The sequence below is a fragment of the Polypterus senegalus genome, chromosome 5 (genome assembly GCF_016835505.1).
Source record: "Polypterus senegalus isolate Bchr_013 chromosome 5, ASM1683550v1, whole genome shotgun sequence".
Lineage (NCBI taxonomy): Eukaryota > Metazoa > Chordata > Cladistia > Polypteriformes > Polypteridae > Polypterus > Polypterus senegalus.
In genome coordinates, this window is record NC_053158.1 from 134,616,785 (window position 1) to 134,760,963 (window position 144,179).

At 37.9% G+C, this 144,179-nt stretch overlaps 1 long non-coding RNA gene across 2 annotated transcripts; it reads left to right on the top strand.

Moving 5' to 3' along the window:
* The first annotated feature begins 12,655 nt into the window (after positions 1 to 12,655).
* LOC120529515 lies at positions 12,656 to 118,305 on the top strand. Of its 2 annotated transcripts, none has more exons than XR_005633768.1 (3): positions 12,656 to 12,720; positions 13,502 to 13,613; positions 118,260 to 118,305. It is a non-coding gene; the product is annotated as an uncharacterized LOC120529515 (long non-coding RNA). The 2 variants fall into 2 exon arrangements; XR_005633767.1 differs by lacking the exon at positions 118,260 to 118,305 and adding an exon at positions 39,057 to 39,737.
* The last annotated feature ends 25,874 nt before the right edge of the window (positions 118,306 to 144,179 follow it).

A 144,179-nucleotide genomic window follows, 5' to 3' on the forward strand; every position in this document is an offset into this window, starting at 1 on the left:
AAGCAAATAATCAAAATATGAGCAAGTCAAGAAAGAAAGAGACACAAAAAACTGAAAAGGTGCAAAAAATATCTAGCATATTAAGCCTGAGATTCAGATCACTACATGAAGTATGCTATCACTTAGCAATGTGAGACAACATCAGTGAAAATGAGTATAACGAAGTGTATGATAAGGTAACATGACAGCAGTTACTCCTATAGACCTGACCAACACATCATTTTTTTAGGATAACCTCTGTAATTGGGGTGCACAAGCTTATAATAAAAAGTAAAAACCTTAACCTTGCTTTTCTCATTGACTGAAGAACTTGGATATCTAGCTAAGCTAATAAGTACATAAATAACCAAAGCTGCTAACCAGCACCATTTATGTTAAAGTCAAGCTGAGTTCATTTACTTTGTTCACCAAAAGGACTCTAAAAAAGCAGTAACAGGATAGAAAGTGTTTAGAAAATTGTGTCTTGTCTAACATAAAGCTTTGAGAAGACAATCAAAAATGCTTTATGCAGCAAAAATGTATCGCAATCCTAAAAAGGACAACATTTTGTGTTTTATGAAAAGATTAATGAAATTATATAACTTAATATAACATGCTCTGACCTAGTTAATCCAATTAAAGGTCATGAAGCCCAGGCCTAGAAAGAATTAGAATGGGCTTTAAGGCAGTAAGCAGCCCTTGACAGGATACCAGCCTATCGCAGGACCAACACATAAGAAAAGAACCATACACAGTCTCACACTGGTTTCAATTTGAAATCACCAATTAACTTAACCTGCACATTTTTTGAGACATGAAAAGAAACTCAGTGTACCTTCAGAAGGAACATATGAGCTTGTACACACCATGTGTTTGGTTCATACCCAGCACTACATACCACACTACTGCCCTGTCTTTATTCATTGAAATATTTAATTTTCAAACTGGTGCATACTTTTTTGTCAGTGATGGCAGCAACAACATAAGAAGGAAATACCCTAAATTTGTCTTTAGATTATATTATTAGCATGACTTAACTCTCTTAGGTCCAAGCCATTTTTAGTGTTTTGCAGTGTTTTTGAACTCTGTCAGTTTATTTCATGAAACTGGAATTTTACCCCAAGTGTTAAATATCTTTTTTTTCAGAAGTGGTTTTCAAAATGGTCAGTAGCACAATGTATCCATTATCCATCCATCCATTATCCAACCCGCTATATCCTAACTACAGGATCACAGGGGTCTGCTGGAGCCAATACCAGCCAACACAAGGCGCAAGGCAGGAAACAAACCCCAGGCAGGGTGTCAGCCCACTGCAGTGTATTCATTATAGTTAAGCTAAAAATGTGGTATAAATGACCAAAAAATGCTCAGATGCCTTTCACATTGTATGTATCCATTGAACAAAAAAATACAAAACACTAACCTATCCAACATCTTTAGGAAAATAAAAGTGCAAAGACATGCTTTCAGCATATTTTTCAATAGTACACAACATTTTTCACTAAAATGCCAGGCAGTTTCCTTCCAGCAGTTCACAAATTTCCTTCTCCCAGAGGTGGCCTTTGTACTGGGACCAGCGATGGTAGAAACTCTAACAAATTCACAGAGTATGCTTGATTGTGAGGAATCTGCAGAGATACTCTACATCATTGAGCTGCTAAGTCCTCAACACAGTTTTTGTGTTTCATTCGAAATTTGTCCTTTACTTTGCAGATCTCTTTTTGAGGAATTTAACAATTTGTGCTAGCAAATTCAATAAAATATACAAATAATATGTAACACAGGGAGATTCTAATGGGCCAAGCCCATTCATGTAAAAGTGAAATGACAGAAACGAGCTAAATACAGTGCATACCTTAACAGATGTGTAAACGATCCAATCACATTCCGTGTTGGAAATGGCCACCTTCTTCTTGCAAACACAAATTAACATGGTGCTTCACATTGGCAAAGGTATCCACAAGCATTGTAGGGGTGATGGCAGCAATTTCCTGTTCAGTATTTCACTGTAATTGTTCCATTGTATGAGGCTTGTTCTTGTACAGTTTTCCATTCAGCGCTCCCCAAAGGAAGAAATCCAGAGGTGACAGGTCTGGGGAACAAGGTGGCCATAGTCCCTTTGAAATGACCCAATTGCCAAAAAATGATTCAATTTGCACCATGCTGCGAGCTGACGTGTGACAAGTTTCCCCATCTTACTGGAAATAACCTTCACTGATTTCACAGTCTTCCAGTTCATTCACAAATAAGTCAAAACGAGCACCATGCCTCACTCGTTCATACACTTATCTAGGAATACTGTGATCTTCATTCCATTTGGACTACTTCATTATTAAGACAGTAATACATCATAACTTGGTGCTCCGCACATTAGAATCACCCTGTACTATTTTATAATCACATGGTGGTTGGTGTAATACTAAATAAATTTATTAGAAACATTAACCCCTTTCATGTATATTGCATTGAATTAGCAGTTTTTGACAAATAAAGTATTTTAAAGCCCCCTATCCATCATCACCTTTCATCCTCCTTTGCACAGAGTCCCATTGATGGCACTCATGTAAAGTATTTATAAAAATGCAGACATACACGTGTGAGTAAATGCAAACAATATATTTTAGGTATTTACATATCTTCAAATAGATCCAAACCCTCCTGAAAATACAATTATTCCTTCCATGACAAACAGTCAGCATCATGTTCACTATCAAAATAACACTTTTTGTTTGGAAGTAAATGCTTTTGCACTATTTCAATAATGGTGTGCACCTTATCAGTGTCTCTGTGTAAATAAACCACAATCCGTTTACTCTGTAATAATTCACATCCTTTTCCTGATGATCTTTATAACCTGTAATAATACAAGCACTTTTCTTGATCTCTAAAACTTGTGCATAAAACAGAGAATGAGGTAGGGCTATACACACACTGATTTTACCTGACAACTCTGTAACTTGAGCACCTTTTATGCTTTTATTTCTTAACCTCTGATTGATGTAAGAAGTCAATTCAGGGCTTAAATTTTCTCTAAAATATCATTCCTAAAATATTTTTCACAGTAAGATCATATATGAAACTATTGAAAGTAGAGACTAAAATGCCCAACATACTGTGAGGGGAATGTGTCACAGTGTGTAGAGACAAATGTCTGAAGACTTTTTTTCTTTGACTTTAATTGCTCTATGGGGATGCTATTGGGTCATATTCAGAGCTGTAGATGAGCGCTTTCAAATGTATTTTACTGTTTTGCTCTAAATGAAACCGACCATTTAAAATAAGATCTTAAATATAGGTTGCCTCCCAGATTGCACATCTAGTCTGTCAGTGGGCCTGCCAAATTCTGAGGGTTAAATTGTGTTTAAAATTCAGAATTGGTCTCCTAGAAAATCGTGAAAGCCCAAATCCAGTGAAATTCATTGCTGAATTATTTTCTCAAATAATTGGAAAGAACTTCAAATCAGACACCGGGATATCAGCAGTGTAGCGCATACGTGGATCGAATGCCTCAAAACCTAGAAATTTCATTGTACATTTCAATGAATTACAATCAAATATTAATCTAATGTCACTTCTCAGACTGAAACAAGAGATTATATTTGAAAATAACTGTATTTGCATTTTCCCTTATTTTTCACCTTCAACAGCTGCTAAATGTGCTGCATTTTACAGCATTAAACAGAGTTTACGCAAAGCCAAAATCAGATACAGCCTCATCTATGCTGCTGAATTGAAAGTGGATATTCAAGTTTTACATTTTCGGTTCTCTGGATGAAGCAGGAAAAGAGCAAAAAAAACTGATCCCGACACTTTTTGAAATACGGCTGTGAATCACATTGTGTCCTGACAAGGCAAAGAAGACTTTACCTGCAATTTGGCCTATCTGCAGTGAGGCTTTTGTCATAATTATACATTTTGTTACACATTTTATTTCCTTTCCTGTTACTTTAATATTTTAATTACAATTATAATTGTATATGTATGAGTGTGTGTATACATGTATATATATGTATGTACAGTATATATATATATATATATATATATATATATATATATATATATATATATATATATATATATATATATACTAGGGGGCTCCGCCTCCTGCTTGCTTCACTCGCCAACCCCTACCCCACTGTTCCCCTCCAGCGCTACGCACCGTTGTGAAGAGGAGCCACAAAGAGACTGGAAACAATTATTCCTCTAGAAGCAAAACTTTACATTTCATTCCATCTGCATAATTAAAATTCTATTTATTGTTTTTTTTTATATTTCTAATAAAATACCACATATAACATTAATTAGCTTTTCATTTTGATGTCTGAGTAACTGCTTAGTTAGATGCATTCACACACACACACACATATATATATATATATACATACACACACATATATGCAGGTATACAAATACACACAACACATATACATGCATATACACATAGACATATATACATATATATATATATATACACATATATATATATATATAATGTTGAGGGATTTGCGCATATGTATATGCTTTTCCATTTAAGTCTGTTTTATTAAGTTCAAAATAAGCCATTACTTTTGTATTTCTGTTTTTCGCTACCTTTATAGCTTCTGCTTCTTTGTCCTCTTTTAATTAAATCATATTCTGACCTGGTAAATGAATCATTAATAATTCAACAGAGTGACCTTGACCATGCATTGGCAATTCCATTAAATGCCACCTACATTCCATTGCACTGACGTACTGAGTATCTAAATATGCTTGAACTTCGTCCTGAGACTGTTCTTTCGATAAAGTTACGCATACTCTATTGTGCCCTTAATGAATGTACTTGAAGATGTACTTAATACTCATAACTGATGCACAATACTCAACATTAATATGACAATCGAATTGTTTGAGCAAATATGGGTTATATGGTACAATCATTGAATAATCGATCATCACAATTTTACCATTTCTTTCGGTGATAAGTGTGCTGTTTGTGATGATTATCTCTTTGGCGATGATCAGGAAAGCAAGCCATAGTCATATCTGTTGATTGAACAAATGCTTTTGAAAATTTCTTTAAACACTTTTCTCTTTTGAGTCTCAACATACTGAATTGTTTAAATGTGGTGTGTAAGACATGTGTTTAATGACTTTGTACCAAAATTCAGGATAGGTTTCTCTGTTTGGAATGTCTGCACAGACAAACGTATCTACATAATTAACAGTTAATAATTTATTTTGCAAAGCAACCAATAAATGCATGTGAGATTTCTGAAATTCAATCGTGTAAATGTATGCTCTGATTTGACCGATCCCTGTTTTGATTTCATGTTGCATTGCTTCTCCATGATCATAAATATACATTGACCGAATAATGGTTTCTTCGAAATTAAACTTGTCGTAGTTTAAATGTTGTGGGATCAAAGATTCTCATAGCGTATGGTCCATCCTTCTTGTAACAGTAATTTAGCCACTCGGAATCCGGACGGTGTTAACGCTTGTAGATATTCTACGGGATATTGTACAACACCTTAGTACTACGGGATATTGTAAATTGATGTTTTCATCTTCCGCACTTTCAGCACCAACTGCTTCAGCATAGTCTATTGATATGCATTTAACTAATTTGCCTTGTAATCGTTCTAAAATTTTCGTGTTAATTCTTTTCACTTCATTGTTTCTCGTATGATCCTGAATCGTGTAAATCTACGTTTTGAGCATTGAATGATGCAAACGCAAAAAGATTATTGTAGACTCTAATATTTTGCATGTAGTGTTTGTGTATTTCACTTTCATCAAACAAAAAATCTTTTAATTCTTGCGGATACGCCTCTTCATTGGGAGGCAAAGCTACTTTTTCCTAATGGCAACAGGAATTAACCAATCTACAAGTGTCCGACTTAAACTTTAAAGCCTTACGATATCTACATACTTCTGACATATCACTTATGTCCATATATTTAATCTTTTTTTGCTGTTCCGTTATTTCACCGAGTATAATTTACGTTTGTTTGTGCTAATGCGATCTTTATTATCCTTTTTTTTTGATACTTTCTAAATTTTCCTGCTTTCATATTCTCTAACCTGCTCTGCATGTGTATCGCGCCAATGTTTTTGAACGTCATTATGAAGTCTTTTATTTCTGACCCGGATTTGACCTACAAGCTTTTCAATTCCACATGGTCTGGGCTGATTATTACATTCCTGATTTTCTGAATTTGCAAATAATTACTGTTCTCTTGTGCATCCTTTTTTGCCTCCTTTTCTCTCCAAAGCTTTTGTGTCTCTTTTCGACGCACTGCTCTTTCTTCTTCGCTTAGTCATTCACGTGCCATCTAGAACGTGTAACATGTTTAAGAGCTGGGAGCACCTGAAGTGTGTCTGCCAAAAGCATTCCAACAACTGCGAGGTTAGATGTCCGTGAACTTGTTTTAAAGTGTTTGTAAGTAGGGCATGACGTGCAAAAGTCACCGTCTCACAGGTCCTGCTTCCTAAGGTTGTAATGTCTAGTCTTGTGTGACGTCAAAGTGTCTCTCCGAGATAATCACTTCTATAATAGATAGATATATTTGCATATATGTGTGTGTATATGTATGCATTATGTGTATGTATGAATATTTATTTATTTTCCAAACATGACTGTTTAACATCACACCTTTGGTTCATTGTATTACAAGTGTACTATTATACGTTATCTGCATCTCCATGGGTACTGTTTAACATTATAACCTGGGTTTATTCTTTCAAGACTATTTAAGATCATATTCTAGACTTATAGTATTTGAAATGTACTGGCAATATATATCTCTACTTTATTCCTTCTACACTGCTGCTTGGGGATTTGTTTTGTTCTGGACGTGCTCTGTCTCTAGGCATGTCAGAGGACTGGGACTTTGTGAAGTGTGGTCTAGCCTCACTTGTGGAGGCAAAATGGGGGGGGCAAGGGGTTTGGAGGAGGAGAGAAAAATATCAAGATATTTCTGATCAATCCTTTTTATCCCCACAGTTGTAACTGCCGACACAACAATAGGCTTCATAGCCATAAATCCTTGCAATATTGGAAATTAAGATTAAAGTTATCAAATGTCATAATGTACTACCATAATTTAAGATTACAGAATGACAAAAAAAATTCAGAAGCAATGTCTCTATGACCAAACAGTAAAATTTGTAAGCTGGAATGTCAAAGGTCTCTATCATGAACTAAAGAGGAAGAAAGTATTCTCTTACCTAACAGGTCTAACAACCACGATGGTGTTTTTACAGAAGACCCACTTATTAAGCAAGGATCAGTTACAGTTGCAAAAAGACTGGACTGGCCAAATATTCCACTACAGCTATACAAAGAAAACTAGAGGTGTGAGAATCTTAATTCATGTAACAATATTCATTTGTAGTATCAGATGTAGTATCAGATTCTGAAGGGCTATACAGTATGTGATGGTTATGGGTAATTTATTTAATTGTAATGTGATTTTGATAAATATTTATTGACCCAATGTGGATAATAGAGATTTCATTCAAAATGTATTTGCATCCATTCCTAACTTGAACATTCACAAAATGATAACAGTCAGAGACTTTAATTGTGTTTTAAATCCAGACCTGGATAGGTCTTCAACTACAGGAGTGACAACATCTAAAACACTACAAAAATCATCACACAATTTTTAATGATCATAACTTAACAGACTCAAGAATTGATTATTTCTTTATAGTTCTGCTCTGCTCCTTAGGGATAAGCTGACCGAGATGGGAGTAGATTCATACCTGGTTTCATGGATCATGGACTATCTTAATACTTATACCCCGGTGGGGTAAATCTTAACAGTATACAAAGTTATTGTCTGTTTTACCTGCATTTTTATCACTCTTTAATTTAATATTGTTTTTTTATCTGTATGCTGCTACTGGAGTATGTGAATTTCCCCTTGGGATTAATAAAGTATCTATCTAGATAACAATTTCTTGCCCACAATCAAATCTTGCAAATATGATGCTATTGTTATCTCTAACTATACCCCTCTGGTCATGGAACTCACATCATTATGCCCCATATACTCATCTCACAGATGGCTTCTTAACCCCCTGTCATTAGCTGACGAGAACTGTACAGAATTTATATCCAAGTAAATTGATTTTTTTTTAGAGACAAATGCATCCTCTGAGGTTTCTGCAGGAATACTTTAGGAAACTCTGAAGGCTTTTTTAAGAGGACAGATTATCTCATATCTTTCCACAAAAATAAATTGGAAACCAAGAAGGCATCAAAGTTAATAAGTAAAATCATCAGAATAGATCAAGAACATGCCAGGTATTAAAATTAGGCACTTTTTAGGAAAACACAGGCTTTAAAATCAGAACTCAGCCTCTTGACAACAAAAAAAACAGAACAACTAATTTTTAAATTACAACATCATTACTACGAACACAGAGAGAAGCCTAACAAGATCCTAGTGTAACAAATCCATAAGCAGGAAGTTTGCAATGCAATATCAGTAATCACCAATACAGACAGAGATAGTCATTGGCCATAACAATATAATGCACACATTTAGAGACTACTATTAGTCCTTATATTCTATTCAGTGTAAGGAACACAAAACACAATCTAATGCACTTTTGGACACATTACGGATACCACAGCTAGATACACTAAGTGCAGAGGAATTGGACATTATCAGAATTACTATACGCTATAAACTCATTTCTAAATGGGAATGCAGCAGGTCCTGATGTCTACCCTGCTGAATTATATGAAACATTTTCAGTGAATTTAGCTCTCTTCTTATTGGCAACATTTATACAAGCTAGACACAAAAAATCTACCTCAAAGTTTTTGCCCAGCATTAGTTACCATTTTTCCTCAGAAAAATAAGGACTTATTACAATGTGCATCATACAGACCAATCTCACTTCAAACTAATGATGTTTTCCAAAAAAAAAATGATATTCTCCAAAGCCCTAGCTAGAAGATTTGAGAAAGTGCTCCCGTCAGTAATATCATAAGACCAAACCGGGTCTATTAAAGGTAGACATTTGGTTTCCAATCTTTGATGCCTATTTAATGTCATATATTCACCCACAAAGTCTAACACTCCATAAATTATATTATCTTTGGATGCAGAAAAAGCATATGATATGGTTGAATGGGATTACTTGTTTACTACTTTGCATATATTTGGGTTTGGCCTGAATATATATGCGTGGATCAAACTACTGTATACAAGTGCAGAAGTTTTAGTTTGTATTAACAACATTATTTCAGACTACTTCAAACTAGAACATGGTACTAGACACGGATGCCCCTTGTCACCACTGCTATTTGCTATTGCCATTGAACCATTGGATGTTTACTTCCGAAATGCATCAGAGATAAAGAGGATTTTCAGAGAAAGACTTGAACACAAAATATCACTATATGTAGATGATATGGTATTGAATATCTCAGACCCACAAAATTATTTGCCTACAGCTCTAACAGCACTAGCAGAATTTCAAGAGATATCTGGACTTAAACTTAATTTGAACAAAAGTGTGCTCTTTCCAGTGAATTCTCTAGCAAACATTAGATTGAACACCTTCTCTTTTATCATTGCAGATCAGTGTAAATACCTAGGGGTAAACATCACAAGTAAATATAAAACTCTTTTTCAGCTGTTTGCATGGATAAAATTAAACAAGGCATGCAAAGATGGTCTGCCCTCCATCTTACTTTGGCAGGAAGAATTAACATTGTGAAGATGAATATCCTCCCTAAGCTTCTCTTCCTATTTCAAAACATCCCCATATACATTAACAAATCTTTTTTAAGAAATTAGATTCAATCATAACCTCATTTGGAATTCAAAAAATCAACACATTTAAAAGGCGACCCTAGAACAACCTAAATCAGAAGGTGGCATGACTCTATTTAATTTTCAGTTTTATTACTGGGTGGCAAACAAATAATCTATTAAAATCTGGACATTTACACAAATCGATGAACATACACTAACTTTGTCTGCAATAGAAATTAAATCCTGCAGCACTTATTTATATTCTTTGCTTTGTAAACCAGTAAATACAAGGTATTGTCATCATACTAACAACGCATTTGTCCTTCATTCACTCAATATGGAAAATATGTAGGAAGCACCTTAAGTTAGAGAATATTTTATCTGTTACATCTCTACATGATAATCACCTTTTTCCACATTTACGAACTTACACAGTTTTTAATGTTTGTAATATGTATGGGATTAAATCATTTAGAGATTTGTTTATAAATAATGTCTTTGCATCCTATGAACAATTACATTCCAAATTTTATCTCCCATCAACACAATTTTTCCACTCTCTCCAAATTAGAAACTTTGCAAAATTAAATCTGCCCAGTTTTCCTCCCCTCCCACCAATTTCTATTCCAGAAGAGATACTGATCAGTCTTGGGGACTCAGATAGCATTTCTATAATATATAAAAACATGTTAAAGTCCCTTCTTTTTAATGATCCCGGAGCACAGTGGAAAAAGGATCTCTTACTGAACATTTCAGAAACAGAGTGGAAGGCAGCCATGCACAGAATTCACTCTATCTCCATATGTGCAAAACATTCAATTATTCAACTTAAAATCTTTTATTGAGCACATCTATCTCATTTGAAATTGTCCAAAATCTGTCTGCAAACGTTACAATCGAGCCCCATGTTTTGGGCATGTACTAAATTAACATCATTCTGGACAAAAAAATTTAAATGCACATCAGACAGCCTTGATGTCACAATCCCTCCACATCCATTAACAGCTGTGTTTGGTGTACTCCCAGATGGGCCTAAAATGGAGATGGACAAAGAAACTGTAATTGCCTTTACTTCACTACTAGCACGTAGACTTGTCTTGCTCAACTGGAAGAATCTTAACCCACCTTTTTTAAGTCAATGGGTAACTATACTATTTGAAATTGGAAAACATCTAATTCTCACTTAGAGGATCTGTTTAAAACATTTTTTTAAACCTGGAAGGACCTAATCAATAATATTTTAGAATAAGAATTTATACTGGGGGAAAAAAACTCCTGTCCCTCTTTACTACTCTCAAAAGTTTTACTCTGGCTGTTGGCTTTCCTCTTTCTCATGGGTGGGGGTTGATTTGATTTTAGTTTTGTTAAGTTTGACTTGATTATATGGAATGTTAAATGCTTTAAATAAATTTAATAAAAGATTAAAAAAAAATTACAATGTTCATACCACAGCCTTAGTCTATTATAAAAGTTTAATGAAATTAGTGTAGAATTCCTAACAAAAGATCTCCTGTCTCCTAAAGCAGAAAGCAACAACTCTATAAAACTTTGGATTCTTGCAATGTGTCTTCATTATATGTAATAATATCATAATTACATTGTACAGCATTTAATTTATTTTTAGGATGTTCATTATTAACATTTTTACAATTAATGGGTTTTCAGTTAACTGCACAATGCTTAAAACAGGAAGGTAGGAATTGCAAAAGCTGGTCACCATGTTATTTACATAAGTTCCAAAGTGAAGACCATATCATACGAAAGGTGGGTTGTCTTTTACATTTGAATATAGAATCCAACTTGATTCCGCTTTCATGGTATACAGTACTGGCTTCATCAAAACTTGTTGTATCAGTCTGTACTTGTTTACAAATGGTCTGCTGATTGTTAGTGATCACATGAGCCTTTTTCAGTTAGGATTATAAAATGGGTTGTTTTATGTATGGTCTCTCTGCTATTTGTACCCTACTTTTCTAAATCGAGACTGAACTATGCAGTAACCAAATCTACCCTGTTGTAGACTTTACCAATCTTAAGTTTAAAACCCAGAATTCTCATTTGGAGTAAAAGATGCTACACTATTTTGGTGAGGGCTAATTACTAAATAGATAAAAGTCTGCAGGAAAGTCTATAAGCGTGACCATGGGGTAGGAGAGAAAAATAATAAAACTACAAGTTACATAGAATTCTTGGAGGGTATATGTTAGTGCTTTTGGGTCTTAAATGTTGCCATTAAGATTAGAAAAGGTACGTTTTTTAGTCAAATATCTCAATGGCTAACTTAGAACAGAAATATCTGAGTATCATTTGGATACAAACAAACTTAGCAGTATTGTTATCAGTATCAGCACAGACCTTCTGCAGTAGGATTTTGCACACCACCTCTGATGGCATGTGTTTCAGATTACACCTTTGTCTTATTATACCCATGACAACAGCGTTTATTTTCATAAAACATTTTCATGCAAGGCATGTAGCTCAACGTGCTTTATATGGTGTTAAAGTAAATGTTGGAAGAAAAAAAGAAAGACAATAATTGTATATATATATATATATATATATATATATATATATATATTAAGTATATAAATGAATACATGAAATACCATAAATAGTAAGAAAAAAAATCAATACACACTAAAGCGATACAGATCTACAAGTAATATATAAAGGGGAGTCCTTAATTATGGATTAATTTTTAATAATGATAATAATAAGTCTGATTCTATGTTCAGATTGTTGGATAATTATGTATATTTTTATGTTTTATGGTTGTTTTTGTTAATTAGTAATTATTATGTATCTTACATTATCTCTACTGTTTTCTTAATTATGTACTGTCTCTTTAAGTTTGCATGTGTTCCTTGTGTTTTGGGAGTAGTTGACCAAGAGGCGGGCCACATAGCCTCTGGGTCCTCCTTCTAGCTATATACTTGAGCCAGGAGTCAGCAGCCAAGCATTTTGTTTTTCTGGGATCTTTGTAAGTATTGCTGTTTAGTTTGGGTTTTCTGTAATTGATTATTATTGATTTGTGTAAGGATTCTGATTTTTGGGTTTTTTTTGGGACTTCTTTGCCTCTGTTTGCTGGAGCTTGTACTTTTGATTTTCCCCACTTTTATTTTTTATAAATTCTTTTTATAAATATTTTTGTTTGTCTTTTATTCACAACCTGACATTAACAGTTATCCTCTTACTTGTGGGGCTTCTTGACATTTTTATATTACACTTGAGTTATTTTTATAGCTAAACTCCCCATTAGGCCTTCTAGTCCTAACACAGGCCTGGGATTTAAGCCCCATTGGGTGAGGCTTCTCCTGGCAAGCCAATCCAGTTAGTGAAGCCTTTTCCAAGGCCAAAAGACCCCCAAGCCCCCACTGAGTATTTTACCTAACAAAAATGTACTTCTGCCTTTTTTTTTTTTTTTAAACAGTTGTCTAAACTTCTCTTTTATAAATGTCATCTTGACATTTGGGGACAATATTTATAGACTACAAAGTAAATACTGATGTATTTAGTAAATAATGATGATAATCTGTAGATGGTGTAGCAAAACAATCAACCCAGCATCAAGAATGAAATTTTAGGATTTGGGTGGAGTGCTAAAAGCTAATTTAACTTAAGTATGAGTAGCTCACATATAGGCTTAAACAAAAAAAGCTTACATGAAAAGTTTGGAAATTTCTCTATTACTCAAATCTTAATTTCACACTGCACCATCTATGAATTTGTGAAAAGTTTCATTAATCATTGTTCTTTTCTAGCTTTAAGGATCTCCATAGCCAGACACTGGGAGAAAACTGACATGCTTTGATTGGATGCTGACATTGCATTATTTGCAGAATTTTCAGAGAACACAGTCAACAGGAATCATTGGTAAATGTTTAAAGACATTTTTATACTTTGATTTTATTATTGTTTGTGATTATTTAAGGTCTGGCAGTATATGTCAGAGGCTTAAAGTAAACTTATCGTTTTATGGAGCTGTCACATTTTTGGACATGTTAAAATTGTAATTGGCTTATTTTCTCTCATATAAAGATTCAGTCTTTTTGAAATCCAGAACATGAAAAAAAATCTACTATTTGTGTGCCTACAAATATAACACAGCTCCACATGTTTTTTGAAATGTAACATAAGTGATTGATTCTCCCCCTTGACTTTCTGAAATTGTCAAACTGTGGTTTGCACCAATCTCCTTCTCTAAACTGGCTCCTTTCTCATGCTCAGCTTGAGACCTTTTACATTCAGACTCTTGAGTGGATGAATTGCTGAGGAATTGTTCTACTCTGAATGTTCCTTTGTTTGTAGTTGTTGGTGAATTACTTTCACTTTAAAGAGGTAGTAATAACACTTCACAGAAAGTGAGGGAATGGGCCTGTGTTTGAACCATTCTTTAGGCTTAATCAGATACTGAATGAACCACAGTAAACTAGAATGTAATGTCAAAGTTTAGTAGCAGCCTAGACTTGCTGTTCTTGCACAACAGAACCCAAGCAGTGCATTAGCAGAATGCAAGAGTGTGTAGTATGTGAAAGCACAAATGATTCATCAATAAACAGCACTTTATTCAGATGTATGAAACTACATAGTTCCTCTTATCCTTTGTCAAAGAATTGTTTTATTTACAAAAAAGCTTTCTTGCTTTGTGAAGTGACAGGTAAGTTGTCAAGGAAAGCCAAACACCTGAAACATTTTTTTTCTCATAACCTGTTGCCCACAAGGTGTGCCAAGTAAAGATGTTGTTTACCAGAGCATATCATTATCTGGCTTTTGAATTGTATATAATAAATGCAAATAAGTGTTCTGCTTATCAACAAATAGCATCTGAACACATGTGCATCCTGGAATTGTTTTAGTGTATGCTGCTGGATCAGGTCATGTTGAGCTCACTCGCAGTTATACTGTATATAACATGTACTTGCATCACTTTTGAACCAAATGAATTTTATTAAGGGATTGCCTCTGTCTTGTAAATCTGCCTCACACACTGGAGACTTAGTTTTAGAATCTCCTAATTAATCCAGTGGGCCTTCCTTAAATATTTGAAAAATCAAAATTGTGAGTCAGTGAACAAAATAAATAATCCTCTTTTATATATATATATATATATATATATATATATATATATATATATATATATATATATATATATATATATTTTACATTTGAAATGGAAATTACGTATGACCAGAGAACATATTATAATTATAATACAGGAACTAATCACTTTGTTTGTGGATGACATTTTTATATCGTCTTTACGAATTATTATTTCTGTGAGAGTTATTTTACTGATTTTGAAAAGAAGTAAACACAAACACGCGATTTATCCCATAGAAGTCCGCCCCGAGTCGCCCTCTCCCAGGCCTCCTCTCTGGACTCCAGCTCTGAGCCGTCCGCCGCCAGGCACGTTCTAACAGAGAAGTTTTATTTATTCGTCCACGTGACTATCGCGGAAACTGCCGCATTATAATTATTATTTTTTTAATTGGCAGTACTTGATAGTAGAAGAAATGAGGAAAACAGCTTTGTATCTTTCTACTTCTTAACTGTGCCGAACTGTAAACAATGTGAAGACGACACCACTTTCACCCACGAGGGGTCATGAGAACAAAGTGGACGCTCAGAGGTGCGGAATGTCAGGGTGCTCCGCCAGGTCGAGAGCTTTGCAGTTTCGGGCAGCATCCTCTCTTCTCGCACTGTTTGTGACACTTAGAGTGCCCCGTCGGCTCCTGGAGAGTGGAAATCTTTGCAAATGAGTGTAATTGGCGCCATCGAAGCTAGACTCTCTTTGTAAATTGCGCTGCACGACTACTTACTGCCCTTAAGGTGAGTACAGGTCACTAAAACCCCGCAACATTCAAGGTTTGCATTTGTGATTAATTCTTTTAAGAAGATGGAGGGTTTTGTGACGATGCGGGTTCGTTCCATGCTCCCAACCGTCTTCATGGGAGCCTTTGAATCCTACACCTTCGGTAATGTTACCGATGAGGTTAGCAGTGAGGCACAACAAAGCAAGGAGATGGTGAAAAAGTCTCAAGTGCTTTTATTTAAAAACAACAACAAAAACAAGGTGTTCAAAATAAGTGCAGTGCATTCAAAAGTCATTAAATAAATAATCCATTAAAACGAGTGTCATTGTGGAGGTTAAAATTAAATACAACAAATCTTCTAAAAACGAGGTTAAAATAATGCAGGAAGCAATCCTTTAAAACAACAAAGCCCGGTGTCTTCTTTCCTGCGGCAACTCTCCTACTCCTACCATCTGGGATTCTCAACACTTGCCCTACCTGCTGCTGGCCCTCTGTCCACTCTCCTTCTGGTCGGTCGCCTTACCGATCCCTGGCTCTGGTAGGCTCTCCGAACAGCGACTTGGGATTCCCCAATGACAAAGGCTATCACGCTGGGGACACCAAGTCCCAACTCCCGCTGCCTTACACGGAGAGTCATCTGCATTCCGGTCACTCCCGTCCTTCATAAAAACAAACTCTGCGGGAGCGACCACAACTACTATGCACCGGGTGTCGGCCAAACACCCAGGCTGCCTGCACAGCTGCATTCGAGCCTTCGCTTGCTCTCCCGCACCAGCTTTCTCTTTCCCCACTGCTTCCTGCTTTTTCCTCCTGCAACCTCCCGTCCGTTCTTTCTTTTCCTTCCCCTCTATCTGACTTGCGCTTCTATTTATCAAGAGGGCATGGCAGCTGTGCCAAATCAGCGGCCCCAGGAACAATCACGGATGTGGACAGTTTCTCATCTGTGCACTTAGGTGAGAAACGCCCACACCATGAAGCACCTTGAGAACTGCTTCAGCCACACTACCACGCCCCCTCGCTAAGCTGCGAGCGCGGTGATTATTTATTTAAAAATGGACCTTTTGTCGTGCACTGTGGACCTGCTACACCACAGGTTTACGTCTAAGAAGATGTACCAACCTCTTCATGTTAAGTTTTGGACTTGGGAATTGTTTGGACCTTCTGCCTGTTAAGGATGGAAGGGCAGCGTCCACATTTTTTAGAATATTTTTTCTCTTTAATCACAGGCACGTAGTGCAAGGTTGTCAGGCAGAAATTTGCAGGATCGCATAGAAAATGTAATTTCTATACCACAGAAGTCGTGTAGCGCCTTTCACAAGGGATCTGTTACTGAGAGATAATCCAAATACATTTAAGGTGCTGTTAGTGCTACTTACCTGTTGTGTTATAGCACCTTTAAAATGTACTTTACCTGAAAGCACTTCAGTACTGCTCAAAGTATCTTTACTTCTTACATGTTAATGTTTTACTGTTTAATAATTTATATACTACATTTTATTTTTTTCCCTTCCACTCAGTGAGCGAACCTACTGGGTAATCAGCTAGTAGTTTTATAAATTACAAAGTCCCATTACTGGAATTTGAGGGGGTTGGGGCTGTTTGAGGGGGTGTTGCAGCAGAGAGCTCTTCACATGCTTTAGGCTGGAAGGGACGAGATAATCCAAGGATTATTCCAGTTTTGCGCCTGATTTTTTCTTGGGTTACCTCCAGCTGACCTGTGATACTGCTCAGAATAAGCAAGTTTGGAAGACAGATGGAAGAATAACAAGCCACATGCAACTTCAAATTGTTTACAATGGAGAGCACCTACAAATGTATGAGTTCACCAAGGCAAGTCAGTGGAATTATTTTAAGTAGGCAATGCTGCAGACTGAGAAATTATGGTCATATCTGTATGTTAATGCATGAGCAGAGAAAGTTTCTATATTTCACTTCAAAAATAGAAAGAGACAATTCTTATTCTCTAAATATTTTCAAATAACTAGCAATTTTACTACAAACATTTAAGAATTATTTCAAACATTAGCTGTTTCTTGTAGGCAGCACAGTTTATTTCGAGGTCTGTCTGGTGTGCTGGTTTTGGTCTGCATACAAACATTTCTGACTTCACCTTTGGCATCTGGCATTGTCATGATGATTCAACCCATGAATTGCAATGTGCAGCATCATCTACTATTAAAACAATGTCTCCTGGTTCAAAATTTCTTGGTTTAATCTATTTTTGAGGTTCTTGAAGTACTTGCAGATACTTCTTTGACTATCTTTTCCAAAGCAAATCTGTCATGTATTGGACTTGCTTCCAGAGTCTTCAAGTGTACTGGTCATTTTTAAAAAAAGATTCCTGGAGGCATGTTGGGGTGTATCTTCAGTAATAAGGGATTATGTATCAGTTCTATATCATGTGGGTCATTTGATGCCTTTGTGAGGAGTCTGTTATTGATTGATTGTACTTCACATTACAATTTTAAGACTTTCATCAAGTGTTTGGTTGATTATTGAGTTTAGAATCTTTGTTATGCTTCTGATTCATTTCCCACACTCAGCCTTGATGAGAGGCAGATGGTGAATTGAAAATCCACTTGATTTCTTTCTTCATCGTGGCACTGCTTAACATAGCTTTCTTTCTGCTCCAAAGAAGTTTGTTCCATTACCTGAGCACATGATTTTTACCTTGTCCTCTTCTTCAAATGAATCAATGTATGGCATTGATACAAGAATCGGTGTGCAATTTCTGTGTAAATTCCTAAAAGTTAGACAGGTGAAAATGACTCCATACCTCTTGACTAGACTTCGTCCTCTTAACTTGAAAAAATCCAGAATCAGCTCCTACATTGAAGAAAGGTGGTTGGTCAGGTAACATTTTATTTTCTGGCATTTTTTTGCTCACCTGCTTTCGCATTGTAACTTCTGCATGTTGTGCAATTGGAAATGATTTTTTTTATAGTTGAGTTTGCTTCAGGTATCCAGTATTTCTGGTGTAACTCTGCAAGCATGTAGTTAGGCCTATACCCATAATCTTTTTTTTTTTTGAGGATGTGTTGCAAGAAAAGAGAAGCGATATGTGAATCTTCTTCTTTTTCTTCTTTCGGCTGCTCCTGTTAGGGGTTGTCACAGTGGATTATCTTTTTCCATGTCTTCCTGTCTTCTGCATCTTGCTCTGTCACACCCATCACCTGCATGTCCTCTCACCACATCTATAAATCTTCTATTAGGCCTTCCTTTTTTTTCCTCTTGCCTGGTAGCTCTTTCTTTAACATTTTTTCTTCTCGGTACCCAGCATCTCTCCTCTGCACGTGTCCAAACCAACACAATCTCATTTTCCAACCGTCCAACTTGAGCTGACCCTCTAATGTACTAATTTCTAATCCTGTCCATCCTCGTTGTACCCAATGCAAATCTTAACATCTTTAACTTTGCCACCTCCAGCTCTGTCTCCTTCTTTCTGGTCAGTGCCACTGTCTCCAACCCATATAATAAAGCTTGTCTCACTACCGTCCTGTAGATCTTCCCTTTCATTCTTGCTGATACCTGTCTGTCACACATTACTCCTGACACTCTTCTCCACCCATGTCAACCTGCCTGCACTCTTTTTCACCTCTCCCACTATCCCCATTACTCTGCACTGTTGATCTCATCCACCTTCGCCAACTCTACTCCCTGCATCCTCACCATTCCACTGACCTTCCTCTCATTTACATAAATATATTCTGTCTTGCTACTACTGACCTTCATTCCTCTGCTCTCCAAGGTCTCCTCAACCTGCTCCCTACTCACGCTACAGATCATAAATTCATCAGCAAACATCATAGTCCAAGGGGACTCCTGTCTAATCTGTAATCTGTCAACCTGTTCATCACCACTGTAAATAAGAAGCAAGCAATATGTGAATGTTTACAGAAAACTGCAGGATGTTTAGCTTCTTCTGGTACAGTAGCTTTGAGTCTGCCTCTGACTCTCAGTATTCCATCTTGTATGATTGGGTCCAGCTTAAAGATCTGACTGTTCATTTTTTTTTTTTTACATGGGACTTTTTCTTTAAGGCCATTATTTCGTTTGGATATTCTTGTATTTGGCTAAGGTGGATAAGCTTTACTTCAGCTTTACCCAAATCCCCTGAAGAAATATTGTGATATCTGTTAGTTTGTACCTTTTCATGTGACTCTGAGTATTTTGTTTTCTGGGTTACTTTTTGATAGACTTCAAGTTGAAATGTCTTTCTTTTATCCCTTAAGCATTCCATCCAGTATGTCTTTAAACTTTAGAAACCAAGCCACTGCTTTCTTTAAGTGTGGATGTAGGTGATGAGTTTATTTACAGATTTCTGTCAGCTCTTCTACACTTGTCATGTTAACTGCACAGCAAAGTTTTGTTTTGACCTTTTTGCCAGTTTTTATTTTTATATTACTTCAGGTCTAATTTTAGCTTAGTTTTAGTTAGCCTTCATGCCATATTTTTAGTTTTAGTTTTTATTTTTCAAAGAAATTTTTAATTTTATATTTGTTTCAGTTTTAGTAATTATGGTATGGTTAAAGCAATGTTGTAGAAGTTAGTTTTGCACAACAATGAGAGAACTGTAGAGTTAATAGTTTTGGAAATAACACTTATTTAATGTCAGTAGACACCTATATGTGTGTCCTGTTAAACAAACAAAAATAAAACCAGATACTGAATTTGAACTGACAGTGGAACACACCGCAGTTATGTATGTAAAATAGCAATCCTAATTTAAATGGTATAATCAAAACAACAAATGCTGCTTTCTCCTTTGCAAAATTTACTGAAGTCCCAACATAACAGTGATACCAAACAAGCCTGTTTGATCCAATTTTACATCTTTCTGTTAATTTTCAAAAAAACTTTCTCTTTCTTTACCCATAAATATGTTGTAGGCTAATTTGTGATGACTATTTAGGTGGACTTTAAGGCTTGTCAGGTTTTTTCCTTTAATCTGTACAGCACACAACGCACCCTGCTCCAATACTATGCACTTACTATTGTTTCTTTCAACGTTATATTCAAAAAAACTCCCATATGGCACTTTGTTGTTTTCTTTGTTGTTTTTCCGGCCATGTTGATCGCTGATACCCTCTGGTCAGATAAAGTTTATATACTGATCTTCATCCCCTACAGGGCAGGCCTGGAAGTTTATGAAAAATGCAAAAATAGATTCTGCTGCATTCTTACAGACATGATCACGAAAACAGATTTATTTAGTTTAAGTTTTTCATCTCAATTTTATTTTATTTCATTTTACGAAAATGTTTTTTCATTAACAGTTTTTTAGTTTTCGTTTTCTTTTTAGTTTATGATTATTACCTTACTACACAGATTTTAATTTCTGAATCATCTTCAGAAAGTGAATGCTTCAGTTCATCTGGGGCCTCATGTATAAACGGTGCGTACGCACAGAAATGTTGTGTAAGAACTTTTCCACGTTCAAATTGCGATGTATAAAACCTACACTTGGCGTAAAGTCACGCACTTTTCCAGTGGTTTTGCAGACTGCCGGCACCCAGCGTCAAAGCAATGGTACTGTTCCTGTGTGGTTACTCATTATTTTCCTGACGCGGCTTTATAAATACACTGAAACTAACCACATATTGTTTATTAGTGTAACGCATCTGATTGTAATTAACTTGTAAAAATATAATGGTCCAGGGAACAGCCATAGTATTCCAAATACCATAACTGCTTTAGTGTTGTTACTCTCACTTCTCCTTCTTCTTCTTCTTTCAGCTCCTCCCATTAGGAGTTGCCACAGCGGATCATCTTTTTCCATATTACTCTCACTGCACCACTCGGAGTACAGTGGAACCTTGGTATATGTCCTTAATTCGTTCCAGACCCTTTGACTTATACCAAACGGGACGTATACCAAACAAATTTTTCCCATAAGAAATAATGGGAAAATGATTAATCCGCTCCCATGAAAAAAAAAATCCTATTGCTATTGGCATATTATACATTGATGGGGTTGTATAAAATAATTTAAACACTGCTTAATACTAAAATACATAAATACAAAAGCAATTGGATGAAATAAATGAAAATTTTACCTCACTTTACTTTTTAATAACATCTTTGTTTTTCACAATCGTAGATACTGTCGTTCTCGGCAAACGGTATGCAACAGCCATGTCCCGGATACGCATGCCACCTTCATAATTTTCAACAATTAATTTAAATTTACATGAAAAAAAACACAAAATCACGTTGTGACGATGCAGGTTTGCTGTATGCTCCCATCTGCTGCCGGGTAGCCCTTGAACCCTACACAGTCGGTAATGTGCCTCACTGCTAACCTCATCTTTAAAGCAAGGGGATGGTGAAAAAGTGCAAAGTGCTTTTATTAAAACAATTAACAAAACAAGGTGTTCAAATTAAAGTGCAGTCTCCAAAGTTCCAATAAATAATCTAGAAAATCAGAAGTGAAATGTGGAGGTTAAAAACAATAGAAAAAAGTTTTCTTAAAAACAACAAAGTTAAAATAGAGCAGGAAGCATTCTTTAAAAATTAAAAAAAAAAACAAAAAAACAAACAAGAAGAAGCCTGGTGCCTTTTTACCTGGCGGCCCCCCTGCTTCCCAACTGGGGAGTTGCCCTACTTGCAGCTGACGTTAACTCTGCCTACTTCAGCTACTTCGCTCACTCTCTCTCTAACTCACTCACTCAACCTCCCGTCCATTCTTTCTTTTTACTCCCCTTCTAGCGGACTCGTGCTTCTGTTTATCAAGATAAGCAGCCCCAGGAACAATCATGAATGCGGACGGTCCCTCACAAGTGCACTTTGGTGAGAAACGCCCACATCGCTAATCGCCCTGACAACCTTCAGCCACATAACCACCACGCCCCCTCACCAAGCTGCGAGCGCGGTGATTATTTATTTTAAAGTTGGACTTTGACAGGAGCTGTGGACCCGTTATATCACACACGTGAAAGTTCACAGAGAGTTATAGCGAGGGTTGTTCACTGAATGCTAGCAACTGGCGCACTAATGCTCATGGGCAGTCGTGGCTTTGTCTCGAGAGAGGTAAACAAAGTTAGCATGCGAGTCGTATTCCAAACAAAGGTTGTATACCAAGCAAAATTTTTCGTGTCCAAACAGGACGTATACCAAGTTGGACTTATTCCAAAGCAGACGTATACCAAGGTACCACTGTATTTATATCACTGTATCTGAGTGTGAATCACAGCAGCAGCTGATCGGAAAGAGAATTATCGGTATACAGTTTCATGGACACGCTGTCTCAGCCACTGCAAAACGTTTTAAACCCTTTCCTGTACAGACCTCGCGGTTCAGAAACAGTTTCATCCCAAGAACTTTAACTGCACTCAATCAATTGCACCTTGTAGAACTGTTTGTACTTATAAGTACAATCACCCCACTGTAAACTTGCACTATAGTTATAATATTGCACAACCTGAGCCACTTTATAAAGCGCGTATTTACATATGATGACGATATCATTTTTAAGGTGAAATATAGCAAAATATGTTTATTAAATTATACAGATAAAACTTTAACTTCATTTAAATAATCTATATTCTTCACTGGGAGTGTCGTTAAGGATAGAATAATTAAACATGTACTAAGAAGATATTTCAATGTTCCTTAACACTAGAATTACCAGAGCCTACGAAAAAACTCGTAATTCCGTCCCACCTTAAACTGCTCCTTAAATCCCTTCACACCCCTCCGCCAGCGTCCTTTGTCTTCTAAATGTGCTGATAAAGAGAAGCTTGGAGCAGCCGGCTATTCCATCCCCCCACCAATTTAGAACGTGCACGAACTTCTCCCAGCTCATGCCTTGATTATCTGGGAGTGAAGTGGAGTTTTAGAGCGGAAATAATAGATCGTTATTTGGAACACACGCATTTCATGTCTGTTCCGTTTCTACAGTAATCTGTGTCAACACATTGTTAAAACAGAAACGTTTTTTATATTCTAGTAGTAGATGACAAAATGTAGGCATAAACTATATAATGTATGAAGCTTGAAGTCCAAATAGCAAAGAAACATTTTCACAAGAATAACACAATTGCGCTTTTATTCAAAAGTACAACTGCAGAAACAAAAAGCCGCCTTAACATGCAACATTGACAGCAGTTTTATTGAAACTGCCTCTGTGGTTCAATAGACTCACTTCCTGCTTGGGAGTCAAAAGGTTACGAGTTCGATCCCGCGCCTCTGCGTTTTGAGAAGTAAACTGCTCTTAGTCTTACTGTTTTAGAATAAAAGCATACATTTGATTTCAGTCTGTAACAGCCGGTGCAATTTATGATCCTTGTAAAGGTTAGCTTTTTTTTTTAATTCACTTTTCATTCTCTCAGTCGTGTTCAGAATCAATCCATACAACCCCATCTGACACGGCTGTTTTCACTAAAGACGCGCTATAGCTCAGATTACTGTAGAAACGAAACAGACATGAAATGCGTGTGTTCCAAATAACGATCTATTATTTCCACTCTAAAACTCCACTTCACTCCCAGATACTCAATCAAGGCATGAGCTTAGAAGACAAAGGGCGCTGGCGGAGAGGTGTGAAGGGATTTAAGAAGCGATTTAAGGTGGGACGGAATTACGAGTTTTTTCGTAGGCTCTGGTAATTCTAGTGTTAAATGTTTTGAAGAATCGGCGCTAAGCTTACAGATGGCTTAACTTCTATTACAGAGCTGATTGTGTGGCGATCGGTTACTTGGGGAAAGAAAAGCACTGACTGCAGTGACGGCTACGCCAATATATATTGAATATGAAACAGAAAGAGAAAATAACAACACAGCTAAAAACACAGCCACAAATTTCGGCAAAATTTAAATGCTTGTGTCATGAGCACGAGGCGGCTATGCAGTGTCTGCAACGGACGTGGCCATCCACCGTGCATAAGCTACCTTACTGACATTGGCGGCGAAGGAGCCACTGATTCTTCCTCTACCCAGTGCCACCACAAGCCTAGAGCTGCCCCTGAGTACTGCTGCAATAAATTATTTCATCGAAGTGAAACACATGTTTAATAACGTGCTTTAACTCCTGTCATCATGAAAATGATATCACGTATACATCTCCAGTATTTTAGTTATTCAGAGAGCTGTAATATCACGAATGTAATGGATTCTGTGTCCAATTGGAGGAAGAGAGCCGGTTTAAGAAGCAAGTAGTGATTCACACACATAGGCACATAGAAGATCAAATACAAAACAAAGCATTTAACATGCTACTTTAATTACGATGTGATTTGAGAAACTGGTTAATTAAACCATTTTAAGATGAAGTTTATGATGTTCTACTTTAATGACAAAATAAACTGCGTGATTAAAGTGGAAATGTCGAGATTGAAGTTGACATTTCGTGCTTTTTCCCCACTGTGTGCCTTTTTTTCTCTGTACCCTAATAAGCTTTCATATGACACTCAGACAGTGGGCTACAACTTGGCTTTTCACAGCGACTTTGATATGCGACTTCTTTTTTATTTCCGGTACTATGCGATTTTGTGAACGTGAGCTTTCAAGTTTCTCCAACACGCTATGTCACTTGATCAACTTCCTTTTGTTGATTATACCACGGTTTATTTGAACAAATAGTATGTTTTTCCTTTGCCTCCACTTGGTATTCGCTGAAATTCTTATATTTTCCCCCGTGCTTTTCCCATTGTCTTTTCACAGAAGGCTGAGCTTAAGAGCAATTTATATTCATTTGCATATTCAAAGAGACGTAATTCTGGGAGGAGTTGGGGTGTTACATAAAGCGTGTGCACGAGCTTACTTTTTAAGCTTTTTATGCTTAATCCCCTTCATGCTTATTCTACTGGATTGTAATGTACTTCTATTGTGAAGATTGCAAATGATCTCTGTTCCCTGAGATTCTGTTAGTAGCAAAGGTCATGAATCGAGCATTTTCATTTGAAATGTATTTTGGCACTGTGGTGCTGTTAGTCCAAAATGCAGATTCTTGTAAGGGTGTTTGCAGTTCACCTTTTAGCATCTTGTCCATTTTGACTGCTACAACTGCTGCTGTTAGCTCCAGCCTTGGAATTGTGACATACTTCAGTTGTGTCACTTTTGACTTTCCAATTAAAAATGAACAAAGTTTTTTTTTTTTTTTGGGTCTTCTTTAGTCAAGGGAAGATGTGACAGTACAATATCCATCTTCACTGGCATCTGCAAAATGTGCATTTGTACTGTCCTTATGGTTCCAAACCATCCTGGTTTGCATGTGTTCACATTATAGTTTGCTAGCTACTGTAAGTCATCCATCCATTTTTTTTTTTTTAATTTCTGAATGTGCTTGTCTTCCACTTCATCCCATCCACATTTTCCTTTGCACAAGTCTCTTAAAAATAAGCTTTGTGGTCAGTATAGCAGATACTAAAAACCTGAGTAGTTTATAAACTGAACTGACAACTGATAGATTTGCAAATCTGATAAAACAGTACTCTTAGTTGGCATTTTTGAATCGGCATCACAATTACTCGTAAGTTTGAGGAATGCTTGAGTTTTTCTTCCAAGAAGGTTTAACTGTCTCTGTAGAATTTCCATCCAAATTGTTATTGTACTACCAGGGTCTATAAAGGCATATGTTTCTACAAATCTTTTGCTTCTTTTAGATTTTACCTTAACGGGGACCACATAGTGCATATTCTTCTCCTGCCCCAATAAAAGCACAAATTCCCTTCTCGGTTTCCTCATTAGTGAATGTTGCTTTACTGGATGTAGCTCCATCTTTTTTGATATGGATGTCTGGATACTGCATCGATCGAACATATTTGATATTTCTTTATTTATAGTTCTTACCAAGGTGCCCCTGTTTGAGACAAAGCATAAACCTTTAGATTTTAGACAGTCAATTCTACCTTTGTCTGGGGTTTCCTTGATTTCACTACATTCTGCAAGAGTAGGTTTGTCTCTTCAAAATATACAAGACTTTTTAAATGCACTGACAGCTGTCAGACTTTTTGGCCAAGGTGTCTTCTGTCCCCTTCTCAGCAGCACTGGTAATACTTGAGGTAACAAACATATTTCCTCTCTGCATTCTGTTTGGTGGATTGCGGACCGTTTACCTTTTGGTCTTTTTTTAGAAAGGATGAAACAATATTTTAGCTTGCCAGTGTAGAAAGGTAATTAGTTTGTTCATGTCTGCCCTTCTGCCTAACTTTTCTTGAAGACTGTAGGCAAAACTTCCCCATTCATTTTGTAAAAGAGTTTAGAGTACAGTACAAATATGTTAATTGCTCTTGAATTCTTCACCATTCTATACATTAGCCATAGCATTCATACAAATAGTAAGAAAGGCTGCATATACTCAGTGCCACTCTATTTCTGCCCTTTTGAGGACATTTCAATGCTATATCCAGGTATGTCAGCTATTTATATATGGCTGCCACAGTAACTATCAAGTAGCTTTCTGGCTTTTGCGGAACCTCATTTTGGTGGCATCTGTGTACAACTTTTAACCATATCTTGAGAAGAGTTGTATTAAGTAATCTAGCTTATCTTGAGGGTTCTCAAACACATTTCCTACCGTGTGATTAAATGCCCTGATAAAGTCTACATAACCCAATGAGTCACCTAAAAATAAAGGGACTTGTCTGTGTGGTACTTTAGTAAGCATTGGAGGACATTGCTCTAAGATTTCTTTTGCCTGTTTAAGATCTCAGTTTGCTTCTGCATAAACTGACGAATATCACTCAGATCTTTTTTGATATTCTTGAGTGTTGGCACTTGTGTAAGACGTTGGTTACTCTTTAGCCTCGAAGCCTTTGGAAAAAGCTCAAGTTCTGACTACTTAAGTGTGACTGTCGAAGATGCTGCTGCTACTGCAGTTGACTGTGACAGCAGCATTGTTTACTTTCAATTGTGCACTTTAACTCGGAGCTTGTGCAACACTGGCTTCAGTGCAAACTTTATCTTGTAGTTGTAATGCACTAAGTTGACTAATAAATTGTTTGTTAGCTTCACTCGTTAGAGTTTCATGAAGTTACATGTTTGTTCTTAGAACAAAACTATTCCATACCTTAGTTTTAGATGTGAATGTTGAATTTAGCATTTTCCTTGTGGCTTCTTTTGGCAGTAAAGGTATTAACATATCATTCAGCGCTTTAAGTTCACCATGTATTTCTGTTGGTTTGTTTCAATAGCCTCGCTATCCAGGGAAAATTTACAAGGTCACCTTTAAGCCATTCAATTTCAATCATAAGATAAAGCTGATCTTGCCTTTCATTTATATGATCTTTAAGTATATTTATCTTTTCCGAATTAGTCTGTACTCTGAACATTTCCTTTGACCTCACTTGGGCTTTGTACAGACATCTTTAAAAACTGCACAAGTAACAGACAGCATTTCCAGGCAATAGTTTCTCAACAGCAGCCATGTCCCAATCACAATATTCACATCTTTCTCCCACCTTTATATTCTATCACAATCTCTAAGTTTTTTATAGTGCTTTTATTTATGTTTGGAATTTTTTGAGGACCTAGAGCTTGTGATCACAGTGCACATTCTAAAATATGTTATTGACTCCTAATGGGGTTCAATGCCATTTATATATTCATATGTTAAAAGGAGAAATGAAACATAACTTTAAATGAATAATTTAATGGATAATACAGAATTAAAGATGGCAGTTTTGTTTCCTATTTTTAATATTCCATGTTGATTAGGATGTATACGTGACAATACAACTCTATAAACCTATAATCACTGAGAAGGATTTATTCCTAAATTTATATAAATGCATTATTACTTGTGTACTGTTGTTAATGTCTGTAGTATTTTCACCATCTAACATTTTTTCAGTGATAACTAGTTGTCACTCATCTAGTGTTTCATAAATTAAAACAATGAATTAGACATAGACAGAGAAACATCATTTGGTCTGTCTAATTTGGACAGCTGAGTGTTCTCACATACAGTGGAATTGTGACTACTGTGTTTTAAGACTTTATCTCCTAAGGTAACATACAAAAGGGAAGAAATTAAGGGTTTCTGCACTTAATTGAGAAGGATTGATTCAATGTCAAAATTCATGACAAACATGGAATACTACTCACATTTTTATATATATTTAATTTTTCACAAATTTCACACTGCTTATTCATTCCTAAACTCCTTTGTAAGGTTAATTTTCATAATGCAATCACCTAGATAAATGGAAACATTTTTAAGATTTCACTGGCTCAAAGAATGCCCTTACTTTTTGTTCATATGAAACCAAAATATATGAAATTGAAAGGATGAGCTTAATATTAGTCATCAAAACAAACTGAAGACAGACACTGTCCTTCATTAAATACTGTTTAACTCTATTTAACTGAGCTTTATCACTTTATATTTCATGTTTATTGGGCTTTTCCAATTATTTCACAATTTTTTTTCATAATGCTTTGGATCATGTGAAGATGTGAGTGAACCATAGCACTGGCACACGTTGCTGCACCCTCTAGATAGAGCTCCACCCTGTGAGATTAACAGAGTCTGATTGTACAATGAAAACCTCACATCCTGTTCCAAATAGCTGCACTCTGTGGGTGAGGTGTACTTGGAATGACTGTGAGAATGATACACATTTTTTGTGTAGCTCTATGAGTGAAGAGTGCTGAATGAGAATGTACAAGAATTGGTTTTCGTAAAATATGATGAGCATTTTATTTAAATTTTTTCAGTTACCTGTGGTGTGGTTTCACACCCCGATTCTAAAAACTTAAAATTGCAAAGTGAATAAGAAAAAATATTATCATACAGACATCCTCAGAACATGAAACTATCATAACTGTTAACATAAGAGCAAGGAGAAATTGTACTCAAAGAAGCACACTAGGTTCAGTATCAAAAGTATAGCCAAAATGAGCATGAGTGCTTTTTGTGTGAAAGTATTTCAATCTAAATGAAGTTTTAGTCATGGCCTCACTCATCCAAGCTTCCACTACCTTCCTTAAGAAATGTTGACCCAGAACCCTGACACCCCATATTAAAAAATGAAACACAATCGAAAATGTTAAATTGTGGTTATGTCTCTGTAATGGTTTGTCTGAAGTTTGGAGTGTCAAGGGTTTTTTCATCTCATCTGTGCACATTGTGTCCAAGTGTGGGATTCATATTTTATTAAAAAAAAAAAAACATTAACTTCCCCCTTTCTACACTGATATAAAACAAGACATGGTATTTTTTAAATATTTAAATTTCCTATGTTACCAGATTTTAGTTCAAACTGAAAGCTTAATCTCTACTATGGAATTCACTGGAATAATGTCTTGGGTTCAGTGCTCATCATAATGTTGTGTTTTAAATTGGAGGTACACCACTTTGTTTCATGAGTTGATGTGATAACCCTTTTTTGTAAAGTACATCATTCCTCTATCTTGCATATTTTGATCTGTCTGTAACTTGTTTTTATGTGGAACATATGAGATGATTTGTCCCCTTCAAAATGCCTTTTGAGTGTCTCCCAAATTGTTCCCACAGATATCTCTGTAGTCGCATTTGTCCCTAATTACTGGTCAATTTATGATGGAATGAATCTTATAAATTCCTCATCTGCTAGTAATAATGGATTCAGTTGACCACAGATGAGTTATACTAGTAAGGCATGATTTCATTTTTATGATAAGAGGAGCATGATCAGTGTTAACCATATTCTATTTACAGGCCTCAAGGGTATAAACCATAAATACTTGATTCATGAAAAATGTGCGGTGTAGTTGTGAGGAAAATATTGTCATGCATGTGGGTATAAAAATCTTCAGCCTTAATAAAGTTTGAGATAACTGCATTAGTTCTAGATAATGTGGTTTCAGCTTTTATGAGCCTAAGAGAGCTCATTATTTAGGAATAACTCAAGAGCTTTTTATTTATTGTTGGGATTTGGTGCACATAAAGTAAATATATAGTATGTTTATAAATTAACCAGAATCAGCTTAGATTCACACATATAGAACAAAGAATTAGTCTAAACTTTTAAGTTGATATTTGTTGGCAATAATGTTGTTGTGAGTGAGCTATTCATAGGCACCACATCTTTTTTTCTATCTCAGCATAGAAATGGGGCTTGCAGCTCGTGCAAACGGACACTGCCAGCACATCACCACTGACTAGGATGAAAATGTACTCCCCCAGAAAAATGGGGCTGCTGTTTATGCTATTAAACATGGCTACCAAAAAGTTAAGCAAAGCTCTTATACATTCATCGAAAGTTGTGTTATTGGGTACTGTCATCTGTCCTCTTTCTTTCTCCTCATGATGCTCCTCATTAGATCCAGTAAACTAATTTTGACCCCTGGTTAAAAAATAACATTAAGAAAAGATTTTACTTGCATAGTACTTCTGAAGCATGATTAATTGAAGGCATTATAACAGAGGCCTATTATCTTAAATTTCCTGAGCAAAACCCGGCAACACAGCTAGTATGCATCTATGACAATTTGTGAATTGTGTCAATTGCTGTCTGCCTCACTTAGACATATGTTCTACACTCATAACATTTTGGTTCAAAATCTTTGCATATTTCTCGGATAGCTTTGAAAATACACTTTTAAAAGTATACTTTTTAACAATAATATTCACAATGACATCATATTGGATTTTATTGTACTATGAAAAATATATTGTGGTATACTATACCACATTACTATTAGGGAATCCAATCCCGGGAATGAAACTGCTGGAATTACCGACTGAACGGGAACGGCCAAGCTCGCATACATATCGTGTAAAAATCGATCAAGAAATAACAGAGTTATAGTTGAAAATAATTAAGTGGCACAGGTTTTTGGCCCACGGTGTAGTGTGTTGCTCATTAATTCAGTCAACAACAGACCAGAAGCAGTCAGTCTCCTGGCTCCCACTAAGACTGAGCACAGTGGACTGGGAGGTGTCTGCACTCTGCAGCTCATCAATGCCGGGACAAGGCAGAGTTCGTTGAAGTCTGTGGCATGTGCTGTTGACAGCACAGGCTGGTGTCTTCATCAGACAACAGCTTTGAACAGCAACTTGAAATTGCAATGCGTCAGTCTGTTGCATCCACATTAGCTGTGCCAAGAAACTTGCCATCACAGAATAATGACAAGAAACTGGATGCATCAGTAAAGGCTGAAATGGCGGTGTTTCAGGGCAACGACAAGCACGGCCGTTGTTTAGAACAAGTGTATCAGTATCTGATGACTGTCCCGCCTACTTCAGTGGAGGCAGAGCGTGTTTTCTCAGCGGCTGGCGTACCCTGCATGAAGGTGCGCTTTCGCCTGGACGATGGCACGCTTGACCCTTTGTGCTTTCTACACTCTTATTACACAACTAACTAGATACATGTACTTAAATGACAGCATGAACTGCTTGTAGTTAAGGTTAGTCTTTTATTGGTGTCAACATATTTCAGTACTTTTATTAAAAATAACTGTTGGTTGTTCTAAAACTGTTCACATGTGAGATGCCTTGTGCACTGTGTCATTCACGGGAGCCCGGGAATGACATGCAGGATTCCCGAATTCCCGGGAATGGATAAACCCATCAGGGAATGGATTCCCTAATTACTACCACAGACTCATTTGGCTCATGAGAGCATCCTAACCCACCTTCCATAACTCAATTGGAAAGTAATAAGCCTTAAATTGTCTTTAAAAAAAAAAAAAGAATGAATGAATGGTTCAATAATTTTTTACACTTTAGCAAGATTTCATTAATCCTTTTTTAATATAGGGCTGACAGGTCTTTGCCTAACCTTTCTTGCTATTTTAATATACTGCTCAAAAAAATTTAAAGGAACACTTTTTAATCAAAATATATCATTAAGTCAATGAAACTTCTAGGATATTGGTCTTGTCAGTTAAGTAGCAGAGGGTGTTTGGTAATCAGATTCAGCTGCTTTTGTGTTAATTAAATTAACAACTGGTGCACTAGAGGGGCCACAATAAGACGACCCTCAAAACAGGAATGGTTTAACAGGTGGAGGCCACTGACATTTTTCCCTCCCCATCTTTTCTGACAGTTTTTTCACTAGTTTTGCATTTGGTTATGGTCAGTGTCACTGCTGGTAGCATGAGGCGATACCTGGACCCTACAGAGGATGCACTGGTAGTCCAACTTCACCAGGATGGCACATCAATATGTGCCATTGCCAGAAGGTTTGCTGTGTCTCCCAGCACAGTCTCAAGGGCATGGAGGAGATTCCAAGAGACAGGCAGATACTCTAGGAGACCTGGACAGGGCCGTAGAAAGTCCTTAACCCATCAGCAGGACTGGTATCTGCTCCTTTGGGTGAGGTGGAACAGGATGAGCACTGCCAGACCCCTACAAAATAACATCCAGCAGGCCACTGGTGTGAATGACACTGACCAAACAATCAGAAACAGACTTCATGAGAGTGGCCTGAGAGCCCAGCATCCTCTAGTGGGTCCTGTGCTCACTATCAGGCACTGTGGTGCTCTTTTGGCATTTACCATAGAATACCAGAATTGGCAGGTCCATCACTGGCGCACTGTGCTTTTCACAGATGAGAGCAGCTTCACCCTGAGCACATGTAATAGACGTAAAAGGGTCTGGAGAAGCTTTTAGAACGTTATGCTGCGTGTAACATCATTCAGCACAACCACTTTGGTGGTGGGTCAGTGATGGTCTGGTGAGGCATATCCATTGAGGGACACAAGACCTCTACAGGCTAGATAATGGCACCTTGACTGTCATTAGGTATCGGGATGAAATACTTGGACCCATTGTCAGACCCTATACTGGTGCAGTGGGTCTTGGGTTCCTCCTGGTGCACGACAAATCCTGGTCTCATGTGGCGAAAGTATGCAGGCAGTTCTTGGAGGATGAAGGAATTGATACCATTGACTGGCCCCCATGCTCGCCTGACCTAAATCCAATAGAACACCTCTGGGACATTGTTTCAGTCCACGCGACGCTTCAGCCTGTACAGGAGCTCAATGATGTCCTGGTTCAAATCTGGGAGGAGATCCCCTCGGACACCACCCATTGTCTCATTAGGAGCAAGTGCCAACGTTGTCAGGCATGCACACAAGCACGTAGGGGCCATACAAACTATTGAGTACTATTTGGAGTTGCTGCAATGAAATTTCAGCAAAATGGACTAGCCTGCCGCATCATTTTTTCATTTTGATTTTCGGGATGTATTTGCATTCAGTAGGTTGATAGTTTTCATTTCCATCACACGATGTGACATCCTTTTGTTCCTAACACATTACCCAGTCCATATCAGTATCGATATCCAGCTTAATTTTTTCCCCCATTGATATCTGATGTGTTTTCAAAGTGTTACTTTAATTTTTTGGAGCAGTGTATATAAGGAACCAAGCTAGGCTCAATCTTCACATAAACCTTTGGTAGGGGATGGAGGTTGTGTTTTTGTTTAGTTAAATGGATTTTGTTTGGAACATAATGGCTATATTGTAGAAATGTTAATATGAATGCATGTTTTATTGTGCTGTTAAGTATGTTCTTAATTTTTATATGATCAGCTGTATTTGCATGATGCACATCTATCGGCAAAAGGCCGCCACATCAGTTATAATAGATAGAGAGAACTTTATTTGTCCCTGGGGGGAAATATGGCTTTTTAATGAATCTCTTTAAATAAATAAATTAAATTAAATAAATATAAAATACATACATACACACACCAGAATGACAAAAAAAAAAGAAAATGATAAAAGAGAACTTTATATTGCTGTTGGTACAATGTAGCCCCAGAAACTGCTGCTTGACATACTTTTGCCGAATTGTTGGCTGAAAGTACTTATTGTGTCAGAAAGAGGATGTGCAGCTTGTTCATAAAGACACTCAGTTTTGTTTTAATTCTCTTCTTTACTTCTACCTTCTTGTGGTCCAGAGTGCATCCCATAATGGAGCCTTCCCTTTTACTTTGATTCAGTGGGCCTCTCTTGAAGAGATTTTGCCAGCTCAGCACACTACAGCATAGAAAATTACACTGGCCATCACAGTGATTTTGAAAAATGTAAAGGATGTAACTACTTACAATACAGGAACACACTCTACTAAGAAAGAGAGCTTGTTTTGCACTTTCTTGTATTGTTCTTGTGTTACAAGACAAGTTCAAAATGTCATTGATGTGGATCCCCAAGTATTTATAGGTATAGAGGCTCCACAGTGAAAGTCAATAACCAATTCCTTGGTTTTGCTGATGTTTAAGATGCAGACAATTTTCTTTGCACCAAGAAATAGTTCTCTGTGGGACTCCTATACTCTGCAATGTCCCCAATTATTAATATACTCCATGTAGTTGTGTTTATCCCAATTTACCAAAGTTCTGCAGGTTTTCCTTTGCCTCATAGGATGGTTCTGGCCACAGTGTGATGCATGTTTAAATAATTCCACAGACCAAGTATCCTCATTTTAAAAGTTTTAGCAAAATTCAAAGCAAGCAGTTTACACACAAAATAGAGAAATTAAAAAAGATAAGCCTTACACAGATTTTTCTTACACAAGAACTTTTTTTAAATATGTTTTTTTCCTCCAGGTTTGGTCATACAGTTGCACATTAAGCACAGACAGAAAACTGTACGCCTTCTCCTATGTGCAACATATCTAACAGTCCATGCTAGTGGTAAGACTATTTTCCGGCTTAATTAATATACAGTTTTACAGATATAGTTAAGAAAGTTCTATTTTGTGTTAACTTTACAGGTGGTAAAGAGCTGTAACATATTCTATATACGTATAATATGAGAAAATTACATTCTATCAATTAAGCAAACACTAGTATGACTAACATTAAACATTAAATTTCTACATTAACTTTCTAAGAGTGGCTCTTTTGTTTCCGGCCCCTGATTTTTTTTTTTAATGCAGGAGCCGAGATGATTACTATCTTTTACTTCAACAAGAGCCACAAACTATTCTTATACTCTAAATATGATTTTCAAATAACTAGTAATTTAAACTGTACACAAACATCTAAGAATTTCATATTTCAAACATTAGCGGTTTCCTGAAGCAGGCATACTTTATTCACTGGTCTGTCCAGTATGCTAGTTTTGGTCTGCACACAAACTCTTCTGACTGAAACTTTGGCATTTGGCATAATCTTGATGATTCGACCCAATATCCAAGAGTTGCAGGGTGCAACATCATCTAGTATTAAAATAACGTCCCCTGGTTCAAAATGTCTTCTTGGTGTAGGCCATTTTTTTTTCTTGAAGTATTGGCAAATACTCTTTAGACCAGGTTTTCCAAAACAAATCAGCTATGTATTGAACTTGCCTCCACTGTGTTACAGTATACTGGTAATTTTTAGAAGAATCCAGGAGGTATGTTGGGCTGTGCCTTCAGTAACAGTAAATGACTAGGTGTGAGTGTCTTCAATTCATTTTGATTATTGAGTCTACTTCACACATTACTGTTTGAAGACGTTCAAGTGTTTGTTAATAGAGTATTGAGTTTAGAATCTTTGTTTCTGATTTGTCTTTCCCACACTCTGCCTTGATGCGAGGCTGCTGGTGGATTGAAAATCCATTAGATTTTTCTTTGTCATCACATTGCAAATTTTCTTTTGTCGAGATTTTTAATTGCTTCACATAGCTCTTTCTGAACCAATAAAATCTGTTCCATTATCTGAGCACATGATTTGAGCATGTCCTTTTCTGCAACTGAATCGATGTATGGTTTTAATTCAAGAGTCGGTGTCCAAGCTGTGTGCAAGTGTTAGACAGGTGAAAATGACTCTATAACTCTTGACTAGACTTCGACCTCTTAATTGAAATGGTCAAAAATCAACTTCAACATTGCAGGAAGCTGATTGGGTAGCTAATAATTGATTTGCAGGCAAATCTGAGCTAACAGAATATCACGCCTTGTACCGGGCTTGTTTTGAAACTTTATCTGAAATGACAAATGTTGAACACATACCCAAAAGACAAACTTTTTTTGTTTTAGTACTAATGACAAAATTTGACATTTGAAGTATATAATATGTGAAGACTGAAGTCCAAATATGAAATAAGCACTTTTACAAAAGGTACAGATATAACAGAAATAAAACATGAAAAAAAGTTTGTCTTTAAGGTATGTATTAAACATTTCTGTCATGCTGCCCTTACATAGATCTTTGTAGACACGGAACACACATGAAATACATATGTTCCAAATAATGATATATTTACCTATACAGCTCCCGGTACTTCATTCCCAGATAAACAAGGTTTGAGCTGGGAAAGCTTTTTGCCATTTCTGCGGTGGTGGCGGGGATGGTATAGCAGGGTGCTTGCTGTTTGTGCTTATCGACACATTTACAACACAAAAGACGCTGACGTAGAGGTGCGAATGGATTTCAGGTGGGCTGGGTTTACAAGTTTTTTCATAGGCTTTGGTAATTCTATTGTTAAGGGACATCAGTTTCTATACAACCTTGATCCTGCAGTAATCTCACAGAATTGATTAGCTAACTGTACATTAAGTGAACTCCAAATTCTGTCAGATTTATAAAACTATACCATTGTTCTCACACCAAATTCATCAAAAGCTCCCCCCATCTCTACCCAATAAGAGTAATATCCTTCTATTCAGCGCTTCATGTTCAGCTTGTTTATCATGAAAGTTCGTATCTAACAGCTCCAAAATTAAGGGGAAATTATGTGAGATTGCTTTTAATACTTTCAATTTTAACCACAACACCACAAAGCTGATTGTGCTTTTCATTTGTGATTGTTAAGTATATTTAAATGATTTTTGTTCGAGTCTGCACTGTTATCGCTCCATGTGGCTTCACTTAGGCTCTGTTTGGATATCTTTAAAGCTGTGCAAGTAACTGACAGCATTTCCAGGCAACTGCTTCTCAACAGCAGCTACATCATAGTCGACTTGACTTGCCTTTGCTGGATAAAGACAGGAATGTGGCAAGCTTCTTGCTTAAGTCATCATAAGATACAATTGTCTGCAATGCCTTTATCTTTTATAGTCTCTTTAAATTAGGGTATGATGTCTTTAGCTTTCAGATCCAATCATGCATATATTAAAATAGAGAGGAGAACAGTACCTCATTAGCTCAGTTTTTTTTTTTTTTTGTTACATTCAGGAGTACTAGCCCTCAGATGATAGTTTCCAGTTCAATGTCCTCAGATGGCAGTTTTCTAACAAAATACTGTATATAGATGTGTTTGTTCAAAATTACCAAAGTTCTGGAACTTTTAGTTTGCTTCTTAGGATGGTTCTGGAAATAGTGTGATGTGTGTTCAAGTAATTCCACAGATTGTGTCCAAGTTTTAAAAGTTTTAGTAAAGTTCAAAGAAAAACGTTGACAAAAAAATGGAGAAAAAAACGATATTAAAAGAAAAGAACTTTATGCAATTTCCTATATCCAACGTATCAAACAGTCCATGCTAGCAGTAAGACTATTTCCTAACTGGCTTAATTAACACCGTTTCACATATATATTTAAGAAAGTTCTATTTCTTGTTAACCTGCAGGGGGTGAAGGGCTATACCATATTCTGTGTGTGTGCATATATGTTGACCTGCATATTTCATCTCTTTCATTAAAAGACAATTTACAACAGCCATATTTTTTATGCACTGCACATTTCCTCTTTTTTTTTTTAGTCCTCTATAATCTGAAACCATCTCAAAAGTCATGCTAATCCATGACCTAAGGCTGGATTTGATAGGGGTAGAACTTAACTTGGAATTTCTATACTCCCTCCATTAAAGAGAATGCATGAATGTCAAACTCAACAAATTTGTCAACGTTCTGAAGAGCCTTCCCACAATCTTCTAAAGTCTCTGTAATGCACGATTATCAGAGTAATTTTTTTTTTTGTGCCTGCGGTGTAATAATGTGGTATGTGAAAGATAATATGGTAGATGCCTTGGTATTTGTGTTTATGAAGAGAAAGATGCCATATTACAAAATCGTCACCAAACAGAACATCTGCACTTTTATGTATAGCTGGAATTTAAACAATTTTTAATGTTTTTTATTCATGAATGCTTTAATTACCCTCTCCAAAACCACAGTGTCGTGCAGAACCAGTTAAAGAAAAATAGTTTAGACATCTATATATGTCCACACTTTACAATATCGATGTATAATACCTTTCTGGAAAACACCTCTAGGGCAACACTGCCTTCAATAATGTAGTTTTTATTCAGTTTTTGTAGTTTTGCAGAATTTTATGGGAAATGCTCTAATGTATTCTCATACTGTTTTGTATTCCCTTTTTCTTAAGGCATATTTCTGAATTTATTTTATTACAAAGTAAATAATAAATCTGATTGATTCATGGGTTATTCAGATTATTTGTGAAAAACATCTGGTGCTAAATATCCTGTTTTTATAGATTATAGAATTCTTATATCAGATGTATTCCAGTTGTAGTCACCAAGGGGTGCAACTGAGCCCCAAATTGCAGACACAGTAATGCTCAACATGCTTCTGGGTTTAAGTATGAGATTTTTTTTTTTTTTTAATACAACTTTCTAACAATCACCTTTACAAGATCAGTCACCAATACAATAATTCTGTCAGTTTCTTCTTTCTTCCTTCCTTCCAGAGTGTCACCTGCTGCCTCCTGACTCTCTTTCCCCAATGTGAGATGGTGGACTCCTTTTTAAGTCTGACTCTGGAATGCATTCGGTGCCACAGCATTTCCGGAAGTACTTCCAAGAGGGTAGTATGGAAACCAGGAGGTCCACCCCTAACAATCTGGGACGCCTCTGGTAACCACTAGTCCATAATTCATATGATTCTGGCTGGGAAAGTAGCTGTTTCCTCCTCCAGCCAGTGTGCTATATAGTCCTTCCACTCTGGCCTGCTGTCTGGGCAATAAATGATGCCCTGCCCCATCCAGGACGCCTTTCCTGCCTTTCAAGCACTTAAACAGTATATTCTTAAAGAACAATGTCTGGTTTCACCTCCATACTGTAAAATATAGATTTGCATTTTAAATAAGGCAAGTCTGAGCGGAGCAGCGAGTGGAAGCACAGAGCGGAGCAGCGAGCAGAAGCACAGAGCGGCGGTGTGTTCCACAGGCACGTAGCCCTTCGCAAACATCCGAGTAAGTTGAACTGAAGTAAAGCCAGCAGCTGACCAGGAGAAATATCTCTCAGTGAGAAATCAAAGTTGATCGCTCAGTGGGTGGTGGAAACTTAAAGCCGACAGTCTCTTAGTGATTCAGCTGAACGCGGAAAGCGCCACCGAAGTTATTACAAAAACAGAGAAGATGATATCAACACTAAACGTAAGTTCTATCTGCTCTCCACCTATTGAGGGCACGTTTATATGTTGTGTGTCCTGCAGCAGGTACAGTTCAGGTTCACCTGCCAAATGTGTTTAGTTAATTTAGAGTTGGTCGGGAAAATACCCGAATTGTAGGACTGCGTTAGGAACCTGATAGCAATTAGGCAAACTGAAAATTGGATCGACTCAGTTTGTTTAAACAATTCGGCTACTTCTGATTCAGCTTCAGTCTCTCCAGGTCCCACTGTAGTCAATGCTCAGCCGAAGTCAGCAGCACCAATTCAGCCACAGGGCGAGTAGGTAACAGTAAGACCGGGGTATAAGAAGCCAAAATTTTGTCCCCTGGCACCCAGGTCACCAATTCTGACCCAGAACAGATTCTCAGCACTCCACAGTGCGCCTGTGAAAACTGAGAATAAGAAAGTGCTCATAATTGGCGATTCCATAGTGCGGAATGTTAGAATTACAAACTATGTTAAACCAGCAGTTAATGTTAAATGCCTCACAGGGGCCAATATTTCTGGCATAGAGGCCGCATTGGACCATGTCGCCAACAATGAAGTATCTACCTTATAGCTGCATGTCGGCACTAATAATATTGATTTACAGCAATCTGAGGTATTAAAGAGGAACTTCATCTCTCTATGCACCAAAACTAAAAGAAAATGTTGTAATTTAGTTGTATCTGGTCCCTTACCAAGACTATATAGAGGGGATGTGATTTATAGCAGATTGCATTCCCTTCACTGCTGGCTAGAAACCTGGGGCCTCATGTATAAACGGTGTGTATGCACAGAGATGTTGCGTATGAACGTTTGCACGTTCAAATCGCGATGTATAAAACTTAAACTTGGCGTAAAGCCACGCACATTTCCACGGTAGCTCATACCCTGTCGTAAGCAAGTTCTCCACTTGGTTTTGCAGACTGGCGGCACCCAGCGTCAAAGCAGTGCTACTGTTCCTGTGTGGTTTATCTTTCTTTTTCAGATCCACATCCCTGACGCGGCTTTATAAATACACTGAAATTAACCGCATATTGTTTATAAGTTTAATGCATCTGATTGTAATTAACACTAGAATTACCAGAGCCTACGAAAAAACTCGTAAATCCGTCCCACCTTAAATCGCTTCTTAAAACCGTTCTCACCTCTCCGCCAGCATCTTTTCTTAATCTAAAAGTGCTGATAAAAGAAAAGCTGCAAGTAGCCGGCTATTCTATCCCTCCACCGACTTAGAACGTGCACAAACTTCTCCCAGTTCATGCCTTGATTGATTTTCTGGGAGTGAAGTGGAGTTTTAGAGTGGAAATAATAGATCGTTGTTTGGAACACACGCATTTCATGTCTGTTCCGTTTCTACAGTAATCTTTGTAAACACATTGTTAAAACAGAAACGTTTTTTATATTCTAGTAGTAGATGACAAAATGTAGGCATAAACTATATACTGTATGAAGCCTGAAGTCCAAATATCAAAGAAATATTTTCACAGAAGGTACAAATCTAACACAATTGTGCTTTTATTCAAAAATATAACTGCAGAAACAAAAAGCCGCCTTAACATGCAACATTGACACCTGTTTATTATGACTGCCTCCGTGGAGCAATAGAATCAGCTGCCAACTGGGAATCAGAAGGTAGTGAGTTCAATCCTGCACCCCTCTGTTTAGAGAAGTAAACTGCTCTTAGTCTTACTATTATAAAATAAAAACATACATTTGATTTCAGTCTGTAACAGTTGGTGTAATTTATGATACTTGTAAAGGTTAGCTTTGGTTTTTTTTTTAGTCAGTTTTATTATCTCGGCCGCGTTCTCGAGCCCAAACACACCCCCACAGTTTATGCCTACATTTTGTCATCTACTACTAGAATATAAAAAATGTTTCTGTTTTAACAATGTGTTTACACAGATTACTGTAGAAACGGAACAGACATGAAATGCGTGTGTTCCAAACAACGATCTATTATTTCCACTCTAAAACTCCACTTCACTCCCAGAAAATCAATCAAGGCATGAGCTGGGAGAAGTTTGTGTACATTCTAAGTTGGTGGAGGGATGGAATAGCCGGCTACTTGCAGCTTTTCTTTTATCAGCACATTTAGATTAACAAAAGACGCTGGCGGAATGGTGAGAACGGTTTTAAGAAGCGATTTAAGTTGGGACTGATTTACGAGTTTTTTCGTAGGCTCTGGTAATTCTAGTGTTAACCTGTAACCATATAATGGTCCACAGAATGGTCAAACTATTCTAAATACCATAGCTGCTTTAGCGTTGTTACTCTCACTGCACCTTCTTTTTCTTTCAGCTGCTCCCGTTAGGTGTTGCCACAGTGGATCATCTTTTTCCATATTACTCTCACTGCACCACTCGGAGCAGCTGATTGGAAAGAGAATTATTGGTATACAGCATCAAGCACACGCTGCCTCACCAATGCTTCCTATTTGAACTGATTCTCACACGGCAAACGCTTCAAAAACTTTCCTGTACGGACCTCGCGGTTCAGAGACAGTTTCATCCTAAGAACTTTAAACACAGTCAATCAGTCCATCAAGTGCTCCTTGTAAAATTGTTTGTACTTATAAGTACAATTACCTCACTGTAAACTTGTGATATAGTTATAATATTGCACAACATGAGCCACTTTATAAAGCGTGTATTTACATAAGATGACAATATCATTTTTAAGATGAAATACAGCAAAATATGTTTATTATACAACCCCAAATCAGAAAAAGTTGGGACAGTGTGGAAAATGTGAATAAAAAAAGAAAAAAGCAAGTTATAAATTCTCCTCAAATTTTATTTAATTGCAGACAATATGAACACAAAATAATTCTTTTTTTTTTTGTCAACATCATTTGATTTGTAAATAAACATCCATTCTTGCCATTCAGGCTTGCAACACATTTAAAAAAAAATTGGGACAGTACAGCATTTACCACTTTGTACAGTTCCCCCGTCTTTTAACAACACTTAAAAGACGTTTAGGCATTGAAGAAATCAAGTGACTAAGTGTTGCAGGTGTTAGTTTGTCCCATTTTTCCTGCAAACAACGTTTTAGGTGCTAACAGTACGGGTCTTCGTTGACGCATTTTTCGTTTCAAAATGCGCCAAACATTCTCTATAGGAGACAAATCAGGGCTGCAGGCAGGCCAGTCAAGCATCCGCACCCTCTTCTTACGCAGCCATACCTTTGTTATGCGCGCAGTATGTGGTTTGGCATTGTCTTGCTGAAATAAGCATGGGCGTCCCTGAAGGCAGCATTTTTTCCTGATGGTGCCATCGCAGAAGTGCAAGTTACCTTTGCCGAAGGCATTGACACAACCCCATACCATGACAGACCCTGGCTTTTGGACTCGTATCTGGTAACAGTCTGGATTGTCCTTTTCCTCTTTGGTCCACACACACGGCATCCATTTCTTCCAAAAAAGATGTGAAAAAATGATTTGTTTGACCACAATACACGTTTCCACTGCACAATGGACCATCCCAGATGCCTCCGAGCCCAGAGAAGTCGACGGCGCTTCTGGACACTATTTAGGTAGGGCTTCCTTTTGGCACAGTACAGTTCTAGCTGGCATTTCCTAATGTAACTACGTACTGTAGTGCTTGAGAGTGACTTCCTGAAGTAGTCCTGAGCCCACGCAGTTATATCATTTATTGATGAATGACGGTTTTTAATGCAGTGCCGTCTGAGGGCTCGGAGATCACGGCCATTCAGTTTAGGCTTGCGCCCTTGGCCTTTGCGCATGGTAATTTCTTCAGATTCCCTGATTCTTTTCACTATGTTATGCACTGTAGAGGGAGAAATGCCCAAATCTCTTCCTATCTGTCTTTGAGAAATGTTTTTCTTCATTATTTCAAAGATTTTTGCGCGCACTTGGTGGCAAACTGGCAATCCTCTGCCCATCTTTGCTCCTAAAGGAGTAAAAATTTCCTCGATGCTACTTTTGTATCGAATCATGATTGCAATCACCTGTTAACATCACCAGTTTCAAATCACATCATTATTTAGTTATTATACCTCATTACTACCCCAGAATTGCCCACATCCCAACGTTTTCTGGAATGTGTTGCAAGCCTGAATGGCAAGAATGGATGTTTATTTACAAATCAAATGATGTTGACCTAAAAAAACATGAATTATCTTGTGTTCATACTTTCTGCAATGAAATAAAAGTTAAAGGAAATTTGTAAATCGCTGCTTTATTTTTTTATTCAAATTTTCCACACTGTTCCAACTTTTTCTGATTTGGGGTTGTATTATGCAGATAAAACTTTTAACTTTATTTAAATGATCTATATTGTTAATAATTAAAGGACACGGTGTTGCTATGCTAGGAAGGATCTGTTGCTCCGTTCACAGATTGTTCCTGCCTCGTACTGTATGCTTCACTGGGACTGGTGTGAAGGATAGAATAATTAAACATGCACTACGAACATATTTCAATGTTCCTTAAAAGTTTTGAAGAATCGGCGTTATAAGCTTACAGATGGCTTAACGTCTATTACAGAGCTGATTGTGTGGCGATTGGGTATTTGGAGAAAGAAAGGACAGAAATTGTAGGTTAGTATGCTTGAAAGAGACAGTACTGCAGCAATAAATTATTTCATCGAGGTCGCGCACAATCACTGCGCCACCCTGTTCCCATGTTTAATAACATTGTTTAACTCCTATCAGCGTGAAAATAATATCACACATACATCTCAGTATTTTAGTCATTCAGAGAGCTGTAATATCACGAATATAATAGATTCTGTGTCCTGTCGGAGGTAGAGAAAGCCGGTTTAATAAGCATGTAGTGATTCACACACACAGAGCACATAGAAGATCAAATACAAAACGAAGCATTTAATTTACTACTTTAGTAACGATGGGATTTGAGAAACTAGTAAATTAAACAATTTTAAGATTAAGTTTATGATGAAATTTCAAGATTAAAGTTGACATTTCTTGCTTTTCCCACTGTGTGCCTTTTTTTTTTTCTTTGTACTCTAATAAGCTTTCATATGACACTCAGATGGTGGGTTATAACTCGCCTTTTAACAGCGACTTTGATATGTGACTTCTTTTTTATTTTGGGCACTGTGCGACTTTGTGAACTTGAGCTTTCGACTTTCTCTGACACGCTATATCACTCGATCAGCTTCCTTTTCTTGTTTATACCACTGTTTAAACTAACAAATAGTATGTTTTTCCTTACCTCCACTTGGTATTAGCTGAAATTGTTCTATTTTTCCTTGTGGTTTTGCCCTTATCTTTTCACAGAACGCTGAGCTTAAGAGCTATTTATATTGATTTGCATATTCAAAGAGGCGTAATTCTGGGAGGAGTTGTTGGGGAGGGACAGCAAGCGCGTGCACGTGCGTTACTTTACATGCTTATCAGGATTTATGTAGTGGAAGAACGTGGAAGTTTGCGTACGCACAGATTCCTGCATCTGGATATTTCTGTGCATACACACATTCCCGCTTTTGTGCTTACGCCATGTTATAGTGTGAGTTCTACACACGGCCTTATACATGAGGGCCCCAGTGTGCAAATAAAAGCATAGCGTTTGTGAACAATTGGGATGATTTTTGGGAAAGGCCTGGATTCATCCTAACTGGAGGGGATCTTATGTATTTTCCCAAAATATGGAAGCAAAACTGCCTGGTTGACTGATCAGAGCACCATCCAGGCTGCAGTCATGTGATCTTAAATCACATGCTGTTGTTTATCCCACCTGTTACTATCCTGAAGCTGTTACCCCAAATCCCTTTTGTGGGGCATCCAGTAAATTTAGTCTTGATACAAACCTTAAATTAATTGATAACCAAAAAATAAGGTGTGTAATTAGACCAAGGGATAAAACCAGACCCTCCACCAGGGACATTTGTAATAGAAATTTACTTCAAATTAAAACAAAAAATACATCACCAGTTCAGGAAGAAACATGCAGTTTTAAAAGCTGCTTATTGAACATTCACTCTTATGGCAGTAAAGCTGTTTGGGTAAATGATATTATATTAAGTACAAAATCTGATCTGTGTCTTCTCACTGAAACCTGGCTTAGTAAATATGACACTGTTCCCCTAGCTGAGGCGTCACCAGATGGATACTCGTTCCTTCATAAGTCTAGAGATTCTGGTCTAGGAGGAGGCCTTGGAATAATTCTTTGTAACAAAATGCAAATCACGTCTAAAAATCTAGGCAACTTTACTTCCTTTGAGGCATTCATTTTAAATATTAAAACAGATTCCAACACAATATTATAGTGCCAGTCTACAGACCAACAGGGCCATATTTATTATTCATGCCTGAATTTAGCTACCTTCTATCTGATATGGCTATAAATTATGATCACGTAGTACTGATTGGGGATTTTAATGTACACATTCATGTGGAAACTGACACTTTCAGCAATTTTTTTTTTATTAATTTTATTGCATTCCATACAAATCAATCAAGTTTTACATAAAAAAAAAATTTGAGTTCAGAACAAATCGATCCCCACCCCTAAGAGAGAGAGCAAGCCAAACAGCATGAAATTTAAGACACTGTAAACATACCTAAATTCTCTGTGTTTTATGAGATTATTTTAAAATATTACTGATTAGATCCTGCCATGTTTTGAAAAAAGTCTGTACGGATCCTCTAACTATTTGATTTTTTTCAATTTCAAATAGTATAACACATCAGTTTCCCACTGACTTAAAAGAGGAGAGTTTGGGTTCTTCCAGTTTATCAGAATAAGTCTGCGTGCCAACAGTGTAGTGAATGCAATTACAGTTTGTTTGTCCTTCTCCACTTTAAGCCCATCTGGAAGAACACCAAACACAGCTGTTAATGGGTTAGGAGGGATTGTGAGTCCAAGGCTGTCTGAAAGGTAATTAAAGATTTTTGTCCAGAATGATGTTAATTTGGTGCAGGCCCAAAACATGTGACCCAGTGAGGCTGGAACTAGCTTGCAGCGTTCGCAGGGTTGATCATGCTCTGGAAACATTTTAGAGAGTTTTAGTCGAGACAGATGTGCTCGATATGTAATTTTGAGTTGTATAATTGTATGCTTTGCACATATGGAGCTTGAGTGAATTCTCTGCATTGCTACTTTCCACTCCTTTTCTGATATATTAATTGAGAGATCTTTTTCCCAGTGACCTCTTGGCAATATGTTTTCCAGCATGGATGTGGGTGCAAGATGAGGAAAATCTGGGAGGTTCTGTTTAACAAAGTTCCTGATTTGAAGATAGTGAAAGAAATGTGTATTTGGAATGTAATTGTTCATAGGATGCAAAGACATTGTCTATATAAAGATCTCTAAGCAAGTTAATTCCAAATTTTTTCCAGATATTAAAAACTGCATATGTTTGCGAAGGTTGAAAGAGGTGGTTCTCTTGCAGAGGTGCCACAGATAGAAGCTTCTCCGTCTTAAAATGCTTTCTACATTGGTTCCATATTCTAAGTGAGTGGAGCACAATTGGGTTATTAGTGTATTGCCAATAACGTGTGTTTATTGGAGCGCAGAGCAAGGAATACAAAGAAGTACTGCAGGATTTTACTTCTATTGCGGACCAAGCCTGTGTATGTTCTTCTATTTGTGTCCAGGTTCTTATCGCCTGTATATTTGCTGCCCAGTAATAAAACTGGAAGTTAGGTAGAGCCATGCTGCCTTCTGCCTTTTGTCTTTGTAGGGTCGCTCTTTGGATGCGTGGATGTTTTGAATTCAAAACAAGTGAGGTTATTGCTGAATCTAAATGCTTAAATAATGATTTATTAATATATATTGTAATGTTTTGAAATAAAAAAAGGAGCTTAGGAAGAATATTCATCTTAGCAGTGTTAATTCTTCCAGCTAGTGTGAGATGAAGGGTTGACCATCTGTGCAAGTCTTTCTTGATTTTTTCCATGTAGATGGGGAAATTTTGCTGATAAAGAGCTTTATGTTTACTTGTGATGTTTACCCCATGGTATTTAAACTGTTATGCAATGATAAAACACCATTATTCAAAGTTATTGTCTGCTTTTTTATTTTTTCATTTTTATTACTATTTAATTTAATATTGTTTCTTTGTATCAGTATACTGCTGCCTGATTATGTGAATTTCCCCTTGGGATTAATAAAGTATCTATCTATCTAAAAGGTAGAGTATCTAGTCTAATATTATATGCTTGAGAATTCACTGGAAAGAGTACACTTTTATTCAGACTAATTCTGAGACCAGAGATCTTTTGTAATTCTGTGAGTGCTGTTAGGACTACAGGCACAGAATTTTCTGGGTCCAATATATACAGTGCCATATCATCTGCATATAATAAAATTTTCTGTTCCAGTCCTTCTCTGCTAATCCCCTTTATCTCATCAGTATTTCGACAATGTATTGCCAGTGTTTCAACGGCAATTACAAACCACAACGGTGACAAGGGGCATCCTTGTCTAGTACCACGTTCTAGTTTAAAGTAGTCTGAGCAAATGTTGTTGATGCAAACTGAAGCTTCTGGGTTAGTATACAGTAATTTGATCCATGCTCAAATATTCGGGCCAAACCCATACTTCTCCAGTGTAGTAAAAAGATATTTCCTTTCAATCATGTTGAATGCTTTTTCTGCATCCAATGATAATAATATTTCTGGGGTGTTTGATTTAGTCAGTGAGTATATTATATTAAACAGGCGTCGAAGATTTGAAGAGAAGTGTCGGCCCCTAATAAATCCAGTTTGGTCTTGTGATATTACTGAACTTTCTCCATCCTTCTAGCTATGATTTTAGAGAGTATTTTAACGTCGTTATTCAGAAGTGAAATTGGTCTGTATGATGCACATTGTAATAAGTCCTTATTTTGTTTTGGAAAAACGGTGATTAGTGCTTGGCGAAAGGTTTGAGGAAGAGATTGGTTATCTCTGGCTTCTGTAAATGTTGCTAATAGGAGGGGAGCTAGCTGAGTGGAGAATTTCTTGTAAAATTCTGCAGGGTAGCCATCAGGGCCTGCTGCTTTCCCGCCTTGGAGTGACTTTATAGCATCTAGTAATTCTGATAATGCTAGAGGTTTCTCAAGTTCCTCCGCATTAAAAGTATATATTTTTGGTATTTGAAATGTATCCAGAAATGCATTAGATTGTGTATTGTCTTCTTTAAACTCAGTAGTATATAAGGATTTATAGTAGTCTCTGAAAGTGTGCATTATATTTTTATGGTCGACGATTTTTACTTTCGCGTTGGTGATTACTGAGATTGCGTTGCACACTTCTTGCTTGTGAATTTGTTGAGCTAAAAGCTTATTAGCTTTCTCTCCATGTTCATAATAATGATGTCTGGATTTATAAATTAGTTGTTCAGTTTCTTTAGTTGTCAAGAGGTTTAGTTCTGAATGTAGAGCCTGCCTTTTCCTATGTAGAGTCTCGCTTGGTAGTCTGGCGTGTTCTTCATCTATTCTAGTAATTTCGCTTTTTATCTCTGCTACTTTCTTGGCTTCAAATTTATTTCTGTGGGAAAGATATGAGATAATCTGTCCTCTTAAGAAGGCCTTAAGAGTTTCCCAGAGTGTTCCGACAGAGATCTCGGAGGATGTATTTGTCTCTAGAAAGAATTGGATTTTTTTGGATATAAATTCCGTATAATTCTCGTCTGCTAATAGAAGCGGGTTGAGACGCCATCTGCGGGGTGAGTGTATGGAGCTTAGTAATTTTAGCTCCAAGATCATAGGTGCATGGTCAAAAATAACAATAGCATCGTATTCACAAGATTTAATCATAGGAAAGAAGTTATTATCTGTAAAGAAGTAATCAATTCTTGAGTAGCAATGATGTACTGGTGAGTAGAAAGAATATGTTCTTGAGTTTGGGTTTAAAAACCTCCAGGGGTCTGATAAGTTGTGGTCAGTTATAAACTTTGTAATTATCTTTGCGGTGTTAGATGCCGTTCCCCCTGTGGAAGAAGTTCTATCTAAAAGTGGATTTAGAACACAATTAAAGTCTCCAGCCATTATAACTTTATGAGTGTTCAGATTGGGAATGGATGCAAATAAATTTTATATAAATTCCTTATCATCGACAGTGCATAAACATTAATCAAGATCAGATCAGGATTCAATACTACATTTGATGCTACAAATGGGACTATTCTATATTTGAGAATTCCCACACTTCTAGTTTTCTTTGTAAAACTAGAATTGAACATTTGGCCAGTCCAGTCTTTTTGCAGCCAGATCTGATCCTTGCCTAGTAAGTGGGTCTCCTGTAAAAATACTATTTTAGCATTTAGACCTGTTAGGTGAGAGAGTACTTGCTTTCCCTTTAATTCGTGATTCAAGCCTTTAATATTCCAGCTCACGAAATTAACTGTCCCATCATGGAGACATTGAGTCTAAGTTTTTGATGTCATTTTATAGTCTTAACTGGAAGTGAGACAGCTTCGGCCTTAATTTCCTATTTCCCCTAGAGTTGTTGCCATGTAGCTTATTATTACATTGGTAGTTATAATTATAAAGATTAAGAGGATAGATTAGGTATAGATCAAGCCTGCTCTCTTTCTTTCCCCCCACCCTTCCTTTTTGCCTCCCCACGTGAGGCTGGAACCCACTTCACACAGTCCCAGTCCTCTGACATACCTTGAGACAGAGCATGTCCAAAGCAAAACAAGCCCCCACGCAGCGGTGTTTTAGGATTAAAAGATAGAGATATCTATTACCAATATAGTCTAAAAGAGTAAAAAAAAAAAAAAAAAAAAGAAAGAAGAAAAATTGGGCATTTAAAATATATATAGTCTTTAGCAATCTTAGTACATTAAGATAATACACCCAGACAATAAACCCGGGGAATAGTGTTAGAATTTTGTCCAAAATAAGCATAATAAGTCTTAATGCAATAATAGCAATAACCATAAACCAAGGGTTTGATGTTGAACAGTCTCGTTTAGGGTAGAGATAAAATAATTAGCTGAAAAAAAAAAGTAATTAAGCACAATAAAACATAGACAGATAGCCCGCTAGTAATACTAAGTAGTAATGAGAATATATGATGATAAAAACCCATATTTTAAACAAAAAGATCAGACAGTAGATTATTGGTCCTTGCTATATCATTAACGACCATGACTCACTATTATGTATCAGAATAGTCCCGGGATCAGCTTTCTTAATTCCTTTTCTGCTTCTTCCTTTCTAGCGAAGAAATAGAATTGACCTTGCAGTTCAACTTTCAGTTTGGCTGGATACAAGAGGCTGTATTTGACGTTGGCTTGCCATAACTGCTGTTTAATGTTGTAGAAGGCTGCGCTTTTAGTAGCTTTTGCTGGAGAGAAGTCAGGGAAGCTATGAATGCGGTTATTCTCATATATAATATCTTGCTTGTCTCTGAGGAGTGCCATCACCTTTAGCTTAAAAAATAAGCTTTCAAAGCGAATAATAAAAGATCTGGATCGAACGGTATTTGATCCGCGTACGCGGTAAGCCGCTGCTATCTCAGATTCTGCTTTAAAGTCCTCCTCGATTATTTTAGAGAAGAGTTCAGTTGCGAATTTCACTGGGTTTGGACTTTCTCGATTCTCAGGCAGACCTTCAATTCTGACATTATACCTTCTGCTTCCATCTTCCAAAGCAGCCAGTCTGTCTGAGTTTTTTGCATTCGGAGCTGACATTTTCTGCTTTTTCTTCGGCACTGGCAGCTACATTTTTGGCTATTTCAATCCTAGTCGTGAATGTCTCCTTGAGATCCTCCAATTGATCAGTAAGTGTTTCAATTTTATCCAGCACCTGTCGCATCTCCAGTTGCATTTCTTGTCGCAGCCTTTCATTTGCCTGTTGCAGCATCAGCCGCTGCGTTTCGTTTGCTTGTTGCAACTCCTGTTTCAATTCCAGCAACTCCTGTTTCAATTCCTGTCTCAGTCTCTCATGTGCCTTTGCCCTTGCTTTCTCATTTGCCTTCTCAGTTTTCTTTATATCTTGTATGAGTTCAGCGAACATCACCTGCAGTTTAGACATTTCAATTGTGCTTTCTTGTACCGTAGGTGAAGCGTCAGGCTCTACTGTATCCGGTGTCCCCGCTATTCCCGGCTCGCGTGGAGTAATTGAAATCGCGGACTGTAAGGCCTTTTCCAGTTTCAGGTGTTCTTCTCCGATCGGCGAGCTATCGAAATCTGCACTCACGATCGTACATTCGCTCCCCTTTTCACGCTCAGCCGGCAACGATGTAGTGGACCGTGGTCCCGAGGAGTCTGTACTTTCGCCCATCTGATCCAGGTCTCTCTCTGAAAGGCTGTATCTTGAGTTACGGCTTGCTGATCTTAGCTTGGGTGCAGCTTTCGGACCCCCTTTCTTGTTGGCCATGTTTATATATGCTTATATATACTGTAGCAGTCTCCTTGGGTTGAAAAGATACAGGATATCTCAGGATAATAAGCAAATAATATGAAAAAATAACACCGCTGCTAGCGGAGGTCCACTTCAGACGTCCATCTCTCGCATCGGACGAGACCAAATCTCTCTGCAAATGTTTTACTTTATTTGTTTGTCAGATTGTCAAAGGTCCAACTCATAATCATAGCCACAAATTCGATTTAATTATAACTTACAAATTTGAAATTCAAAATTTAAATATTACTCCATTAAATGAAGTTATTTCCGATCACTACTTAATTACATTTGATTTAGTCCTGCCCTTGCCAATACACTCACAAATTAAAACAAAGACAGTGTGACATCTAGATTGTAATTCTGCTTCAAAATTTGTAGATACTTAGAGTAAGTCGAGTGTAATTTTGGAAAACCATTTAGATCAGTTAACATCAAATGTAAACGTGGAAAACAATTTAGATCAGCTAACATCACATTATAATGTGACCTTGAGAGATGCTCTGAACACAGTGGCTCCCCTTAAAACAAAAATGATCAAAGCACATAGAAACTCTCCCTGGTTTAATGAAAACACTCGAGCTCTTAAATTAGAGTGTTGAAAACTGGAGCGCAGATGGAGAACAACAAAGCTACATGTCTTTCAAATTGCATGGACAGAGAATGTTATTAAAAATAAAAAAGCCCTCTTTAAAGCTTGCTCAGAATTATTATTCTACAATAATAATAATCGTTGGGTACTGTTTAGAACAGTGGCTAAATTAACAAATGGAATTCAGATCTACAGTGCAAAATACCAACAGATATTAGCAGTACAGACTTTATGAACTTCTTCAATGAGAAAATTAAAAATATAAGATCCCAGATCTCAGCATCACAGTACAAACCAAATACTAGCTTAGCAGACCCTGTCTCACATTGCATTCAGCACTTTAGTAATTTTAATCCTGTAACTGAGCAGGAAGTCTTAACTTTAATTTCTAAAATGAAGCCCACTACTTGTTCCCTAGATCCAGTGCCAACAAAACTAGTAAAAAGTGCAATGGATGTTCTTGCAGCCTATTCTAAACATTATCAATAGTTCATTATTGCATGGCACAGTACCTGATGCACTAAAAGTGTCAGTCATTAAACCATTACTTAAAAAGTCAGACCTAGACCCACACATACTAAATAATTATAGGCCTATTTCAAATTTACCATTTCTCTCTAAAATACTAGAAAAAGTAGTCGCCAGTCAGCTTCAGTCACACCTTACGCATTACAATTTATTTGAGAAATTCCAGTCTGGTTTCCGCACTGGTCATAGTACAGAAACGGCACTAACACGGGTTGTAAATGACATTCTGATATCCTCTGATGAAGGAAACTCCACTGTAATTATGTTGTTGGACTTAAGTGCAGCATTTGACACCATTGACCATTCTATTTTACTGCACAGGCTAGAAAATGATGTTGGGCTTACAGCCCGTGCTCGCTTGGTTTAGTTCTTATTTATCAAATCGATTCCAATATGTACAGAAATGTGCTGACAGTACTCCATCATTATACACAGAAGTTCAATATGGTGTCCCTCAGGGCTCAGTACTGGGACCTTTACTGTTTTCACTTTACATGCTTCCACTGGGATCTCTCATTAGGAAACATAATGTTAATTTTCACTGTATGCAGATGACACCCAGTTATACCTTTCATTTAAATCAAATGAAGTTTCTCCAATGTTGTCTTTAGTAAATTAAAGGAATGGATGAATGAGAACTACTTGTCTTTAAATACAGATAAAACAGAGATGTTAATTGTTGGAGGGAATGACGCTGATCACAGCAATATTTTGTCATCATTTAACTCAGTTGGAATCCCAATTAATTTTACTGAATCAGCCCGCAATCTAGGAGTTATCTTTGACTCTAGCATGTCATTTAAAGCGCATATTACAAAGTTGTCCAAATCATGTTTCTTCCATCTTAAAAATGTTAGGAAATTAAGGCTTTCTAAATAAACAGGATTCTGAGAAATTAATTCATGCATTTATCTCTAGTAGGATTGACTACTGCAATGCGGTGTTCACTGGCTGTTCAAACTGTTCTTTATACAGCCTCCAGTTAATCCAAAATGCTGCTGCAAGAATTATTACAAGAACAAGAAAATATGAATACATCACTTCAGTTTTTAAATCCTTACACTGGCTCCTGGTTTAGGGCAGATTTCAAAATCCTCCTTTTAACATATAAAGCATTAAATGGCCAAGGTCCGCTTACTTGTCTGAACTTATCATGACTTACAAACCTGAGCACAGATTAAGATCTCAAGATGCCGGTCTGCTTAGGATTCCAAGGATTAATAAAATAACAGTGGGAGGTCGAGCTTTTAGTTACAGGGCCCCTAAACTGTGGAATGGTCTTCCTGCTTCTATAAGAGATGCCCCTTTGGTCTCAGCTTTTAAATCCCAGCTGAAGACTCACTACTTCAATTTAGCATATCCTGACTAGAGCTGCTGATTAACTGTACAGACTGCATCTCTGTTGTTAGTCATTAGCACTAAAACATAGTAACATGATAGTTATAATTTGATACTAACCCTCACCTATTCTGTTTCTCTTCTCGGTACTCAAATGTGGCACATTGGTGCCTCGGTCCACCTGCCATGTTGTTTGCCTGCCTATGGTAAAGTCATCCCTGATGGAGGATCACAGGAATCATGGGAAGAGGGTCCTTTCATGGATTGGCTGGCCAGTACTGTTTCAGCTGTGGAATGGCCAAATGGGGAGGCAGCTCGATGGATGAGATCTCCAGGACTATGAACAAATCCAAATCATATTATGTGATACAATCTATTGTTAAATTCTGCTACGTACAATTTTTATTTTTATACTGTATTGAGGATTTGTTCTGTTCTGTGTATTGTATTGTATTGACCCCCTTCTTTTGACACCCACTGCACGCCCAACCTACCTGGAAAGGGGTCTCTCTTTGAACTGCCTTTCCCAAGGTTTCTTCCATTTTTCCCTACAAGGTTTTTTGGGAGTTTTTCCTTGTCTTCTTAGAGAGTCAAGGCTGGGGGGCTGTCAAGATGCAGGTCCTGTTAAAGCCCATTGCAGCACTTCTTGTGTGATTTTGGGCTATACAAAAATAAATTGTGTTGTATGTTTGTGTCCTGATTATCAGTATTTATGGTATTTGAAAACTGCGGTGGGCTGGCACCCTGCCTGGGGTTTGTTTCCTGCCTTGCGCCCTGTGTTGGCTCCAGAAGACCCCCTTGACCCTGTAGTTAGGATATAGCAGGATGGATGGATGGTATTTGAAAAACAGTAAAAGTGGATAACAAGAGTTTAACATTGTTTTGAATTGCTTCTTACATGTTCTGTGTCACATTGTCACATTTTGGCATCTTAAAATATTTCACCATCACTATAAAATGACTTTAAACTTAACACTCAGTGTAACATAATTTTCCAATACAAATTGGTTACATTTTTCTATATGAAAAGGTTATAATTTTTATCTCAATTATGTCATCAGGTATGCATATTCTCAAAAAAATATCTTCCTTTTTTATGTATGAAACATATTTTAAGTATATAGTTCTGGGCAGTTAAATCAAAGTACAGGCAAACCAGTCAACGAGGGTAGAGTGAAGAGGGTTACATATGTTCTTGCGGACATATGAACTGTTTATAATTGTGGAGTTTACCTTGACTAGCATTTATCCTCCCATTCATTAAGTATCACTTGTACAGATTGTAACATTACATTTTTTTGCAGTTCTTGATCTGATGAAAATCGTAGTGCTGAATGCACTGACTGGTAGTGTCAGAGATGCTTAAATGGTGCCAAAGCCATATGCCACTGATTTAAAGTTAACAGTATGTGAATATGCTACTGAACATGGTAATATATTATCTGCTTGACAGTTAGGCATTGATGAGAAAAGTGTACTTGAATGGTCCTGATGCCGTTCTGTTTCTGCAGATAGTCAGAGACTACCATCCTTGGATAAAGAATTCCTTAAACAGGACTTATTACAAATGTAAAAAAAAAATCTTTAGTTTATAAAGCAAAATGTGACTATTAGTGTGAGTAACTTCTAAATACTTGATAAATATGGTTGTTCAAGTCAGCACAATATGAGCAATTGCAGTGCTGTGCCTCATGATATTTCACTTACACCTAGATCTGAATTGCTGTTTTCTTCAATGAATATTCAAATGCCAAGACAAGAACAAACTCTCCAGTGCACATCTGGATCAGTGCCATTGCATTGCTACATCAGAACACTACCACAGTCTCTTTTTTTTTTTTTGTTTCACCCCGCCACCATCACTACTTTCATTTAATTTAGTAAAGTCCAGTTGCTAGTTAGGCTAACCTAATTAATTACACTTTAATATAATAAGGCAGCTACTATATCACCAAGTAGCAGCCCTAGGGTTCTAAGATTCATAATGTTCAATAGATACTTGTTTATTTTGTAATGGGGAAGACATGCTATTATTAAAGTATGTTCCAGGGTCTCATCCCTGGTTCAAGTATTTAATTTTTTATTTCAAAGTTTTTCAATATCTTTATATTTTGTTTAATTCTTTTTTATATCTTGTTTGGTCTTTATTGTATTTATGTAATGTTTTATAATTTTCCTATTTTTGTTAAAAATATATTTAATGTTGTTTTGGTTATCCACCCTGACTCCTGTGTTTGGAGCCTAAGAAAGCAGACCAACTTAATAAGGCAGTTGGGGTACTGGTCCCAGTTAATATTTAATGGAAAGTTCCAGTTTCAGTAGAGCTTCAGCTTTGCATACTTGATTTAAATTCCTGTTGCTCCTGATATTAAATTTGGATTTGGTTCTTCTGTCCTTTGACCCGATTACATATTTGGATTTTTTTTTTTTTTTACATTTGTGCTCTTTTTCATGACTTTTGTTTATTCATTTTTTCCCCTTCTAATAAATATTTAATTATAGTGGAACCTAATCTTTGCTGTCCTGGGACCAGAGGTTTTTACAGGTTCCCTCTCCCCCTTTCCAGACATTTTGAACTTTAAAATCCTTAGCTCCATATTTGAGCCTGTGTGGGCAGGATGCTAGACATTTGAGTTTGAGGTCAGCCTGCCTATCAAGTGTGTTCAGGTCTGTAAAGAGGGCTGTTTGTTTGTTTTTTGGGTGAGGCCTTTTAATATAAGCAAGACATATTTAATGTTGCATTTGAAGAAATGTTATGTAGAAAAAAAATAAACAACAAAAACATATTCTGTGACATTTATTTACACTCATTTAATGCACTTATTTAAGCATGTCAGAAATATTCCTTTATATTTTTATGGTTGTGTAGGCAGGAATCTGCAGCAGATATAACCAGCCTCATCTGACCTACCCACCCACCCTTTAGAGCCCCCATACACTGAAAGCCCAAAATAATATATTAAACTATTTACAATACAAATGTAATATACTGTAGTATAGATAGGACTTGTCTCTAGGGGGATATTTTCGACTATTTCAATTTATTCTGTGGCCCGCCACAATTGTCTAACACTAGCATTGAATCCACTTAAACGGTATTAGGCCGGAGTTATACTTCACGCGACACGACGCATGCTGCAGCGGATGCTCCTGCTATGCAAGTGTTGTAGCGTTTATACTTGTGCGCGTACTTTACGTAAATCTGGAGGAATCTACCAGGTGGCAGTGCAAGATATTATCACTGTGAGAACATGTTCAGCTTCTCTGTGTTGTGAATTGCCTGGAACACTCATTAAATTCTGGTGACACCTTACCGCAATATCTCTGAAAATTATGTTTATTGATTAAATCCATCAATCCAGGGATGTGTCCATTCCAGGAAGCATTGGGCACGAGTGAGACACAATCCCTGGGCGAGGCCTCAGCTCATCGCAAGGTGAATACAAGCACTTGCATACACTAGCGTCATTTTAGCGGCACCAAATCCCCAAATCTGCATATCTTTGGAAAGAAACTGGAGCATAGTGTGGAATACAAGCAGGAAATACTAGCAACATAACTCCCTGCGAGACAGCAGTGCTATCACTCCACCACCGTGACACCCCCATGTGTGTAATTATTAACAGTATTCATTATTTAAACGAAATGTGTAAAATGTAACATACACACTTTAATGCATTTCATCATGAAAGTGGTATCAAGTACAAATCTAAAGATTCTAAATGTGCAGAGAGTTGGAATATCATACATGTCATGTGTTCTGTGTGGTTATCTATTGCTGCTTGCCGCTGCTGTCAGGTCCAAGAAGCTTGTAGCGATTAAAAACTGGGATGACGTTTACGATGGTCTGCATTAATGATAAAGTAAACTACGAGGTTAAAGTGGACATTTTGAGATTAAAGCTGAAATTTCCACTTGCAAAAAAAAAAAAAGATGGTATGTGAGACTTTTAAAATGTATCGTGTCATTACGATCGGGAATATGCGACACTTGAATATAAAAGCACCACGAATGCATCTGTATGTCGCCATTTTGCTTCACCACATCGAAGCATTGAACCTGTAGGATCTGCATAGAGGCTTTCTGTCACGTGTAGATAGTAAACAGAGACACTGACGTCACGTTCCGACTTTTAGCACACTGCACCCCCTGACTTTTTGCTGGTACTGCAACTCGCGCACGCGTCGCGCTAATTTCTGAGGACCTGCTCAGAGGATGTGTGAAATGAACGCTGGGAACGGGTGGCAGCCATGATGCGGGCGCATACGCGTTCTGACCGTGAAGTATAAATGAGCCCTTAGGCACATTGTACCCACTTATGCATGGCAGGAAACCACCGTATTTCAAAGATGTTTGTGTACGTTGCAGTTAACCCACAAGTCAATCAAAAGCAATTATGGTTAAAATGACATACCCTAGGGTGTCTTCTTTCAAATCACGTTTCCTTGTTGTCTGCTCGCTTTCATTACTAAAGTATGCAATTTGCACACATATATGCCATGCCAAGCAGTGTGAAACAGCTGAGTGAATCTGTTTTTATCAAAGATCTCACCTACATTGAGCCACTTACAGTAAAACTCTCTATACCATTGGATAGCTGAGTTTCACACCTTTCCAGTGATGTATAGTATTACTATTTCCGGCGCCGCATCCGAGTGGCAGCCTTTCCAGCAGCTCCGTATACGACTTATCTTTTTACCTTTTTATCTCTATTTTTCTCTATTTCACTGATCACTTCTACCACTTTCTTTTATGTGGAATTGCTCCCTGGACACTTTTTACACATTTTTACTATTTTACTATTTGACGTGGATTTTTGTGAATTTCCCCTTGGGATTAATAAAGTATCTATCTATCTATCTATCTATCTATCTATCTATCTATCTAGTTGTCTGTGACAACTTGTCACAGCTGTACATTTAAAGGCAGGAAATTCCTTGTGCGAGTTTGACTGCACATCTTTATGTACCATTTCACACAGAGCTTGAGTCCGATTCTGACCAGAGTTTTGACTCTATTGAGAACAATGCATTTGCTGAAGGACTTGCTAAAACTAAAAAAAATATATATATATATATCTCACGCAGGTCTGACAGTCTCTTCGGTAGTGATGGGGCAAGGCAGATAATATTGTGAACATGTGCTTTTGTAGGTGTGTGTATAACGTTTTATGATGCCCTGTCCAGGGCTCTTTCCCATCTTACGGCCTGGCCTGCCAGCAATTGCATTGTGTGTATATATGTATTGAATAAATGAACAACAAAATAAATAAATGAAAACACACTCAACTTCCTTGGTGCAACTGTAACAGAAGGCAGAAGATTTGTGAATTGCAGTGCAACAACTCCATTCTATTCTACAAAATGTGTTTTTTTGTGTCTAGTGGTTAAAAGAGAAATTGTTTTAAGAACTGACATGAGAAATTTTAATGGTAAAGGTATGTACATAGTTACAAATTGATGACTTGGTGCTTCAAAGTGATACATATTGTACATGTATATATTTTACTAGCTGCGTAAGCCCGTGCTGTAAAAAGGGCGGGGTCCTAGAAACTATTGAAATTGTTAGAAAAAAAAAATTGAAATGTAGAGATGTCAGGTAATTGAAAGGAACTACTCTGGGCATCTCTCTCCTAGGAGGTTTCATTTTGCCAACGTGCTTGCCTCACTTGTGTATTAGCTGTGGGAGGAAAAGTAAAAGGGATACCGTTTTGCCGATGTGCTCACCGCGCTTCTGTAATAGCGGATAAGCAAGTGACTCTCTCTTCGGATGTTTTGTTTTGCCGATGTGCTGGCCTCACTTGCATATCCTTGGTGGTGGAGCCATTAGCCCAACTCCACCTCTCACATCCGGGCCGGACAGACACACATTTCCACTTGTGGACGTTTATATATAAGATATACTTACTGTATATACAATGCTTTGGGATATGGCATCTAAATGTGGTACGATGACAGCAAATATGATGCTAGTAATTATGCAATGAAATGTAATTTTATTTTATTCATTTTTTTCTGTAAGGGAAACATGGTAAGTGGCATAGTATCAAGAGTTCTCAATCTAAAGGTTTGTGAAAAGTTTGCAGAGCAGCATTCAACTTTTTTTTCCTCCATCACTTCTTATATACATTAGGAAAGATGATATTAACTTGATTTGCACTGAAGTACTGAGGTAATGGTGGAAGACAAATGTATGCAATTTTGAAGGAGTCTCTCCATTTTTGTACTCATAACTGAAAACTGAAAGCCCAATTCAGGGCACAGTTATTCATGTTCTGGAATTGCATTGATGGGCAGAAGAGAAACTTAATGGATGAGCAGAATAAATAGGAGCATTTCAATATATATTCAAAGTTACCAGGAAAACCTAGCATTAACGATGGAAAATACACTTCCACCTTTTGACCATAAATTAACTTTTTAAATTGAGAACAAAATATATTTGTCAATCTGTTACTGCATATTAGTAAACCAAATACAATAGTTTGTATCCAAGTTATTAAAATATTGTGTATTTTGTAATCCTCTTTAATAAAACCCCTGTGTACATCCAGGTGTCTGTGTGTGTGTGTGTCTTCTGGTGAAGTGTGCATGCGCGGGCCGCACCATGCATCGCGCCGTGTCCTGCCCATGCGCACGGCACCGTGGACGCACACACACTGGAAGCTGGGCACACAGTGAATGGCCTTGCCACAGCCGCGCATGGTAAGAAATAAAGGACAACATTGCTGGGGAGAGTGCTGATTTGGTAGTCGCGGCCGCGCACACAAAATCCGTTGCTGGGGTGACGGCAAACATACAATAATCAGCTGCATGCCAACACAGATTAAAATACTTGCTGGGGAACTAAACAGTACTTGCTGGGGAGATGCCACAGGCACGATTATCAGCTACACGCCACACATTAAATCAGTTGCTGGGGACACTCTGCTGATTGCCCAATGTTGTGACAGAAAATTAAAGTCATATGACAACAAAGCCAGTATTACTGTCAGAGAAAATTACAGGCATTTTACGGCAATACAAACCAGTATTACTGCGAGAGAAAATTAAAGACACACAATACAGTGACTCATATTAAAGCTACATACAAGCCAGTATTACTGTAAGAGAAAATATTTACAGACATATCTACTAATAACATGCCACCCAAAAAAAAGGACACGTCAAGTAGGACAAAAGACATGGACAATCAAATCCTATATAAGTAACATCTCCTGGAAGAATGATCAGCTCAATATGTAAACATCAATAAAAGAAAGGCTGAAAGACAAAGAAAAATATGAGCAAATAGATCGATTGAAGAAAAAGAAAATGACCGCCAGGAAACGCTAAAAGAAAAAGACTCAGAAGAGCAAACCTTAGAAAAATTTGGCATTTACTTGCCAGAACCAGTATTCAGCCATGGTCAGTTATATATTGCATTATCAAGAGTTAGACGTTTTCCAGATGTTGTTGTCAAGGTTGTAGATGGTCCTGATCAAGGCAAACTTTTGCCAAACTCAGACAGAATATTTACAAGAAATGTTGTCTAATGAAATTTTATAGAAACATTTCATGAGGTAAAAAAACAGAAATTTTTTCCTAAATATCTTCTTCAGATATTGTGTCTTACAGATTGTTACAAAGTTTTACACTAAGACAATATTAATTATACTTACTGTGTTGTCATATACATTTCTATTTTATTTTTATTATTCTTTTATTTTAGGCTTCTTGCAAAAATATTTTTCAAAAAAAAAAAAAATTAAGACAAGAAACAGAATGAGGTCAAGGTCACTTGCCATTTAATATAGACTGTTCCTACTAATGTTTATGCACTACTGTTCTAGCGCCCGTTATTGCAACAGGCTTAATGTCTAGTAAATAATAAATTGTTTGTAATGGCTGATGTGTATTCATTTATAACACTTAATTATTTTAGGGCATCAATGTTTTGATTATTGATGCAACCTTATTGATCATATTGTAATTAAAATACCACTTTAAATCTATCCTGTTTAATGTAAAATCAATGTATTAATAGATTATGTTCCAATTTTTAAAAAGTCTATCAGAGTAAATACATTTAAAAAAAATCAATTTGAGTAAAGCACAAAGTTGCCACTTAATGTAGTATTTATTATTAATGCTTTGCTTTGGAATTGTAAGTTAATACATATTAATAGTCAACTTTCAACTTTATTGATTTTTTCCCACTAAGATCTATGTACAGATAGATGCAGATGGCAATAAATGCATGTGAACTGTTTTGGGGGATATTAAACTTTTTATATAATCTTTTTCAATTTTTTTTATTCATCCAGATAAATTCTGCAAACTCAGCTTATAAGCTGCTGATTCAGTCAGACTAAATCGGGTTTTCTTAATGTTCTGAAGAATAGGGGGATAGGTGGAGACACTTCAAAGTCAATGCCCTAAAGAAATCATTCTGTGAAAAGTTCAAAGCTTCAGGATTAAGTCTAGTGAAGTGGTTTGACATTTCAGTTTATATATAAGTTGATAATCTGTCTGCCACTAACAAAACCTCATCAAGGACTGTGGCCGGGAAACCCACAAAGGAATGTCAGGTCTTATGGTGGAAGGCATTTCTGGGAAATTGCATCAAAGCACCTGTATTTATGGCACCCTGTTGCTTTTATAGTAAAAAATATCCATTATACTCAACATTTAACGGATGGTTTCTTACCATATTGTTTACCACAAGAGAACCATGCTTCGTAACATTTTCCAAAAAGGTACAGTTTTTTTGTTTCTTGGAAATTGTTTCGACTAATTAGTCAATTTTTTTTTGTAAATGTTAACCATTGCTCAGCCAAATAGCGTAGAATAATATAAATGTAAAAGACAACCATATATCCATCTATATCAGCTTGATCATACATTAATTATGGGAAGCACAGTGGTGTAAGATATAACATCCTGGATTTGACTCACACATCTGGTCCCTGTCTGTGGAGTTAATTTTCTTCCTGTGTATGAATGAGCTTTTCTCTTTTTATTCCGGTTTTCTGGAAGATGTGTTAGGTGAATTAGCAATTCTAAATTGGCAGAGAGTGGATCCTTGCCTCCTGCTCAGAGTTGGTTCCTACCCAGTCATCAATATTGCTGAGGTAGTTTACATGTCCACCATAAACATGAATTAAATTATGTGGCTTTGAGAGTGTTATAGTATATTCTCTTTTAATACGGAAAACAGAGCACATACAAACAGTGTAATGTCAAAGATTTCACCTTATTTGCTTGATATCATCTTTGGCAGAATGTTAAAAATCACCATTCAATTTTTTTGAGATCAGTTATTTGTAAGATAAGTTATTTATGCCAAATGTAAAGGATATTTGAACATGTTTCCAGTTTTCTTGAGTGTTATTTTGTACTTAAGCTTTAATGTTTTGCTGTTTGATTGTACCATTGCTATTTGTTTCATTCCACAGTTACAAAAGACTTTGCTTTATTTTTTTGTATATTTAAAGGTTAATAATTCAGTCATCAATAAATGGAAAACAAAGAAAAAAACACCACTTCAATGCATTCAACCATCCATTTTCTAAACGCTCTCTCTAGAGCAGGGTCACAGGGTTGCTGGCGCCTATCCCAGCAAGCATTAGGCACAAGCCAGGCTCAATTACTGGATAGCGAAACAATCCATTAAATTAACACAAATGCACATAGACAGTAGGGGCTAATTTAGGATTGACAATCCACCTGATCTGCATATGTTTAGGCAGAAACGAGAGCACCCGAAGGAACCCATACAGACCTGGAGAAAATATGCAAACTCCATGCAGGGATTTCAGGACTTGAACCCTGCTCTCATTTTGCAAGATGGCAGCACTACCACTGCACTAACATGCTGCCCTCATTTTGATACAAATAATAATGAAACCAGTTTACCATGATCTCTAAAAGAGGTACAAAGTTTTCTTTTTTTGCTTTGGCAATTTTTTTGTCAGCAGTGTCTGAATTCTAGATATCATCCATAGTCCACAGTCTTGACCAGGGGTCTCCAACTCCAGTCTTGGAGAGCTACTGTGGATGCAAGTTTTCATTTTAACTCTTTTCTTAATTAGTGACCAGTTTTTGCTGATAATTTTTTTCTTTGACTTTATTTGAATTGACTTTTCTTGAGACTCTGACTGCTGAATTTATTCTTTTTTCCTTAAACAGCACCTAAACATATTTTTGATGTGAAGTGAGCCAACAGATGACCAACTACATTGGGGTCTCAAACTCCAAGCAACTTCACTTTATTCAGTTTCTTAATTTGAAGCCAATACTCATTGCTAATTAAACCCTTTAATTAATTCCACTGTGCTCATTCTGCCATGGCAGACATTTCCAAAACTGTTAGGTTTCTTTTTTTTTAGAGCGTTGTAAAAATGTTTTGTGGACCTGAGCAGATCAACATTACTGAGGCCTTCACCTTTCTTTATTTTCAGTTATTGTGTGATGGATGCAGCTGGTTGTTTATGTGTTGGTACATTTTGTGTCTTAATATTGTTTGGTTGTTAATTAAGGAAAAAATAAATAATTAAGGGGCCTGAGTCTTAGGTTGTACATCAATTAAAATTAAGGCAAAGAGTTAATGAGCAGCAAAATCTGGTCACTAATTAAGAAAAGGGTTAGAATTAAAACTTGCAGCCACAGTAGCTCTCCAGGACGGGAGTTTAAGACCCCTGGTCTAGACAGAACTGTTCAATCATGATCTGAAAAATGTTTCACTTTATATAGTTGATGCCCTTCAAAGTAACAAAGGGTATGCTACCTTTGTCAAAATGTGCCTACAATATTTTATCATTCGGCTTTTTTACTGATTGAAGCCACCCTTAATAGAACTGAGTGCCATTTCATCATTGGTAAGTAGTTCGGCAGAGTACCTCATTATTCAATGCATGGAAAAAGGTTCAGGAGAACCTGAAGGTGGCAGGAAACATTCAGAATATAAGCATACACAAGCCTTGGAGTTTTGGGTGGGGAAAAAGTGTGGCTCACAATGCACGATATCTTTCTAAAGATTTTGTCCCATAAGCTTGCTCCACAATTTATTGTTCTTTATTCATTAATTAGGTTACTTATAAGTTGGCTCTTCCTGGTCATTAAGAGTCATCAGATTTATTTTTCTCTCTTAACTCATGTTTTTTATCTAACAAATCACCAGAATCTAACATCAGGACCAGGGGCCTCATGTATAAATGGTGCGTACGCACAGTAATGTTGTGTACGAACATTTCCACGTTCAAATCGCGATATATAAAACCTAAACTTGGCATAAAGCCATGCACATTTCCACGGTACCTCATACCCTGGCGTACGCAAGTTCTGCGCTCGGCACCCAGCATCAAAGCAGTGCTACTGTTCCTGTGTGGTTACCCTTTCTTTCTTAGATCCACATTCCTGACGCGGCTTTATAAATACACTGAAACTAACCGCATATTGTTTATAAGTGTAATGCATCTGATTGTAATTAACCTGTAACAATATAATGGTCCAGGGAATAGCCATAGTATTCCAAATACCATAACTGCTTTAGCGTTGTTACTGTCACTGCACCTTCTTTTTCTTCATTCAGCTACTCCTGTTAAGGGTTGCCACAGCGGATCATCTTTTTCCATATTACTCTCACTGCACCACTCGGAGTATTTATATCACTGTATCTGAGTGGGGAATCACAGCAGCAGCTGATTGGAAAGAAAAGTATCGGGATACAGCATCAAGCACACGCTGCCTCAGCCATGGCAAAACACTTCAGATACTTTCCCGTACGGACCTCGCAGTTCAGAAACAGTTTCATCCCAAGAACTTTAAACACAGTCAATCAGTCCACCAAGTACTCCTTGTAGAAGTGTTTGTACTTATAAGTACAATCACTGCACTATAAACTTGCACTACAGTTATAATGCACAACCTGCGCCACTTTATAAAGTGCATATTTACATATGATGACAATATAATTTTTAAGATGAAATGCAGCAAAATATGTTGATTATATTATACAGATAAAACTTTAACTTCATTTAAATCTGTATTGTTAATAATTAAACATGTGTGGACATGATCCTACCTCATGCTGTATTCTTGCTGGGCTGGCGCAACACTGGAAGAATAGATGGATGGAATAATTAAACACGTACTACGAAGATATTTCAATATTCCTTAAAAGTTTTGAAGAATCGTCGTCGTAAGCTTACGGATGGCTTAATGTCTATTACAGAGCTGATTGTGTGGTGATTGGGTTTTTGGACAAAGAAAAGTAAGGACAGGAATTGGAGGTTAGTACGTTTGAAAGAGACAGTACCCTTTATTTGATAAACGAAACTGTCATCTCTGTCAAGGAGCAAGTTTGAAGAGACAAATGTTTGTTTGTTCAGTGTTTGAATAAAAATCCTTCTTTTTTCCACGACCTCGTGTGTCTCTGTGCAAATCTGTGACCCAAGCGTGACAATATTCAAAGAGGCGTAATTCTGGGATGAGTTGGGGCAGGACAGTAGGGGTGAGCACGAGTGTTACTTTTCACGCTGATCGGGATTTATGTAGCGGAAGAATGTGGAAGGTTGCGTAAGCAAAGATTCCTGCATCTGGATTTTTCTGTGCGTATGCACATTCCCGCTTTCATGCTTACGCCATGTTATAGTGTGAGTTCTACGCACGGCATTACACATGAGGCCCCAGGTAACATTTATTTTTGAGTGCTGAAAGTTGTTAGAGTACATATTCAAATCTGTGGCACAAGTTTTTTGAATAAATCTCTGCTCACTGGGAAAATTTCTAAAGACTGGAGGTTAGAAAATATAATTCAGTTGTATCAAAAACAACAACATTTATTTCTATAGTACATTTTCATACAAACAATGTAGCTCAAAGTACTTTACATGATGAATAAAGAGAAAAAAGGTAAAATAAATAATTAAAATTAGAGAACACTAATTAACATAGAATAAAAGTAAGGTCCGATGGCCAGGGTGGACAGAAAAAACAAAAATTCCAGACGGCTGGAGAAAAAAAAATATAATCTGCAGGGGTTCCAGGCCATGAGACCGTCCAGCCCCCTCTAGGCATTCTACTTAACCTAAAAAGGTGATCGGGCTAATCCAGTAAGCTTAATGTGCATTACACGTAAATTAATAGCAGCAATTATTAGGGGAAAGATTGAGCAGCACATGTTAGCACATACAGTACTTGGCATGGGTTCAGACAGGGAAGGTCCAGCTTCACTAATACACTGTAATTCCATGAGGAAGCAACAAAAGCATATGATATTTTTTTTGTTTTTCAAAAGGCTTCTGACAAGTTATCGTATGAAATGTTAGTGATCAAATGAAAAGTGAAAATTCAGGGCACATTCTGTAAGTGTTTAAAAGTGACCCAAACACAGCAACTTTTCAGAATATGACATGTTTAAAAGTAGTGTTCCTCATGGATTAGTGCTGGGGCTACTGCTTTTTTAAATATTTGTACAATAATGAACTAGCTGGGAATATAATCAGTAAGCTGGTTAAGTTAGTAGATTCTAAACTAGGTGGAAAGACAAATAGTGTAGAATTAGGTATAGATGGATTTAAGAAGCATACAGGCTTGGGCATATTTGTAGCAGATGGAATTTAACATATAGTATAGTATTACCGTAAAATTATTAGATTTTAATATATGATTGGACGTCTGAAACTTGAAATTAGACCTTTTCAGGAGGACCTAGGAGTCATAGTGGACTTATCACTGTCTAAATTACAGTAGCACAGAAGTGATCAAGAAAACTAATTGGATGTTATGTCATTATTTGTATGATATAAATCAAGACAGGTTAAGTGTAAGTTATATAATGCACTATGCATTACTGAGGACTTACATTTAGCAATACAGTTTATGACAACAAAGTGATAGTGCTAGAGAAAGTCCAGAGAACAACTACACTGATTCTGGGACAAAGGCATAAGCTATCGGGGAAGACTAAAAGAACTGAACCTTTTCACTTTAGCTGAGATGAAGAAGGGACATACTGGTTTAAAATTATGAAAGGAATTATTACTGTTGATTGAAGTTATTTTAAAATACACTGAAACAAAAAAATGGACAGGGTTAAACTTGTTAAGGATTTTTTTTGCTTAAATGTTAATAGGTTTTTGTTCAGGCGAAGAACCATGGACACCTAGAATATAGTACGAAGTAGTGTGATAGACAATAGTACATTATGAACATTCAAATCAAACAACATGCAGTGAAATGCTCATTACCATTCGATGGCTTAATGTCACACCTTTCCATTGATGTATAATTGCCTGTGATTGGTCATTTGTACTAATGTCACAGCTGTGTGTAAAAGGCAGAAAATTGCTTGTGTGACTGCTCACCTATTGGGAATGATGCATTTGCTGAAGGACTTGTTGCTACGCTTGATTTGAGTACTGTTCAATATAACTTTGAAGCGTCACAGTGTGTAGTTTTACAGTTCAAGCATCATGTGATCATTTAACATACACACATGCTGTCTGCTGCATATATATTAGTTTTCTGAGCATTGCTCTTTCAATTTCAACTTGGAGCATCTGCAACGTTTCATAATGGTGAGTACTGTTACGCCTTACCTGCTGCTCAGCGGTTTCATGTAAAACCCACCCCCCTTTCGATTGAATGTCAGTCACTCCACTCATGTCATGAGCATATGAGGAGAAAAAATTTTGAAGCCCATTTAGCTTGTAACTTGTTCATGGTATACCTGTAATCTCCCCCCCACATCTCAAATGAACTGACAATGGTGTGAGGTTTTTAAAAATCCTGTCTCTAATTTCTAAATTAGGCATTCATAAGCCTTATACAGTATTGAAATATGCAATATGGAGACAGTTCTTACTACCATTTTATGCTGACAAAGTACATGTGCAATGCTACTCCTTATTCAGGGAAAGATCACAGTCATCCCACGAGAGAAAGACTTTCCAAGACTAAGGTCATAAAGCTTATGGAGCTGTTTCTGGACAAAGGCAGAACTGTAACAACAGTTGTGTAAAGTTTGACAGGAGCATCCACCTGCAGCTGAAGTAGCATTGCACATGGACTTTGTCAGCATGCCTGTGTCGATCAAACACAGAAAGCTCTGCAGTCTACTTATGACTTTACGTCGGAGGAAGATAAGTAAATAAATCAAGGTAAATAACATTCAATCTGGCTTTTATATACAGTAAGTAACATACTAGGCAAAAAAAGAAACGCCCTCTGACTTTCAACTGTTTTTACTTTCAGTAAACTTAATGTGTAAATATTTGTATGAACACTAAAAGAGTCAACACCATAAGACATAAACTAAAAATGTTTCACAATGTGTCCCTGAATGAAGGGAGGCTCAAAATCAAAAGTACCAGTGAGTATCTGGTGTGGCCACCAGCTGCTTGAAGTACTGCAGTGCATCTCCTCCTCATGGACTGGACCAGATTTGTCAGTTCTTGCTGTGAGATGTTACCCCACTCTTCCACCAAGGCACCTACAAGTTCCTGGACATTTCTGGGGGAATGGCCCTAGCCCTCACCCTGCGATCCAACAGGTCCCAGACGTGCTCAATTCCTTCGACGATAAACACGAATCTGTCCATCACCTCTGGTGAGACAAAACCGTGACTCATCAGTGAAGAGCACTTTTTGCCACTCCTGTCTGGTCCAGCGAAGGTGGGTTTGTGCCCATAGGCGGCATTGTTGCTGGTGATGTTTTACAACAGGCCTACAAGCCCTCAGTCCTGCCTCTCTCAGCCTATTGCGGACAGTCTGAGCACTGATGGAGGGATTGTGTGTTCCTGGTGTGACTCGGGCAGTTGTTGTGGCCATCCTGTACCTGTCACGCAGGTGTGATATTCGGATGTACCGATCCTGTGCAGGTGTTGTTACATGTGGTCTTCCACTGCGAGGATGATCAGCTGTCCTTCCTGTCTCCCTGTAAGCTGTCTTAGGCATCTCACAGTGCTTGGACATGGCAATTTATTGCCCTAGCCACATCAGCAGTCCTCATGCATCCTGCAGCATGCCTAATGCGTTCACGCCAGATGAGCAGGGACCCTGGGCATCTTTCTTTGGGTGTTTCTCACAGTCGGTAGACAAGTCTCTTTAGTGTCCTGCATTTTTAGAACTGTGACCTTAAATGCCTACTTTCTGTAAGCTGTTAAGGTCTTACGACTCATTCCACAGGTGCATGTTAATTAATTGATTATGGTTAATTGAACATGCATGGAATGGAACCTTGTTTAAACCCTTTACAATGAAGATCTGTAAAGTTATTTGGATTTTAAAACATTATTGTTGAAATACACAGTCCTGAAAAAGGGGCGTTTCTTTTTTTCTGAGTATATATATATATATATATATATATATATATACACTGTGTGTGTATGTGTGTATATATATATATATATATATATATATATATATATATATATATATATATATATATATATATATATATATATATATATATATATATATATATATATATATATATATATATATATATATATATATATATATATATATATATATATATATACTATATATATATATATATATATATATATATATATATATATATATATATATATATATATATATATTGTGTATATATATATATATATATATATATATATATATATATATATATATATATATATATATATATGTGTATATATATATATATATATATATATATATATATATATATATATATATATATATATATATATATATATATATATATATATATATATATATATATATATATATATATATATATATATATTAAAAAATTTTAAAATTTTAAAAATTTTTTTAAAATTTTAAAAAAAAATTTATTTAATTTAAAAAAAAATTTTAAAAAAAATTTTGGGAAATTTAAAATTTAAAAAAAAATTTTAAATAATTTTAAAATTTTTAAAATTTTTTTAAATTAAAATATTTAAAATTTTTTTTTTTTTTTAAAAAAATTTTTTAATTTTATTTTTTTTTAATAATTTTAAAAAAAAATTTTTTTTTTTTAAATATAAAAATATTTTTAAAAATAATTTTGTTTTTTTTTAAAAATTTTAAAAATTTTAATTTTTTAAATTTTTTAATTTTTTTGGGTTAAAATTTTTAAAAATTATAATTTTTTTATTTTAAATATTATTATTGAAAAAATTTTTTAAATAAATAATTTGGGGGGTTTTAGGGGGCTTTTTAAATTTTAATTTTTTAAAAAAATCTTTGAAAAGTGGAAAAAATTTAAATTTTTAAATTTTTTGTTTACGGTTTTCTGGGAAAATTTTTTTTTCCTTTTTCACTTTTCCCTTTTTAAAAAATTTCGTAATCCCATTTAATTTTTTTTAGGGAAAAAAAACTTTTTTTTTTAAATTTAAAAAATTTTAAAAAATTCCTTTAAAAATGCCTTTTTTTTTCCCGGTTTTAAAAAATGGAAAATTTGAAAACGTTAAACCTTTGTTTAAAAAACTTTTGGGCGGAAAAAAGGGCCCAAAAATAAAGAAACATAAGCGGGGAAATTCAAAATTTTAAAAACCCCCCGAAAAAAAAACCCAAAAATTTTTTTTGGAAAAAAAAACCCCAACCAAAAAACATAAAAGTTTTCATTTTTCCCCCCGAAAAATTAAAAAAAATTTTTTAATAACCAAAAATTAAAAAAGGGAATTTAAAAAAAAGGGGGAAGTTTTAATTTTAAAAAAAGCAAAAAAAAAATGTCCAAAAGGCCCCTTGGAAAAAAAAATTTTTATGTCAACTTTTTAAAATGCACAAAATTATACATGTATTGTTTTATAGTCCACACATAGTGTATGTATATTGTTAAAATAATGATATAAAAATCCTATAAAAAATATAGAATTTTGCGCCCCGGAAATTATGTTGTGTCAAATTTCTTCAAAAAACGTTTTAATTTTTTTGTTTTTCGGAAAAGGGAACCCCGGGAAAAGCTGATTTTTTTTGTTTAACGATCCTCCTGCAAAATGCTGTCATATCTGTTTAAACATGCTGCAGCGATTCCCGATGTTTTGGTTTTAAAAGGGGCAGGGGATATTAAACGCTATTAAAGTTTTACTGGGGTGCCTTATTAGGGGGGAAACAAAAAAATTTTAAAAAAAATTTTTTGGGGGGAAAAAAATTAATAAAAAGCCCGGGGGAAAAAAAAAAGGCCCGGGGAAAAAGGGCCGGGGGCGGCGGGGGGGGGGCCCGGGCATCAAAAAGGGCCCCCCGGGGGGGGGGGGAATTGGCAAAAAATGGAAAAAGTGCTGAATGGGGCCCCCAAAAGGGTTATGAAAAACCCCAAAGGCCCCGTAAAAATTTGCCAAAAAAAAAAGATTTTGGGCAACGATGGCAAAAAACAGGGAGGGCATACCCCCCATAAATCCCAACCAATGTATATATCTAACGGATCTATCTAACCAATACATTGTCAGACGGATGTATCTAATGATGTATATATCAAAAACAATTTTTTTTAACCAATATATATATTTCCAATGTATATAAACCAATATTTTTCTCAACCAATGTATATATTTAACGGATGTATTCAAACTAATGTGTTTTCTGAGGGGATGTATCTAAACCAAGTATAAAAATATTAGAATGGATCTATCAAACCAATTTATGTTTTCTAACCAATGTATCTAAACCAATGTATATATTTGACAAAATATATATCTAAAGGATGTATTAAAAAAATAAATTTTAATATATTAAAACCCAAATTAAAAATATATATTCGAACCAGTGTATATATTTACAACCCAATCTTTTCCTAACAGCCCCATTAAATATATATATATATATATATATAGTATGTATATATATATATATATATATATATATATACATATACATACATAATATTTATATTTCATTTAATATATATATAAAATTAATTGTATGAAAAATATATATATATTAATAATAAATATTGAAATTATTTAAAATTAAATAAAATAAATATTTTAATATATAGGTTATATATTATTATAAAAATATTTTAATATAAAAATATATATATATATGTATATATATATATATATATATATATATATATATATAATATATGAAATGTAAATATTTTATATTATTATATTATATATGTATGAAAATGAAAATATATTATTACTTATATAATGTAATCCAACCATATAAATGTGTAATATTATATAAAATATTTTGTATATATATGGTATTTTAATTATTTTATATGTGTATATATATATTATTTATTAAATAAGTAATATATATGTGTGATATATATATAATATTGTATTGTATTTTTAATATAAATTTAATAATTATTTTAAAATATATATATATTATTAATTTATATATATATATTTATTATTTTTAATATATATATATATATATATGTGTGTGTATATATATATATATATATATTATATATTTGGGAACTAAGACCAAGGGGAAAGGTTTGGGGAGCCACCGTTTAATGGTTTCCTGGCTGCAAAAGTCTTTGAGGCATTTTAAACAGTGTATTCACAATAGGAGTCCAAAAAGAACCCAGAGCAAAGGCAGTGTGCTGCTTTGGGGGTGATGCCCCTGGCGGTGGAAGTGCCCTCATCCAGGGCTGGCCGGAAGTGACCTCTTCTTGGGACCCGGACGATATTTTCCCTTCCTGAAATGGCGGGTCCTGGTGGGATTCCGGGGGACCGAGGAAACTGGGGAAAGTCCCCCCGGGCAGATGTATAAACAGTATTGTCTAAGCCCTTCAGCTGCTTCCATGCACAATGTGGTGAGCCGGGGCTCCCCTCGCCCAGACCGTCGGGGTGGGCGACCTAACCGAAGAGGTGGGCCGGGAGAGAGGCATCGGCGTTGGCATGAAGGGACCCTGGCAGGAGCGGAAATTTCCTGCTGCGGCGGAAACCACTGCGTACCCGTGGTTGAACTCCCGTGAAGGGCCACCCACTCAGAGGGCATGTCCACAAGAGTGAACCGCACCCAAGAGGTAGTCCCCCAGCTGAGTCACCGCCATTCGAGCCAGACCTCTTTTCTCCACAGCCGGTCCCCGGTCCGGTCCGATTTGGGAAGGGATTCCGGCCGTGGCCCAGGGTCCCAACCCCCCAACCCTTCCCCCTAAAGGGGGGGGGGGAGATTAAAAAGGTGGGGAAGTAAAACCCCTTTTAATCCCGTGCCCCCCCCTTTTAAACCTAAAGGGGCCCCAAATTGTTCCCCCCGACGGGTTTTCCGGTTTTTTGCCCCAGTAGAACCCAAATTTTTTTTACCCCCGGGCCCAAAGGGGGCGAATTTTTGAAAGGGGTTTTTGGGGGGAAAAAAAATTTTTTTTTCCCGGGGGAGGGGGGGGTTTTAAAAAAAAACCCCACGGTCATCCCCCCCCCCCCCCCCAAAAAAGAACGGGTTTAGATTAAAAACCCCTTTCCCCCCTTTGGGAACTGAGATTCCCCAATTTTTGGGGCCCCCGTCGTTTTCCCGAATTTTTTTAAATGGTCCGCCAAATAATTGGAAAAAAAGTGGGAGGCTTTTTTCCCCCCCCCCTTTTTAAAATATTTTAAAACCCCGGGGGCTGTTTCGAAATAATTCAAAGGGAGGCCCCGGAAAATTTGAGGAATTTCCCCTCAAAGGGCAAGGGGAGGGTCCCTTCCCCCCATCCCTAAAATACCTTCAGGTTTTTCGAGAGTTTTTTTAAATCTCCCCCATTTTATCGGTTTGAGGATGATAGGGTTTTTAAATGCTTTTTTTTTTTAGTAATTTGGCACCCCTTTGACGTTTCCGGGGTAAAAACTTCCGGCCCAGGATTTCTAGGAATGCCCCCCAAAAAAAACCCCCTACTGTTTCAAATTTTTAGGAGGCGGGGAAACGTTTGGGGAATCGGGTTGAAATCCACGAGGCAGTATATATTTATGTCCCGGGGGCTGGGGGCTCTGGGGGTTTACTTTTCCCCCCCCAATCCTGCCGGGGCGCAAAAAGGGGGAAGGGGACAAAAACCCCGGTCCTTTCCGGGAATTTGCCGTTTGTCCGGACAAAAGCAAGGGGGAACCTCCCCGGAAAAAAGGGGGCTTAATCCCTCTAATGTTTTACGGCGGAGGGTCCAAGAAGGTGGGGGGAACGCGAAACCTCCCCCGGTGGTCGCGGCCCAAAAACCCTTGGACCCCTCTGTTCAGCGATCGAAACTATTATCGACAAAGTGGGGTCCCTGGTGGCAAATGGTTGGCCTTTCAGAACCACTCTTTTTTGTGCCCGGGTCGTTTCCTGTTTCTCTTGAAAGGCCCTGTTGCTCTAAACTGCCAAACGAAGGGGGGGTTTTGACCCAAGGGGGGAGTTTCCGCTGCCGGGTTTGGATGGGTTCCCGCGGTCCGGGGGTTCCCGTCCTCTTTCCCCCCCCACTCCCCGGTGGGCATGTGGGAACGCGAATAATCTTTATCATCTAAACGAGAATTTTTTCCCCCCCGTTCTTGGGGCCCATCCAGAGGTTTGGAAAAAGGGGGACGGGGATGCTGGTAAACGCGGGGTTCCTCCGAAAACACACGGGGGGTATTGCCGGCGGGAAATTCCGGGCATTTTGCCGGTCTTTCTTAATCCGTTTAAAAGGGGGGGAAACACGAAGTTTCTGGGGAAACAAAAACGCCAAAGTCCATTATGCTCCCCGTATTTTATCCGCCAGGGAAAATTCGGGGCACAAACAACCCCGCCAAGCCCCCACGGGTCCCCTTGTTCCCGACGGCCCAAAAACCCGGCGGCCGGGGACTTGGCGGCTCTGGGGGAAGGGGCTTTTGGACATAACTCCCCGGGTTTGAGGGCTGTTCGCCTTCCCCGGGTTTCGGCCGGGCCCCGGGGGTTCAAAAGCTTGCACTCGTCATAGAATGGGGAAATTGCCCGGCCGGGCAAACCTGGGTATCCCCTGGCGCAAAAAAAAGGCCCGCGCACATTTGCGGGGGAAAAACGGCTGGCCACTACCCACCTGTTTCCAGAAGCCAACCTTCTGACACCCTTTTGTTGGGTTAAACCCCGTTTTATTTCTTCATGGGGGGGGACGCCCATGAACAGGGACCTTTCCCGGGGGCTGGGCTCCCCCACCCGAAGAGCATACTGAGCCCTCGTGTGTTTTCCCCAGAACCACCCCCGCCGTGGGCCCCCTACCTTCCCAGAGATGGGGGGGGCTGGGGGAGGCCCGCCGCCCCTTGACCCTCCGGCGCCTCCGCCCCGAAAAATCGCCCCCCTTCACCCACCCGGCCGAAAGTTTTGGGGCCCGGTTCTTGGGGAAATTCCCCCCCTGCCCTTAAAAACGGAGACCCGATGGGAAAAATTTGGGGCACCACCGTTTTAATGCGTTTCCGCGCAAAATCTTTGGGCATTTTAAACAGTGTATCCCCGGGCAAACAGAACTCCCCCCAAACAAAAACAGGTGCTTTTTAAACCCCAAGGGGGGTGAGGCCCTGGGCCGGAACTAAAGGGAAAAACCCTGGGGGGGGCGGAGCACCCCTTTGGCCCAAACCCCCCCGGGGAAAACCCCTTTTTTTTTTGGGGCCCCTCCCCCCATTTTAGGGATTTTTAGTTTTCTTGGGCCAGCCCTTTGGGTTTTCCCAAAAGGGCGCCCTTGCCCCAATTTCCCCGGAACCCACCGGCCCTCGTTCTGAAATTTTGCAGGTGCCGTGAAAGGGCCGGAAACGGGAGATCCCGGGGATATTAATTTGGGTCAGCGTTGGGCCTTTAACCATTGTAAAGGAGGTAATAAAGGAAAACAAAGGGGTTTTAAAAGTTCCAAAATGAAAGGGGAATTAATGAAATTATCTGGGAACCGGGTTAAAGAAAAGGATAATAATTTTCCAAACTGGAGTTTGTTGGGAAATCTGAGGTAGCATACGGGTAGGGGTTATTTAAACACGGATCTTACTTTTATCAGACCCTTTAATAATTAATATTGGGGATTTAATTATTTTAATTGTTGCATATCTTATGTAAATGCTATTTTATTTTAAATATGTGTGTTAAAATATGTAAAAATTTTTTTAGTTTTATGAATTGAATACCATATGTTGATGTATAAATTATATTTGTGTTTACTAATTATAGCTTTAAACTTTACTCAATTAAATTTTAAAAAAATTTCTTAATTTAAATATAAATTTCATAAATAGGGTTTGAAATGCCGGAAAAACAAGAGAGGGTGTGTGTATTTGAAGTTTTGGGGGTTTTTGGGTTTATGTGCGTGATCTGATGATCTTTTTAATAATCTTTTTATTATTTGTTAAAAAAAAATTTGTAAATAATTTGTGTATTTCCAATTAAAAGGGGTTGTTTACAAAATTGGGTACAAAAATCATCTTTCTAGCCCCATATCTTTAAAATTTATAAAAACGAAATTATAATAAATATATATAATATTTTATATATATTTTAATAAAATATATTGATTTTATACGTTTATACCTCTTGTTTTAAATTAACTTTAAAATTAGAAATAATTAATTAATTAAAATTTCCCTTATAAACAAAAAATTTTACTTTTGGGGTTTAATAAATTTTTAAACTATAATAAATTTTTTTAAATAAAAAATTTAAATTTTTAAAATTTTATATATTATATATATCTTATGTTAAGGATACCGTGTTAAGTAATGCAAAAATTTTCCATCAAACCAAATAATGAAAAGGATGTGATTGTAAGCAAAGTAATAATTTCCCTTTCAGCTTTTAGTACCCATACCAAACAAGTAGGCTTTAATTAAACCCCTATCTAGAAAAAACTTCAAAATTTTGAAAAAAACTCGGACACAAAGGCGAAAAGAGAGAAAGGTTAGCAGCAAAAAATTTGGGTTTCGATTTTAAAGAAGGGACTTTAAACCCCCAAAGGGCATAGGAGTTAAAAACCTGTTAAAATATTATATATACTGTTTTATTAATATATATGTTTTTTTGTTTTAAAAAAATTTTTAATTTTGGGAAAAAAAATTTAAAAAAAAAAAACGGTTTTTTAAAATTTTTTTTTATATATATATATATATATATATATATATATATATATACAGTATATATATATATATACTGTGTGTATATATATATATATATAATGTATATGTGTATATTACTGTATATGTACAGTAATCACTCATCGCATCAAGGTAATGCTCCAGAATAGATGAAAATCCGTGAAGTAGAAACCACATGTTTGTATGGTTATTTTTATATATTTTAAGCCCTTATAAACTCACCCACACTGTTAACATTATTAGAGCCCTCTAGACATGAAATAGCACCCTTTAGTCAAAAGTTTAAACTGTGCTCCATGACAAGACAGAGATGACAGTTCTTTCTCACAATTAAAAGAATGCAAACATATCTTCTCTTCAAACGAAAGCACCGCCAGGAGCAGAGAATGTCAGAGAGATAGAGAGAGAGTGACAGAAAAACAATCAAAAATCAATAATGCTGTTGGGCTTTTAAGTATGAGCACGCGTGATAAAGCAGCAAAGAAGGGAGCAATGTGAAGGTAAGTCTTTCAGCATTTTTAGAGTAGCCTCCGTGATCTTCTAAACAAACAGCCTCTGTTCAAACAGCCCCTCTGCTCACACCCCCTCCGTCAGGCGCAGAGAACGTCAGAGAGAGAGAAAGAGAGAGAGAGAGAGAGAGAGTAAAGCAAACAATCAAAAAATCAATACGTGCTTTCATTTCTTAGAGGAGCGTCCATATCCTCTAGGCAACAGCCCCTCTGCTCACACCCCTCCGGGCAGAGAGAATGTCAGAGAAAGAGCGAGAAAAGCAAACAATCCGCCGGGAAGCACATCGTATATCATTGAGGAGTTTTAGTTATTATGTAATACGTGCTCTGATTGGGTAGCTTCCATCTGCTGAATAGCATCCCTTGTATGAAATCAACTGAGCAAAACAAACTGAGGAAGCATGTACTTTAAATTAAAAGACCCATTGTCCGCAGAAATCCAATGCAACCAGGGAAAATCCGTGATATATATTTAGATATGCTTACATTTAAAATCGCTATAGTGTACTGTATATGTATATATATATATATATATACTGTATATGTATATTATATAGTGTATATGTATATATACATATATATATATATATATATACTGTATGTGTGTGTGTGTATATATATCTATATATATATATATATATATATATATATATATATATATATATATATATATATAAATATATGGTAAAAGATTCAAAAGCAGACAGCATAAAGGTTTGGGGTTTCCGGCCCCGTATACTGTAGAAGTATCCACAATCAAACAAACAAAACAAGGTCAAAATATATAAACACAAATTGTTCATATGTGCGACGCCGAAGATGGCGTTGGAGGCCATTTTATGGAGGAGGAGCCAGAAGTGGAGGAATGCTGGGAAGGAACCCGTGAGGGAAGATGAGATTGATGACGCCAGGAACAATGGTATGGAGGAAGGGCGGAAGCATGGCTGCGGGAAAATGAGGCTTATGGTGGCGAGCGCCTTTTTCTGCAAGAAAGCAAAGGAGAAAGGTTAGTACCCCGCTGCTCCTGCCGGCAACGCCTTCTGAAGCGTGTTAAGGTCCGGTCTCCTGTCTCCTACGCGCGTGACACGACCCCCTCAGCCCAACACAGTCAGGTCGGGTGGACCTAACCGAGAGGTCGTGGATACAAGAGAGGGCATCGGCATTGGCCTGAAGGTTGCCGCTATGATAAGTGACAGTGAACTTATAGGGTTGCAAGTCCAGAAACCACCTGGTGACCCGCGGATTTGACTCCTTGTGTAGGGACATCCACTGAAGTGCAGCGTGATCAGTCACCAGAGTGAATTCGCCCAAACAGGTAGTAACGAGATGAGTTACTGCCTACTTAATGGCCAAGGCTTCCCTCTCCACTGCCGCATACCTGGTCTCGTCCAGCAGATTCCGCTTAAGTACATCACGGGGTGTTCGACACCATCGACGCTTTGGCTCAACACGGCCCAGGCCTGTGTCCAAAGCGTCCGTCTGGAGAATAAAAGGAGCCCAAAATCGGGTGTCCTTAATACAGGTGCCACGTTAGGGCCTTTTAGGTCACTGAATGCGTGTTCCTTTATCCCATACCACGTATAAGGGAGCGCCCTTCTTTGTTAAATTAGTCAAGGGTGCTGCCCTTCGGAGATCGGGTACGAACCGGGTAGTACCCCGTCCAACCCCAAGAAAACCTGCACCTGTCTCTTGGTATTCGGACGGGCCATTCCAAAATGTTCTTTAATTTTTGAACATTGTGGTCTCACCTGTCCTCGTCCCACAAGGTAGCCTAAATACTTGGCCTACTTCAAGTCAAAAAAACACTTACGGGGGTTTATGCGGAGGCCGGCTTTAACTAGTGTCGCGAGAACAGCAGAGACCTGCAATAGATGCTCCTTCCAGGTGCCGGAATAGATGATTACGTCATCCAGGTAGGCGGCACTATAGGACTGGTGGGGCTTCAGCACTCTTATCCACCAGACGTTGAAAGGTCGCAGGGGCCCTGTGCAGTCCAAATGGGAGGACCTTGTATTGCCAATGTCCGCTAGGTGCTAAAGGCTGTTTTTCTTTTGCAGATGCGCTAAGGGAATTTGCCAATACCCTTTCAAGTCATATTAAGAGTAGTCAAGTGCTCGAGCCGCACTCCAGCCATTCAAGTAGGTCATCAATGCGGGGCATCGGGTAGGCATCGAATTTGGAGACCTGATTCAGACATCTGAAGTCATTACAGAACCTCCAGGAGTCGTCCGGCTTGGAAACAAGGACGATAGGACTAGACCAGGGACTATGGCTTTCCTCAATAATGTCCATATCAACATCCGTTGCACCTCCAGTTCCACTTCAGCGCGTTTTGCCTCCAGGAGTCTATAGGGTCTCTCCCGGACGATTACTCCGGGGTCCGTGACTATGTCGCGGCGCAATCAGCGCGTTCCGCCCGTGACCGCCACTACTTTGGGGACGGCCCGGATTGCCTGGGTTATCTCCTGCCACTTTAGGGGTGTCAGCTCGTCACCGAGGTTAAGGGCAGACGTGCTTGTGAATAGGGAGAGGGATCTACGTGGTGTCGGGAGACTCCTCTCACCTTCCAGGGTTTTAATAAATTAACGTGGTTAGATCCTGTTTAACCCGGCGTTCATAGTCGAACCAAATGAGCCCCTTTTCCTTAACCTCGCATGGCCCTTGCCAGTGAGCTAGTAACTTGGAATGGGAGGTAGGATCGAGCACCATCACTCGATCCCCCGGGCGGAACTCCCGGAGGACGGTGTTGCGATTGTAACACCGGGCCTGAGCTGCCTGCGCACGAGTCACATGGTCTTTTAGGAGCTGCCTGATTTTCGAGCCTGTCAGCGCAGTTGCGCCACATACTCCAGTATATTGGAGGAGGGAAGGGCCTCAGCCTCCCAGCCCTCTTTTAGTATGTCCAACATTCCTCGGGGTTGTCGCCCATACAACAACTCAAAAGGGGAGAACCCCGTAGAGGCCTGGGGCACTTCCCGGTAGGCAAAAAGCACGAGTGGTAGGAGCTGGTCCCAATTCCTGCCATTGGCGTTGACTACTTTGCGGAACATCTGTTTAATCGTCTGATTAAAATGCTCTACCAGCCCGTCTGTGTGCGGGTGATAGACAGACATCTTCAAGTGCTTTATCTAGTGTAATCTGGTGACCTCCCTGAACGTATCCGAGGTGAAGGGTGTACCCTGGTCCGTGAGGACTTCTTTGGGTATACCCACTCTAGAAAATAAGGTGACTAATTCTCGTGCGATGTTTTTTGTGTTAGCGGAGCGCAGGGGAACCGCCTCTGGGTATTGGGTAGCGTAATCCACAATGACCAATATGTACTTATGGCCACGGTTTGAGGGTTCCAGGGGTCCTACTAAGTCCATTCCTATTCTGTCAAAGAGAATATCTATCAGGGGTATAGGGACGAGAGGAGCGCAGTCCCTCCTAGGAATTCCGGACAGGATTGGCAGAAACGCCGGACCTCCTCGTTGATCCCGGGCCAGTAAAAGTGGAGTTTTATCCTTTCTAAAGTTTTTTCGGCCCCGAGGTGGGCGACCAGGAGGTGAGCGTGAGCTAGTTAACATACCTACCGCCGGAAGGTACGCGGAACTAGCAGCAGCTTCCGCACCTCGCCCTCGTGGGTCGCCACCCAATACAGCAGATCATTTTCTAGCACAAAAAAGGGCTCGCGTGGTATGGATCCGTCAGCTTGTGAGCTGCCTGGAAGAAAAAACGCATTCCGGGCAAACTGCAGGGAATTATCATTCCACTGCTCCCTCTTAAATGAGGCAGGCGTGGACCGGAATTGATGGTCCAAGTTACTCAGGGGGTCTTGTGAGCTGGTCAGCGGAAGTGTTCCCTGGCTTGTCCCTTCTCGGGCGGATACTTCCGGATCAGGGTCCGTCACCGGGAAAGCGTCCCACAATGTGCCTGCGCCATTAGGGCCTGCCCCAGAGCACAGCGTGGGGCAGGCCCTAATGGCGCAGGCACATTAGGGCCTGCCCCAGAGCACAGTGTGGACACCGCGGGAAGGGTGCCTCGCCCCCTCATAGCCAGACCCAGTAAGGCTCCGGGAGCGGTGTGTGTCTTACCGCATTTTTTGTGTGACCAGTCTTGTCCCAAAATCACTGGATAGGGGAGTTCGGGCAACACTGCGACCATCAACTTAGGCAATTCCCCCTTCCAGGTGATGTAGCACTGTGCGGAACAATATGACTTGGTCTCCCCATGCACGCAAGTGACTTGCAAATGTTGCTTAAGCCACTGTCGCGGTAATACATAATGGCGAGCGACAATGTTTATGTTGCTGCCGGAGTCAAACAGAGCCACCACCGAATGCCCATTCAATAACACCACTCCCGTGTTCGGACTCGCCAAGGGATGCGACAGAGTACAGTACCTCTCTGCGGTGGCCCAGGTGCAGTCCATCGGCTCCGTGGCTGTGTTCAATGGACAGGTCGGCTGTAGGTGGCCGGTCTCACCGCACTTGTAACAGCGTGGGGAGGCCAGCTTTTCTTTGGGTCTCTGCGGCGCTTCCGCAGCAAATCGAGAGGGCTCGGGGGTGGCCGCCCATCCCTGTTGGTTCCCACAAGCTTGTCTTTCTGACCCCCCGGCACGGAAGACTGTGAGCTGACATTCCAGGACTTCCAGGAGTCCTGGCATGTCCTTATAAGGGTGGCGCCGGATCTGCTGGGCGAGGGAGCTAGGCATGGCATTAACCATGCCCTCACAGGCCACCTGCTCCACGACCGGCTTGGGGACCCTCAGGCCATAGCCAACGCCCCATTTTTCCCCAGAAGTCGGCCCTGTGCTCGGGCCGGCTTCTCGGGTCAAACTGCCAGCTCCGCCATTCACTCGCCTGCTGGCCCAGCGTAATGCCGTAGTGTGCCAGGATCTCCTGTTTTAGGAGGTCGTAACTCGCGGCCTCCTCCTCGGGGAGATCATTGTAAGCCCGCTGCGTGGGTCCCTTCAGGTAGGGCGCCAGAATGGACGCCCACTCAGACCAGGTGGCTGTCCTTTCAAATATGCCCAAGTACGACTCGATGTCGTCCGCTTCCGTCATCAGCACTAGAGGCGGAGGCGTTGGTCGAGGTGGGTCTGGTCTTACCCTCTAGGCTTCTGCCAAACTGGCCTTCGTTGTTTCCAACTCCCGGGTGGTAGCGGCTTGCGCTTGCTGCAAGGACAGGATCTGGGCATTTATCCCCTGCAGCACTGTGTTGAGGTCCTGTCCTTCAGTCATCTGTCTCGGAGCAGTATCCCGGCCGGCTACACCACTGTAAAAGATTCAAAAGCAGACAGCATAAAGGTTTGGGGTTTCCGGCCCCTTATACTGTAGAAGTATCCACAATCAAACAAACAAAACAAGGTCAAAATATATAAACACAAATTGTTCATATGAGTGACTCCAAAGATGGCGTCAGTGGCCATTTTATGGAGGAGGAGCCGTAAGTGGAGGAATGCTGGGAAGGAACCGTGAGGGAAGATGGGATTGATGACGTCAGGAACAATGGCGGAGAAAGGGCGGAAGTAATGTGCTGTGGGAAAATGAGGCTTATGGTGGGTGATACCCGACCTGTTGCTGCATCCAGACAGTGCTGTCTTTCACCTGTATGCCTGGTGCAGTTGCTTTGTTATGTGTGAGTGGACGTTTCTTGTGGGGAGGGCTTCTGTTCTCTTTCTCTGATGTAGAACTCTCATCTTTATCTGAGTTCACTGCTGTTACAGCACATCTTTATTTGTCAGATTGGGGGAGCATGTTTGTGACTGAGAGAATAAAATTGAATAAAAAAAAAAAAACAGCTAACTTTTTCAAGTACCATAAATTTACACCGGCTGTTAGATTCAAATCAAATGTATGTTTTTATTTTATAATAGTAATAAAAATAGCAGCTCACTATGGTAAATGGTTGGATTACCCGGGAATTGAACCCACAACCTCTTGATTGAGACATTGACTGTTACTGCTGAACCAACCAAGCAGACATATCTACTTTGTACCCTAAGCCAACTTTTTTTTTAACCAGGTTAGATTTACCTGATTTATATAAAATAATTTTTCAACTGAGACCCTCCACCTCCGTCCTCGACCCAATACCAACAAGTTTTTCCAAAGAAGTATCGGGTGTACTAATTGATAGTATTCTTGACATAGTAAACTCGTCATTAAATATGGGTGTCTTCCCAGACTGTCTTAAGAATGCTGTAGTTAACCCCTGCTCAAGACAAATAATCTTGACTCCTCTGCTTTTGAAAATTTTAGACCTATTTCTAACTTGCCTTTCTTAAGTAAAATTCTAGAGAAGGCAGTCATTATGCAGCTTAATGACCACCTCAATAAACATGCTATTCTTGATAAGTTTCAGTTGGGTTCCAGAACAAATTACAGTGCAGAAACTGCACTTGTTAAAGTACTGTAGTAAATGACTTGCACATAAATGCAGACTGAGGCTGTTTATCTGTTCTCATCCTCTTAGATATGAGTGCCGCATTCGATACCATTGATCACAATATTCTTAGAAATTGTCTTAGTCAATGGCTGGGCCTCTCTGGCAGTATCTTAAGTTGGTTTGAATCCTACATAGCAGATAGAAAATTCTTTGTAAGTTGTGGTAATTATACTTCAAAGACACATGATATTCTATATGGTGTTCCAAAAGGCTGTATTCTGGGTCTGTTGCTCTTTACGATTTACATGCTTCCGTTAGGTCAGATTATCTATATAGCTATGCCGATGACACACGACTGTACTTATCAATAGCTCCTGACGACCCTCTTGATTCACTGACACAATGTCTGTCTTGTGTTTCTGAATGGATAAGTAGTAATTTTCTCAAACTAAATAAACAGATAACAGAAATTTTACTGATTGGCAATAATGGATATAATAAGGCTATTAGAAATAAACTAGATGCATTAGGATTAAAAGTCAAGACTGAGGTAAAGAATTTAGGGGTAGCTATTGAATCTGACCTGAATTTTTTAAATCACATATTAATCAGATTACTAGGAAACCATTTTTCCACTTAAGAAATATAGCAAAAGTTAGACCTCTTATATCATTGAAAGATGCTGAGAAATTAATCCATGCTTTTATTTTCAGTCGACTAGATTACTGTAACGCTCTCCTTTCAGGACCACCCAAAAATGACATAAATCAATTGCAGCTAGTGCAGAATGCAGCTGCTAGAATCTTCACTAAAAAAAAGAAAATCCGAGCACATCTCTCCAGTTTTGATGTCACTATATTGGTTACCTGTGTCATTTAGAATTGACTTTAAAATTCTGCTTATAGTTTACAAAGCCTTAAATAATCTCGCTCCATCTTATATTTCGGAATGTCTTACACCTTACACTCCAAATCGTAACCTTAGATCGTCAAATGAGTGTCTGCTTAGAATTCCAAGAGCTAAACTTAAAAAAAATGGTGAGGCGGCTTTCTGCTGTTATGTACCTAAAATCTGGAATAGCTTGCCAATAGGCATTCGCCAGGCTAATACAGTGGAGCACTTTAAAAAAAACTGCTGAAAACCCATTACTTTAATATGGCTTCTGATGCTCTGTATATTCAATTAATTATCATTATTATTCATGGTATTCATATTCAAAATCCGTACTAACCCCTGCTTTCTCTTATATTCTTTTTTTGGGTTTTCTGGGGTGGTGGCCTGCACCACCACCACCTGATCAAAGCACCGTGATGTCCCTACATTGATGGTCTTGTGGCCTTGAACCCCTGCAGATTTTTTTTTTTTCTCCAGCCGTCTGGAGTTTTTTTGTTTTTTCAGTCTTCCCTGGCCATCGGACCTTACTTTTATTCTATGTTAATTAGTGTTCCCTTATTTTAATTCTTACTTTGTTTCTTTTCTCTTCCTTCATCATGTAAAGCATTTTGAGCTACATTATTTGTATTAAAATGTGCTATATAAATAAATGTTTTTCTACAGTTATATTCTTGAATAATAGTGCACTTGCTTTGTTATACTTTTTGTGAAACTGTTTATTTCATATTTGGACTTCAGTCTTCACACATTATACACGTCATGTCTACATTTTGGCAATTATTACTAAAACATGAAGTTTCTTTTTTTAGTCATGCGTTCCACAATTCCTGCCTCGCATCTCCTGTCATCCTACATTTACATAGATTGTTGTAGACACGGAGCACACATGAAATGTATGTATTCCTAATGACAAAATATTATTTACTCTCTACAACTCCAGGCACCTCACATGCAGATAAACAGACTTTAGCTCCGAGAATCCTCTCTGTGAGGTGGGAGGTAGGGAGTGCTTGTGCTGATCAAAACATTTGCAAAAACAAAAGACACTACTGGAGAGGTGCAAAGGAATTTAAGGCCTGGGATTCTAGTGTTAACCGTGCTCTGGCAATTGCAGCTCCCATTCTTCTGAGATGTCAAAATTGTAATTATACCATGAGTTTTTTTTTAATTTATTTCTTATTACCAGAATTCTTCAATAAACAGATTAACAGAAAAACGAAGTGAATTTTAAATTGCTTCACATTTTATTTCTGTTTTGCTTTGCTTTTCAAGCATAATTTCTTTAAGTTGCTCGTTTCACATGCAAATTTTCTGATTATATTCTCTAGAAATCAGTTGGAAATCTGGATGAAAAATTGTTAAATTGGCTTGTCTGTTTTATATGTATTTAGTAACCTAGGCCAGCCTTTCATTACTAGCAGGTGTTGTGGATAAAAAATGGAAATTAAAAGGAGCATAAATGTGATTGAGATTTTGAAGATTTGTCTAATATTAAGACTAAAGGACATTTAGGAATTCAGCAATTTTAGTTATTCCGTTATTCGACAAGTAGATCTGGATTTCTGTGCTGTTTGTTCCACCTATTGTCATTTGTTTATGTACTTCAACTTTTGTGTCTCTACCAAAATATTTTCTTTAAAATAAGAGCTACTTAAAATATTTTCTGCACATATGAGGTTGACATTGATTATTGTTTTACAAGAGACCGCTAAACCAAAAATAGAATTTTGTATGATATGTTTTAACTAACCACACTGCCATATGTTGCAAGGCAGTGACTCCTAACCCTAAACTTGGACATTCCTTTCAGACTTTTCTCATTTTTATTAGAACTTTGCATTCTTTTTCATTTGCCCTTTCTTTTTATAAATCTTTTAAGAGGTATAACCTAGGGCGGCACGGTGGCGCAGTGGTAGTGCTGCTGCCTCGCAGTTAGGAGACACGGGTTCGCGTCCCAGGTCCTCCCTGCGTGGGGTTTGCATGTCCTCCCCGTGTCTGCGTGTGTTTCCTCCAGGTTCTCTGGTTTCCCCCCACAGTCCAAAGACATGCCGGTTAGGATTGGTGATTCTAAATTGGCACTGGTGTGTTTGTCTGTGTCCTGTGGTGGGTTGGCACCCTGCCCAGGATTGGTTCTTGCCTTGTGCCCTGGGATTGGCTCCAGCAGACCCTTGTGTTCGGATTCAGCAGGTTGGAAAATGGATGGATGGATGGTATAACCTAAAGAATAATGTTGCCATTAAGTCATGCTAGGCTTCCTTGGCTTTTTTTTCTGCCATCCATGAATATGTCCAAGTCTACAAATAGAAAACAAAATTGGTAAAGCCCCTAGCACTGGCTACAGGATCCCAATATTAATCAAGATGTATGAAAAACTCTGTCCATTGTTTTACAGAGAAATATTCCTGCTGATACAAATCCAGTCCACTTTAATCCTTTTACCATTATCCCCAAGGTAACTTGTCCACTGCTAGTATTACACACACAGTAATCCTGGAGTGTCTCTAGTGAACTGCAGCTAGTGGCTGAGAGTAGCTGTTAGACAGCATTTGTGGCAACTGAATATTAGCTATTGGATTGTAAATTGTGTGAAGAAAGCTGATCATGTTATAAGAGTTCTTCAACAATGGTCAGTAACAGCATTATATAGGGTGGTCCAGATCTAATTATGCAATTTTCATTATGCTATAACTTGTTAAGTTTATTACATAGAAAATCACCCGAAACATCCCAGACCATCGAGAAGTGTGTGAACAAACGACATGAAGAATCGTCTGTGCGCTTAACTGGAATCGTCCCCACATAAATCAAAGTCATTGAGACGGTCTGGATCTGCATAATTAGATCTGGACCACCCTGTAGATTCTACTTCTAGTGACAATGAAAATCAAAGCTATGGTTAATAAGTGAAACTTTCAGCTTATGTGCCTGTCACTTTACATAGTAGTAAGCAGAAAACTTTAGTAGAATTACCTTACATTTTCTCCATAGGCTTCTTTCAGTTGTTCATATTGTAGACTGTAAGCTGGCAGCAATCAAAAATGCACCTTTTCATTAATGGTTTATTTTAGTAATGGAGGACATTTCAGAAGCCAGTAATTTTTCCCTTCCAACACAGTCTATAATGACCCACAATTAAAACTTGGAATGAGCCTGAAGATGTCCACCAGTAGGCCATTCAAGCTAAGTTTATTGGTTTCTGGATCTTTACCATGATTTCCATAATTACTGACAATTCAGATCATTTTTCTGATGTTACATTAATAAAGACAGAAAGCATTTCAAACTGTTTGAACTGTTATGTTTTCCATCAATCCATTTTCCAACCCGCTGAATCCGAACACAGGGTCATGGGGGTCTGCTGGAGCCAATCCCAGCCAACACAGGGCACAAGGCAGGAACCAATCCCGGGCAGGGTGCCAACCCACCGGAGACTTTTATGTTTTGTATGTTCTAATTGTCTGGTGTTGTATATTTTAATATTTTGAGACCTCTCAGGGGGTGTTTGTTACTACTTATTTTATATTGTTTTTCTGTTGCGTAATACATTAAATGTTAATTTTCACTTACCTTTGTTTTTTCTGGTTATTTATGCTGCTGCTATAGGGGGAAGTAGTGTATAATCGTTTTACTACCTGTTTTATTTATGCTGTAGTAGAGTTACAGGAATGTTATATAATTAACCAAATGTAACATTATCTTCTGTTGGGATAATTTGTCATAATCTGCTTTAAACATGCACAAATGGCTAACCACAGCCAACAGACTTGAAGGAGGACCTATGTTATAGTATGAAGTTGTTAGAATTGCCTCTTAATGTTTATAGAGTGAAGCATGTCTACAAAAAAAATTGTGACACTGCACCCTGATGTGTGTTGAATATTTTCTGATTATTGTATTTTGCAAGTAAAGGCTGTGAGACTGTGTTCTTACCTGACCTTTATGTTGCTGATTTGAAGGATATTGGCACTACTGTTTTAATCAATTTCTTCTCCAAAGCAGATTTTTTTCTGTTTTACAACTTTCACATTAAATGAACAACACAAAGTGGTCTTTTTTGATGCCATGTTTAATAGACTAACAGTTGCAGATGGCACTCATCTTGGATCAGTTATGAGCCAGACATTATGACAGTCATATGCTGCCACCAACATTAACACGAGTACACATAATAATTAATGTTTGTTTACATGGCCATAGTTTCAGACAAGAGGTTTTTACTTTTATAGAGACCATCTGTAATAAGGCTAGGATTATTTTATGCATATAATTCTTTTTCTGTTAGCATAAGGAAATATCAAGAATCGTGTATTAAATTTTCATAATGACAAATGTATAGTAACTTGTGCAAAATTACTAAAATTAGTGTAATTTGAGATGAAGCAATGTTTCTGCCAATGAGTATGAAACTTTATTTAACTTTTCTCTGTACTAGGAACAAATATGCTGTGCTTTTTCTTGTATTGGGACTTTTTCCTAGATATTTGAATATTTTTAGAAAATGAGCTGTTGACTAGACTAATGTTTGTTTCTGATTTATTAATATATAAAAATAATAGGTTATTTAAAATTACATGTCACTTCCATAATGACCACCATTGTTTGTCAGTTTAGTCTATAACTTAAACTGAACTGTACCTTCAGCTTTTGGAGCAGGTAGTCTTCTCTTTCTTATTTAAATTCTTTTCATTTGAAGTTTCCAAAATCTGACAGTGAATATCTGATTTACATTACCTTAGTCATTGGCTTCGTGGATGTCCATGCAGCTCCTCCTGCCACAAAGGGCCTCCATACCAAAACTCCACAAAATAAGCCATAAACAATATGTATATTTAGTTTTTGTAAATAGAAACTATTTTGCGTTTTTATGATAAATGAAACTCAAACTTGTTGTGTCACATTGTTATAGGCAATCAGGTGAACACAAGAAAATCTGCCTAAGTTGGCTAGTTGACAATGAAGAGATCTATTTTAAAAAATAACTAAGCCCTGCCTAAATCAAGCAACTGGTACAACAAACAATTGCCAAACTACAAAAGATAACATTTATGCTTACAGTATCAGTGGAAGAGGGAATTGGTGAAATTAACAGACTAGATTACATTAGCCAGGCAAAGCAAGTATTGTAGCAAGCATGACAGTGAAGACTTCTGCTTGTCCTCTTTGCCCACCTCTTCCCATTGCAGATGACCACTAGCTTATTTTATAATGTACTGAGTGACCTGACAGTTCCAGACATGGGTAGAAATAAGGATATGCAATATTTAAGTAGAACTATGTAAATAATAATGCTGGGGTCTTAATGTTTTATCATATGTTAATGCTGCAGACATTTCCTTTAAACAGCAACAAATGGGCCAGGTACAGTGTAAGTTTAATAGTCTGAATAAAAACCTGGGGCCTCATGTATAATTCCTTGTGCAGAATTCACACTAAAAAATGACGTATGGACAAAACCAGAAATGTATGTGCACACAAAAAATTGAATGCATAAAACTGTGCATAAGCAAAGTTCCACTCACATCCCCTTTATAAAACTCAATCAACGTGAATTTTAATGCACATGTACACTCCTACAGCCCCAACTCGAATCTATTTGAATATGAAAATCAATATAAATTTCAGTGTTTTGTTAAGATCATAGCAAAAGCATTTTTTTAAAGAATTTCAGCAAATGCAAAATAGTCCTGCTCAGTGAAGTGGGGGAATTAAAAATGTACTAGTGGGTGGCTTAAGCAATGATATAAGGAACTAAAGGAAATGTCCAAGTTCAGAAAGGCTTATAGAACCAGAAATAAAAAAGTGACCTGTGTTAAAGGTTAGTCGCAGCCCACCATTTAAGTGTCAACACCACTGGAGGAGGATGTGAAGTTCTGGGGCTCATTCTGAGCAGTGAGCTGCTGCAACTACTGGCGGGTTAGGAGGACTCCATCACCGCAGGTGAAGGAAAGTTTAATTTTTTCGCTTACCATTATCCATGCTCATGTAAATAGTTTGCATGTTTAATAAGAAACAAGTAGGCAGCAAATGCAGTATTACTGTTTATTCTGCTTCAGACAATATTACAATTTTGGTAATAAAACAGGTGATTCTAGGCAGTGATGGTGCTGCTCTTCTGAGCACATCTTCAGGCGTTGGCTGTACACACACCCTTGCCTCAGAATCTGCCAGGCAAGCATCTGGCTGTGTGCTGATGGACGCTGCTATGGAGTCACAAAATGCAATAATGGATGCTCTAACAGATGTGACTAAAGAACTAAGGAATATGAAAGCTGTTTTACGTGATGTTGACCACAAATTAAATTAATTAATTAAAAAATAAATGCTACATATGATTACCTGTTTTTACATTTTACAAAGTACATTCAGATGAAGTTGTAACGCTGTCCGATTTGGCTGATCATTTTGTACGTCAGGGTCCGGTTCATCATACTGCATCTCCTCAGGTGCGGGCAAGTCAGGATTGTGTGCCACATTATGCAGCACAAAACATGTCTGCACGATGCAACACATTTTCTGTGAACTATAGAGTAGCACATTAATGGAGTGGAAATTCATTCTCTGAAGGCACCTTTAAAGCAATGTGTGTGCAGCAATGTGTGGATAGCTCTGCCCATGCAGTTGGCATGGCACAACTCAGTGATGACTGAGAAATACCTGATCGGTCAGCCAGTTCATGTTAATGCTCCTTTAACTTAAAACCAGAGGGTGGACAGAACTTGTAATGGAACAGGTAGAATATGATTCCTCAAAGTTTACCTTTGTAAAGCCAGCCCCAGTTTAGCAAACAGCTCCAAGATGATAGCTCTTGAAAGTCTAAATTGTCTTAGAAGCCAGTCATTTTCATGGGACAAGGAATCAGTATGATCTATAAATACGTGCTCTCTTCTAATTCTTCCATCTGCAATATCTTGGAAAAATGCTAAAGCAGCCATGGTTACTGGAATAGTTTGGCCATTCTGTGCACCATTATATTGTTACACAATGATTAAAATCAAGTATCTTAAATTTGTAAACGATAGGCAGTTCATTCTGGTGTATTTGATAGACACCATGTCATGGATGCGAATCTAAAGGGAAGCCACATAGGAAAAGTAGCACTGCTTGACACTGGATGTTGTCAGTTTAAATAACCAAGCAGAAATGTGTGTACACATGGTCTGAGGCTGTTGTGAAAATGTGAGTAGCTTTACACCAAGTTTAGTTTTTATACATCTTGATATTAGTGTGGCAACGGGCATACGCAACATTTTTGTGCATGCGCAAAGTTTATAGATGAGGCCCCAGGACACCTAGTCTAACTATTCTTGAAAATATGTGGAATAACCATTGTTACAAGAAAAATAGATATGATTTGATATTGCTAACTGGGACAGTTTAAGATGGTACACGGGGCCTCCAATGGTTTCTTTCATCCATCTTCCTGGAAGGCTTACTTTCATACACTGCAATGCTGTTTTAAAATAATAATGAATTACATTTATATAGCTTCTTTTGAACCTACTCTTACATAGACAGGAAACAATTTGTTATTGAATTTTTGTATTTTTATTGTCTACTAGCTGCATGTGGGCTTATGGACAAAAAACCCGAAGACTCCCAAGCAGTTTTACTATATTTGTGAACTTGGAGAGACATCAGCTAACTTTATTACCCAGGGCAGAAGGCGTGGACCCACCTGTACTTGCTGCCCCACTGGTTTTCATAACACATCACTGGTGATAACCATATCTTAGCTGTATCACTGACATGAGTCCTATTAATCTTTGTCTCAATGAAATACCTCCAGATGATAAACTTAATGCCTTGTCCTCCGTTGCAGACATGTTTCACTTAATCGTTGTTGAGCTGCGGCGTCTGTGTCATTAGTGCGACATTGTTGAGTGGTTGAGTTTGTTGCACACATGTCTTTTGTAGTGAGGTGCATGCTAGCACCGAAAACATGTAAGAGTATGCTTTTGCCATCTAGTGGCTGTGGTTCAGTGTGAGCAGAATGGGCTGTTCCATACACGTACAGGTCTTTTCTATATATATCTCTAATTGTTCATGTATGGTCAACATCCAGGAGATGTTATGAAAGGGGACTTGTAACTTAAGGCTTCAACAGGTTAAGTACCAGTAACAACATTCCTGTGGCTGCAAAGGAAAAGCACATGTACGGTGATAAACAGACCCAGATGACTTTTAATGGTGGAGTTGTACAAAAAATTGTATGTTTGTGAAAGCAACTTAGAAAAGCATTTATTTAATACTAGCCATTGTACCTGTCAGACAGGTAATAGCAATTTTTTAAATAATTCTGTATCTTGCCCTACGTGTACTTTCAGCACCTATCTGGGTGTGTCTGAATGTCTCTTTACCGGCGCTCCCTTTCTCGGCAGTGTTCCGGTAAAGCTTACTTCTCAGACTCTAATTTTTGAGGGGCCTTTCTCACTTCCTGTCTGGTTATATACCTTGCATCTTAAAAGGTGACTCTCTCAGTGTGCGCCTTTACTCCTTGTATGTCCCTCACTCACTTCCTCTTTTGTCGTGACGCCAGTGACAATAACATTACTGTCTGTAATTGGACATACAAACCTTAGTGTCTTATTATATATTAGATCTCAAGATGTGAATGCGTGCATGAACATTCTTTGCTTTGAAAAGGATATGTACTAAAGATAAGACCTTTATTTTTTTGTTTGGACTGCCGCTCCACAATTCTAGGCTGCTGTTGAAAATGCTTTTTTTTTTTTTTTTAAATTAATAAATGCATCGTCTTTAAAGTAGGCAATTGCCCGACGTTAAAGGCAACATATTACAATTCAGGCAAAGTAAACTTGTGTCTGCGCAATCTTAGTGTTACATTTCATGCATGCCTTTCTATCTAAGATTAGACTTAAGAGTTTAAATGTTATTTCTTTAAAAAAAAATTTTAAATTTATGAAGTAACCTTAGCTGACCCTTATAGTTATTCTAATTTATATTTTTGTTTATAATTTAAGATTTATTTTGCATTTTTATTCAGCATTTAGGCACCATTTTGTTGACTTTTTTTTTTTTTTTTTTGTTTCATTGTCTCTGCTGCTATGTTGCTGGCAACCACTCCCTTAGCTTTTATAAATGGCGCTCCTTGGGTGACTTGCATGAAAAAAGTATTACTAGACTTCGATGACCCAATCCGTCAGTGTCTGGAGCAAGGATCCCTGGACTTTCATAAATGGTACTCCTAAAGGATTGACTGGCTTAGGCCGTAATCATCATTTGGAATTTATGCAGTAGGCATCCTGTGTCGCCACTGACAAGATGTCACACATACTTAAATCTGCCACTGGTTGGCCAGGATATTGTCATTATTTTTCTAGTATTAAAAAAAAATAGTACTATACACATGAAATACATTTCATAAAGGAAAAGACAAACACCAAAATAAACTATGTTTTGGGAACTTATCTTTCCTGTTTGAATTGGTTTTCTGTTTTGTGTATTGGCATTAGTATTCTGTTTTTTCTGATATGCATTACTGACATTTGCTTTAACAACTAATAAATGAATCCACTTAAACTTGAAAGTACCTGTTCCACTTAGAGTAAAAATCCTAATAGATCTGGGATTGATCAGTGCCTTGCACCCATTTGCTGCTAAGATAGGCTCTATTTCCTGTCACCTTAAATTGGATTAAGGAAATAATAAAAAAAAATAAAAAATTGACAAATTGATGCTTGATTCTTTACTCGAGCATCATTTCTGTGATCACATGATAGCATAAAATTTATGTAGTAACATCTTTGTGTCTTATACCAAAATAAGATCCCTAGTTGCTTTCAGGAGCCTCTTGAACCCAGAACCACTGATAACATAAAGGATTAGCTGGACAAATGAGAACATGCAGTCAGCAAAGGGTTGGTGCAAAGTGTTTAAGTGCCTTTATTAAAAAGCAACGTGTCCAAAGTTCAGAGCAAAAGATCTTCCATAAATAATCCATAAAGTCAAAGTAAACCTGGAATCATATTTGATTAATTGTCACGAATATATATAGGTTAATGAAAAAAATAACTAAAGAACACAGGCTCCTTAAGGCAAAGGTGGGACTCATATTATTCCTTTAAAGAAACAGGCACAATGGTGAAAATCTTAAATTTAAAGACACGTCCTACACACACAGTTTTCTTTAAAGTTGAATTTAATATAGTGCTATATCATCTTTTCTCTTACTTAATTTTCTGACATTTGTCTATTTAAAGCTTATAATTATGACAGTTAAAAAAAACTGTTACATACACGATCCAGCAAAATGAAAAACTGCTGAAATGAAAATGGTTGAGACAATAGCAGCTGCATGATCCTTGCGTGCCTCACACTATAGGAGCTCAACAATAGCCTTAAGGCCTCCTTTTCCTCATGCTGGCAAGAATTTTCACCTTCCTTGCCCAAGTTTAATTTCCATGAAAATGTGCAATTTTCCTTCTAGGCCTGCACGGAAATGCAGCTCCCTGCTTGTCTACTTTTGTGCATTATATAAATCGATCTTGTGTTATTTTTAGAGCTTAAGTTCATTACCACATTTAAAACGAGCCTTAGACAAACAGTAGTTAATTCTTTTGCATGAATGATCATAATGTAAAACAGGTAATTGTAGTACTTATAGTGAAAAAAGATGTTTTCATTAGAAATTTAACATTTTAGATTCTAAGTAGCTTTACATTTTAAAATTGGGGTGAATCCTGCAATAACATGTTAGAAAGCAAATGGCAAACTTTTGCCAGTTATCTCAAAGGCAATTTACAGTGGTGTGAAAAACTATTTGCCCCCTTCCTGATTTCTTATTCTTTTGCATGTTTGTCACACAAAATGTTTCTGATCATCAAACACATTTAACCATTAGTCAAATATAACACAAGTAAACACAAAATGCAGCTTTTAAATGATGGTTTTTATTATTTAGGGAGAAAAAATCCAAACCTACATGGCCCTGTGTGAAAAAGTAATTGCCCCCTGAACTAAATAACTGGTTGGGTCACCCTTAGCAGCAATAACTGCAATCAAGCGTTTGCGATAACTTGCAATGAGTCTTTTACAGCGCTCTGGAGGAATTTTGGCCCTCTCATCTTTGCAGAATTGTTGTAATTCAGCTTTATTTGAGGGTTTTCTAGCATGAACCGCCTTTTTAAGGTCATGCCATAGCATCTCAATTGGATTCAGGTTAGGACTTTGACTAGGCCACTCCAAAGTCTTCATTTTGTTTTTCTTCAGCTATTCAGAGGTGGATTTGCTGGTGTGTTTTGGGTCATTGTCCTGTTGCAGCACCCAAGATCGCTTCAGATTGAGTTGACGAACAGATGGCCGGACATTCTCCTTCAGGATTTTTTGGTAGACAGTAGAATTCATGGTTCCATCTATCACAGCAAGCCTTCCAGGTCCTGAAGCAGCAAAACAACCCCAGACCATCACACTACCACCACCATATTTTACTGTTGGTATGATGTTCTTTTTCTGAAATGCTGTGTTCCTTTTACGCCAGATGTAACGGGACATTTGCCTTCCAAAAGTTCAACTTTTGTCTCATCAGTCCACAAGGTATTTTCCCAAAGTCTTGGCAATCATTGAGTTGTTTCTTAGCAAAAGTGAGACGAGCCCTAATGTTCTTTTGCTTAACAGTGGTTTGCGTCTTGGAAATCTGCCATGCAGGCCGTTTTGCCCAGTCTCTTTCTTATGGTGGAGTCGTGAACACTGACCTTAATTGAGGCAAGTGAGGCCTGCAGTTCTTTAGACGTTGTCCTGGGGTCTTTTGTGACCTCTCGGATGAGTCGCCTCTCGCCTTGGGGTAATTTTGGTCGGTGGGCCACTCCTGGGAAGGTTCACCACTGTTCCATGTTTTTGCCATTTGTGAATAATGGCTCTCACTGTGGTTCGCTGGAGTCCCAAAGCTTTAGAAATGGCTTTATAACCTTTACCAGACTGATAGATCTCAATTACTTCTGTTCTCATTTGTTCCTGAATTTCTTTGGATCTTGGCATGATGTCTAGCTTTTGAGGTGCTTTTGGTCTACTTCTCTGTGTCAGGCAGCTCCTATTTAAGTGATTTCTTGATTGAAACAGGTGTGGCAGTAATCAGGCCTGGGGTGGCTACGGAAATTGAACTCAGGTGTGATACACCACAGTTAGGTTATTTTTTAACAAGGGGGCAATTACTTTTTCACACAGGGCCATGTAGGTTTGGATTTTTTCTCCCTAAAGAATAAAAACCATCATTTAAAAACTGCATTTTGTGTTTACTTGTGTTATATCTGACAAATGGTTAAATGTTTTTGATGATCAGAAACATTTTGTGTGACAAACATGCAAAAGAATAAGAAATCAGGAAGGGGGCAAATAGTTTTTCACACCACTGTATAAATGGTGGCCCTTAAGAATTAGCCTGCTGCAAAAGCCTTCTGTAAATACTTTTTCTTTTGTGATTGTATTAATTATCATGTGGTTTGTCATGATGGATATACTAGACAGATAAACCGTACATTACTTTAATTTGCTTAAGATATTGCATCATGTGCGTGACTTTAGAAATTGTGGGTTGAGATCTTCCATCCATCCATCCATCCATCCATCCATCCATCATCCAACCCGCTATATCCTCACTACAGGGTCACGGGGGTCTGCTGGAGCCAATCCCAGCCAACACAGGGAACAAGGCAGGAAACAAACCCTGCAGGGCGCCAGCCCACCACAGGGTTGAGATCTTCATTCTTTCAATGTAATTTCTGTAAAGCTCTGTAATTTTCTATTGTCTTTGAAATCTTTTACAAATATTGAGACATATCAAAGACAAGTTGATTAAACTACACTAGTTCATTATATATTTTAGTTGGTAGTAGAGATTTAAAAAGTGAAGGACTTAATACTTAGAATGCCTAAATGAAAGAACATGAACTAAATCTAAGTAGACATTGTAAACTATGCAGACTCCTGCTTCAGTTCCCCCATTTTGTTATCCTTTACAGCATTAATTTCAAGGGCCTGCTAAAAAAAAACAATTTAATTTAAACTTTCTATTAGTCAATGCCCTTTACTCATGAAGATTTAGTGCACCTGTTTATATTCATTTGCACAGTGAAGTGAACTTTCTTGGCATCACACAGTGAGTTAGAGATCAAGATGAATCGGTTATCTTGAGATATAAAGCCCAGTCTCTTAACAAGTTGGTAAGGCATGAGCAGCACTTGAGGGTTTAGCAATTCAGACCCCTTCACTTTCTGCACACTAAAGTGCAGATTAAATTTTTAATGTATACATATTTTCAGAAAAGTTCACATACGTAATAAAAATCAAAAACTGAAATCTCTCATTCATAAAAGTTTTCAGACCCTTTACTGTGGTCAGGTACATCCAATTTGCTTTAATTGTCCTTAGTGTGTTTAGAACTTAATTGGAGTCCATTTGTGACAAATTAAATTGACTGGAAAGAGTTTTGGAATGTGTATCAGGTCTCAGTTCATGTGGCATATTATGCTAGGGTGGCTTCAGGTTAAGTCTCTGACTATCTTTGAGTGGTCCAGTCAAAGCCCAGACTTAAACCCATAGAACATCTGTGGAAAGACCCGAGGATGGTGGTTTACAGACACTTCCTATCCAGTTTAACAAAACTTGAGGGGATGTGCCAGGAAGAATAAGAAACTGCCTAAATCAAAGTGTGCAAAGCTTGGAGAGACCTACCCAAGACAACTCATAGCTGTAATTGCTACCAAAAGGGCTTCTGCAAAGTACTAATTTAATAGCCTGAATACTAAATGACAGATTTCAGTCTTTAATTTTTAATTTCCACTTTCCAATTTAATTTCCAGTTTCCAATTTTAATATACAGTAGTGAAAACATGTTTTCACAATATTATGGATTATTGAGCATAGATTACTGGGCAAAAATTTTAAATGTATCCATTTAAAATTAAAAGATGCAGCACAATGAAATGTGCAGAAAATGAAGGGATGTGAATAGTTTAATCCACTTTGTATATACAGTATACGGGGTATGTGTATCTATGTGTATGTATATCTTCAACCAGAATGTCTAGTGGTATTTTATTTTTGTGTGCCACCCAGATATGCTACAAAACCCAAGAATATTTGAAAGTTAAGCAGACTGCTTATGGCAGGGAATATGTACTGTGGTCATGTACATGAGTAGAGAAGATCTGTAGGAATTTTTAAACTCTACAACCATACAGAAAAAAAGAATGTTTCCTTAAATATTACTGTTCACAATGTGGACATCATCATTGTTTTTACAGTAAGTGAGTTCCAAACAAGACTAAAATCTTATTGATAAGAAGATGGTGGAGGATCGCAGGAATCATCAGGTAGATGGGTCCTTTCTTCGTATTGGCTGTCTCAGCTGTGGAATGGACATTTGGGGGAGGCAGCTTGATGGCTGAGGTTTCCAGAACTCTAAACAAATCCAAATCATATTATGTGATATCATCTTCTGTTAAATTCTGCTCCATACTTGTAATATGTTTATTTTATACTGTATTGAGGTTTACTTTTGTTTTGTTTTGTGTATTGTTTTGACCCCCTTCTTTTTGACACCCACTGCATGCCCAACTTACCTGGAAAGGGGTCTCTCTTTGAACTGCCTTTCAGAAGATTTTTTTCATTTTTTCCCTTCAAGGGTTTTTTTTTGCAGGGAAGTTTTTCCTTGTCTTCTTAGAGAGTCATGGCTGGGGGGCAGTCAAGAGGCAGGGCCTGTTAAAGCCCATTGCAGCACTTCTTGTGTGATTTTGGGCTATACAAAAATAAATTGTATTGTATAGATGTTAATAAAAGGTTGAAATTACTTCAGCCCCTAACACAAGAAAATCTACCACATAGAAGGTCAGTGAATCAGCAGAAACCAAAGATATTCCTAGCAACATCTTTCAGGATACCAACATAAATGCTTCATGCCTTTATTGATTAGGTTAAGATCATTGCAAAAAATTAACTCTACACATAAAATCTGTTTCTCTTGACACAACTTAGATTATAACCCAGAAATATGCAGTGTTAGAGTATGTGACTCAGTTTAAACAGTGTAATGAACACGCTACACTCTAATAGGTGAATAAATGGTTGCATGTTGCACAGTAAAAAAAAAAAACTCATAACAAGCAGAGATGTACAATTGATGGGTGTAACAAGTTTTTAGCCGGAAAATTTGTGTTATTCCACTATTATTGTTGGAGGAAAATTATAAACCCAGTAGATACAGTAGTTTATCAAAGATTAAAGGTTAATTATCAGCTGAGGTTCTTTGTAACCACTAATTTTTCCCCCTTGCCCTCAATCAAATGAGTAAATATTCTTGACTTTACATATTGAATCTAGTTGCTGATCATAACAGGCCTGGTTGTTTGGTCACTACTGATGTGTGTATTGTTTCTGTCTAACTTTGCAAGTAACCATCATTTTGATACGAAAAGCACTCTAGATCAGCTTCTGACTATTGGAATTGGACTTCTTCAGTGTCAACCAAACAAGGCTGCTTACATGCAAAATTACTACTTGTGAACCCTCCAACTGCAAATGCTGACTCTCATCCAGTTAACACAAACCTGAGGAGGAGGGAGAAGCATGCAGTGTCTCAAGTGCTTGATGAGGCATAGATTGAGTGCCTCTCCCCAGCCTGTTATTCTACATCAGATAACTGAGGAACAAAATTGACAAAATCCCTCCACCTCACAGCAAGTAAGGTTTATTTTCTCAATAATCTGGAATTATTCGCTAATAACTATAAAGCTTTCTATTCACCTAGAGCGGGGTGCCCAACTCCAGTCCTGGAGGGCCGCAGCGGCTGCAGGTTTTCATTCTAACCCTTTTCTTAATTAGTGACCTGTTTTTGCCGCTAATTAACTTCTTTTGAATTCATTTTATTTGACTTGCTCTTGAAGACTCAGACCCCTAAATTGTTTCTTTTTCCTTAATTAGCTGCCAAACGATAAGATCCAAAATAAGCCAAAACAGTACCAGCAAACTGTGACCATCATAAAATATCTGAAAATAAAGAAAGGTAAAGGTCTCAGGAATTCTGCTCTTAGAAAAGAGAAAATCAACAATTTCGGAAATGTCTGCTATTGCACAATGAGAGCAGTGACAAGCCATGGCATTAAAGAATCAGCACCTAATTAAGCAACTGGTTGGAGTGAAATTGTTTGGAGTTTGAGGCCCTGACATAGTTGGTCTTCTGTTGGCTCACTCACTTCACATTTCACTTCTGTTTGGGTGCCATTTAAGGAAAGAAATAAAGCAATTCAGTGGAACAATGAATACATTCAGGGAAACGTTTCTTAAAAACCAAGTCAATTAAAATTAATTCAAAAGAAGTTAATTAGCAGCAAAAAGAGATCACTAATTAAGAAAATGGTTAGAATGAAAACCTGCAGCCCTCCAGGACTGGAGTTGGGTACCCCTGACCTAGAGAAATGTCTTTAGTTCTTGTCAGTTTATATCCCAAGTAATCTTTGGATTACTACTACTGTACTATACAGGACACATACTGGATTTTACTTTGTGCACTGCTGGGTAATTCGGAACGTGTTTTACTACAGTTGTTAACCACCCATAAGCAAGGACTGAAATCTGCTAAACCAGTAAGAATATCTATACGTTCATGGAGTCTGGAGTAAGTTGAAACATCCCAAGTTTTTCTAGATTGGACTGACTGAGATTTCTTTAAAAATGCTTGTGAAAACATTCATGAGCTGACTGATCTTATATTTCTTCGGTGAAAAGGTTTGCACTCCCAGCAAAACTATTGTAATTTATAATAATGGAAACCATTGGTTCACTAAAGGACTATGGGTTCTTTGCCAAGAAAAAGAAATGGCCCATAAACCTGTTGATAAAAGAGCCTACACTAAGCCAGGAATTGGCTTAACAATACAATAAGATATGCTAAATGGAAATAAAGTAAAATGGAGCTTCAGTTTTCACCAAACAATAGATCCTCTGTATGGAGGAGGCTTCAGTCTATTGCTAGCCATAAAGATATCTCCCAGTGCTCAATCAGATTTATCTCAACCTGACAAACTTAGTTTTTGCAGCAGATCTGAACAATAGGGAGCAGAGTATCAACAAACACTTTATTCTCCCCAATCCTGAAGCAGTTCTGACACCAGTTACTTCATCTCAAAAGCCTCACTCCTCTTCTGTTAAGGACTGCGATGTCTGGAGGCTGTTTACGAGACAGAACTGCAGAATCTCTGCTGGTCATGATTCCATCTCTCCTGTAATAATCAAGCATTGTGCAAGCCAGCTTGCATCTCTTCCCTGACCTCTATAGCCAGTCTTTTTTACAATGTGCTCCTCCAGATTGTTTTAAATCTTCTCTTATTGTTCTCAAAAAATATAAATTAAGCTACTCAATTACAGGCCTAATGCACCTACATGTGTTCTTATGAAAATATTTGAATGCTTAGTTCTAACCTATCTTAACTATATTGATGCTCCTATTCTTGACATACTTCAGTTTGCAAATAGGGCTAAAATCTGTTCATTTTGATATAGTACATTAGGACGATAAAGGAACTTGCACCAGAATACTGTTTATAGACTTCATTTCAGCATTTAGCACAATTGTCCCTGCACTGTTAACTAAATGTCTACAAACTGAACTGAATGCTTTCATCTGTAAATGGTTTTATGTTTTTTTGACAAATAGGAAATGGTATATTTGGATGGGCTCCCATATCTCATACGATCTCTATATCAGCACAGGCACAGGCATTCCTCAAGGCTGTGTACTTCCTCCTCTTTTACTTGTACACCAATGACAATAGGTTGACTCACCTTTCAATTAAGGTTGTCAATGAAACCACCATTATTGGACTAATTACTAATGGCAATAAAACAATGACCTATCTTGTGTCTTGGTGTGCTCCAAGTAACCTGGGACTCAATACCACCAAGATGGTGGAAATGGTCTTTGACTTTAGCAAAAAGCAGTTGCTGCCTTTCCCACTAGAAATTAATGATTATAGAGTCAATATGGTGGAATACTTCAGATCTTTAGGCTCAACTATCGCAAAGACTGTTAGGTGAGACATCAGTACCACTTTCTTTACTAAGAAAGCATAGCGATACACATACTGTTTACACCAACTACATAAATAAAATATTTTCCTGTACTGTTTGTTATACCAAGCCGTAATTAAAAGTGTGGTTGCATTTTTAGTTGTGTGGTGTTAGGTTCAGCAATGGCTCACTCAAAAATATTGCAGACCTGTATGCATCTATTGTCATAAACCATGTCAAAATGATGACCATTGACTCATCTCACCGACATCAGTTGTTCTAAAAACTCCCCTCTAGTAAAGCCTTTAGATCAATTAAAACTAAAATTGATAGACATCTAAACCATTTTTTCCCCAGAGCTGTAGTCCTCACAAATCAGTAATTTCACTTATTCATAGATTCTTTCATATATTGTATGAAGATTTGAGTTTCTGATTGTATGTATAGTATATGTACATGTACTGTATATGTGTGCATGTGCATACTAACTATACACGCAGGCTTTCATGTGCACATTTGCTTTCTGATCGCAGTCTGCAACTGTTTATAATGTATGTTTAACTTATTTATGTTATTTGTATGTAATGTTTTGTTATAAGCAGCTCCAAAGTTTCCAAGTTAAATTCCTGTACAATAAGAACTATGAATTAAAAGTGATTCTGATTCTGACATTTTAGCTATTGAAGATCTGCTATTAAAGTCATCTAATGCTGAACAGCTACACTTACAATACAAAAGGTAACCCTGCTATAGGTATTGTCTTGTTCAACATCTTACTCGTTAATATGTTAAAAAGGTGTGCCTTATTGAATATATAATACAATGAAAAGGGATATGAAACATCAGCAAATGCCAAATAATTCATACCATTGAAATAATGACACATTTAAAAATAACCACAATTTAAAGAGTCCATCGCAAATTCATAGTGTATATTAGGGTTATATAAAATAGATTAAATGTAATTCTAAAATGAAAATGTCAAGTTCAAGAAGGCTTAAATCCTATACAATAGATATTTTATGAGTTTATTTTTATTTGTCAGAAAGCAATTTATCTATACTTCTATTTTTGAAGACATGCTGAAATAGAGAATGGCAACAAAGCACCGTAGTTAATGCTGTTGCTTCGTCATTGAACCAGACAACTGTAGCACTGCCATATACTGCATTCTTCTTTTTTTGTTACCTCTGTTTTGTTGTCCAGATATCATCTGAAAATTGTGTGGAATAATGGAGTAGTGCTTAATGAATGCTCTTCAACATAATTGATCTTGGTGGTGGATGTTAAGGGTTTTGACATCGCCAGAAGCCCTTTAAAGCAAGAACAGGAAGGGAGAAACATCCGTGAGGCTTCACTACAATTTTTAATTAATATTATTGTGTGACAACTAGTCCAATACTACAAAAGACTGGCTGATCATTGGTGGAAAGGTTTGCTGTGGGAGAGATGGCTACCTGATCCAGTTGGTTCAGGTTCTCCACCAGCAGCAAAACGGAGATCTCCAATTATAGACCAACTGTACCAGTTTTTCATGTTGCGATAGTGCTGGTTGCAGATGTTTTCACTTGCCAGCCCATTCACATACCACTCTTGCCACTGTTAACCTTAAACCGGACTATTTTGCTTTTGTCTGAATGTTCTTTTCCGGCAGATTCCATGTTAAACTCCTAAAGTAGAAGTATTCATAATTTGTGTTAGTAGCTTTGAGGGTTTTGTTCAAGTAGTTTTTTTAAACCAGGACTTGTGACTGTGTGGTCGTGCAACACCCCCCTAGTGGTTACACATTAAATAAACAGTTTATTCTTACAACTACCTGGTATAAAGTCTTCAACAAGGGCATAAACCAATCACAGCACTTTCTCTTTCTCTCAAATGGAATTTACAAAGAGTAGGGATCATGTATCCCTGCAGTACCCCCTGGTGACACCCACGGAATCCAACAAGGCTGCTCTGTCAGACTCCAGTTGCTAACATGCCTTGTGGGTGTCCACACTGGAAGCATCACTCAGGGAGTCTGCCATCTAGCATGTCAGGGCAGCCAGTAGCCTTGCCAGGTTGTGTTCACCTGTCCTTCCAATCACAATGTGTATAATGTTTTCTTTTATGGTTTTTATTACAACTCTTTAAATATTAATCAGTTTTCTTTGTTGCACATTACTTAAGAATTTCTTATGGTATGGGAAGAGCCAAAGGTGAAGTACAGTGTGGTGCTGGCTGCCTTTTAGTCCTTTTACCTGGCCTTGGTAGGGTGGAGAATTGTAGCAGGTGCCCCCTCCGCCGAAGGTTTTTCATTACCTTAACATACTGCCTTAAATATTTAATTTTATTCCTTCCCATTTAAATATTTACAAGTAGATTTCAATGTCTTTTTAGTACAATTGTGGCAGGATATTGGCATGCTTATGGATTGCTTTGTAAGGATGTGGTGGCCTGCAGCAGCCCCTTTGCAGTGAAGGCATGCTCAGTGTTCTGGGAGAGGCCAGGCTTTTTACAGGCCATGTATCTTGAGCACCTGCATGGTCAGGAGAGCATGGAAAACGCAGCACTACAGCTGTTGGCTGATCCTGCTTCATTGCTGGAAGCACTACACCAATGTCTGATCTCAGTGGCTGCAAGCACTGTATACTAGGAAAATGCCCTGCACATATTTGCATAGCGTATGGAAGAAGAGAAAAGATTATGTGGAGAAAATAGTGAGCAGGCTCGAATGTAATATAGTCAACATCTGGAAAAGCATGATCAGCATTGAAAACTACATTAAAAGCTCCTCCTGACTTCCTCTTTGGCAATCACTGGGTTTTTTTTTTACAAGCACAGTCCACACCATGGGATGGGGTGTACACCTCCTTTAGTGATGCCTCCTCCCCTGTACCCTTGCTTTGCTTAAATTTCAGTAAGCTCAGTGAAGCACATACTTCAGAAGACATTTTTTTGTGTGTGGAACAGGCAGATGTGTGTTTGTTTGATGCTCATATGAATTAAAAAGAGCTCAAGGGGGTTATTTAACACCTTACTGAGGGGACCTGCAAAGAGTTGGTGGCAGGCTTATAAATACGCTATCACGGACTAAAAAACTTTCTAAAATGTTGTTTCTATGGGCATTCCTTCTGGAACATTATGAAGCCAAGTTACAGTGTAAACTTCTGACCATGGTCTAGGCAGCTGATCAATCCATTAGTGGCTTTATGTATGATTACTGGGCATTATGCTTAAAGTGGTAAATAGATATGAAGGAAGAGGAGATGGTTTGGCTGATTTTTTTAATTGTCTACAATCCATGCCTGGCAGAGGAAGGAGTTTGTACGTTCAGTGGAATCTCTGGTCAAGGTAGTGTAATGGTAGAATTGAACTAAACATCTTGATTCTAGACACAGAAAGAGTGTAAATTTCCCAGTCCATAAAACCAGATGGGAGTCCGGGCTTACTGTTGTTTTCAGCATAAAGCTTCTCTTGGTGGTTCCAGTCCAAGTACAGGTGTGGCTGATAGATGCTTTTATATATACTGGAAGCCGTTTTCTTCTTAGGCATAAGAACAGGTGGGAGAAGATATCTGTCAGCAGCAGAAGCTTCTACCTGCCTCTAGCATTAACTTTATTTTAAAGGGTGGAAGTCCTCTTTAGGTTCTAGGCAAAGTCCAGATGAAATAACAGCTCCAAATGGCAACCTGAAGGATAAACACGTATGTTCTGGTAGAAATGCACCTGCTCTTGCCAGTACTACTTGGATTTTATACAACAGTACTCAAGAAGATGATTATTCATTTCCATTCTTGCAAATACTGCATCTTTGACTAAGGCTCATGAGGAACTGGAGTCTACTTATGCTTTTATGCAACAGAAATGGAAACTCGCTATGACGTCAACTTGGCTAACATACTTTTCTAAACAGACTCCTGCTGCAACAGTGGACAGATGTATAGACAGAGACACCTGTGACACCTGCACCATTAATGAATATACCTTCTGGCATACCTGGTTTCCCCTCAGAATAAGAAGTCCTTAAACAACATATTGAGAAGATGCTACCCAATAGTATTAGTTTTCAACCTTCCTATGGACAGTTCCTGTGATTTTTGAGAAAGACGTTGGTGCTCAGTTTTTGTGTTGACTTTCTAGGTCTAGATTCCAAGACTCATTTTGGATGCTTATGTTATGCCCCAGGTATACAAGATATGAAGTCACTTCATGGAGCCAGTGTATTTAGAACTTTAGACCTGTGCAGTGGATGTTGGCAGCTGTGTATGTGAGAAGGCAGGAAGCATAAGACAGCCTCTTTAATCCCTAAAGGTTTGTATTCTTTTGGTTCAACCCAGCAAAAAATATGGGGGCTAATTTTCAGCATTTGATGGAACAAGTCTTGAAGGGGTTAACTGGAAAAAAATATGCTTTGTTTATATACATGATGCTGTTTTCTCACTTAATTTGGAACAGTGTTGCCTGGACCTAAAAGCTGAATTTGATCAAATTTAACAGGCTCAACTAACACTATGAAGAACGGTCACCTCGCTAAACCCCAGGTTACCGTTTTGGGGCATGTGGTGTACAGGTGGTTCAAGAGATGGCCAACCCCATCTAGACTATACCTCACCGATGTATCTAAAAAATATTATAGAAGTTTCTTGGACTTGTGGGAGGTGTCAAGTAAATTCTTCAACTTGCCAACACTGATGCCTCTCAAATAAGCTTAAAAATAAATACACACCTTGGGAATAGATGTCAAGTGTCAGGATGTTTTGTAAGACTTAACACACCCCTTCAATCTCCACCCATCCTGGCCAAGCAAGATTCCATTCATCTTTTCTAGTTCCTGATATATTAATATATGTATGTATATGTGCATATGTATATCAGTAATGTGGGCCTTGGTTTGGTGCTGTCTCAGTTGAAGGATGGAACTGAACAAGTGATTGCATATGCATCATGAAGCATGCATAGGGCTGACGTCAATAACTCTACTTCTAAAATAGAGAGTTTGGCTGTCAAAGTAAGGTAATTTCTGGAGGGAGTTGAGTTTGAGGAATATACAGACCACAATGCCCCGACCTTAATCAACCAAAGACCTCTTCCTCGCTGAGTAGGTGGGTCTTGCACCTCCAGGCATTTATTTTCAAGGTGATCTACCATAAGGTCTCTGGCAATGTAGCTCCAGATGCATTGTCATGGATATCCAAATCATCAACTATGATATGTGCGGCCTTGTCCCAGACCCAGTGGACCAAGTTGCCTGTTGACATGCAGGATATTTTAGTGGCCATAGATAACTTTCCTGTGTCAGTTTAGGGAGGACCCTAGCAACATGGGGCTGGATGAGATACTTTGAGATAATTCAAGGCATCCTTTTACAGGTCTGTTCCAGCAGCAGATCTCAGAGGCATAAAATTCCAACTTGTGGTGCCTGCAAGGTATGTTCCTGAGTGTCTCTCTTATTACCGTAATAGCCTTTTCGGTGGACACCAGGGGAGGCTGAAGACCCTATTAAAGATGCTGTGGAACAAAGTGGGAAGCAATGTACCTCTGTTCACCAGCTCTGTCGCATTTGTACACAGCATGGGGAGTGAAGCAGAAATAAACCACAGCTAATTACTCCCAGTGTGAGCAGAATAATTGACTACCAGAGCTCCAGTTTTCCATCAACACGACTCATGAGACCACTGGTAAGACACCTTCCTTGATTGGTGTGGGATGTCAGGGTCACTGATTAACTGACGTAAGATATCTAACAACTAATTCCTGTTTAGGACAGTTAAACAGGAATGTTCAGGCAAGTTGGGAGAGTATAATTTTCAGGCAGGCCAGAAAGTACAATGCTCTGACCAAAAGTGCACTAAGCTGTAGGAGATAAGGAGCCTCATGTATGAACAGTGCATACTCCTATTTCCACGCTCACTTCAAGATGTGTAAAAACTAAACTTGGCGAAAAGGCATGCACATTTTCATGGCAGCCTCTCACCATGCTTATGTACTTTTCTGCATGGTTTTGCAAACTGGCAGCACCCAGCATCAAAGCAGTGCTATTGTTTCTGTCAGCATTCTTTTTTAGATTCACATCTATTATACGGGCTGTATCAAATACACCAAAATGAATTGCATGTTATGTAAAAATTTAAGGCACTTAATGGTAATTATTCTGCAACAATATAATAGTGCACGGAATGGCCACACTATTCCAAATGCCATATCTGTTTTAGGGTTATTACTCTTAGTGTACCACTGAGAGTATTTAGCCTGTTTTGTTTTTGTAGGTGGTATCACTGCTGCACAAGTTGTCTAATGTAGAAAATTTCATCTTACAGCAGAAGATGCAACTTCCAGCCGTGGAGGACATTTACAGCACACACTGCCTCAAGAAAGCCATCAGTATCTGAATGGATTCCACTCACCCATGCCAAACTCTGTTTGAACTTTTCCCATCCAGCAAATGCTTCAGAGCCTTTCCTGTACACACTGCATGGCTCGAAAACAGTTTCATCCCAACAGCTATAAACACACTCTGTCAGCTCCTAGTAAAGATCTGTTTGTACTTACAATTACGTCACGGTAAACTTGCACTACAGCTGTACTATTGCACAACCTGAGCCACTTTATGAAAAATTTGCATTATCTGCACATTATGTACATGTTTATTGTACTTATGTTTTCATATTGTATAATTTTCATTGTTTATTACATTTTTGTCAATTTTTAGGAAAATAAGTTTATGTTGGATATGCATGTTGAATCTCATTTTACCATACAAGGACAAAGAAGTTAATTTCAATAGAAGATAGCTCATATTTACAGATGATTATGATTGGCTTCTAAGTCAAGCTATCCTCTTGGAGCTGTGTGTTAGGATACTAGGATGTATACTTAATATAATTTTTATGAAATGCATTAAAACATGCATATTACATTTTAAAATTTGTAACTTAATTTACATAATGTATCAAGTCAAGTCAAGTTGGGGAGCATGCACTGATACAGTGCGTTATTGCACCCACCACATGACGAAACAGCTCAGGATCCCGGTTGGCAACGCCAGGCAGACATGCAGTCCAGTCCCACCCTCCGGAAATGGCCTATCTGTTGCAGTTAGGTGTTTCGTGGGTGACCCCTTGGCCTGGTCCAGCCACTCTGGTCCCCCAGCAATGAGGATCCTACGAGCTGAATCACCCTCGGGGAATTGCACCACATGGCCGTAGTGTTGTAACTGAAACTCCCTCACAATGCAGGTAATGTGCCTCATTCGGGACTTCATGAGCAACCGCTCATTCAACACAGAGTGGTACCCAAGGATTTTCCGGAGAGAGAGAGAGTACCAAAGGAGTCCAGTCTTCGTCTCAGGTCACTGGATAGCATCCATGTCTCACAACCATATAGCAAGACAGGAAGCACCAGGACTCTAAAGATTTGGACCTTCGTCCTTTTACATAGATATTGGGAGCGCCACATACCCCTTTCCAGCAACCTCATGGCCCCTCCCATGCTCTCCCAATCCGTCTACTGACTTCATAGGAAGAATCACCAAAGACATGAATGTCACTGCCAAGGTAAGTAAACCTCTCAAAAAGATTGACACTCTCTCCGCACACTGGCACACTGCTGATGGCTGTGCCTAAGGCCTGGATCTTCTTTTTTATCCGGGACACTCACAAACCCAGACACTCGGACTCCTCACTCAGTCTCTTAAGAGCCCCGATCAGAGCCTCCATTGACTCTGCGAAGATCACAGCATCGTCAGCAAAGTCAAGATCTGTAAACCGTTCTTCACCAACAGATGCCCCGCAGCCGCTGGACCACATGACCTTGCCCAACACCCAGTCCATACAAGGATTGAACAGAGTAGGAGCAAGATAATTAAACATGTGGGGGCATAGTGGTAGTGATGAGCTTTCTTCCCGTCCAGGGATTGTTCCAGCCTTGCGTTCTGCTTGCTGAGACTAGTGTGACCCTGGATGGATGAAATAATTGAAAAATCTTTGTTATAAATGTTTAATGTTCCTTAAGTTTTGAAGAATTGGTGTTCTAAGCTTGTAGCTGTTTTTTAATTTATTACAGACTAGCAAAATACCCACGCTTCGCAGCGGAGAAGTAGTGTGTTAAAGAAGTTATGAAAAAGAAAAGGAAACATTTTAAAAATAACGTAACATGATTGTCAATGTAATTGTTTTGTGACTGTTATGAATGTTGCTGTCATCAAGGATTTCCTTTTTATCTGAGATATCACACACTGCATGCACGGGTATACCTTTCTCAGTCCTGCAAACTTTAGCGAAGTGGTTCAATTTACCACATTATTTACACTGTCTTCCTTTAGCTGGACATTGACTTTTTCCACCATGTGCTTTGTTTCCGCACTAAAGCACTTATAAATATGCTTGTATGCGTCACTCGCTTCATATTCTTTTGCTGCCTACTTAATTGTGTAATGCGTTTTGTGTTCAGCGCTCTTTGGAGCTCTTGCTTGTTGTCTGCGTACTGCGTTCACAGTCAGTTCACGTGAGCCGCTTGGAGTACATGCATCGAAGGTTCTCAGCTGTGCTTGTGCGATCTTGCGATGTCCACAATGGGTCCAAAGATTTCATCCTGATACCTAATGGCAGCCAAGGTGCCTTTATCAAGCCTGTAGCAGTCTGTGTGACCCTCCATGGATATGCCTCCCCAGATAATCATTAACCCACCACCAAACTGCTCATGCTGAATGATGTTACAGGCAGCATAATGTTCTCCATGGCTTCTCCAGACCCTTTCACTTCTGTCAAGTGCTCAGGGTGAACCTGCTCTCATCTGTAAAAAGCACAGGGCACCAGTGGTGCATCTGCCAATTCTGGTATTCTATGGCGAATGCCAATCGAGCTGCATGCTGCTGGGCAGTGAGCTCAGGGCCCATTAGAGGACATGGGGCCCTTGGGTCACCCTCATGAAGTCTTTCTGGTTGTTTGGTCAGAGTCATTCACACCAGTGGCCTGTTGGAGGTCATTTTGTAGGGCTCTGGCAGTGCTCATCCTGTTCTGCTTTTCCCAAAGGAGCAGATACCAGTCCTGCTAATGGGTTAAGAACCTTCTATGGCCCTGTCTAGCTCTCCTACAGTAACTGCTTGTCTCCTGGAATCTCCTCCATGCCCTTGAGACTGTCCTAGAAGACACAGCAAACCTTCTGGCAATGGTACATATTGATGTGCCATTCTGGAGAAGTTGGACTACCTGTGCAACTTCTGTAGGGTCCAGGTATCACCTCATGGTACCAGTAGTGACACTGACCGTAGCCAAATGTGAAACTAGTGAAAAGGTGAGGAGGGAAAAATGTCAGTGGCCTCCACCTGTTAAAACTATTCCTGTTTTGGGGGTCATCTCATTGTTGCCCCTCTACTGCACCTGTTGTTAATTTCATTAACACCAAAGCAGCTGAAACTGATTAACAACCTCCTCTGCTACTTAACTGACCAGATCAGTATCCCAGAAATTTCATTGACTTGATGCTATACTCTCATTAAAAAGTATTCCTTTAATTTTTTTGAGCAGTATATATGCATATTCAAATATGCACATTTCTGGGAGGATTCAGGGTGGGTCTATAGGCAAATGCATGTGCATTAAACTACATGTTGATTTGGATTTCTAAAGGGGAAGTGTGAAGAACTTTGCGTACGCACAGTTTTATGCATCTTAATGTTTGTGCGTACGCTCATTTCTGTTGTTGTCTGTATGCAGTGTTTTATTGTAAATTCTATACACACCATTATACTTGAGGCCCCTGGTGTGAACTAGGGTTCACCATCTCTCTGCTTCTCAAATTCATCTCCAAGCTTCCACTTAAATGGATTGGACTAGCTGAAGTTATAAAATGACTCAGGCAAAACAATTTCTATATACAGAAAATTACAAGTAGAAATAATATGGCAGGTACTGTATATGTGGATGTATTTTAGATTCCAATTATGAGATTCTAGGGGTTGGGAAACTATGTTGCATTTTCCTTTTTTCTGTTACCTGTGCAGTCGTTGTTTCACTGTCCCACTATTATCTGATAAATGTGTTGTAGCTGGGTGGCACCTAATGAAGGCCTTTCAACCTGATTGCTTTGAGTGGGAGATGTCAGGGGCTGCAATGTACACTAGTTTTGGCACAACTGGAAGCCCATTGAATAGGTTGTAGAGCACCAGGAAAAGAGAATGAGAAACAACTATGATGATCCACTTCATTATTATATGTACTCAAAAGGATAAATATTTGCAGATGCACTGTATAGCAAGTACTCCCAGCCAACAAAAGTTTGGCTGATCAGTGCTAATCAGTGAGCTGCTGGAACCGGACAAACACACTTTGAAACAGCTGTAAACGGGAGCTTCCCAATGATAAGCTTAGTGCTGGTTGCAGATTTTTCTGCTTGGTTTTTAGGCCCATTCACATACCACTCTTGCCACCATTAAAATTTAAACTCGACTATTTTGTTTCTGTCTGAACTGTCATTTCCTGCAAATCTATACTAATAAAAGGCAAAGCCCTCACTGACTGACTGAGTGACTGAACGTCTGACTCACTCACTCATCACTAATTCTCCAACTTCCCGTGTAGGTAGAAGGCTGAAAATTGGCAGGCTCATTCCTTACAGGTTACTTACAAAAGTTAAGCAGGTTTCATTTCGAAATTCTACACATAACGGTCATAACTGAATACTACTTACATAAATATATACGGCCATAGCCTGCAACTCGGTCGCCATATGAGGCGGAGTTGCGTCCTCCATCCCCATGCCTCCCACGTAATTGACTGCCTGCCCATATAAGGCCATCTGTCAGCAGCACTAATCTCTTATTTAATGAATGGCCCAAATATATTCACATGTACTTAACCTATTTTACAACTATATACACATATAAAACACATACAGACACACGCAACCCCCACATGTTCCCCAGTCCTTTATCTTAACTTTCTTTTAAAAGTTTATAATCATACGGCCTGGGAAGTCTGCAGTGAATTCGGGAACCAATCCTGATGTGCGCCGCGAACGCGTTTACTTAATTTACATGTAAAGAAGCGATCTCACCGGCTCGGCGACAGTTCCTTTATTATACTCGCAGGCAAATCCACAACTTCACAGAGATGCTGCCGAAAACGAAAGAATGCAAGAAAGCAAGGTAAAGAAACGGAAAGAATCTCTTATTTATAAACTGCGCAAATATATTAACATGTACTTAACCTATATTACAACATATATGTGGGAAGCTGAAATTGTGCGTGCTCATTCCTTGCAGTGTACTTATAAAAGTTAGGTATGTTTCATGTCCTATTACAACACCCAAGGGGGGGAAACGGGTGTACCCCTAAACTGTATATATAGATAGGGGAAACCCCTCCTTACTATTTCTGCTACTTCCAATTTTCCCATGCTCATCCTTTACACTGTACTTACAAACGTTAAGTATGTTTCATTTCGTGTTGTGCCCCGTAATGAACTTTTGAATATAACGTCTTCTTTTGGCAGTTCTCACCATTGCGCCATAAGGAAGTTTAGGAACTGAGCTCTCCTTTTGGCGGTTTCATTTCTTATTTGCATTAAAAGAGGATTTATTTCACACACAAGGGCTACCTGCGGTAGGCTTTACTACGAAACTTACAACAACCAAAACTTTGTAATGGCACCAGGCTTAAGATCGAATCTCTGCACAAGAACCTCAATGAGGCAACTGTCTTCACTGAAACAGGCTCAGAGAAGACTGTATTTATTCTTCGCATCCCTCTCATACCCTCTGACCTCCCATTCCAGTTCAAACACCTCCAATTTCCAGTAACGGTCTGCTTTGCTATGACAATAAATGAGTCACAGGGCCAGACTCTAAAAAAGGTCGGCATTGACTTGACACAAGATTGCTTCTCACATGGCCAACTTGTACGTTGCATGCTCAAGAGTAAGCTCAGTAGACATTTTACAGCCTGAGGGCAGAACTGCAAGTGTTGTTTACAAAGCGATCCTTACTCCTAAAAATGTGTATTTCTCATACACAACGTTTACAATCATACTCATCATTCTCAATACTAAAATAAGCCTACGACAATTACATTGACAATCACGTTACGTTATTTTTAATATGTTACCTTTTTTTTCCATAACTTCTTTAACACACTACTTTTCCACTGCGAAGCGCAGGTATTTTGCTAGTTCTATATATACAGTAATTCCTAAAGTTTAGGGGCCAAAATTTGTTAGTAGTTTTATGGGGTAGTTTGGGGTCTTATGAATGTGTATATTTTCAATCATGTTTTTATTAAAACTGTTCAAACATTAATCAGTTTTCTTGTTTCTTTGTTGCACATTACAAAATTATTTCTTAAGAGGTGGGAGGTGCCAAGGACAAAAAACAGTGAGTGTTTGCCTTCTTTCTCACCTTTTACTACAACCTTGTTAGGGTGGAGAAGTGTAGTAGGTCACCCTTTTGTAGGTTGCATTTGTTACAGATTGGTGCCCTTTCTTAGGGAGTGCTTTCACATTAACATACTGCCCTATATTTTTCTCTTTTTTCTTCACATCCTAGTATTTACAATTAGAAGGCAAAGCTTTTGGTGCATTTCGGGCAAGACTTTGGCATGCCTCATGGTTCAGTGTGAAGGCATAGTAGCTAGCATATACAGTGGTTGGAGAAGTGTAGCAGGTCACTCTTCATACGTGGCATTTATTATAATTCTCAACCTAGTCATTGTGTGTGTGTAATTTACAAGGCACCATGTTTGTGTGGACTTTTCTTTGTGTACATCAGGTTGTTAAAAATGTGGAAGTTAGGTTGGTTGTTTTTTCCAGTGTGCCCTATGGTTGAGTGTGTTGACCTTGACTGAGTGGTTGCAACTGAATGGTATTCCTTTCAGGGGTTATTCTTAATTTATGACTGATGTTGACAGTGTAGACTTTAGTTGCCCTGACCATGAACCAGATTAAATAGGCCTGAGAACTTTGCTGCATTGTGAAATATTCAAATAGACATAAAATCAAAATGTGCCTTACATAAAATTTGTAAATGAAACAGATTGTATCTTTTTATTCTCAAGATTTAGGTCACTTTATATGTAGATTTTGTTTTTTTAACGTATATAATCTGTAAAGTGCAAAAAAGTAGAAATTACAGTTGAGAAGCAGGACACCTCATTTGTCCCAAGGGGGAGAAAGTGGTTTTCTATGATACTAAATCATCCATCCACTATCCAACCGGCTATATCCTAACTACAGGGTCACGGGGGTCCGCCGGAGCCAATCCCAGCCAACACAGGGTGCAAGGCAGGAAACAAACCCCGGGCAGAGCGCCAGCCCATCAGAAGGCACACACTATGCATCGCCAATGCACTTAACCTGCATGTCTTTGGACTGTGGGAGGAAACCGGAGCACCCAGAGGAAATCCATGGAGATACAGAGAGAACATGCAAACTCCACGCAGGGAGGACCCAGGAAGCGAACTCAGGTCTCCTAACTGCGAGGCAGCAGCGTTACCACTGTGCCACCGTGCAGCCTAGTACTAAATCAAATATTCCTGAATATAATGTGTTTAGATTTATCAACTACCACTTCTCAAGGATCGTTCCATAAGCTGTCTCACATCTGTTCTGCTACAAAGTCTACAGTGCTTGCTTTGAAATCATTCAAGCATTGTGCATAACCAACTCAGTACAGGATGCCAGTCCACAAAAGTGCTTTCACATAAACACATTCATCCTGGCCCACGTTTGAGTACCCTAAGATGCACTTCATTAGGATTTGATAGTAGAGCAAAGGACCCAGATAAAAATCTAAACCAAAGGGCATGGGGGATGTATCACTAGAAAATATTTGAACTCTGCGCCTATTGGGTTAATTGCCAAAGTACTACCAGTGCTAACCATTCACCAATCATATGTGTACTGAAAAGTGTTACCAAATATAAAAAAGATTGTAAATTGCTCTGATAGTGTAAATCTCAAGTGTCCGTAGGCTGTTACCATGAAACATGCCTAACTGATATTTTCTCCTGTTCCAGGCAAGCAAGAACAGGAAAAGTTAATGCCTCCAGAAATGACTAATACAGTAAGTGCAGAATTGCTTACTTTTATTTCCTAATATAGCTCTTTAATAACATAAAACAAGAGAAGCAAAGTGTAATATGATCGCATTTGTAAAGGATAGGAGAAAATTACCTTTTACAACCTGCAACTTAAAAATAGCAGCTCCTCTGTGTGCCAATAGCATACAGATACAAGAAATGCAGAGAGCAAATTCCCATTGAAAAATCTCACTTTTGTGTCTGCTAAATTTGAAATTAGTATAACTGTATGATATGGGTTCAGAGCACAAGATATGCATGTTTGCAAATTGTTGAAAGAATCAAAATAAGGTATTTGTGATTTTTAAATTTAAAAAAAAAAAATATATATATATATATATATATATATATATATATATATATATTGTGAAAGCTGGCCCCAGCACAAACAGACGGATGACATATTTTGCACCCACACACTGTTTATTATATACAATATATACAAAGTCACGTGCACTCACGAACCCCAGTGCCTCCAGCACTGATTCCCCCAAGTCCAGGGCCCACAGTCCTTGTGCCTTCCTGGCCGCCTCCAGTCCTTCCACAAGCTCAGTCCTTCTGCCTCCCGACTTCCACCGCTGACTGGAGGGAGGCGGCCCCTTTTATGGGGAGCCAGATGGGCTCCAGCTGCTCCCCGGCACTTAACAGTGACCACACTTCCTGGTGTGGCGGAAGTACCGGGCTCCCGGAATAAACAGGCACTGGGGCGCCGCCTGGCGGTGGCCACGGGTCCCTACAGGGCTGGGCTTCCAAGCCCTGTACCCGAGGCCCCTGTCTAACCAGGACGGACGCCCCACTCGGTCTGGAGGAGGCACACGCCCTCCTCTGGTCCTCTAAGGCGTCCCGGCCGGGCTCCATCCCTGGCCGAGGGCCACACGGGATGAACCGGCATCGGGGCGCCGCCTGGCGGTGACCACGGGCCCCTACAGGGTAGGGCTTCCATGCCCTCGACCCGTGGCTCCCCACAGAACCAGGACGGACGCCCCCTCGCGGTCTGGAGGAGGCACAAGCCCTCCTCACGTCCTCCTGGGCGTCCCGGCCGGGGCTGAATATATATATATATATATACTGTATGCACTTGCCTGGTAAAGAATCATAATGATATTTAAATATTAACTCTAACAGGACAATTGTTGTGAGCATACTGGCACTTAATACAGTATAGCATAACATATGCAGATAGCTGCATTTCTTTTTATACAGACATCATATCTTCTGAAGTAGTTAAACATCACTCTATTGATGCTAATTTAGATCAATGCCATACAGTCCAGAACAAAACCAAAATCCTTTTCATCTGAGATGACTGTATTAGCAAAGGCAATCAATAAGAAAAGAAGCTGAAATTAAAATAAATTATAAAAAAGCTTATGCTGAACTAATGAAGGAAATTGTCAGCAGCTATGTGGTAAAGATAGGAGGTAATTATTAACATATATTTGACATATAGGCCTATTCATGTTTGTGATGAAGGTTACTAACTCAGTTATTTTACTTTTTGTGCATCCAAAATTGTTCTAATTAAAAAAGTTATTAATTTGTACATCTGTAAGGGTGGGCACAAATTCTTTTTCAATTAAGCACTTGATAATAAATACAAGTGTATATATACTGAATGATGTGCCCAGTTTCCTAATGGAAAATATAACCTTGAGTTTCTATGAATATGGGTCAGTGGTTTATACATAAGTAAATGCCGGCGTGGAAAAATTTACTTGCATTAAATCAACTTTTCTGTTGCTGGCAATGAGCACAACTCACACCAGTTAGTCAGTATGCAGTACTAATTACACCACAACAATAAATTCTGGATGAAGCATTTGTTTTTCCAAATTAACACCTTAACTACTTTGGGTCCACGTGCTCTGCCCTGGGTAATTCTTTGGAATTAGCTGACACCTCTGCAATATATGACTAGAATCGACATGCTTTATGCGTGTAAGGGACTGAATGATATTAAAGTTCATGGGAGTACAGGCACCCAATTTCAGGAAGAATTTAAACCAGAAACGTAAAACATTATACACCTGAGAAAGTGTGCTGTGCTGCCCCACTTTATAGCACAAGAACTGCTTGTTGATTGGCACTGGTAACAGTATAGTAATTCTTTATATCCACATGGAATAGCACACATATCATAACAGAAAGACAGTATAATACCCCATATAATGTTCTACAAGAAAATTCTATGACCTAAAAATACTAATATTCTGCATGTTTAAATCATGTAAATTAACATTAATAAATGCTTGTCAAATTCTAAAGAATTTGCTCATAGAAACTGAGTTTCATTTTTCTCTATTTCAAATGCAATAGAAAATCACTTTTTGTTATATATTGTTTAGGATTTCTTCCAGTTGACCAAGATAAGTGTATGTTATCTTAAGATATTTGAAAAGGTTGTTCATTAAGCAATAATGTTCCATTACTCAAACAGTGTTATTAGAGGGTTATTACTTCAGGCTGTCATATTACTGCATATACTGTAGGTCCAAAAACATTTATATAGCACACTTTCATATAAAGAATGTAGCTCAAAGTGCTTTACAAGGTGTCAAAGAAAAAGTTACAAGAAAAGAAAACAATATTAGATAAAGTTAATGAATAAGTAACAGAGTTAATAAATCCATGATTTTTTCCATATGAGTCCAGAGATGAGGTCAGATGACTGAGAGGACAGAGAAAAATAACCTCCAGTTAAGCTATAGAAGAAACAATATCAGCAGGGATTCCAAGTCCAAAAGGCCGCTCAGTCCCCACTGGGTGTTTTATCCAACGTAAATGTGTTTTAATCATTCCTCATTGTTTCCAGGCTTTGTCTGAGAGGATTCAATGCAATTGGTCTTATGAACAGCTGGGGCACCCACCTTCATTCAAGCATCACAGGTGGTGGTGGTTGGCGCAAAATGTCACCACAGAAGAACCCGAAAAGAGATTAGTAAAGAATGAAAATATCTGAATAGTTCCTTGCCTATATATTCTATTAAGAGTGCAGCTAAAAAGTAGCTATGAAAATTCCCAATTAATAGTGTTTAGCAATGTTTTTTTAAATGTTCCATAGTATTTGGCTGGTGTATTTCTATTGGTAAAATATTCTATTTTTGGTACATAACAGCAAAAGGCTTCCATGCCTCTATTAAAAGATCTAAGGTTACAACGTGAAGTGTAGTGATACAGGTACTCCAAAATATGGGAAAGGACATGATTATTTAAGGTTTTATACACCATTAGTAGATATTTGAAAGTCAATTGCAAATGTAACCAATTTAATAATGAAACTGAGATGTGCTCAGATTTTCTTTTTCTAGTTAAGATTCTTGCTGTTTCATTCTGTACTAACTTTAACCGATTTTCTTTCTTAAGAGTGCATTACAGTAGTTTAGTTGACTAAAAAGAAAAGTGTACATTTTTCAGCATCATGATTGTTGTAACAGGTTTAACCTTCTTAATATTCCTTAAGTGAAAAAATGCAGTTCAAGTAATCTGGTTATTTTATGTGATTTTAAAGTTTAGGTCAGAGTACAGGACAGCACAAATTCTTTGTCTGCATTGACTTTAATGCTAATGGATACAGTTTATTTTTGAATACCCATGCTATTTCCATTTTTGACACTCACTAAGATTTCTGTTTTTACCTTGCTTAGTTTGAGAAAGTTACTGCTTATCCATTGGGAAATACTAGTAAGACATTATGGTCTGGGCTGTCTGATTCATAGTCAAAAATAAATTAAGTAAAACATTGTAAATGTTAAATTGCAGTAGAAATGCACAGTTTTTATTGAAGACTGACTTTCAGAAGATCAAACAATCAATATCATAAAAATATGCATAACAGGAGTACACTGGAAGACATACTTTTTCCAATAGTTAGTTAAATTTCAGATTGAGAACGAACAACTCCACCTTGAAGATATTTGAGCTGTGGTCCTCAAAGTATTCTAGATCTAAGACCACTTCATCAAAGTTAAAGATATGGAAGACCACCTATGGTACATAGCTACTCATTACTGTAAAGTCTGTGATTCAGTTATACATAGTATTCGCCTGACGTATCTCTGTTGGTAAAATATTCCAGATTTTTGGTGCCTAACAGCAAAAAGCCACCTCACTGGCTGGAGTCAGTCTATTACAGGTTGAACACTCACACACACACTGGGCCAATGTAGTGTCATCAGTCCACCTAACCTGCATGTGTTTGGGAGGATATTGGAGAACCCTGATTTCATTACTGCAAGGCAGCAGTGCTACCATTGTGCTACTGAGCTGCCTTAAAATATAATATATAAAGGATATGTAAGTAAATTATGACTAACTAGCTGTTTAAGCTCGTGCTGCAAAAAGCCTGGGCTCCTAGAAACCATGGATTCTGGCACTTCAATCAATCAATTGTATCGGTTGTGCATAGGCTGCTGAGCGAGGTAATCTTTTCTCTGTGGTTACATTTTGCTGACATGCTTGCCTCCGTTGTCTTTCAGCAGCTAAGCAAGGTTCTCTCTCTTCAGAGGTTTCGTTTTGCCAATGCTTGCCTCGCTTGTGTATTAGCGGCTAAGTGAGTTTCTCTCTTTTCTCCGCGGTTTCACTTTGGTGATAGAGTTGCTTTCTTTGAGCTTCATGCTGTAGCCTCACACTACCAGGCGCTTCTTTGAGCTTCATGCTGTAGCCTCGCACTGCCGGGCCAGACAGACAGACGCACACACTTCCACGCATAGAAGTTTATATATAATATGCTCTATATCTTTCTGCATTTATAAAATTCTGTAATACATCAGTAGATATTAAGTAAACAATTTTCCTTTTTATACCTTACTAATTGAACTATTTTTCTAAGGTTACTGTCAAGGAGCTCTACAAGGATTTGGTTAATGTGTCTGAACGTACCACTACACTTAAATAAACTTGTATTCCTCCAAAATTTATAACCATTTATATAGCTATTCCTCTTAGTAACATTTAAAAAATGTGACTTGTTTGTTCATAAATCAAAGTAGAAAAATATGTTATTGTGTGTTTTTAAAGTAATAGCTGATAAAGTTATTGGACTCCAGGCGCCACATGCATAACGGCATGCGTAGAATTCACACTATTAAATGGCGTAAAGCACAAAAGCGGAAATGTGCTTATGCACAAAAAAAGCCAGATGCATAAATATGTGCAAATACCAACTTCCACGTTCTTCCACATATATCCCAGTCAGCGTGAAAAGTAACGCATGTGCACGCGCCTGCTGTCCTGCCCCATCTCTTCCCAGAATTATGCCTCTTTGAATGTGCAAATCAACTTAAATAGCCCTTAAGCTCAGCATTCTGTGAAAAGGCAGCGGAAAAAGCTCGGGGGGAAATAGAAGAAGTTCAGCGAATACCAAGAGAAGGCAAGGAAAAACGTACTATTTGTTGGTTTAAATAGTGGTATAAACAACAAAAGAAAGTTGATCGAGTGACAAAGAGTGTCGGAGAAACTCGAAAGCTCAAGTTCACAAAGTTGCACAGTGCACTAAATAAAAAAGAAGTTGTCAGATATCAAAGCCGCAATGAAAAGGTGAGCTATAGCCCACCGTCTGAGTGTCATATGAAAGCTTATTGGGGTACAGAGAAAAAAAGACACACAGTGGGAAAAAAGCTCAAAATCTCACGTAGTTTATTTCGTCATTAAAGCAGAACATCATAAACTTCATCTTAAAATCGTTTAATTTGCTAGTTTCTCAAATCCCATCGTAACTAAAGTAGCACGTTAAATGCTTTGTTTTGTATTTGATCTTCTATGTGCTCTATGTTTCTGAATCACTACGTGCTTCCGGGCTTTCTCTTCCATTACATTCATAATATTACAGCTCTCTGAATAATTAAAATACTGAGATGTATACTTGATATCATTTTCATGATGATAGGAGTGAAAGCATGGTATTAAACATGGGAACATGGTGGTGCAGTGATTGTGCGTGACCTTCGATGAAATAATTCATTGCAGCAGTACTGTCTCTTTCAAACGTACTAACCCCCAATTCCTGTCCTTACTATTCTTTCTCCAAATACCCAATCGCCACACAATCAGCTCTGTAATAGACGTTAAGCCATCTGTAAGTTTAGAACGCGGATTCTTCAAAACTTTTAAGGAACATTGAAATATCTTTGTAGTACATGTTTAATTATTCTATGCTTCCATTGTCACACCAGTCCCAGCAAGAATACAGCATGAGGCAGGAACAATCTGTGAACGGAGTGCCAACTCCTTGCTAGCGCAGCGACACCGTGTCCTCACATGTTTAATTACTTACAATATAGATTATTTAAATGAAGTTAAAGTTTTATCTGTAGAATATAATAAACATATTTTGCTGCATTTCATCTTAAAAATTACATTGTCATCATATGTAAATGAAATGGCTCATGTTGTGCAATATTATAACAGTAGTTTACAGTGAGGTGATTGTACTAATAAGTACAAACAGTTCTACAAGGAGCACTTAATGGACTGATTGAGTGTGTTTATAGTTCTTGGGATGAAACTGTTTCTGAACTGCGAGGTCCGCACAGGAAAGGTTTTGAAGCTTTTGCCATGTGAGAGCAGTTCAAATAGGCAGCATGGCTGAGGCAGCATGTGCTTGATGCTGTATAACGATAATTCTCTTTCTGATCAGCTGCTCTGAGCGGTGCAGTGAGAGTAACAACGCTAAAGCAGCTATGGTATTTGGAATAGTTTGGCCATTATATTGTTACAGGTTAATTACAATCAGATGCAATAAACTAATAAACAATATGCAGTTAATTTCAGTGTATTTATAAAGCAGCATCAGGATGTGGATCTAAAAAAGAAAGGGTAACCACACAGGAACAGTAGCACTGCTTTGATGCTGGGTGCCTCCAGTCTGCAAAACCGAGCGCAGAACTTGCGTACGCCAGGATATGAGCTACTGTGGAAATGTGCATGGCTTTGCGCCAAGTTTAGGTTTTATACATCGCAATATGAATGTGGAAACAGGCTTACGCAACATTTTTGTGCGTAGGCACCATTTATACATGATGCCCCAGGTTTGCTGCATCTTTAAATGATAATTCTTTAGAATAGAGGCTACCCAGGTGAAAATATTCCTTCATTTCTACATAAAAGCTTGGGTTGCTGCTGGAAAGAGGTATTGGTGAGGTCATCATTGAGCACATCCTCTGGTCTGTGTGAGGATCTCAATGCCGCAGTGCAGCAATGAGGAGTTGTAAAAGTTTGTTGCCATCCTTCAGATGAGATACATATGAAGCAGGGGTCCTGACTCTCTGGTCATTAAAGATCCTTGGGCATCTTTTTAAAAGAGTAGGGTTTATCCCGATGTCCTGGCTAAATTACCCACCACTGCTGTGTGGCGAGTATACAACTGCAATAATAATACATCATTCAGGTGGGTGCTACACTTTGGATGGTAGTTGAAGGGTTCCCCCTCTCCCTCTGTAAAGCAATTTGAGTAGTGAGAAAAACACTATATCATTGTAATTATTAGTTACAGCTAAAAGAGAAGACATTAACAAAGGCACTTAGCTTAAGGTAGAAGCTGCTAGGCAGTCTTCTCTCCAATTCCCTCCCAGCCAGATTGCGCTTCAATTCTCTCCTGCACTTCCAAACCTCTTGGATTTCTAGTACGCTGGTGTCCACCCCTTTGCAGTTTACTTTGCCACCCAGAGTCCTTTTCTCAGTTAAAAGTCCCCAATATTGTCTAGTTTCCAATTAAAAGAATATATAAAATCATAACAAAACATTAAAATAAAAGCTATAAACAGTATTACAAAAGAGAATCTCACACACCCCAGTAGCACTTTCTTTACTGTACCTTTCCCACTCATACAACCTTGTCTTGTTGTCTCCCTTGTTCTTCTGCTCAGCTGTTATTGCCCTCAACTAACTTCATCTGGGAGAAATCAATCCATTAATTAAACAATTAAATGAAAATATCACTTAAACGATTAAAAAACCTATGCAGTACATCAGTCAACCCTTTGTATATAAAAGAAAAAGATCTAATTTAAAACATATATGAATAATCTTATTATAAAGTGAATAATTCGAACAATAATTGTCAAAAATGTGAGTTCCTTTCGATTTAAACACAAAAACGTATTCAAACCTGTGACACATACAAATATCTTGCTAGTTTAAGTTTGTAAAAATTGCATCATATGCATGTGTTTTTTGTGTAATTTTTGATTTATTCTTTATATATAATTTTTGTTTTATGTTTTTCCTTGAGAAAAGGAAACAAAAAAGAAACTCCTGCACAAATTCAAGTCTACAAATTCAAATTTGAAGACTTTTTACAGGGAATTGGGAGTACTGTTTTAAAAATGTTTTCCAAGGATTTAGAATAAGATATGTTCTTTGAAGGGCAAACAGGAGATCTGGCATATAATACACTAAAGCTACCAGTTTCAAAATTGTAGATATTGACCAGGATCATTTCTAAAAAAAAGATGAGTAAGTAGTGCAAAGGACAGTGGAACCCCAGATGGCTTAAAAACAGATGTTAGCTGGAGATAAAAGAAGAACTAAGAATATTGGAGACCTTGGCCCGCAGACTACAATGTCCTGACTCAAAGATGTCTTCTAGTGCCTGAATGTCACAGGATGACCATGATGGGAAAGAGACAGAATTACCACTGATGAGAAAAGCTACATTATGGAAGATCAGGAAGTGCAAGGATCTGTTCATTTTTTTCACTTTACTCCAAGTTTCCAGAGTATACCTCAGTAAAAGGTTCCAATATAATTTCATTCTACTCATCTGCACCTGTTTCTTTTGATTCTATATGACTAAATATAACAGTTGGATAATTAAAATACACATCCTTCTTGATCCACAGTGGCCACCATTACCCTCACCTCCAACAGGAGTATGTTTTCTCACATAAAGTGGAGGGTGGTTGTTTTTTTTTCTTTTGTTGAACTTTGAACAATGTTAAGTAAAGAATGGGAGTGAATTGCATTGAGGTATTTACCGACTGATCATAAAGTACCTTTGAATAAGCAGCAACAGAGGAGGTCATTTTCGGTATAGGCTTGTCATCTGGGAATTGATGAACATTCTTTTTTGTTACATCCTGCCTCAAACCGGTTTACTATTGTTGATGGAGAATGTTTCTTTTGCTGGCAGAAAATTAAGCTTCAGAACATCTTTATTTAACAAGGATTAATTTACATAGTCAATAATTCACCATATACTGTACTATTTTTCATTCATTCATAGTAAATATTAGGATATATCTAGTAATTAGTAAAACAGTTTTGTTTCGCAGTTTCATAAAGTTGACTCAGATATATTTTGCATGTAATTTCTTTTGGCTGCTCCTGTTAGGGGTTGCCACAGCAGATCATCTTTTTCCATATCTTCCTGTCCTCTACATCTTGCTCTGTCACGCCCATCACCTGCATGTCCTCTCTCCCCACATCCATAAACCTTCTTAAGCCTTCCTCTTTTCCTCTTGCCTGTAATCTCTGTCCTTAGTAACCTTCTCCCAATATACCCAGCATCTCTCCTCTGCACATGTCCAATCCAACGCAATCTCGCCTCTCTGACTTTGTCTCCAAATTGTCCAGCCTGAGCTGTCAAAATGCCCTCTAAATCTTAGCATCTTTAACTCTGCTACCTCCAGCTCTGTGTTCTGCTTTCTTGTCAGTGCCACCGCCTCCAACCCATATAATATGCACTCTCTTTTTCACCTCTCTTCCACAATCCCCATTACTCTGTACTATTGAACCCAAATATTTAAACTCCTCCACCTTCGCCAACTCTACTCCCTGCATCCTCACCATTCCACTTAACTCCCTTTCATTCACACACATGTATTCTGTCTTGTTTCTACTGACCTTCATTCCTCTCCTCTGTAAAGCATATCTCCACCTCTCCAGGGTCTCCTCAACCTGCTCCCTACTCTCGCTATAGATCACAATTGCATGTAATTTAAATATTACAAAATATTTAAATTCACTATAAAGATTTGGGCATTGAAAGGTTTTGGTGTAGGAATACCATTTCCTAAAGCCTAACTCACACTTTTGTTTTTACTAGTATTTCCCCCACAGCCATGCAACACATTTAATCCATGTGACACTGCATGTTTCTGTAAAATGACACACCAAAACACAACATAGCACATGCTACATTTTTTTCTTCAAATTCAAATTTGTTTTTCTCTGCAGGAAATTGCACTTCACAGCTCTTGCCATTACCTAGTAACTGCCTGCTTTCCTATTTCTTGATTCCTGAAAATGATTATATGCATGGTCCTGGAGAAGTACAGAAAGTATTTATTTACTTTTGTTTTTGTTTACAATGCATTTTTAAGATTGCAATTTCTACAAATGGTAAAGCAGGCATCAAACTTTCAGAACAAACACAACACACATCAGGTTCAACAAAATGCCTAAATATGACAAGAAATGACTGCAGTGATTTTTGTTTTCACTAGAGAAGTTTATTTAATAACAAAAACAAATGATGAGCAGATGTGTGTGGAATTACCACAGATGACTACTTCCAGATGAGAAATAAACACCTAGCTTCCAATTTCAACAACATGCTTCACCACCTGAGGCCACAGGTCCGCCACGCCCTCGACCCTCTGCAGTTTGTATACCAGGAGAAGGTGGGAGCGGAGGATGCCATCATCTATATGCTACACCGATCCCTCTCCCACTTGGACAGAGGCAGTGGTGCTGTAAGAATTATGTTTCTGGACTTCTCTAGCGCCTTCAACACCATCCAACCTCTGCTCCTTAGGGACAAGCTGACAGAGATGGGAGTAAATTCATACCTGGTAGCATGGATCACGGACTGTCTTAAAGACAGACCTCAGTATGTGCGTCTCGGGAACTGCAGGTCTGACATTGTGGTCAGCAACACAGGAGCGCCGCAGGGGACTGTATTCTCCAGTTCTGTTCAACCTATATACATCGGACTTAAAATACAACTCGGAGTCCTGCCACGTGCAAATGTTTGCAGATGACACTGCTATTGTGGGCTGCATCAGGAGTGGGCAGGAGGAGGAGTATGGGAAACTAATCAAGGACTTTGTTAAATGGTGCGACTCAAACCACTTACAACTGAACACCAGCAAAACCAAGGAGCTGGTGGTGGATTTTAGGAGGCCCAGACCCCTCATGGACCCTGTGATCATCAGAGGTGACTGTGTTCAGAGGGTGCAAACCTATAAATACCTGGGAGTGCAGCTGGATGATAAATTGGATTGAACTGCCAATACTGATGCTCTGTGTAATAAAGGACAGAGCCGACTACACTTCCCTAGAAGGCAGGTGTCCTTCAACATCTGCAATAAGATGTTGCAGATGTTCTATCAGACAGTTGTGGTGAGCGCCCGCTTCTACGCTGTGGTGTGCTGAGGAGGCAGCATAAAGAAGAGGGATGCCTCACACCTGGACAAACTGGTGAGGATGGCAGGCTCTATTGTAGACACGGAGCTGAACAGTTTGACATCTGTGGCAGAGCGACGGGCACTGAGCAGGCTCCTGGCAATGATGGGAAATCCACTGCATCCACTGAACAGGATCATCTCCAGACAGAGGAGCAGCTTCAGCAATAGACTGCTGTCACTGTCCTGCTCCAATGACAGACTGAGGAGATCATTCCTCCCCCACACTATGCGACTCATCAGTTCCACCCAAGGAGGTAAACGTTAATATTATACAAAATTATTGTCCGTCTGTTGTACCTTCATTGTTATCACTCTTTAATATTGTTCTTTATCATTGTTCAAATTGTTCTCTATCTATCTATCTATCTATCTATCTATCTATCTATCTATCTATCTATCTATCTATCTATCTATCTATCTATCTATCTATCTATCTATCTATCTATCTATCTATCTATCTATCTATCTATCTATCTATCTATCTATCTATCTATCTATCATTTTATGGCATAGATCAGAGTAGTCATACCGGGCCATATTTCTGATTGCAGGACTTCTTAGCTTGCTTTCCTGGGATGATGCTATATTGTGGAAGTATTTTCATTTCAATGTTTAAAAATATATGTTGTGACACTCATTCAAATTATAGTAGTTGCTTGTCAAATGTGGCAAGTATATGCACTCAGTCACACCAGTCAGCGATGTGCAGCCAAATGCTCAAATATCAAAAGGTATGTCTGTCTTCCTTTTGCCGCAATGGCTTCTTTTAATTCCTGTTCTTGCCAAGGCAAATCTTGCATAGCTTTGTTTCCTTTTGCCTCCGTATACAGGGTGTACTGGTTGGCTGCTTGGAGCTGTGGCTAGTTGCTGTGACTATTATGAACATTCAACTGGTAAGACATCCTGCCAACTACACCATGGCAACAGAACTCGCTAGAAACACAAAGGAGTCAGTGATTCTCAAATATCAAAAAAGTGGAAACAACACTGTCTGACTGACTCAATATTGATCATTGAGTGGTAAGTCTTTTTGTAACAACTACTTTTCTGGTTGTGGTTCATTTTATGTTATCATAGCAAAGAAAGGTAAGAGAGGCAGAGCTGAAGTGACTTCAGTCCTTCATTCTGAGTGAAGACTGCAAACTGTTACTAACTGCACTACACCCCCGACCCCGTCAACCATAACATAAACAGGTTTATGAGTTGAATAATATTTTGAGGTCATGATGAGGGAATAAGTAAGGTGTGATCCTTCCTTGACAGTAGGGTGTTTATCTAGTTTAAGAGAGTTTAAGTTTAACAGAGTAGTTTTCTAAATTAAGTTAGTTTCAGTGTTTTAACTGGAAACTGTAGACACTACCTTAAGTGAAGTGATAAGGCCCTACATGTTTAAGACAGATTGTGTGTCAAAGGGATGCTTGGTCCATAAAATAAATGCTTCTTATATGTGATGTTACTAATTATTTGTTTTTGTTGAAAGTGTAACAAAATATTTGGATCATTTGTAAATGTCTGAATTTGGTGGATTAGGCAGAGTCATCTAAATTCCTTCAGAAGGGCAGAGGATGCAAAAGAAAATGAATAAAAGGCTCATTAAGTGAAAAAAAAGGGGAGAATCTATCTTAAAGAAAGATATGTTTTATTCAGTGAAGGGGAGTACCTCTCAGCATTTCAGATTCTAACTTATTAACTGTCAATGCCATGGGCAGCTGCATACAGTATATTGCCTACTTTCATATTTGTGTACTGCCACCATTCAGCCATTCTCTTGGCACTCAAGCCACAGATCATCACTGAACATAATACATGTATTGTAGTACAGTTAAAAAAAAAACTTGTAAGTCATTGGCATTTTTAGTTAAAAGTCATCCATTCATTCATTTTCTGAACCAATCAGAGTAGATGGGAGTAAGAGTCCATCTTAGCAGAAAGAGTTGCAAGGCAGGCACTAAACTGGATGTGATAAAAATGTATAACAGGACATGCTATCATACACTTTTCACTCATTCAAACCAGAGTAAATCAGTTGCCTATAAACTTAAAAATTGTTCATTTTTTTCATGACAATACAGCATTAATCATTCTTGACAGAACCCTCTTATTCATTATTAACGAATACCGTGTTTGAACAGTAATGCTGCCAAAGTCTGCATATTTTTTGTAATTTCTCAAAATATATATTTTGCTTATTTAGTTTTAGGTTTATTCTGATTTTTGACAAGCAACATTACAACACAAATGTTAAGTTCAAACAATGGAATGCATATTTCTTGCTTCAGAACTAAAAACTTTTGAAATGTAAAAAGATTTTGGAGTAAAAGTTCAATAATTCTAATTCTTTATGCAAAACAAACACTTCATATACAGTGCAGGGGGAAAAAGCAGGAGAAAGAAGTCTTTACCAGCATTTTGGGCAGGGGAAAGAAATAATGAATCAGCATTTGTTCCCCCTTTCAGTTTGCTGCAGTGAAGGCCTGATTAAGTTTCGTGTAAGAGATTCCATTGAGAAGGTTCTTTTGTTGCTTTCACACCTGCTGGGCTAGGAGAAACATAACAGGCCCTTTCAGTCCTCTAGTTCCACACTGACAGTCACCAGAATGACATCATTGCACTCAAAGGCCCCAGGAGGCCTTTTGCTGCAGGCCTTGGAGCCATGGCCTTTTGAAAACACCAGCAGATAAAAATCTGGCTGTCTTTAGGAGTGACTGACTCCTGTACTTTGCCAGGGAATACTTACAGCTTGCAGATTTTTTTTTCTTATTTGACTTCCTGAAAAGCAGTGTTCCTATGTACAAAAAAAAACTTTCTCAGGAAGTAAAAGAAACTTGCTTAATGTGACTCTTGCTCTGGGCCTTGGCTGAACTTCTAAAATGCCTTTGGGATTTGATTCTCAGTGACAGGGAACACATGACTTTGGCTTCTTCTCAAGCCCTGAACAAAGGGCTTTACAAAGCACCCTGTAGTCCACAATCTCTTGACTAAGCAAAAAGGCACAGTCATTAACTAGGACTTATGAATAAAGATTATCTGCATATTATTCTTGTCTCTCCCTTGTTAAACCTGCCCTGTTCTTTGTAGCTATTGAAATTGTCCAACAAAGAGCATTAATAGATTGTTTTCTTTATTATTTTGTATAATGTATTCCATTTGCGTTTGCAAGACTTTCAAGACTTTGGCATGTTTAAGATTTTTTCGTTATTTGAGAAATGACTAAAATGAGCATAGAAAGCAAAACTCATTTTCTTTTGTGAATTCTTAATCATTTTTTTGTTCTGAAAAAGCCAAAACGTGTGTGTGTATGTACAAGTATTTATGTATATAGATTTATCTTCTGTTTAGTAGTTTGAATGACTTATTGTGGAAGTTTGTATATTTTAAATTTTAGAACATTTGGCTTGATTTATGTATTTAAGTTTCAGCCCCTTGCGACAACAAACAGAATGTGTGTATTTATGTGTGTGTTCAATGAATGGATGGACTGATGGATGCATTATAAATTATGAACAGCAGACCTCATAGTTTTTGTTTTCCTTTGCCAAAATACTAGTGGTGAATTTCCATATAGAAGGAAAAATCCTGCATTACAGCAAAACATTGAGAGATCAAATGAAGAACAGGATATTTAATTAGACATTGGGGAGCACATGGGAAGCTGTAAGACAAATCCAAAATGGATTTTTTTGTTGTTAATAGAAGTGACTTTTTCCAAGATTTTATTTTTTGACAAAGGTAGAAGCCTAACAGCAATACTGGGTGCCTAACACTTTGAAATCTCTCATACTGTGGTTTAAAACCTGCCCTCTACCAGTGCATAAATAAGTTTTACGCGGGATGTGAGGTGTGAAATGCCTCACTGGAAGAAAGCAGGTAGGCCTAGTGGTCTGAGAGGAACATAAGAGAGAAGACAAAGTTTTGGTTTTGCATGTAATTGAGAGGTCACTCCACCTCACACTCATGACTAATGGGACTTGACTTGTTTCCTTTTGGTACTTTGGCTCTGATTTATCCCCTCACTTAAATTGTTTTTATTTACTTGTGTTCTTGCTTTTTCTATTTTGTAGACTCGGACATGTATAGAAACTAGATAGAAGATGCCAAGATAGTACACACCTGTTGTACTGACATATGTGATGCGATCTGTATAGTACAGGGGTCTCCAACCTTTTTTCCCCTGAGAGCTACTTTTACAAAATGAAAATGGCCGAGAGCTACTCATGTTTTCTATAATGTTTATTCTCATAGCTTATTTCAACCCAAACAAACTGATTAAGCTTGTTTTGGCTTAATATTTACAAAATGTTGGTGTCCACAACTCACATTTTGCATTAAAACATCACAAAAAATATTTAGTTCACCTGCAACTGCATTTTGAATGTCTGAATGCATTTTCTAGTGTATCTCACACTATTGATTTAAAACATTAATGCTGTCAAAACAAAACAATGCAATTACAAATACACAGATATTACTTATCCATTTGTTGTTTTGTTATATGTCACTGTTTCACTTCACAAGAGTATTCACTTGTCCAGTTGCATGTGTGATGTATTTTTTACTTTGTCAGATGACTGGCACTGCATGGAGTCAACAAGAGAAGTGTATGGTGGAGTGTAGCCACTTAGGTTCACTCTTATGGAAACATTTAAATGTTCATCTGTCAGTCTTGTTCTGAACTTTGATTTCATGACAGTCATGTCAGAAAAGGCAGACTCACAGAGGTATGTAGACCCAAACAAAGCAGACATTTTCAGAGCTGCTTGGTGAAAATTCTTATAGTTATCTGGCTCTGCTAAGCTCCAGAAATGCTGTGAATGCTGTTGAGACTTTAACTGCACATTATTTTGAAGGTTTGCTAATATATGATATATAAAATCCAATGTCTTTCTGTCTGTCCATTTTTCACGAGAGTGTGACTACTTAATGAATTTAGATTGGGGTTTTTTTCTATAATTTGCTTGAAAATTCTGGTTGATTTTGCGACTTCTCTTATTTCTCTATGTATCATAGTTCGCTTGCGGTACTGATTTATTTGCGCGAATCCGAGAAACACATACTGGCCCAGGGTTGAGTTGTGGGAGGTTCCTCACTCACTCGCCAGCTTCAGGGTGTGTTCCTTAACTCCGATTAGTTAGCGAACGTGAGAACAATTGAATTCTACTTTGTTTGATATCTATATTAATAAAAGGCAAAGCCCTCACTGACTGAGTGACTCACTCACTGACTCACTCACTCACTCATTGACTCATCACTAATTCTCCATCTTTCCATGTAGGTAGAAGGCTGAAATTTGGCAGGCTCATTCCTTACAGCTTTCTTACAAAAGTTGGGCAGGTTTCATTTCGAAATTCTATGCGTAATGGTCATAACTGGAAGCGATTTTTCTCCATTTACTGTAATGGAGTTGAGCGCGAAAGCTGTGGGGGCGGAGTTTCGTGTGACATCATCACGCCTCCCACTTAATCACGCGAACTGACTTTTAACACAGTACGTAGAAAACCAGGAAGAGCTCTGAAGAAACGCGCTGAAGAAACCATGCATTATATAATTGAGAAGGCAGCGAAACAATAGGAAGCGAGCGAATGACATATATACAACCATATTCATGAGTGCTGCTACTTCGGAAACAAAGCACGGTGTAAACATAAAATTTAAATTAAGTTCATAGACAGGCTGCCGCTGGTGCGCATGCCCACGGGGATACAAGTTTAATGAGAGGACGCAGCATATAAACGAGAGTTGTATATTATTGTTATATGGGGATATGAAGCGCTGGTAACACAATAAACTACAGATCCCATAATGCAGTGCTTCAGCTGCCTTGCCGAACACTTACCGCGTTAATCAATTCTAGCTTATGATGCTGCAAGTTATTGCAAAGCTAGCCCACACGATGCCGAAAAGAAAAGTTGATTCTGAAAATAGAGCCCTTAAAAACCGATGGGAGGCTGAGTATATGTTTACTGACATTGCCCGTAAACACGTGTGTCTGATTTGTGGAGCTAATGTGGCTGTAATTACAGAATTTAATCTAATACGGCACTATGAGACAAAACATCACGATAACTTGAAAGACCTGAATGCAATGCAGAAGATATAGAAAGCAGAAGAGTTAAAGAAGAATCCAGCTAGGGTTACCACTTTTTAATACAAAAAAATAAGGGACACACACTTTGCAGACTCTACTTAAAAGACCCGCCGTCCTCACTGGACAGTTAAAAAGACCAATCAAACTAACGATGACATCAAGTATTACCCAATCAAAAGTAGGAAAGGAGGCATCTTCATAAAATGCGTGTGGGATGATTTGCATGAGACGCTGCTTTAAAAAAAATGATAAAAAAAATACGGAACAAAACCTGTCCCGTATTGATTCAAAACGGGACGCGCAATTTCATTCTTAAATACGGGACGATTCCGTATTTTAAAGGACGGGTGGCAACCCTAAATCCAGCAGACGTTTTACCCGTGCAAAATCACAAAGTGATTTCAAGTGAAGCTGCTTTTATGGGAGACACAAATGCACCAGTGCAACTTGCCCCACTTTCCCTGTTTCCAAGTAATGTTGAACCAAGTCGGCACAATGGTGTTCTCAAATACGCACTTTGCTGATAAACTGAGCGCACTGCGCACTGATTTCGCATGGCGCTTTGGTGACTTTGAAGAACAAAAAAAGAATTTTGAGTTTTTTCACAACCCATTTGCCGTCGATGTGGAAACTGCACCTGTGCAGATTCAGATGGAGGTCATTGAGCTGCAGTGTAATAGCACACTGAAGGCAAAGTACGATACTGCAGTGCCCGCACAGTTTATTCACTCCATTCCTGAGAAATGCTCCAGCTTTGTCTACATGCGGCTCAAACCTTGTGCATGTTTGGTAGCACATATCTGTGTGAGAAGCTCTTTTCAGTGATGACGACTAACAAAACAGCACACAGGAGTCGCCTCACTGATGAGCACCTGCTGTCCATCCGGACAATCTCCACAACACAGAACCTCACACCAAACATAAACAAACTTGTTGCCAAAAAAATATACCAGGCGTCCAGCTCTAATAACATGACATAAGAGCAAAGACAACTGAATGATTTGATTTGTTATTGCTGAAAAGAACAAATTTTATTTATATTTCCAGGTTTTGTTATGCAGCATGTTCATATTTGAATTTGTATAATTTTGACAGGATATATTTTTATGGAGAGCAAAATCTTTTGGGATATTTCAAATTTAAGTTTATTTTTTATGTAAAATTACATAAGAGTAAAGAAATTTGAATCTTTGTTCTTTTAACATTTACTTTATTTCTAACTTGTACAATTTAGACAGGATATATTTTTATGGAGAGCAAAATATAAGTTATTTAAGGTTTGAGTTGATTTATTCCGAAATAATATTCTGTCGACTAAATAAAAATTCCTTCTATTTAAAATTTAAATAGAACTTGAACAGAAACGATAGTTCATAATATCCACGAAGACTCGCACGTAAGAGCGGGAGTCATCCGTTTAACAAGCAACGTATTGCACTGATACGAAATAGCCTGCCCATTTAATTATTTAGGAATGGATAAATAAATTAAGATTTTGTACAAATAATGTTTTTCTTTTTTTTTCCTTCATGGATTCTGGCACCCCCAGCAAAAGTTGCTCGAACCCCAAAGACTGTATATATATGTGTGTGTGTGTGTATATGTATATATGTAGATATGTATGTATATATGTGTTTATATGTGTGTGTGTGTATATGTGTATATGTATATATGTAGATATGTATATATATATATATATATATATATATATATATGTATATATATATATATATGTTTATATATATATATATATATATATATATATATATATATATATATATATATATGTATATATATATATATATATACCTGTATATGACAGAAACACTTATAACAGTGACAAAACAATTACATTGACAATCATGTTATGTTATTTTCAAAATGTTTCCTTTTCTTTTTCATTACTTCTTTAACACACTACTTCTCCGCTGCGAAGCGCGGGTATTTTGCTAGTTTAAAATAAAGTGTTACTTAGGTCTTGATGAATTTGGGTCTAGATATTCTCTTAAGTGTATGCCACATTGAAAAGATAAATTGCAATTCGGATTGTGGATCATGATTCTGTGTTAAAAGGATCGTGATATGATTTTTTGGAAAGATCTCCCACCCCTAATGTGACTAATCAAGATTTCAAATTTATGTAGGATTCATTAACCCTTTGGTGGGCTACTTGGAAAGGGGTTGCGAGCTACCTGTAGCTCCCGAGTGACATGTTGGAGACCCCTGGTATAGTACCTACTGGCAGGACCTACAATAAACCTAGTGACTTAAAGCCAAAAGAGTTATTTTTGAGTATTAGAAATTTACACAAGAAAAAAAAAATCTGTTAGAGCAGGACATGAAATTTATGAACTCTGAGTCTGACCTGTGGTTTCTGGGCGTACCTTGTTGAGGAGCTTAAACAAGTAGAATGACTATAGAGAGTTCCAGGTACATTTTGGCCTGCTACATACTCAGTTTTGAAAGACTGCATGCAGTGAAACACACAGTGAAACAATTCAACAGATTGTCTTAATCTAGTTAGACAGCAAAATATATATTTTCTTCATTGGTCCCAAGGCCAGTTATTCACTTTGAGTGGCAACAGACAAAGTTATAATCAACAATAACCAAAGTGGTGACCATAACTATCACTTAGAAACATAAGCATTTTTTTTTCCATAAGCCCACTGGATGAGTTTTGCATGCACTATGCAGAATGATAGTCAAGAAAAAGCAAAGGCTATTAACCAGAGCAATGAAATGCATTCAATTTAAGTTTACTCATGTAATTAGAACTTACCAGTCCTTTGTGTTGGCTAAAAGCAAGTGTCAAAGGTCAAGATGTCTAGATGAGGTAAGCCTGATTCTAAATACAGAGATACCAAGGCCAGAAACAAGAATTTTGTAACAGTTTTTGTGCAGTTGGCTGAATGGAGAACAGGTTGCATAGTCAGTAAATATTACCTATGAGGAGCAGCAGACAGACAAACTAAAAAGAACCCAGCTGCTGCTAGATCAATGCTGTGTAAACAAATACAGTATCCATTTCTGTGAGACCAAGTAATCAGTGGAGCAACTAACATTAGATAGGACTGGCCCCCTGCTCAGACAAGGGCACTCAGCAATTGTTTGGGTGCCAGCCTGTTGCATAGATAAGACAAGAAAAATGTTTGCATCTGCCAATAATGTGGATTGGCCAGCCAGCCAGGCAGGACAATGGGATGAAGTTCCTGCTGGTTGGTTGTATTCAACAGCCACACAGACAAAATAAGAACAAGGACAGGATAATGAGAAACTGACAAAGTTGGAGTGGAGGAATATATCCATGGATTACATTGAGTTATCTTTTCAAAACAGACAAACACAAGACTAGGAAATTGTTAGCCTCAATAAACCAAAACCAAAATAAACAGCCTGCCATCTAGAGTATCGTACCTTCAACTAACTATTAAAACTTGCCACTCCTAGCCTAAGGAATGGCTGGGTCTCTTGTGCAAATATATGTGCTTGGTGACAATACTCTAACACAATGAAAAGATTAATGGAAATAGTCTAAAACCCCCAAGATCTTGAAAATAATTAGTAAATGCTACAAAAAAGTCATTCACATAAAGTTTCAATTGGGAAGAAAACAACATCAACGTCCGTTTATCTTTCCTAATCCGTCTGACTGAGAGGCAATACTGTAAAATCTTAAGAGGAATAAGTCATAAACAATGCCAGATGGAGACAAACAAAGCAAAGTACCTAATATTCTTAAACCTTCAATAAAAATTTGCTCCTACTACATGTATAACCATGTAATGCTGTAATAGATTTATTTGGTGCTTAGCTTATATGGAAAATTATGTTTTCCTCCCTCATGTCTGAATGTGTCACACACACACTGGTGCTTTTTTAACCAAACACTAAAGCTTTCTTCCAGCTAATGTTGATTAGTAAACCTACAATTTAAAACCTTCCCTTTGCTCCCTTTCTTCTCCAAACCAAAATTGTGCTTCAAGGGTTGTCTCTCATCCTTAAAATGTCTTTTTACCAAGACTGACCAGGGGCATAAGTAGACAGAGTAGTAAAACAATATACATATATGCATATCTAACATTTTGTGCATTTTTATTCAAACAGGAAAAATATATCTATATAACTAACACACAAATTGTTTTCTGAAATCTTTAACTGCAAGTGATGTCATTTGCACTAGGACTGCCTTATCCACTTTGCATTGCTACCAATGTGTGCATCATTTATGGAATAGCTCACGTAATTTTTATAAATATATAAGTATTACAATGCTTTTTAACAATTATTGTAAAATTATATATTGCAAATACTGATAGTAATCATCACTAAAATGTATTTTTATCAACATGTTGAAATTATAGGAAACCCACCTTTAGTATGCAGTACCAGTTCGCGTATGTTACGGGAACCACTTTTGTCACATATTTGGTAAACTTGAAATGAAGTGACATGGATTAAGCATGCATAATAAAGAAGCACAAGCAACGATGTAACTTTAGAAAGAGATATCATTATAATTATGTAATTTGGATATGATACAAAAAAGTGAAATGATCCATAAGGTACTGTACTACATACTAAAGGTGGATTTCACTATAAAAAAAATAAGCAATTTTAATATAAAGGGCTATTCAAAACGAAAGAGCAGATTGCTTTCAAACAAACTGTATAAGACAGAAACACATTCCACACATCACTGAATAGAAGAAAGTTCAAAGTTTAAAAATTCAACTTCAAGAAGATTCAAATGACTTCATTTTAATGCAACATGGTGTTCTGCCTCATTTCCACTTGCAGGTCTGCCGTTTCCTGAACAACACCATTCCAGGATGATGGATTGGAAGAGGTGGACAACAAGATCTTGCTCATTGTCTATGGCCTCTCAGGTCTCCAGACCTGACTCCCTGCGATTTTTATCTATGGGGGTACATTAAAGAAAGAGTGTTTGTTCCACATATGCCCGCTAATCTTCAAGATTTGACACATCGAATTGAGGAAGCTGTGAATTCAGTAACTAGGGACCAGTTAACTCGAGTGTGGCGAGAAAAGGTGTACCATTTTTGATGTTTGTCAATGATGCTCATGTTGAGTGCATGGAACTTCAAGGACCATGGGACCAAACTTTGAACTTTCCTCTTTAAGGTGATGTGCGGAATGTGTTTCTGTCTTTTACAGTTTTTTTTTAAATCTGCTCTTTCATTTTGAATAGCCTTATATATTTCTCTTTCAGGATTTTAATTTTGCAAAATCTTGTATTTTCTTAACATTTAGTTGCTTAGCTCTTCTTAACTCTATTGATAAAAGAGTCAAGCTTTTAAGTCTAGCCTGGGACATAGTAGATCGTAAATATTTTTTAATAAGTTTCAGCTTGCTGAATGACCACTCAGCCGTTGCAGCTGTCACTGCAATAGTTAAAAACAAAAGCACATGCAGTACAGATGTCTTGCAGACTAGCTGTAATTATATGATTTTTTTTTTTTATCGAGATGTCTGCTAATTCATAAACAGATGAAATAAACACTATTTTTATTTAGTTTTTTATGGTCATGCTTGAGGTATTTTTATGAATTAGTCCTTACTTTTCAGGTACCTATATTATACATTTGTGGAATGGCGTACTTATACTTAAGTCATATTTGTATCTATGGTATCAAACACATTATAAAAGTTAAATTTACTGCTTTTGACTAGAAGAGTAATTCAAATCAATCTCGCATTGTAACAGACTATCACAGATTATCTGACCACTTTAGTTTTCAAATGTCACTATCGTCACGTGCATTTGTTGACTGAAATGACAGATTGCGAAACCACATTAGGATGCATTCAGAAACATTACTAGCAAAATTGTGCTAGCTGCATTCGGTTTAACAGTAATTGTTTTATTTTAAAGCATGCAGAATGAGTCCAAATCAACATTATTTATTTTGTAATTTCCATGTAATACTGGGACCCTCCAAATGCTGGGGCCCGTGTGATGTCACACTCTAAACACGTGGTAGTTATGTCCCTTAACCTGATTTTAGGAAAACTACTATGAAAAATGGGTAGAGGTTTTCAAATAAGATGAGTCCAACTACATTCACATGGTAATGATGCTTGCATCATAAAAACAAGGTATCTGTAAAGCACTTTGATATTGTTTTACATGCAACTCCATTGAACTTAACACAAATTTAAAAAAGGAAGGAAACAAAAATAAATTGGAAACATGCAAATGAACTGTGTCAAACATCAGTGTCTGATGGTAATATAGCGACATTTACAGAATGAAGCACTGAAAACAATCCACCTACCAGTCTGTCCCACAGTCAACTCAATGCTAGAAATGTCACTTTTCACTTGGATCCACTCACCTTCAGACATATGTGAATAATAAATTATAAATCAGTAATTTGAAGCAGTAATAGCCATTAGCAGCATTAGAAATTTCATGGCTATATTTTTAAATTAATGGCATCTTGACAAAAGTATCAATTTCTAATAAAAATTATCAAAAATTTAGGATGTTTCAATACTTTTGAGCTCTAGTATACATATACTGTACCTGCATAAGAATGTAGACAACTATGAAGATAACAGAGTGCTAAGAAAAATGACATTGGGATATATTTATTGTAGAACATGAGCCATTCAGAATGTGTAAAATGATAAATGAGATCACAAAACATTACAGCTTAGTTACACTCCTTAATCTTCTTGGTGTTAACCCCAAGCATGACTTGGGGTGATGTTAAATGATCCACTTTATAGTGTAAACCCTGAATAAGTCTCGGGACAGTATTCTGCTGCCATCTGCTGGATAAAATAACATCATGCTGCAAAAAAATCCTGAACATTTCTATCATGTTGCCACTTTAAGGTAGCTTATCAATAGTCATGAGTAGGGCAAAGCCTTCAACAAAAACACAATGGCAATAAAATGAGAAGCTGTAAAGCCAGTTTTAGAACAAACAGAAACTGAACCATTAGTTATATTAAGAAATAGGATGACAATATGAATTGGTCATGAAATGTTGACACAGATAGTGAAGTTAGTGCATATGGCACTATACAACTGAACTGAGATAAGCCTGTTGAATTTGATGGCCTGAAGATTCATTGTTATGCAAGAAGGTGTGTGACAAAAAGGAAAAATGATGATGATCAAATAGAAAGACAATGATGTTAGTCCACTAAGCAATGTATAATTATGCAGCAAATACTATTCATTTCTGTGGAAATGTGGAATTCTTAAGCCTTCCACTGTGGTAAACTACAATAACAGGCATACTGATTGTGTTGATCAAGCACTGATATTCTACCCTCATGTGCAAGCAACAGAAAAAAATAGAGGAAAGTATGCAAAGAAACATGCTTATACTAACCCAATTGCAACATCCGACTGTGTGTTGGTGACTAGTTCAAAACATGTCACACAAAGTGTATTTAGTAAATCTGCATTAGTATCTATCTATCTATCTATCTATCTATCTATCTATCTATCTATCTATCTATCTATCTATCTATCTATCTATCTATCTATCTATCTATCTATCTATCTATCTATCTATCTATCTATCTAGCATAGTAGTGGACACTAGATACACTAGTAAAGGTGTATTTATGTTGACGTTTTGAAACTTAATGTTTCTGTTACAGTTTTTTTTATTGATGAGAAATACGTTTTTGACTGATGGCTACTAGTATGATTTCAATATTAATTCAGTTACAATATAATTACATTTGAGGAACTGCAGGAGACAAAGCCAGTTTAGTCTCAACATGTCAAAGTCATAAACACTTTTCCAGAAGAGATTTAGTTTACTTCAGGAATAATACCATGATTTCTCAAAAGAAGTTACAGGTTGTCTAATATAAGCTTGGGGGGTGTCTCATGAGCATGTCCATACCTGAAAATATGGGGAAGGGTCTGTATTTGACACCACCACTAATCAATTTATTTTTAAAAATAAATAGTGGAAAAAGCTACTGTACTACTAAGCATTTTCAGAATCACATCAGAAGACACAACTCTTCCTGAAGACAGCAACTTTTGACAGCTTGAGGTATTGTAACAACCGATCATTCTTTCAAAACTGGCTTTCTTTTTCTGTACATTTTTCCAAAAGGACATTAGATGGGAAATGCCTTGTAAGCTCAAATCTTTTACTTTGTTCTTCTTGTTTACAAGATACATAGATATGAAAGCTGATATACTGTCTTTGTTACATCCTTTAATTCATTTTCAGAATTTTCTATCATTTAAGAACCATGCTTTCTGCTCAAAATTTTGCACAAGACAAAAAGCAAATCTTGATGAGATGTATATACTCATATTCCAGTGACAGCTGCAGCGGCTGAGTGGTCATTCCTACTGGGAAA